The 138,268-nt window shown below is 55.0% G+C and overlaps 5 protein-coding genes across 11 annotated transcripts; 2 read left to right on the top strand and 3 right to left on the bottom strand.

The window, feature by feature from the left end:
• Positions 1-25,723: 25,723 nt before the first annotated feature.
• On the top strand, positions 25,724-73,050 carry ENTPD2 (ectonucleoside triphosphate diphosphohydrolase 2). Of its 2 annotated transcripts, XM_044992490.1 has the most exons (9): positions 25,727-25,897; positions 53,297-53,414; positions 59,828-59,978; positions 61,367-61,526; positions 63,438-63,665; positions 64,761-65,030; positions 65,407-65,526; positions 67,459-67,593; positions 69,769-73,047. In XM_044992490.1, exons 1-9 carry the CDS (start codon positions 25,787-25,789, stop codon positions 69,970-69,972), a joined length of 1,497 nt encoding a protein of 498 aa, XP_044848425.1. In that variant the 5' UTR covers positions 25,727-25,786; the 3' UTR covers positions 69,973-73,047. The 2 variants fall into 2 exon arrangements, with proteins under 2 accessions (XP_044848426.1, XP_044848425.1); XM_044992491.1 differs by lacking the exon at positions 67,459-67,593 and having other exon boundaries at positions 25,724-25,897; positions 69,769-73,050.
• A 2,976-nt stretch (positions 73,051-76,026) lies between these two features.
• Positions 76,027-80,222, bottom strand: TMEM141 (transmembrane protein 141). The gene is made up of 5 exons (XM_044992492.1): positions 80,088-80,222; positions 79,360-79,426; positions 77,494-77,577; positions 76,873-76,980; positions 76,027-76,343 (listed from the first exon to the last, which is right to left on the bottom strand). Exons 1-5 carry the CDS (start codon positions 80,139-80,141, stop codon positions 76,264-76,266), a joined length of 393 nt encoding a protein of 130 aa, XP_044848427.1. The 5' UTR covers positions 80,142-80,222; the 3' UTR covers positions 76,027-76,263.
• Positions 80,223-81,555: 1,333 nt separating this feature from the next.
• LOC123352712 lies at positions 81,556-106,385 on the bottom strand. 3 transcript variants are annotated; one of them, XM_044993189.1, is made up of 14 exons: positions 105,256-106,385; positions 101,023-101,200; positions 99,866-100,097; positions 97,585-97,679; positions 94,513-94,709; positions 93,044-93,122; positions 91,915-92,093; positions 89,344-90,051; positions 87,831-88,049; positions 87,419-87,482; positions 85,072-85,316; positions 83,893-84,362; positions 83,102-83,170; positions 81,556-82,433 (listed from the first exon to the last, which is right to left on the bottom strand). In XM_044993189.1, the coding sequence occupies exons 1-13, from the start codon at positions 105,435-105,437 to the stop codon at positions 83,109-83,111; spliced, it is 2,910 nt and encodes a 969-aa protein (XP_044849124.1). In that variant the 5' UTR covers positions 105,438-106,385; the 3' UTR covers positions 81,556-82,433; positions 83,102-83,108. The 3 variants fall into 3 exon arrangements, 2 of the variants coding, with proteins under 2 accessions (XP_044849124.1, XP_044849126.1); XR_006574260.1 differs by lacking the exons at positions 81,556-82,433; positions 83,102-83,170; positions 83,893-84,362 and having other exon boundaries at positions 85,193-85,316; positions 86,670-87,482; XM_044993191.1 differs by lacking the exons at positions 81,556-82,433; positions 83,102-83,170; positions 83,893-84,362; positions 87,419-87,482; positions 87,831-88,049 and having other exon boundaries at positions 85,085-85,316.
• Positions 106,386-107,443: 1,058 nt separating this feature from the next.
• On the top strand, positions 107,444-113,974 carry PAXX (PAXX non-homologous end joining factor). 4 transcript variants are annotated; one of them, XM_044992200.1, is made up of 7 exons: positions 107,444-107,592; positions 109,519-109,579; positions 110,816-110,865; positions 110,967-111,037; positions 111,959-112,039; positions 112,758-112,851; positions 113,462-113,974. In XM_044992200.1, exons 1-7 carry the CDS (start codon positions 107,495-107,497, stop codon positions 113,625-113,627), a joined length of 621 nt encoding a protein of 206 aa, XP_044848135.1. In that variant the 5' UTR covers positions 107,444-107,494; the 3' UTR covers positions 113,628-113,974. The 4 variants fall into 4 exon arrangements, with proteins under 4 accessions (XP_044848135.1, XP_044848136.1, XP_044848134.1 ...); XM_044992201.1 differs by having other exon boundaries at positions 110,967-111,157; positions 113,473-113,974; XM_044992199.1 differs by having other exon boundaries at positions 110,967-111,157.
• A 1,529-nt stretch (positions 113,975-115,503) lies between these two features.
• Positions 115,504-130,198, bottom strand: CLIC3 (chloride intracellular channel 3). Its single transcript, XM_044993002.1, has 6 exons — positions 130,141-130,198; positions 119,454-119,563; positions 118,477-118,602; positions 117,970-118,076; positions 117,043-117,218; positions 115,504-115,679 (listed from the first exon to the last, which is right to left on the bottom strand). The coding sequence occupies exons 1-6, from the start codon at positions 130,174-130,176 to the stop codon at positions 115,518-115,520; spliced, it is 717 nt and encodes a 238-aa protein (XP_044848937.1). The 5' UTR covers positions 130,177-130,198; the 3' UTR covers positions 115,504-115,517.
• Between the last annotated feature and the right edge of the window lie 8,070 nt (positions 130,199-138,268).

The following is a 138,268-nucleotide window of genomic DNA, read 5'->3' as shown; positions in this document are numbered from 1 at the left end:
AAAGTCTGGTCAGCGACGGAGTGGGGCTAAGGCAGGCTCCCTTCCTGCCATGGTGCCGCGGGGCTCCTGGAAGCAGTGGCATGTCCCTCGTCTGGCTCCTATGTGTAGGGGCAGCCAGGGGGCTCTGCACGCTGCCCCTGCCCCAAGTGCCAGCTCTGCAGCTTCCATTGGCCAGGAATCGCAGCCAATGGGAGCTGCGGTGGTGGCGCCTGTGGACAGAGCAGCATGCAGAGCCGCTTGGCTGTGCCTCTGTGTAGGAGCCGGGCCGGGGGGGACATGCTGCTGCTTCCAGGAGTGGCATGAGGTAAATGCCTCCCAGAGCCTGCACCTCGACCCACACCCCAACCCCTTGCCACATCCCTGAGCCCCTCCTGCCTTCCAAACCCATTGGGTCCAGCCTGCAGCCCCATCCTGCACCCCAAGCCCCTCATCCCCAGCCCCACCCCAGAGCCTGCACCCCAAGCCGGAGCCCTCACACCCCTACCCCCTGAGCCAGCCCAATGAAAATGACAGAGTGAGTGAGGGTGGGGCCTTGGAAAATGGGCAGGTCCTCGGAGGAGGGGCAGGGAAGGGGGTGGGACAAGGATGTTCAGTTTTGTGTGAGTAGAAAGTTGGCAACGCTACTGGGGAGGAGGGCAAGCCCATGTGCCTGGAACAGGGCAGCCATGACTCCAATCCCAGTGAGCCCCCTCAGTACATCCAGCCAGACATTTTGCTCTTATGGAGTTAGGGCATCAACGCAAGAGTGGGAGGTTAGGGCTGGAGCTAAATCAGTGGCTCAGAGAGGCCTGATCCTGATGTAAGTTGTCCTTGCTTGCCCAAGTCTCCTCACTGAAGCCAGTGGGAATACAAGTGTTCAGACTTGGGCTCGGGAACCGTAACATGGAAATAAGTATTCAGGGGTCACGGGGGTGTAAATAAGGGCAGAATTTAGATCACGCTGGGTCAGATTTTCAAACTGATAAACTCCTACATGATGTGGCCAGTATTCCACCGAGAGCTGCTGGGTTCTGAGCTCCTCTGATGTCCATCAGCACTGGAAACTCATAACCGTTTGGATTGTGACCTTAAGAGTTTAGAAACCTGTCGAATGGAACAAAGCAGGTCTGCTGGACTGGGGGAAAGGAGTTAGACACGTCTAGAGAAGCAGAGAGATGACATAGAAGCAAGTTAGCTACTAATTACAAGTCAGGTTTGATAACTGCCGGGAGAAACAGGAGCTGGTTTCCGACTCCTCCTCCCTCTGCAGTTCAGACCAGTCGATTTGAATTGTCTGTTGAAGGGGTGGAAATGTACAAAGGAATGCCGGAAAGGTACAAAGGTACAATACAAAGGTATTTCTCCTCCAGATCATGAATATTACAGAAATTCAGAATAGATTAATTTGAAAAAGAGGACACCTGGCCCTTTAAACTGAGACCTGGGACTGTTAAGAGAAAACAAAAAATGCCAAGACAAGAAATATCAGCTGCAAGCGCCCAATAGCCTAATCAAGGGGCGTCTTCAATAGTAACCTAAACTCACTTTAGTTTTCATTCATACGTGTCTGAGCGGCTGTAGATTGCTGGCTCCTGCTCTGAGATATTTCCTAGGCCCCCCTGCTTGTCCCCCAAGTGCTGCCCGGGAATGTTCTTTGCAGGGACTGGTGTTTCTTGGCCAGGGCTGGGGGTGCACGTTCCATGCTTGCCTCACCCCTGTCAGGGCGTCTGGTACTTGCATTGCATCACTGCCCTGGCTCTGAATACCAGGGCTCCCTCCGCAGCCTCTCCTGGCGCATGTGACTCTGTAGCATGTACAGGGTGTGTGTGTGTGTGTGTGTGTGTGTGTGTGTGTGTGTGTGTGTGTGTGCGCGATCAAGCAACAGCAGCCACCCGCGTTCTGCCCTCAGTGACAGTGGTGTAAATGCAGTGACTTCATGCACTTCAGTGGAGTTACTCCTGATTTACTCCAGCGTCAGGGAGGGTAGAATGTGGCCCACGGTGAGGAATGGAGCAGGATTAGTGCGCTGTGTTGGCCAGTGGCATTCACAGCCCACAAGAGCAATACAATGTCTTTGTGTGCTCAGCTCAGCGCCTGTGTGACCTCAGGCATCTTAGCCGACGTGGGGGATTGAGTCTCAGCTCGAGCGCTCAGGGTGGGAAGTGTAACAGACCCATCTCCCCTGTAGCTCGGGCCCAGAAGAGACCCCGTGCCATGCCCTGCCTGGGTTACATACCTCGCCTCCACGGCCCTCAGCTGTCTCTTCTGTAGTACTCTACTTTCTCCTCCGTAGATCTCAAAGCACTTCACAGATCACAGCCCTCATGTGTTTGCCCCCACTCCACTCCTCTGAGGTAGGGCGGTGTTGCTGTCCCCATTGCTCAGATGGAGAACAGGCACAGAGAGGCTAAGTGACCTGCCCAAAGGTAGGGGGGAAGTTTTATAGAAATGTCAGGCTGGAAGGGACCTTGAGAGACCATCGAGTCCAGCCCCCTGCGCTGAGGCAGGGCCAAGTGAAACTAGACCATCCCTGACAGGTGTTTGTCCCACCTGTTCTTTCAAACTTCCCATGATGGGGGTTCCACAACCTCCCTTGGAAGCCTAGTCCAGAGCTTAACTACCCTTAAAGTTAGAACGTTTCTCTGCTAACATCCAACCTAAATCACCCTGGCTGCAGATCCAGCCCATTATTTCTTGTTTCTGACAGAACATTGACTTGAACTCTGGTTTCCCAACGCTCAGGCTGGACTAGCCTTCCTCTCACTGACTCAGCTGACCTCCCTACGCCATGTGTGATAACTGCCAGCTGGGTCAACACCTGGGTTTTGGATCAGCAACTCCGGATCTGAAAGTGTGAGGCTTTGGCTACACTTACACTTCAAAGCGCTCCCGCGGCAGCGCTTTGAAGCGCTCAGTGTAGTCAAAGCGCCAGAGCTGGGAGAGAGCTCTCCCAGCGCTGTCCATACTCCACCTCCCTGTGGGGAATAACGGACAGCGCTGGGAGCCGCGCTCCCAGCGCTGGGGCTTTGACTACACTGGCGCTTTGCAGCGCCGCAATTTGCAGCGCTGGAGAGGGTGTGTTTTCACACCCTGCTGCAGCGCTGCAAATTTGTAAGTGTAGCCAAGCCCAGAGTCTCTGCAGCTTGAACTAATGCCAGTGGGTTTGACTTGCTTCTTTGTGCATCTGCTCATTCCTGCGGGCGTGCATGCGTATGTTTGCACGAGTATACGTGTGTGAGAGAGGGTCAGGTTATTCCCTGCCTCCAAACCTGCCTGCGGTGTCCCCCTGCCCAAATTTTGATTCTGCGGAACATGCTGTAAAGCGTCCGTCTTCTCCAGCTTGGGCTGGAGTTAGCTCTGTTTCTCTCCCTGGGCTGCAGCAATAGAAACCCTTCCACTGCAAGGGACAGGAAAATGTTAGAGACCCTGATGAGGTTCTTCCATAGTCATTTTGCACAGTATGTGGGAACAAGCTGGGATCATATAATGTCTGAATAGGGAAAAACATAGTCCTAGGGGTCAAATATCAGAGGGGTCGCCATGTTAGTCTGGATCTGTAAAAAGCAACAAAAAGTCCTGTGGCACCTTATAGACTAACAGACGTATTGGAGCATGAGCTTTCGTGGGTGAATCCCCACTTCGTCAGACGCATGTGACCTAGGGGATACAATATAAAAACGATCCAGTATCAAGCAGGCAGAAAAACTTGTTGGTTGAAGGGGGTATAATTTTCACTCGGGCAGTGAGTGATCCTGGGTTCAAATCCCAGCCCTTCTTTGCCAGGCTCAGATTCTAATCTCAGCTACACTGGTGGAAAGCCAGAGTCACGTCAATAAAGTGAGTGGAATGGCTCCTGCTTTTCACTGGGGTCCGAACAAACCAATTCAGAGTTGTCGTAAGTTGCTTCCCCTCCACTGACTTCCATGGAGCCACATTCCCTGACCCTGGGTCTGAATTTAACCCCATCAGTGCAGGGTGGCCTGGGGTAGGGGAACAGCTGAGATTGACATGAATGTCCCTCTGTCAGCGACGTTCCAAATACAACGGGCTCTCTGGACAAGTCACACTCAGTCTCCGTGGGGCACGCCGCCATCTGGCTGGAGGCCAAGCTGTCCCAGATTGCCACTGGCTCTGGGTTTGCCTGGCGTGTCACTGTGCCAGTGTGCGGTGAATCCGAGCGCTAAACATTGAGAGCCATTGTCTCCCAGAACAATGGTCATCTGAAGCAGCCCAATCGCTTTCATGAAGCCAATGCAATTAAAAAGCCAGCCCAGAGAGAGCCTGCACAAAACAGCACTGAGTTTGCTGGGCTTGGATGTGAATTCTTTCCGTTTACGCAGAATTCAGGGAATCTGGGCTGTGTCCGGAGGGGGGTGGGGGGTGGGTGGGAGATGGTTTCAGAGCTCAAAATGAGAAATGAAGGGAATTGCCATAATTAGCCATTTCGTTAGCTGATGCCAAGGCAGAAAGTGTGTGTGTGTGTGTGTGTGTGTGTGTGTGTGTGTGTGTGTGTGTGTGTGTGTGTGTGTGTGTGTGTGTGTGTGTGTGTGTGTGTGTGTGTGTGTGTGTGTGTGTGTGTTTTTCAGGATGTGTGTGTGTGTGTGTTTCAGCCACCCTTGGCCCCACCCTAAGGACATCAGCAGGGTAACATGCTATGGAATGACTCTGGCCCCCGAGTTCAATGGGGCCCAGCTGACAGGAGCTGATTAAATTTTGCCCCATCTCCAAGATCCACCTTCTCCCAGCTCCCCTTGCATTTCAACACAAAACGCTTTCCCCCATTTAGGGGGAAGGACTCCACCACACCAGCTCTAGGGGCCGATTCTGGATGGGCCTTACACGTCCTCCTGGCAATCCCTTCCCTCGGAAGCCAGGGCAGCCGGCTCACGGTGGTGGAGCTGGTGGGAATTCGGAGCCGTGGGGCTGGGCTGGAACTGTTTGTGTGAAAGAACTGGAGATGACCTGGGCTTTGTCAGGCCGCCCAGTCAGCCTGCTGACACCCTCCCCACAGTCATGCTGCTTGGATTTGGGGTGCCCTTTATCCCTTGTGAGCTGCCTGGGGCTCCCCTGGATTGTCAGCCAGCCAGCGGGGGCAGAGCCAAACTCTAGTAAGGCTTTTTGGGCCTTGCTTGTGGTTAGACTTTGTCTGAGCCTGGACTTTGACCTCACTTGGAAGGGTGCCGGAGGGGAGACCTGCCGGGTGTCTTGGCCCCTGGCTGCAGGGGTGGCGCCAGGCACCAGCGCATGCCTGGGGCGGCAAGGCGCAGGGGGTGGGGTGGCCTGCCGGTCGCTGTGAGGACGGCAGTCAGGCAGCCTTCGGCGGCAATTCGGCAGCGGGTACGCCGAAGGCGTGGGACTGGCAGATCACCCGCAGAAATGCCGCCGCATCCGCATGACCAGCATGCTTGGGGCGGCAAAAAACATAGATTTCAGAGTAGCAGCCATGTTAGCCTGTATCTGCAAAAAGACCAGGAGTCCTTGTGGCACCTTGGAGACTAACACATTTACTTGAGCATAAGCTTTCGTGGGCTACAGCCCACTTCTTCGGATGCATAGACTGGAACATACAGCAAGAAGATATTTATACATACAGAGAACATGAAAAGGTGGAAGTAGCCAGACCAGCTGTCAGAGGCCAATCAACTGAGATAGCTATCGTCAGCAGGAGAAAAAAAACCTTTGAAGTGATAATCGAGATGACCCATAGAAGGTGTGAGGAGAACTTAACATGGGGAAATAGATTCAATTAGTGTAATGACCCAACCATTCCCAGTCTCTGTTTAAACCTAAATTAATTGTATCTAATTTGCATATTAATTCGAGTTCAGCAGTCTCTCTTTGGAGTCTGTTTTTGAAGTATTTTTGTGGCAAAATGGCCACCTTCAAGTCTGTCACTGAGTGGCCAGAGAGGTTGAAGTGTTCTCCCACTGGTTTTTGAATATTATGATTCCTGATGTCAGATTTGTGTCCATTTATTCTTTTGCGTAGAGACTGTCCGGTTTGGCCTATGTACATGGCAGAGGGGCATTGCTGGTACATGATGGCATATATCACATTGGTAGATGTGCAGGTGAACGAGCCCCTGATGGTGTGGCTGATTAGGTCCTATGATGGTGCCACTTGAATAGATATGTGGACAGAGTTGGCATCAGGCTTTGTTGCAGGGATTGGTTCCTGGGTTAGTGTTTCTGTTGTATGGTGTGCGGTTGCTGGTGAGCATGTGCTTCAGGTTGGGAGGCTGTCTGTAAGCAAGGACTGGCCTGTCTCCCAAGATCTGTGAGAGTGAGGGGAAAACATAGAGCGGCCCCTGCCTGGCTGCCCTCTGGAGCCGTTCAGTCCCCTGGATGGGAGTGAGGGCTGAGCAGGGAGCAGATATTATGTCTGCTGGAGCCCTTTTGGGAGAACAGAGGGGGCAGGGACAGAGCTGGTCTCAAAAAAGATCTATTGGAATTGGAAAAGGTTCAGAAAAGGGCAACAAAAATGATTCAGGGTCTGGAACGGCTTCCGTATGAGGAGAGATTAATAAGACTGGGACTTTTCAGCTTGGAAAAAAGACGACTAAGGGGGAATATGATAGAAGTCTGTAAAATCATGACTGCTGTGGAGAAAGTAAATAAGGGAGTGTTCTTTACTCCTTCCCATAACACAAGAACTAGGGGTCACCAAATGAAATGAATAGGCAGCTGGTTTAAAACAAACAAAAGGAAGGTATTTCTTCACACAGTGCACAGTCAGCTGTGGAACTCTTTGCCAGAGGATGTTGTGAAGCCCGAGACTGTAACAGGGTTCAGAAAAGAGCTAGATAAGATAATGGAGGAGAGGTTCATCAATGGCTGTCAGCAAAGCTACAGTTTAGTCATGGAGGTCAAGGCAGTCACGGATCCCGTGACTTTCCTGGCCCTCCGTGACTTCTTCCGCGTCAGCTGTCAGCAGCTGAAGTGGGAGCTAGAGGCAGGACTGTGCACTCCTGCCCTGCTGAAACTGGGGCTGGATGGCTGGAATCAGGACCCTACGTGCCCCAGTCCCGCAGCTGTGGCCAGCTCTGGAGTGGGGGCTGGGCACCCCCATGGCTGCGCCCCCTGCTGCACCTCAGCCCTGTGGATTCTGTCAGGGGCTGCAGCCACGGCCACGCACCCCAACCCTGTGCACCTCTGCCCCGTGGGGTCCCAGGACCGTGTGCCCCCCCGCAGCTGCGGCCAGCTCCAGAGCTGAGGCTGTGCACCCCCCGCTGCGCCCCAGCTCCGCGGCTTCTGCCGGGGGCTGCAGCTGGGGTTGCACACCCCAGCCCCGTGGTGGGAGCTGCAGCGGGGACTGTGCACCCCGCGGCGTCCCAAGGCCGGGCGCCCCCTCTTGGCTGAGGCTTGGGGCAGTGGGGTAGGGGCTGCAGCTGGGGCCGCACACCCTGTCCCACAGCTACAGCCAGCTTCAGAGCTGGGGGCTGCGCACCCCCTGTGGCTGCGCCCTCCACTTTGGCCGCTGGAGCCGGCGTTGTGTCCCTCGCCATGGCGGGGGTCTTGGCCTATCCCCCCCATGGGACTCCATTCCTCCCCCCTATTTAGCCTGTTACAAGTGGGGGCTCGTCCGGGATTTCAGCTGGGAAGTCTCTGAAGCTTGGGATGCGCTTCCTCAGCTAGGGGAAGTATGTAACTCACACACCTCCGGGGTGTGGTGTCTGTCCCAGCTAGTGGCACCAAGAGCACTTAGAGAGATTAATGAGTCTGCTCTACAGACTTGGCTAACAGCCCCTTGGCTTTTGGCTCATGCACGAAGCTCCAGAGGTCCCTGGTTCGAACCTGCCCACCAACGATCGGGGTCTGTTGGCGTTACAATTGCATTGCAAGAAATCATCTCTCGAAATAGCATTTCACGGATTGTATCAGCCCCGGGAAGGGAATGGCAGCCTCGGCAAACAAGGGGTTAATTACAGAAGCATAGAATTCATCCGGCTAGATGGTTTGGTATTAGCCAAATAAAACGCCAAGGGCTTGATTCTCATCTCAGCTGCACTCGCGTCAGGCCCTTTACGTTACTAACTACACCACCGCTCTGTGATAAGTGAGGGCCTGCCGCTGATCTCGCTCACACCGGTGTCAATCAGGAATAACTCCTGGGAAGGTGATGGAGTGACGCTAGTGTAGGTGGAGCAGACTCAGGTCCCGCGTGAGGTTCACTGCAGAGAATGTAGAGCTGTGCAAGCTGGAGTCGCTCTCCCAGCTGCTGGGCAGACGGGCCCACGGGAGGGCCGTGCTAACTCCAGGCTCAGGCTCAGTGTGTCAGGAGAGCTCTTGTTATTTTAGCTGGAAATTCAGCTGGGAACCCAGGTGTGTTTCTGTCACGGAGTGTGGGGGAGTCAGGGTCCTGCACCCCCGGCTTCCTGCGATTCACCAGGACTCTCAGCCAGCCAGTAAAGCAGAAGGTTTATTCAGATGACAGGAACACAGTCCAACACAGGTCTTGCAGGCACAGACAATAGGATCCCCCCTGTTAGGTCCATCTTGAGGCCCCAGGAGCCCCACAGCCCCATTGGGGGATCAGAGCCCTGTGTGTCCTTCCCTTCCTTCCCCAGCCAGCTCCGGTCTGCCCCACCTCCTCCAGCCCCTCCTCTCTGCTCAGCCCCTTTCCCGGGCCAGGAGGTCACCTGATCCCTTTGTCTCCAACACCTTCAATTGGCACCTTTGCAGAGGAGGGGCCCAGGCCATCAGTTGCTAGGAGACAGAGTGTCAGGCATTCAGGTCCACTGGTCTTTTGCTTTGCTAGATACTTAAGAACTGCCTAGGGGACACTGAGGCACCAACACAGCATTCATAGACCACAGTAAGAACAGTCCCACTTCCTCACAGTTTCCCACCTAGGGCCCATTCCCCAGGCATGGCTGAGTGCGGGGAGCAGGGATTAGCTTTTTTCTTTTGTCAGCTGTCAGGATACTGTGCCGTGCCAGGCGGGGTTCAGATCCCCCGCGCCTCCTCTCCTTCTCGTTTTGGGTATCCCCCCTTCCAGCTCCTGCCAGCAGGGGCATTTCCTCTGCCCCTTCAGGGCCTGGGTGCTGGGGTTAGCAAAGCCCAGCTGGGAATGTGTCGTGTTTCGAGGGTCAGCGGTTTCTTTTCTGCAGCATGCTGAGCTGGGGAGCTGGTCGCTTAGAAGAGCGGGATGGTCACAGGAGACCGGGAGCTCTTTCTCCAATAGTTCTTTGACATTCAATATATGGCCCATGTACGACCACCCAGCAGCAGGAGTGTAGGAGTGTAGGGAGCCCGCAAGGGCTCTTGGGAGATAAGCACCATTGAAAAGCTTTTGCTGTCAGAGTGGTCCAGTGGGTAGGGGGCTGGACTCAGGGTTAGAAGACCTGGCTCCTGGTCTCATCTCTGCTGCTACCTCTCCGGGCAATATGGGGATAATGGCATTTACTGCCCTCTGTGACGTGCTTTGAGATCTATGGATGCAAAGTGGAGAATGACGGATTGGCTGCCTTTGCCCATCTGCCCTCCTGTTCTGTTGTTTGTATATCACAAGTCACTTCTGTTTTAAAATAAATGATTGAACTGGAATCCTGCAGGGGCTAAATCTGTCAGCAAACGCAGCCCCTACACTGCTGGGTCAAACTCCATTTATTTCCTGTTCTCATTTGGCAAGCAGAACTATGATCTGTGTTTTCCATGTCAACCAAGAACCCCTCCGCTCCGCTCTATTCTCCTCTACAAAGAAAGCCTGACTCATCCATTCAGACAGACCCTTTGCTCTCACTCGCTCTGTTCAATTCTCCCATTGAAAGAGTTCATGCTTTGAGGTTGTTTTTGATTCTTTGATGCAGCTTCCTCAGTCATGAAATTTCCATCTCTGTAAACACAGCAGCCCATTTCCCTTCAGACGCGCTTTGTTTTCATCCTTTGCGTTACTTAGTTTTAGAGGGGCCGGCCCATAGCAGCACAATCAGATCGCTAGGTCACAGGTCTGCAGAGCCCTGATTCTTCCATCTGCCAGAGGATGTGAGTAAACCCCTCGATTTCACTGGCAGCTACTGATCTCCAGTTTGGGGTGAACTGGGCCCCTTGTTTAAACAGGAAACGGAAACATCCACTCCCTGGCTCAGCAAGTATCTCCCTTCTTTGGGCCCAGTCAAGGCAACAGCCAACCTCTGTGGATGAGGGGAAAGCAGTGGATGTGCTATTTCTGGACTTTAGCAAAGCTTTTGATACAGTCTCCCACAGTATTCTTGCCAGCAAGTTAAAGAAGTCTGGGCTGGATGAATGGACTAGAAGGTGGATAGAAAACTGGCTACATGGTCGGGCTCAATGGGTAGTGATCAATGGTTCCATGTCTAGTTGGCAGCCGGTATCAAGTGGAGTGCCCCAAGGGTTGGTCCTGGGGCCGGTTTTATTCAATATCTTCGTTAATGATCTGGAGGATGGCATGGATTGCACTCTCAGCAAGTTTGCAGATGACACTAAACTGGGAGGAGTGGTTGATATGCTGGAGGGTAGGGATAGGATACAGAGGGATCTAGACAAATTAGTGGATTGGGCCAAAAGAAATATGATGATGTTCAACAAGGACAAGTGCAGAGTCCTGCACTTAGGACGGAAGAATCCCATGCACTGCTACAGACTAGGACTGAATGACTGGGCAGCAGTTCTGCAGAAAAGGACCTAGGGGTTACGGTGGACGAAAAGCTGAATATGAGTCAACAGTGTGCCCTTGTTGCCAAGAAGGCTAATGGCATTTTGGGTTGTATAAGTAGGGGCATTTCCAGCAGATCGAGGGACGTGATCATTCCCCTCTATTCGACATTGGTGAGGCCTCATCTGGAGTACTGTGTCCAGTTTTGGGCTCCACACTACAAAAAGGACGTGGAAAAATTGGAAAGAGTCCAGCGGAGGGCAACAAAAATGATGAGGGGGCTGGAGCACATGACTTATGAGGAGAGGCTGAGGGAACTGGGATTGTTTAGTCTGCAGAAGAGAAGAATGAGGGGGGATTTGATAGCTGCTTTCAACTACCTGAAAGGAGGTTCCAAAGAGGATGGAGCTAGACTGTTCTCAGTGGTAGAAGATGACAGAACAAGGAGTAATGGTCTCAAGTTGCAGAGGGGGAGGTTTAGGTTGGACATTAGGAAAAACTTTTTCACTAGTAGGGTGGTGAAGAACTGGAATGGGTTACCTAGGGAGGTAGTGGAATCTTCTTCCTTAGAGGTTTTTAAGGTCAGGCTTGACAAAGCCCTGGCTGGGATGATTTAGTTGGGGATTGGTCCTGCTTTGAGCAGGGGGTTAGACTAGATACCTCCTGAGGTCCCTTCCAACCCTGATATTCTATGATTCTATGATTGAGACATGGCCGACACCCACCACAGCATGAGAAGTCCAGAGGCACCTGGGGTTTGCTGGGTACTGTAGACGTTTCATAGAAGACTTTGCCAAGCTGGCTGTGCCCCTATGTACCTGCTTCAAGGGCTGTACATGGGCAGGCTGCACAGAAGGGTCCTCTGGACAGGGATGCTGGCTGTCAGAGGGCTTTCGAATGTTGAAGTCTGCCCTGGTGAAAGCACCAATACTGGTCTATCCAGGTGACGCCTTGCCTTTCCTACAGATACAGATGCCAGCAACCAGGGGCTGGGGGCCATGATCTCCTACCACCAGGATGGGTAGACAAGGGGATCGTGAGCACCAGCCAAGAACTGAAACAGTCAGACGGGAACAACAAACACTACAGCTCCTTCAAACTAAAATTCCCGGCCCTAGTCTGAACCCTCAGCAAGAAATGTAAGGGCTCCCTGGCAGCCATCCCCTTCACCTTATAAACAGACAACAATCCCTGGTGCATATTGGCTCTGCCAAGCTGGGAGCACTGGAATAACACTGGGCATCGAGACTGGCCAATGATAAGGCTTGGTGGAATTCCAGTGCGGCTGGAGCAATGTCAGTGGTGATGCCCCGGTCAGGCTGCCTACGGTGCCGGAACCAGAAGCACCAGATGCCTGCAAGGACTTGGGGAAGTTACCGTTAGTGGCAGTCCCCACTGAAGTGGTACAGGTGTGCTCCAAGGCAGCTGACATCATCCCTGACACTCACGATGGTGTAGAGAGAGTGCTAGAGATTATCCAACAAGATGCTGCGCTCTCTGCTATTGAGTTGGGCCATCTGCCCCTGGAAGCGCCCTGGCTCCTGAAGTAGCAGGACTAGTTACAAGACCCAGGACCCTGGGACAAATAGAGATCACCCAGAGGGGGCTCCCCCAGACAGCAGCTGAGATAGTGCTCCAAGCCTGCTAGGATGCTTTGGGCCACTTTGGCTCCAGAAAGACTAAGATGAACATTTGCAGGAGGGATGGCCATAGCCGTGCAGGAGCGGTGCAACATCTGCTCGGTCTGCACCTGAAGAAAGAAACCTGAGGCAGAAGACATGGCCCCGTTCCAGCAGATAGAAACCAGAGTGCGTTGGAGTTGGTAGCATTGGGCCACTTGAAGGTGGAACCAAGCCAGAGTGATGCATCTTATGTCATGACCATGGTGGATCACGACACCAAATACTTGGTCACTGTGCCCCTCAAGGTGATCACAGCCAGAACAAACGCAGGAGCCATCTGGTGCTACTTTGTCCAGCCCTACAGCTACCCCACCAAGGTGCTTATGGGCTGCCCTGCAAGTCACGGGTGTTCAAGGAACTGTGCTCTCTGTCTGGCAGGCACAAGCCAAGGACGACAGCCTACTGACCACAAGGCAATGGCCTCTGCCAGCAAGCCAGCCAGATGCTGCTAGCGGAGCCGAGGACCCTGTCAGAGACACAACAGAGAGACTGGCCTTCCTACGATGGGGCCAAAGAGGAGAATCTCCTACCCAACTGATACAGCAGGACACCTGATGTGCCCACTCCCTGGGGACAGGTGTGCTTATGTGGGGGCCGGTCCAGAGCCCCTCCCCCATTTCCCTTCCTTTCTCCCCCATTTCCCCCCACATGTGATTACATGGGAGTCTGAACAATCATTTAAAACAAAACAAGCTTCTAGCCCCTGTGACTGCAGAAAGAAACTGGCAAGTGAGGTTCATGTTTATTTGCCATCTGTTTTAACGCCACAATGGGTTTTCGGTTTACAGTTCTGCAGTGGAGAGAGACCATAGCTTGAAATTACACTGCTCTGTGTGGAGAAAAACTTGCATGGATCCTAGCCGAATCAGGAGCAGCTCAATTTACCTCCAAGGGATCCTCTGTCTGACTGCTTCCGACTTTGATCCTGGAGTCTCAGTTCCTGTCAGAGGACAAACAAAATAAAAGGAGTGTCACCCTTCCCTCAAGTATCTGGGTTCAGTATAGTCACTGGGGTGTCACTGTAATTCATAGACACTCTGCAGTGTTTATCAGCTGGCTTGGGCTGACTCCATCAGATAGTTTAGCCAGCCCAAGTCAGTTCTTGTTTCTTAAAAAACGAGGGCATGTGTGTGTGTAATAGGGTCCTTGGTGGGCTGGGTGGCCTAGTGGTTAGTGCCCACCCAGTAGTGGGGGCAGTGGCAGGGGTGTCTCGGCCTGGCCTCTCCACTGCGCTCTGACCCCGGATCCTAGGAGGGTCAGCGGTGCGTGGCCTCCGAGGGGGCCCTCTGAGTTACCCGCCCTAGGTCACTTCCTACTGCTGCTTTCCTTTCTCAGCTTCTGGTCCAGATAAGACAAAAGAAAAAGACACCAAACCATCAGCCCCAAATGGACTTGGCATATAGTCTGATTCCCTCAAGGAGGCTTCTCCAGTCCCCTTGTCAGGAGCTTTCAGGATAGGTCTGTCTCCCTTCTAGGGTGACCAGACAGCAAGTGTGAAAAATCGGGACAGGGTGGGGGTAATAGAAGCCTATATAAGAAAAAGACCCAAAAATTAGGACTATCCCTATAAAATCAGGGACATCTGGTCACCCTAGTCCCTTCCCAGCCTCTCCCTTCTGAGCTGGGCTGATTTCTGTTCAACCTTGTCTCCAACTGGCACATGCGCTGCAGGGTTAGCAGGGCCCAGGACTGTCATTTAACCCTTTCCAGCCCAGCGTGGAGGTTGTATACCCCATCCCAGGGTCTGTATATGCAGGCTGGAGGATGTTTTTAAAACCTCAGCACACAATCTTGCAATCAGAGTCACACTCATTGAAGATCATGCAGTTCTGGCTGTAGAACTAGAGCAGTAATATGAAAAAAACATATATATATATTGTTAAAGCTGGGCAAAAACGCTTTAAGAAAGAAGAATTGCCTTGCAGTGTGGGAAAGCCAACAACAGGAGTGTTGTGCTTGATTCTGTTCTTTCCCTCTGAAGCATCTGGCAGTCAGGCATGTCAGAAGCCAGAATACTGGGCTAGATGGACTGTTGGGCTGACCCAGTATGGCCGTACTTATCTTCTTATGCTAGTGCACAGGCGATCGGACTGGGATTTTCAAAAGAGCCTAAGGGGTTTGGGTGCCCAGATCCCATGGAAACTCGCTGGGAGTTCTGTGCCTAAGCCCCTTGGGCTGTTTTGGAAATCCCAGCCCGGGATGTGAAGTCAACGGGTCTAGTTTCATGCTCCAAACTGAATGAAATAAAAAAAGAACAGCAGCAGTCAACATGAAAACTCTGTCACAATGATTTCCAGCTGTGTTACTAGTCGCACGGACAAGGGTGTGTTCTCAGCAGGGACAGGATTTCTGCCTTAAGCCTTTTTACTTTGTTGATTATCTGAGAGTTTTAGTGTTCTCCATTTCTCCCCTGTAATTATATTAGTTCCCTCCACAACAGATGGAAGTTCCCTTTCTTCTGTGCCCACTTCTCCTCTCTTCTCAGAGATCTTCCTGGTTCATATTGTCCACATTTCTCTCTGTTTTTAATTTTTTTCTGCACTCTAATTATATACAATTTAATTATTGCATCATATAGTGTATAATTACACCTGATTTTCCTCCCGAGGCTCCGTGGATGTTCATGTTTTTGGACTGAATTTCAGGGCCATTGGGCCACAGAAAATAAATGGGTCTAGTTGCAGAATTCAAGACCGGTATCAAATTCCAGCAGTCTGGGGGCCTGAGCCAAAGCCTACTGATGTCACTGGCGCTAGAATCAGCTTCTGGATGCATTGTCGTAAGCTGCAACTAGTGATGTAAATAATAGGTACTTTAAAAGGACCAGTTTCACAAAGCTGAAAGCAATTAGGAGCCAAATCAGCTGGGAGGAAGAATTGAATCAGACAAATGTGAAAGATAATTGGGCATTGTTCAAGAACAATTTACTAGATACCCAAAAAGCCACAATCTCACAGCTGAGAAAAAAGATTCTATTGGTTAAAAAAACCCACAATATGGTTTAAAGGCAAGTAAAGGCGGCTATGCAAAATTAAAAAATGATATACTGTATAACAAATGGAAGAAAGGGGAAGTTGATTATAATAAATATAAATCAGAAGCTAGGAATTGTAGAAACTTGATAAGAGAAGCAAAAGGACACAAGAAGAAATCTATGGCCCCCAGAGTTAAGGACAATAAGAAGGAGATTTTAAAAATACATAAGGAACAAAAAGAATCCTGTCAATTGTATTGGTCCATTAGTAGATGGAAGTGATAGAATTAGCAATAGTAATGCAGAAAAAGCAGAAGTGTTCAATAAATATTTCTGTTCTGTATTCGGGGGGGAAAAAACAGGTGCTTGATGCTGATGCTGGCACTCTTTCCATTCTAATAGTAACTCAGGAGGATGTTAAGTAGAAGCTACTAAAGTCAAACATTTTTAAAACAGCAGGTCTAAATATCTTGCATCCAAGAATTTTAAAAGAGCTATCTATCCTGGGAAGCAGTGACTCTGAAAAAGGTCTGGAGGTCATGGTGGATAGTCCGCTGATCATGATCTCCCAATGCAATGCTGTGGCTAAAGGGATCATTGGATGCAGAAACAGGGGAATCTCAAGTAGGAGTAGAGAGGTAATTTTACCTCTATTTGGCACTGGTGCAACTGCTACTGGAATCCTGGGTCCAGTTCTGATGTCCACTATTCAAGAGGGATGTAGATAAATTGGAGAAGGTCCAGAGGAGAGCCATGAGAATGATTAAAGGACTAAAAACTTGCCTTATAGTGATAGACACAAGGAGCTCAATCTATTTAGTTTAACAAAGAGAAGGTGAAGGGGTGACTTGATTACAGTCTCTAAGTACCTACCTGGGTAATAAATATTTAATAATGGGCTCTTCAACCTAGCAGAGAAAGCTCTAACACGATCCAATTGAAGTTGAAACTGGACAAATTCAGACCTGAAATAAGGCATACATTTTGAACAGTGGGAGTAATTAAGCACTGGAACAACTTACCAGTTTTCCATCACTGACCATTTTAAAATCGAGAGTAGAGGTTTTTCTAACAGATCTGCTCTAGGAATTATTTTGGGGCAGTTCTGCGGCCTGGCTATGCAGGAGCTCAGACTGATCACAATGGTCCCTTCTGGCCTTGGAATTGATGAATCCATGAAAAACAGCATTTGCCCAGGTCCGGCTTTCAGCTCCATGCAAGGATACTCCCTGTCAATTTCCCAGCTGGGTGCAGAATTCACCAATTCAGCAACATCTCTCTGTGCAGTTCAGAAATGAAGGCAAACCTGTTAGTGTTCCTGTTCTCTCGCTGCACAGGTTAGATAGAAAACAGTGGCATTATCCTTCACCCCACGTACAGTGCTGAAGGTTGCTTTGTTGAAGATGGGCTCCTTCTCCCACCACATTCAGCCTCCTCCAATGTTGTCATGAAATGCACTCCCAAGTCTATGCATGCAACATCAGCCCCTTGCTATGAGATTGAGACTGAGGTCCTTATGCTGCGCCCATCACCCTGGTATCTGAACACCACTTGGTCAGCCCAGTGACTTTGCTGTGGGAGAAAATGGGACCGTGAAAGAGAAATGCCCTTGTTTACAACCAGTTTGCAGGCAGTGATGGAAGCAATGTGGAAGGAATTTATGGCTACATAGGGTGCTGTGCGCTTGGCATGGTGTTGCCACGTGGAAGATCTTTACTGAGGCAAGGAAAGAGCCGCTGTCTTGCAGGGTGAATCTGGGTTTTCAATGACCAGGATACATTTCTTTAGCAATAGAAGAGTCATGTGGGAGGCACTAGGCTAGGATTCAGCAGGGGGCTCAGATGCTCTGATGATGGACGTGGTATAATAACTAGAGCTGGGCAACAAATATTTTGGTGAAAAACACACATTTGGGGATACCGAACTATTTGGCAAATTTGTGTCAGTTTCACTGAATTGCCTGTGTTGAAAAACAAACAGATTCTGACATTTTCAAAACCATTTCAATTTTTCAGTTTGAAACGACTTTTTTTTGCAAAATTTTCCTTCAATTTTATTTTTTAAAAAGCACTCCCAATATGAATTAAACATTTAATTTTAGGTCAAACCATTTTTTTTCTTTCAGCCCCAAATGAATTTTTTCCTTTTCGATTTGTTGAAAAGTTTTTAAAATTTTGTTTTCGGTTCAATGTGAAACAATTTTTTTTCAATTTTTTGGAATTGTCAGAGAACCAAATAAATAAAAAATCTGTTATTAGCACAGCTCTGTAAGAGCCTGTATAAAAATAGAACAGAGACACTTAAGTACATCAGTAAGTACAAGTATATGCTGAAGTGCTTTGCTGGACTGGAACCGAAGTGCACAGATGGCACAATGATGGACATGGCAGGAACCTTGGTAGAGATACAAATGTATAGGGCAGATAGCCTAGCAAAATATGGGAAGTTTTAGCCATGGCCTAAAAAACAATCCATCCTGCAAGTTCTTGGATATTGTTTGAGCCTCTCATTATTGAAAGTGAAGAGAGAACGGTTGGGAAACTCTCTTCTTTCTCATCCTTTTCCTATTATTTTGCTCTAGTTCTTCTTTCTACACATGTAAGCTTTTAAAATGGTCGATCTGTAGCCAGGTGATGTAACCTTTGTCTTTGCTTGTAATGTGTTTAGTGAAAACACACAAGATTATCCCCTTGTGAACTTAATACAAGTATTCAAAATATATGCAGAATGCCTCTATTGAAATCGACTGCCTACTCCCTTTGGCTATATTAAGGAATAGTAGAAGGACACTATCCAGAAATAAATAATATTTAAAAACCGTTGTCTTCAGCTGTGTTACAACCTCCTTCAGGAATATTAAAAATGTAACTTTTAAAAAAACATTTAATCTACTTTTCCTCGTGTAGGTGGTTTATTGATCGTTCATGACACGCCTGCTTTGCTGCCCCTCCAAACCCATCTCTCTAGAGTCAGTGGTAGATGAATGGAGGCCCCAAACCAATCCACTCCATGCAAAAGTGCTCACGGCACTGATAGTTTCCTGCCATTTGTGTCTGTAAATTCCCAGATTCCAAGGCCAGAAGGGACCACTGTGCTCATCAGGGGCAGCTCTAGCTTTTTTGCTGCCCCAAGCATGGCAGGCAGGCTGCCTTCGGCGGCATGCCTGCGGGAGGTCCACCGGTCCCGCACCTTTGGTGTACCCGCCACCAAATTGCCGCCGAATCCGTGGGACCAGGGGACTTCCCCAGGCAAGCCGCCGAAGGCTGCCTGACTGCTGCCCTCGCAGGGACCGGCAGGCCGCCCCCTGCTGCTTGCCGCCCCAGGCACATGCTTGCTGCGCTAGTGCCTGGAGCTGCCGCTGGTGCTCATCTAGTCTGACCTCCTGTACAACACAGGCCAGAGACCTGCCCCAAAATAATTCCTAGAGAAGAGCTTTTAGAAAAACATCCAGTCTTGACTTTAAAGTTGCCAGTGACGGAGAATCCACCCCAATCCTTGGTGAACTGTCCCAGTGGTTAATTACCCTCAATGTTTAAATTTACATCCTATTTCCAGTCAGAATTTGTCCAGCTCCAACTTCCAGCCATTGGATTGTGATCAAGCAACCCCTTAACTTTCTCTTTGTTAAGCTAATAAAAGCTATTGTTTAAATACTTCCCCAAGACTCCGGAATTGGATATTTCAGACCAGGCGGGTAGCAGGTCGAACCCGCAAAGGAGCACTTTTGCCTGAGAAAGGAAAGACTCAGTAGTGCTCAACCATCTCAAGTCAAACGCGTCACAGGATTCTAAGTACATTACATCAGCACTATTACCTTTAGCAGCCAGACTTGTCATCTCATCAAAAAAAAGATATCAAGTTGGTTTGACAGGCTCTATTCTCCATAAACCCATGCTGATTAGTATAAATTACATTATGCTCCTTTAATTCTTTATTAATCGAGTCCCTTATCAGCCACTCCATTATCTTGCCTGGGATTGATGTCAGATTGACAGGCCTGTAATGACCCATGTCGTCGAGTTTACCCTTTTTAAATATTGGCACAACATTAATTTTCTTCCAATCAGGGCCGACGAGAGGTGGGGGGAAGCCAGTATAAATTACTGGGGCCCAGCGGTCCGGAAGGGCCCGGCTTCGTCGGCCCTGTTTAGCTGGGCTGCCCTTGCTGGGGGGCCCGAAAAAATTTTTTCACTGGGGCCTGAACCCGCTTTCAGTGGCCCTGCTTCCAATTGTCTGGAACCTCCCCAGTATTCTAAGGCTTATTAGAGATCAACATTAACTCTACAGTGAGGTCCTGAGCCAGCTCTTTTAAAACTCTTGGGTGCAAGTTATCCAGACCTGCTGATTTAAAAACATCTGACTTTAGCAGCTGCTTTTTAACACCCTCCAATGTTATTATCGGAATGGAGTGTCATCATCATGATGTAATATGACTACATCATCTTTTTTTCCGAGCTTCTGATTTATGTCAGTTACTATCCATTTCTCCTTTCTTCTATTTGTTGTTTTTTTTTCCTTTTTTTTTATTTTTCCATCGCTGCCTTTCACTTCCCTACCAGACCAGGTTGGTTTTTAACCAGTATGGCCTTTGTCCTCGATTGTGGCTTGTATCTCCTGTTTCCTCCTTCCCTGCAGCAGATTCTGGCATTCTTTGACACGGGCCCCTTACCCATGTGTTATCCACACTCTCTAGGGCACCCTACCTTTACCCTTCTGTGGGCTTATGACATAACCCGGTTAATTTAGGCATCCCTGACCCTTTCCCAGTTCCTAGTGCTCCAGGTGAAAGGCACCTACCCTTCCCCATTCCTAGGACTCAGGGTCACCCATACCCAATTTCTAGGGCTCAGGGCATAATCTTCTGCACATTTGCAGGGCCTTTTACCAGTGAAAGAACTTTACACAGTAATATTCTTAACCTTAACAGTTACCAAAACAGAATTCTCACACCAAGCATACAATGCTGAGCACTCCCAATAAGGCAGACAAACGTTTCCTGGTGGCCAGTCAGGATTAGGTCGTCTGGGGCATATCAAACAAAATTTTCTGTAAACATCTTAAGATCTGTTTCTTTATCTGGTGATGATGGGTACTGTTAGGACAAGAGCCTTCTGAACAGCTCAATATTTCATTATTTTGGTATAATTTAGAGGGAACGTGAGGATGTGACTTTCTGCTCATGGCTGCTGCTGTCCTAATGTGGCTGCAGAGAAAGGCCTCCGACCTAACACATGAATCAAAATCCTATGGGCCTGTGGACCCCTGATCCCATCCAGCCTGGACCTACAGAGAATAACATGAAGGGGAAAGGAGTCCAGGAGAACTGGCTGTATTGCAAAGAATCCTTACTGAGGTTGCAGGAACAAACCAGCCCGCTGTGTAGAAAGAATAGTAAATATGGCAGGTGACCAGCTTGGCTTAACAGTGAAGTCCTTGCTGATCTTAAACACAAAAAGTGGAAGCTTGGACAAATGACCAGGGAGGATGTAGCGAGTCTGAGTGGCCTCCCTCCGAGTGGGAGAGGGAGGAACCATTACACGCCCCTTGTAGGGCAGAGCCTAGATTGCCCCGCCGCCCTCGCCAGAAATACTGGGGCGTGGCCAGAAGTATAAGAGGCTGGCCCTGCAGCGCAGTCGGGGGAGAGCCTGTGAAGGAGGAGGACGCTCCGCCTGTTCTCCCGCATCCCCGAGAGGAACGTGCTCCTGGCTATTCCCGATTCCCAGATGCTGACGAGGACTGGCCTGCAGTACCTGCTGCTGTTTATCCCAAGGAGCCGGAAGAGGCCTGGAGGCCACAGGTACCAAACCCTGGGGAGGCAGGAAGTAGCCTAGGGGCAGCCATAGAGCAGCCAGCTGCAGAGCCCAGTGTGGCTCGGTGAGCGTGTTGCGGCTTGATCCCCACTGACACAGGGGCAGCCAATCTGCCCCTGCCAGGGCCCTGGGCTGGGACGTGGTGGAGTAGGGTGGGCCCGTGTCCCCCTGCCACCCCACCCCAGGTGGCTGACCCCCTACACCGTGCATGGAGGCTCTAACTCTGGAGGGAAGCTTCCTGTACCACTAACCTGTAGACTGTTTGTTTGCTGGCTGCCTGAGCTTCACCCAGGCCCAAGCCAGCCCTGAGAGACTGTGTTAACAGCTGACTACATGAGCTACCCCAGCCCTCGGTAAAGCTGGACAATGACTCTTAATCGCCTGGCCCTATTGTAGGCTCTTGGCGGTCTGGTAGACTCTGGTCCTGGCTAGACAGGGCCCATCTGAGTGACCTTCCTCCCAGAGGGAGAGGGAGGAACCATTACAGAGGAGTATAAAATATTGCTCAGGCTGCAGGAGTGAAATCAGGAAGGCCAAATCACACTTGCAGTTGCAGCTAGCAAGAGATGTTAAGAGTAACAAGAAGGGTTTCTTCAGATATGTTAACAACAAGAAGGTGGTCAAGGAAAGTGTGGGCCCCTTACTGAATGGGGGAGGCAACCCAGTGACAGAGGATGTGGAAAAAGCTAATTTTTTGCCTCTGTCTTCACAAACAAAGTCAGCTTCCAGACTGCTGCACTGGGCAGCACAGCATGGGGAGGAGGTGACCAGCCCTCTGTTGAGAAAGAAGTGGTTCAAGACTGTTTAGAAAAGCTGGATGAGCACAAGTCCATGGGGCCAGATGCACTGCATCTGAGGGTGCTAAAGGAGTTGGCTGATGTGAATGCAGAGCCATTGGCCATTATCTTTGAAAACTTGTGGCAATCGGATCACTGGAAAAAGGCTAATGTAGTGCCCATCTTTAAAAAAGGGAAGGAGGAGGATCCAGGGAACTACAGGCCAGTCAGCCTCACCTCATTCCCTGGAAAAATCACGGAGCAGGTCCTCAAAGAATGAATTTTGAAGCACTTAGAGGAGAGGAATGTGATCAGGAACAGTCAGCATGGATTCACCAAGGGCAAGTCATGCCTGACTAACCTAATTGCCTTCTATGAGGAGATAACTGGGTCTGTGGATGAGGGGAAAGCAGTGGATGTGTTATTCCTTGACTTTAGCAAAGCTTTTGATATGGTCTCCCATAGTATTCTTGCCAGCAAATTAAAGAAGTATGGGCTGGATGAATGGAGTATAAGGTGGACAGAAAGTTGGTTAGATTGTCAGGCTCAATGGATAGTGATCAACAGCTCCATGTCTAGTTGGCAGCCGGTATCAAGCAGAGTGCCCCAAGGGTTCAGTCCTGGGCCGGTTTTGTTCAATATCTTCCTTAATGATGAAGGATGGCGTGGATTGCACCCTCAGCAAGTTTGCAGATGACACTATCCTGTCATATGCTGGAGGGTAGGGATAGGATACAGGGGCACCAAGACAAATTAGAGGATTGGGCCAGAAGAAATCTAATGAGGTTCAACAAGGACAAGTGCAGAGTCCTGCACTTGGGACGGAAGAATCCCATGCACAGCTGCAGAAAAGGACCTAGGGGTTACAGTGGACAAGAAGCTGGATATGAGTCGACAGTGTGCCCTTGTTGCCAAGAAGGCTAATAGCATTTTGGGCTGTATAAGTAGGAGCATTGCCAGCAGATCGAGGGACGTGATCATTCCCCTCTATTCGACATTGGTGAGGCCTCATCTGGAGTACTGTGTCCAGTTTTGGGCCCCACACTACAAGAAGGATGTGGATAAATTGGAGAGAGTCCAGCGGAGGGCAACAAAAATGATTAGGGGGCTGGAGCACATGACTTATGAGGAGAGGCTGAGGGAACTGGGATTGTTTAGTCTGCAGAAGAGAAGAATGAGGGGAGATTTGATAGCTGCTTTCAACTACCTGAAAGGGGGTTCCAAAGAGGATGGATCTAGACCAGGGGTTGGCAAACTATGGCCCATGGGCCATTTTTATCCGTCCTGGGGCACCCGGCCAAGCACGGCAAGCAAGGAGTGGGGGGGCTTAGATAGGGGGTTGGGTCCTGGGGGGCTTAAATAGGGGGTGGAGGTTCGAGGGGGCGATCAGGGGACAAGTGGGGGTGGATGGGTCAAAGGTTCTGAGAGGGGCAGTCAGGGGGTGGGATGGGGGTGTCGGATAGGGGGTGGGGCTAGGCTGTTTGGGAAGGCACAGCCTTCGCTACCCAGCCCTCCATACAATTTTGAACCCCAATATGGACCTTGGGCCAAAAAGTTTGCCCATCCCTGATCTAGACTGTTCTCAGTGGTAGCAGATGACAAAACAAGGAGCAATGGTCTCAAGTTGCAGAGCGGGAGGTTTAGGTTGGATATTAGGACAAACTTTTTCACTAGGAGGGTGGTGAAGCACTGGAATGGGTTACCTAGGGAGGTGGTGGAATCTTCTTCCTTGGAGATTTTTAAGGTCAGGCTTGACAAAGCCCTGGTTGGGATGATTTAGTTGGGGTTGGTCCTGCTTTGAGCAGGGGGTTGGACTAGATACCTCCGGAGGTCCCTTCCAACCCTGAGATTCTATGATTCCTTGCTGCTGCCACAAAATCAATGCAGTGCACCCACTTCTGACACTGCACGGGGGTGAAGAGGGTGTCATGTGGGTGCAGCCACACTGGTGACCAGGGCTGGATCCAGGGTTTTTGCCGCCCCAAGCGGCGGGAAAAAAAAAAAAGCTGCGATCAGCGGTAGCTTCACTGCGCCGCTTTCTTCTTCGGCAGTAATTCAGCGGCAGGTCCTTCCCTCCGAGAGGGACCGAGGGACCCGCCACTGAATTGCCACAAAAGAGCCCGACGTGCCGCCCCTTCCCTTCGGCCGCCCCAAGCACCTGCCTGCTGGTGAATTGACTGACCCGCTGTATTCTACAACCCAGAGTGCTAGGGCTGTTTAGCATTCCGTGGAACCCAGGAAATGGACCAGGGGTGAAAGAAGGGGGTGGAACCCACTGAGCCCTTCAGAACATAAGAATGGCCATACTGGGTCAGACCAATGGTCCACCTAGCCCAGTGTCCTGTCTCCGAAAGCAGCCAGTACCAGAGCTTCAGGGGGGATGTATGGAACAAGGCTGCCGGAGAGGTTCACCCCATCTTCCTCTCCCAGCTTCAAGTTTGAAGCAAAGCTCCACCCATCCCTGCAGTCCTACCCCTCTGGAAACCGACCCCATGCTCAGAAAGGGATGGTCCTGCTGCCCCCTGGGCAGGCACTGTCGCCCACTCCAGTCCACTGCTGCAGGACGGTGTAGAATCCCTTCTCAAGCGATTAAATCAAGCGGGTGCAGCAGGGCTCACCCCACCCCCACATTTGTCACACGGTGAGTAGTCACTGGAGCTAGAGACGTCATTCCCAGCCTGGGTGACATACACGTGCTAGCTTTGATTGAGCTTGTGCACTGAAAACAGCAGTGTAGCAGCCCCAGTGTCATCCGAGTACGCACCCATCCAAGGCCCTAGGCATGTACTCAGGGGGACCACTAGCCTCTCCAGTTGGCTGTGGTGGCTCCGTGTCTATTTTTAGGGAACTAGCTGGGTCAGAACCAGTCTGGGTACGTGTATCTGAGCTGGAAATGACACCTCCAGCTCCAGCGTACAGGTACCCTAGCAGAACGCAGCGCACGGATTGCCAACTCCGGCAGGAAGCACACAGGGTATGTCTCCGAAGGGAAGCCACTCATCCGCTATTAAACTGGACAGTCTTTTGAGAGGGTCGGCCCCTGTCCGGGACTGGGACAAAACCGGGCGTGGTTTTGTCTGGTATCAGATGGGGGTACACCATTTTTAAGAGCACGCCGCCTTCCCGCCACCCCACCCACGCCATGACTTGGCGCACACATTGCGCTGGCAGGGGTTGGCCCATGGTGCTCCTGGCAGCACTGGAATGGCTGGTATTCAGGGAACGTGTCAGTGACCGCCCTGGGTCTACACTGCAAACGAGATGTCTACACAGCAGTTTGGAGCCAGTGTGGGAGCAGCCTCCCCGTCCAGGCTGGGCGAGTGGGGCTTGCGGGAGCGAAGAGAGCTGTGCAGACGGTGCTCTGAAGCTGCGGCTAGGAGGGGTTTCACAAACCCAGCTCAAGCGCTGTCTACACCAGCCCCCACATCTCTCCGCCTAGGCTGGGGGCTTGCTCCTGCGCTGTGTGGACCTCCCCCCAAAGGCAGGTTAAAGTAGCAGCGAAGGGCCGGCCAGGGGGCCTGTAACTGGGGCTAGCCGCTGCAGGCCAACCCCCGGCTGCCCCACTGCCGCCCGCAGGCTCAGCCTGGGACAAGACGAGAGCCAAGAAGGGCGACTGGCTGCCCCAGCGCAGCGCCACCGCTGCCTGCAAAGCCCGGCGGGACACGGGGCCCTGCGAGTGCCTGGGCCCCCACCTGGCCACGCCCCAGCCCCGGGGCGCAGCGCAGCGCGCACAGCCCGGCGCAGCAGCAGCCCCGGCCGCCGCCGTGTCTCAGCCCGACCGGCAGGAGGAGCCGTGGGCCGATCACCTGCACCCCCCCGCCGCAGCGTCCGGGCTCCTGGCCCGTCTCAGCCCCCGGGCAGCGCGCCAGGAAGGAGGAGGCGGCCCCGCCTGCTAATGCTGCAGCCCCAGCCCCAGCCCGGCGGGCTCCAGTCCTGCGGGGGCCGAGCACCATGGCCAGGAAGGTGATCGCGGTGCTGCTGCTGCTCTGCTTCATCGGCGTGGTGGGCATCCTGCTGCTGTGCCTGCCCACCAGGGACCTGCGGGAGCCGCCGGCCTTCAAGGTGAGCGGGGGCCACCCAGAGTGTGGAGAACACGGGGGAGCCGGGACCCGGGGGCGCCCAGAGCCCGGGGCCAGGCGCAGCCGGGGGCCGGGGGCGCCCGCAGCTCCAGAGATGCTGGCTCAGGGATGCCCAGTGCAGAGGATTCGTCCTGTCCCCCCGCCGCAGCCAAGTGAACTCGAAGGCAGCCCAGCGAGCGCCCGCGTAAGGCTGAGCTCGGGGCTCGCGGGGCGGCCCCTGCAAGCTCCCTTCCTTGCGAATATTTTTATTTTCTTATTTAAAGATACATGACTAGAACCCCGCAGCGGGTTTAGATGCAGTTCCCGGCTCTAGGAGCAGCTCTAGGAGCTTGATTTTTCCCAGGTTGAGCGCCCGCTGTTGTGCTGAAGTCAGTGCGAGCTGCGGACTTCGCCAGCACCTGGGCAGAGCCGGCCCCGTCTGAAAGAAAAACGGGCTGGGTTATTCTTGCAGAAAATTTTGATTTTTTTTCCCTGCAAAAATTCAAAACCTGAACATTTTCAGGTGAAACCCCTCCCAAAATTTGATCCACACCACAAATCATCTGTTTTTCCCCCAAAAAATCTTTTGAGTTGGGGGTATTTGAGTTTTGCAATGAAAAATCTAAGTTTTCCGCAGAAAGCAGATCCTTTTTGTGGAAAATGTTTATTAGTCGAAAACCCAATTTTCCATCCAAAAACAGGTTTCTTGGAAAACTGTTGACCCTCCCAAGACTGATTTCAGGGCTATGTTGCCTTTTCTGAAGATTTGTAGAGATCACTAAGATCAGTGGTTCCATACAGCTGTTAGGAGAGGCAAGGGGAGCACATTGCCAGCCCTGTATTTTAGAACTAGTAATTTCCTAGTAATTATTACCCGGTTGACAACATTGTGCTTGTGTTTACCAATCCAGCCTCCCATCAGACATGTGCAAACACATAATGGCCAGATTCTCAGCTGGTGTAAATCATGCTAATGCCACCGGAATGAAGAGCTGCTGATTGACGCCTGCCCCATATTCCCTGTACTTTATGTAGTTTTGAATGACTTGTGTCTCCTGCAGTTGATTCCTCACTGGGTCTTTCCCTTTAACAAACTGCATTAATAGTGATCAGTATTTTATTTTGTAGCTAGGGCTTTGGGGAACTTTTCCTGAGGTTTTGTCACGGTTAGTGGCTTTTGAGTTTCTGAGCACTGCTGTGGTTCTGGTATCGTTGGGGGAACATGTATTTGCTTCTCAGACCTGCTCTTACTTTCCTTGTGCACCTCCCAAAGCCAAAGGGAATTAGAGTGCCCAGGGAATGCGGGATCCGGTCTCTGCCAGGTCATGCTTGTTCTCGGAAGGGCTCCACTTTCCTTGAGGCATGATGACTAAAGCAGGGCTTCAGAAAAACAAAACTGAGTCAAGGCTTTGTGCTGTCCCTGGATCGAACAAGCGCATTCAGGATCCACTGGCAGTACGAGGCACAGATGATAAACTCTCTTTGTTCCTCTGTTGCTTTACGATACCTGCAGGCCCCCTTTCTTTTTCCCCTCAAGTTGTGCCTAGCAGGCAGGGTGCTCTGCCCAAAGGATGAAGCGTGTGGGGGTGTTTGGTTTCTGGGGCTATGTTACTGGGGTACAGAGCATTTCTCCTTCACCTACAAGACTCTGTACAAGCTCTGTCTAGGCTGTGAGCTAGGGGGTTGATTTCCTGCTCGCCTACACATCCTCACACTAGCTTGGGTAGAAGCAGTGTAGCTGCTCTTGCACAGGAAGCAGCAGTGCTGGCACCGTACAAGCTTCCCCCAGTTTCGGGCAGGTTTGTACTTAGCATGGCTAAGCCGCGTCTCTGCTGCCAATGTGCCCCCATGCTATTTACACACCTGCTAGCTCCCCGCACACTAGCAGGGCATGTGCTCACAAGCACGGGCATCGCACCCCAGCTCATAGTGGAGATGTAGCCTAAGTCCTTAGGCTCCTGAGTCTCATTTGTAAAAGTGACTTAGGCACTTAGGGTCACGTCCTCAAAGATACTTAGACCCCGAACTCCCACTGACTTTCAGCGAGATGTAAACTCTTAAGGGTCAGATTTTCAAAGCTATTCAGGACCCTAAAGATGCAGATAGGTGCCGAGTGGGAGTTGCAGAAGCACCTCCTGGTGTCATGAGCTGCCTAAACAGCTTTGAAAGTCTGGCTCAAAGTTACTTTGGAAAATGGCTCCTAAGTCACTTGGGTGCTTCTGAAAATGTTACTCCACAACCATAGTTGAGTCAGGGAACCCAGCTACAACACTGTTCAAAGCCATAGTGTAGACAGGGCCTCACCGTAACTTCCCCCCTTTGCTATGGCTTTGAAGTGCTCTGTAACTGGATCCCCTGCGGTAGCGTGGCTGGGGCCTAGGTCACTGGCTGAAATCTAGGCGTGGCCCGTGGACACTTAAGGATCCCACAGTGGATGGCCCCAGTCCAGTTCCTAAGAGACACGTCTCCATGTCCCAAACACCCCCATTGCGACTGGCACTGACCGGCGCCCTGGGGAGCAGCCACTTCCTGAATCAGCACGAGCCATCCTCTCTCCTGCCCCCAGCGTTGGCCCTGCCAGGTCGGGGTTGATGCACATTGGCAGGGGAGATGGCACTGTGCTGCGCTCGCTGTGCCTGGTCTGTGGGGAAATGGAGCTTTTCAGCAGCTCTGAGTCTTCTTCCAGAGGGGAGTGGGGGGATCTCCCTCACTTTCAGAGACAATGGGGCGCCCAGCCGGGAAACCAGATCGCTTCTGCGGCGCCCTTTGTGCAGATGCCCTTCATCACTCAGACGTGCCACTTGGCACCTGTCAAATGGAATCTGCCTGGGGTTTTATACTGTGCCCAGCACTTAGTGTGTGCCTAGCTGTCTGTCCCAGGTACTTACCTGACTTATCTGAGCAGCTCTCACTCTTCCCTGCTGTTATGCTCAGAGCATCCTGGGGTGGCTGGGCAGTGCTCTGACCCCCAGTTTACTGGTGGGGACTGTGAAAGTAGAATGAATTATATTGTAAAAATAAGAATAGATTAAAGAAATGTTGTATGTATCTTTAAGCAGAAATAAGAAATGTTGAAATACAGGTGCCAGGAAAAGAAACATGAGGCATAAACAATGGTGTTAATGGCGAAAGATTAACAGAAGATCAGTAATAGTTAGTAAGATATGCATGCCTAGCCCAGGTAAACTTATCAGATTCTGCTTCCTTTGTTATCTTGTTAAGTTCTCGCCCTTTTATCTGTATAAATAAGATAGTTTGTGTCTTTTGCATGGTGCTCACGTTATCTGGGTGTTATTAGCAGAGCGCTGTGCTAATAAAACAGAGTGGTCTGACAAACTGTGAGTCCTGAGTCTAACTTTGACAGGACCTGAGGCCCAGAGCGACTACGTGACTTTTGCCAGGTTCTGTCTACACTGCAGCTGGAGATGTGATTCCCAGCTCAGGCAGACCTGGTCAGAGCAGTGCGGCCACGGCAGCAGGAGAAGCTAGCTCCCCAAGTGCACTCCCAGCCAAGACCCTCGCTGTGCTCAGAGCAGCCGCCCCACCTGCACTCGCGGAATCACAGCGGTGCCTCTAGTGTGCATACATCTACCTGAGCTGGAAATCCCACCGCCAGCTGCAGTGTGGACATCCCCACAGAGAGTGCCGCAGAACAGGGGACTGGAACTCAGGTCTCCATGTCTCCGGCTGGTACCCTAACGGGAGAGTGTTACAGAGAGAGCGTAACTATTCATAGCCGGTTTTAAACCCCTGCTTTCTCCCACCTCTCCCCCAAGGCAGTCATGACTACGATTCCCCTCCCCTCTCAGCGCCCCACTTACTTGGGGCCTGACCCTGCATTTCTTGCACACTCGGCTCTCAGAGAAGTTGGCAGCAGTTCCGAGTGCACAGATACTGCAGGATCGGGCCCCTGATGTTTGCTATCTCTGTTTGCAACTTTTCCACAAGAAGTGCTGTGTGATGCCACGGCTGGAGAGCCCTGCCCTCGGGAGGGCAGTAGGTAAATACACACGGCTAGAGAGATGGAAAAGAAATGAAGAAACTCCCTGAATCAGACTCACTGCTAGATAAAACCTTCCCCAAGTCTTCTGTGAGGGCTAATCAGCTGGGCGATAAAAACTGGGTATGGGATATTCTGGGAGCTTTAACAAAGTCAACGGGCCTGATGCTGATCTCACCCCCGTGCAGGTTGGAAAGGCCCTGAAGTTAGATAGGTCTGAGGGGGGAACTGGGCCCAGCTGACCTGGCTTTCACCACCTCGGGGGAGCCTTAAAGTGTGACATTCAGCCAGGTCTGTGCTTCCCTTCCAGTTTCTAATCTCCCCTTCCTAGGAAAGGAGGGGTGGGGAAGGGGAGTGCACAAGCATGGTCCTCTTCTCCCTGCCCTAGAGAGGAGAAGTGTTGGCAGTGGGGAGCATGAGCTCTGGCTTGCCCTCCCCCATGGAAGAAGTGGGATGATCCCCCAAAGTCAGGGTGGGCTCTGTAGGGCAGCCCCTTGCCTCTACTCTGGACGTGATGCTTGCCCCAGACGCTGGGAATGGAGGGAGACTCTGCAGGAGCCCAACCCAGTCATCTGCGTCCCTCTACCCCCAGCCCACTCTCTGTCTGCCCCCCAACCCTGTGGAACTGGACCCCAGCCAGGGCCTCCATGCAGTGTGTGTGTGGGGGGGGGGCATGCAGAACACGCCTGTCCACTCCCCCCCTGCCCCCCAGCCACAGGCTCTCTTCAGCAGGTGGACACAGAGGCACATGGAACAAAATTATGTTCTTATAAGAAATGTTTCTTAGTGCTCCTTGCCGGCTTGCTGCAAAGAGGAAAGACAGTAAATATGGGAACCAGAGCCCTGCAATTATCCAGCTTGTTAAAGTGGGTGGTAACTCCTGGGATATTCCTGCTGACGGTTGCTCCCCCTGTTTTACAAGGCATGAGCCCTGCCTCCAGGAAGCCACAGTAACAGGCTGCATTAACTATGTAAGGCCCAGCTGCTCCCTCCTTTACTCAGGCCTGGTCTACACTAAAAAGGGGGTTCGAATTAGGGTACGCAAATTCAGCTACGTGAATAGCGTAGCTGAATTCGAAGTACCCTAATTCGAACTACTCACCCGTCCAGACGCGGCGGGGTCGAACTCCGCGGCTCCCCCGTCGACTCCACCACCGCCGTTTGCAGTGGTGGAGTACCGGAGTCGACCGCGGCGCTTCCGGAGTTCGAACTATCGCGTCTAGATCAGACGCGATAGTTCGAACGCCGAGAAGTCGAACTCACCGCGTCGACCCGGACGGTAAGTGTAGACGTACCCTCAGGTGCAGCTCCCATTGACGGTGAGGGGAGTTTCATGTGCATGAGTGACACCAGATTGGAGTCCTCAAGGGTACGTTTACACTGCAATAGAAGACCCACTGCAGCCACGGCTGGCCCAGGTCAGCTGACTGGGGCTCACAGCTATAAAGTTGCAGTGTAGACGTTCAGGCTTGGGCTGGCGCCTGGGGTCTGAGATCCAGAGCCCAGACTCCAGCCCAGGCCCAAATGTCCACTCTGCCTGAGGCGGCTGGCCGGGTGCTGAGACTGGGTTTTTTTATCGCAGGGGAGACTGTTGTGAGTCGAGGCTTTTCTCCACAAGGCCACACACATGGGTCTGAACCTCCCTGCTACACTGGGGCTCTGCCCCTGTTGAAATCAGTCAGGAGTGCTGCCATCAGGCCCGGGGGCTGTTGCCGGTTGGCATCAAGCGTGATCAGTGCAGAGAGGGATAATTTGCTGTGAGAACCATATTGCAAAACCTGGTGGTTGCCTCCCTGGGCAGGACGGGCACAGTGAGCCCATTGCACCGTCCTCTGGATAAAGAGCATCCTGAGCCTGCTTTACAGGGCATCCTCGCTGGAATGGCGCCAGCACCAACCCCCTACAACACAGCTCCATGGCTGCAGGCCCAGGGCTCTCGGCCAGAGACTGCCTGACTCACCCGAGGTGCTGTGATTTCCCAGCGGATTCTCCTCTCTAGCCTGCCCCCTCAAGGCCGCTTTTGAAACCTTTAAAGCTGCTGGGCAGGAGCAGGTGGCAAATGGTGAACCTGAGCCATCAGCCTGGCTCCAGTCTCCAGGCTGGGCCTTGTGTGTCGCTGGCTTTGCCTGTTACTGCTGGGCCCTTGTTAGTTTCAGCCCCGTTGAATTTGCCAGCAGATTTGGAGAGTTCTCAGCAGCTATGGGATTAAAGTGCAGGTCATGTGGGAATTACATAAATGTCCAGCTCTGTTGCCTTCTCTTCCAGCCTGAAACTCTGCTTGGAATTCAGCTGCCACAAATAGTAACCCTAAAAATACCCCAAATTGGGTTTATTTCCCTACCCAAGGGCCTGATCCAATGAGGTGCTGAGCTCCCTGGATTCTCTTGGGTGGGTGGTGGCTGCCCATTACCTAGAAGAACTGAGGTCTAATTGCCCCAGGCCGGCTCCTTTTTAAATTTTTTCTTCACTAGAATTCTGTAGGTCTTCTCCAAGCGGCCTTATAAAAAACCAGCCCAGCTAGTTCTCCCTTAGCTCTTGGAATGACCCCGTGATCAAGGAGCAGGGAGGAGAGCATGCATGGATTTCCAGAGGGGACTCCAGCAGGGTGCCGGGACGGCTCTCTTTCTGGCCAAGGGGCAGGGTCTCCATCAGTGCAGGTGAGGAGGCGTGGGAGCCAAGCTCTGGGATGGGTGTGTGTCTCCTTGTACTAGGGCTGGCACCTAGCGATACGCTGAGTTATGCCATGAAGAGCCTGAGAGAGAATCAGCCTGGGGAAATGGCTCTGACCTTGCTCTCGCTGCCTGGCTGGATCCTGCGCCCCTGGGAGGCGAAGGCGCAGGATTGGGCCCAGCATTTTGCACGAGGGACCATGTCTCTCATCATCCCAACTCCACTTCGGGCAAAGTTGGCGGGGGGAGGAGAGAGCTGCATGTGGCAGGGAGCCCGGAGATGAATTTTGCAGCAATCTGACAGGCAGTGCCAATGCTCCGCTTACCTTGCTCAGCCAGTGCTCTGGCTGCTGGCCAGGGAAGCACTAAGAGAGAGAGAGAATGCCAGGAAACTCAGCCTAACCTGTTGAAATCCACCACATCTGTTCCTTTTCAAGCAGCCAGGCCTGGCTGGTGCTGTGGAACGTGCTGTGCTCTGGGCCCTGAGTCTGCAGTGACAATATCAAACCATCCGCAGGGACGCTAGCCTCAGTTTCCTGGCAGCGTTTTCCCTTTGCCTTGAGATTTCATCCTGCATGTTACCAGCTGCATCAGAGGCTGCAGTGCCTCCACTAGCTTCTTCAGCTCCTTGACCGCGCCTCAGGGGCTGTGTCCCTCAGCCTCCACCAGCACCACACTGCAGTGGGAATCGGCCGGACTCCCCAAACCTCAGCGCTCTGAACCTCTTCTGCTCTTTCCCAGGAGCAGTGCTTGGGTCCTGCCTGCAGGAATTGTGGTTCCTCTGACAGCTGCTTCCGTGCTCACGTTAGTGCCGCATCTGCCACCTCTCCAGGGCAGTTAGTGAGAGAAGCTGCAATAACAGGCGCTGCATCTCTCCGGGCTTTCCCCACTGCTGCTCCGTGACACGCTGGCATGGTCCTAAGGAGAGCTGTGCCCAAATGCGGCATTGGGTCAGTGATGGGGAGATTCCATCTTCCGCAAGCAGCAAGGGTTGGGCCCCTTCGTCCATGGAAATCTGTTCCTGTCCGCACCCTCCAGCTGGTGCCTTCTGCCTGCCCTTTGGGGAGGGGTAGGAATGCCGGCAGCCAGTTGGCGAAGGCTGACGTCTCCACTGGGACAGCTGAGCTGGGCTGGTCCTGGAGGAGGCTGCTAAGTGACACAGGAGAAGAAGCTCTGAAACGTCCCGTGTGTCATGCAGAAACCTTGCTGTGGTTGAGTATTCCAGTGCTGTGTGTGCCTAGCCCCAGGTCTGGTCTACACTGGGATCTTACACTGGCACAGCTACGTTGCACCGAGAAGTGAATTTTTCACACCCCTGAGCGATGCAGTTACACTGACCGAACTCCCGATGTACACAGCGCTTGGTCGACGGGAGAATTCTCCCATCAGGTTAGCTCCCGCCCCTCCGGGTGGTGGATTCCTATGCTGACGGCAGGACTCCTCCTGTGCCATCGTAGTGTTTTAAGTGTAGACACAGCCATACCTCAGTCTACAGCTTACATTTGCAGGTGGAAGTGTGGTCAAGTGGTTAGAGTACAGCACTGGGAGGCAGGACACCCCTCTGCTGCCAGCATGTGACTTTGGATAAGGTCACTTCCCCACTCTGTGCCTCAGTTTCCCACTATGTAGTGGAGGTTCTGGTGCTCTGTGAGAGAGCTTTGAGATTGTCAGATGAAAGTGCTACATAAGGGCAGAGTGTTGTCAATGGGGGGCGTTGTAACGTTGTCATTTACAAGGGGCTGGCAGCAGAGCAGAGGCCTGAGTCAGTGCCAGGCTGCCTGTCGGTTGCTTAGGGTGGGGGTGGAGGTATGTGGGCTGCAGGTGGCAGGAGGGAGATAGCTGATAGTTGTGAAAGGGGAACTGACGACTGGAGCATAGACTGGGTATCGAATGAGGGAGCTGCTTATCTCCTTGCCTTTTGTGACTCTCCTTGCAGTCAGGCAGCCTCGACTCAAAGTGAAAGGAGTGTGTGGGAGATTGTCAGTGATGCATTTGCAGCACAGAGCTGCTTGACAGTCCGAGTAGCAGATGCTACCCCTGCGCCTGTGTTGGGTGCGCGTATGTGCAGAGCAAGGCAGTAGTAAATTAGGGGAAGGGTCAGAAAAGGAGTGTCCCATCCTGGTCATTGCTAAAGAGCAGCTGAGGCTGGTGTTCAGTGGCTAGACAGATCTCTGTTCTTTGACACCATGGAAAGCTATTGTTGTTATGGTAATGCCACAGATGCTGATTAGAATCAGGGCCCCACTGTGCTAGGTGCTGTACATACACACGGCCCCTGCCCCAAACAGTTTACAATCTAAGAAGACACAGTCAGAGGAAAGGAGGCAGGCAGGGCTATAACTTACGATCCCAGAGATCGGGGTGGCCAGGCACATGTCCAGTGAGTTCCAGTTTAATTTTCCATGCTTTTGGGAGCAGCCACAGAAACATCTGGTGGAATAACACCAGGAAGCCATGCAAGTGTAGACATACCCTGATTCTCAGCAATTAAAAACCTGCAGCTGGCCTGTGCCAGCTGGCTCGGGCTTAGGGGCTCGGGCTAAGAGGCTGTTTAATTGCAGTGTAGACGTTTGGGCTCAGGCTGGTTCCTGGGCTCAAACGTTTAGTCTGCAGTTAAATACCCTCAGCCCAAGTCAGCGGGCACAGGCCAGCCATGGCTGTCTAATTGCAGTGTAGACGAACCCTCAGTAACCACGTAGGCTTTCAAATAGAGTTTCTTTTCCACAAGGCTCACTCTTAATCCTGCACTGTTGCAAATGTCAAGTTAAACTTTCTGCATGCAAACAGTAGCTCAGACAAAATGAAAAAGCCAGGACGGATTTAGGGCATGTCTACACCTGCCATTTAAAGCAGATAAAGTCCCTTTTTTGCGCAAAAACTGTGGGATCGTCTACACTTGCCAATTACTTTTTGTTGTCAAACTCAGAAGTTTCACCGGAGAAAGAAAACCACCTCCATGAGAGGCGCACAGCTCTTCCCGGTGATGCTTTTGCGGTGATGTGCAAGGGAAGACACGTTCTGCCTGTTTACAGAGCTTTTAGCCTCCGCAGGATATCCCACAGTGCCTAGGTGACCACTCTGGCCAGCAGCCAGGTAAACAGACGTCCACCCCTCCCCCTGTAAAGCCCTGGGAACTTTGAAACTCCCCTTCCTGTTTTCTTGGCAAGTGCTCACTTATGATCTGGCCAGGTGCCTGCTCCAGGGAGCAAAGGATCCCCTGCCTGGAGCAATGCTGAGCTACTGGAGCTGATCAGTGCAGGGACCCAGGATGCCCCGCGATCACACCCCCACTTCCCACTAGACCTATCCTCAAAATGGGGAGAGCTGCATTGTGGGATAGCTGCCCTCGGTGCGCTGCTCTCAGCGAGGCTGGAACTGCTGCAAATGTAAACACTCTCTGATGCCTGTGGAAGTGAGTACACAAACCTGCACTTTTCTTTCACCGGTTCACTATCACTGGTGAAACTGACAGTGCAAAAACTCTGCAAGTGTAGACATGGCCTCAGGGAGGGATTTCCCAGGGCTCAGCAGCACCCAACCTGCACCAAGCTCTCTGAGCTCTTTTGGAAATCTGATCTCAGCTGTGTGGGGGCTTTGTGCTCCTCTGAACACCTGGCCACTAGGGAACTTCTGTGCGGTTAACAGCCCCAGGTCCTGGCAGGCCAAAGGGGAGTGAGCCCCAAAGCAGAGTCCTTCACAGAAAACATCTGGTGAATTTTAGTGAAAAAGAACCAGTTAACGGCTCACTTGGGCCAGACATAAGACGGGCAGGGCGAAGCCGGAATCTGCACTGGAATGACTGTCAGTTCTGTGGAGCAGGGACTGTCTTTGCTCCCTCTTTGATCTTCGAAGACTCAGTGCTAAGACCAAGACGCTGGAGAGGCTTCTTGTTGAGGCACTTTTTGCAGATGACTGTGCCTTGATGGCCCATAGACAAGACGACCTTCAGGTCATCGCTGATAGATTTTCTGAAGCATCCCAGCTCTTTGGCTTCACCATCAGTCACGGGAAGACCGAGGTCTTGTTCCAACCAGCACCTCGTTCCAGTGCCCCAGTGCCAGTCATCTTCATCCCAGGCACACAGCTGAAAAATGGGGATCATTCAAGTATTTGGGCAGCACCATCTCAAGTGACGGTTCCCTTGATTAGGAAATCTCCAGAATTAGTAAAACCGGCCAGGTCCTTGGCCAACTTAGAATAAAAGTTCTTAACCAACACAACATCCGTCTCTCCACCAAACTGAAGATCTACAGTGGTTCTAACATCTCTCCTGTATGGATCTGAGACGTGGACTCTTTATAGACGTCACATTAAACAGAGTGAGCAATTTCACATGCGCTCCCTCCGCTCAATAATGAGCATTCGCTGGCAGGACAGTGACTGATATTAAGGTCCTTGAGAGAGCAAACACATCCAGCATTGAGGAAATGTTACTGAGAGCACAACTTAGGTGGACCGGGCATGTCATCAGAATGGAAGACACCGTCTCCCAAAACAGATCTTGAATGGGGAGCTGAGTCAGGGCAAAGGAAAGACGAGTCAGCCGTATAGGCGATTCAAAGATAATCTGAAGAGGACTCTCCAGTGGGCTGACATCAATCCCAAAGAGCTTGAGCAAATGGCTCAGAACAGGTCTTGCTGTGACAGGTTTGAGTGGGACTGATGAAATCGTGTCCAGGCTGCACGTGAAAGGCGCCACAGAGCTGCATCCTCAAACATTGCAGATACAGACTTCCCAGGCCCTCGGTGCGGCCGCCTCTGTGCATCAGGGTTCGGACTGCGGAGTCATATGCGTAGCCGTATATGAGAATTGTGACAATATCTACCAATATATATGTACAGCGCCCAGCACTGTGGGATCCTGGGCTGTGACGAGGGCTCGTAAGTGATAAATGGTGGTTGGGTTTGTGTGGTTAGACAGTTGGCAACCCTAGTCGGGACTGAGCCCACGTCTCTTGGCGTCCCCCTGGTGCAGGGGGCAGGAGAGGGCGTGGCCAAGGCATTCCCCTGCAGCAGCTATTCCCCAGTGACGTGAGGCCTACAGGGGCCATTGTCATCCAGGTGCCAGTTGGGCAGAGCTCAGGGATTGTGGTCAGGGGCTGACCCGGCCCCATGCCCAGCGTTCTCCCCCGGCTCACGTTTCACCCTGACTCCCGCTCTTCCTCATCCCTTTTCCCCTTTGCGATTGACCTCGAGTGCTGGTATTGACCAGCCCAAGCCCCGGGAGAACAGTACCCTGGCTGACCTTCGTTGTCGCTGGCTCCTTGGCCCCCTGCAGACACATCCCGAGGGCGACTCTCCACCCATCCCCTCCTGTTGGCCTTGCGCTGCCGTCTCCTGCTCGATGCCCTTCTGGGACTCGGCGCAGCATCGCTGGAAGCGGAGCGTCAGCACGCTCAGGCCCTGTGTAATCACAACAGCCGCCCCAGGCGTTCTGCACCACCCACAGTGAGATCTTGGTGGGCTGGGCCCCCTACGGTGGTCTCACCCCAGTGTGGTCTCACAAGCGTTGCTAAACTGTAGAAAAGTACCCAGCTCCCAGCAAGCTACCCTGGAAAGGTGTGTGGGTGCATCATAGTCCTGTCCTATGGACCTTAGCATCAGCGTAGGCATGGTTAAACCGTGGTGCCAGAGAGGAAGGCAGGAGAGGGAAATCACTGAGCTGATGTGTTTGTGAACTGGCCTCAGAGCTGGGCCCGCTGACACACACAAGCAGGGAATCAAAGGGACAATGTTGCAGCAGAAAGCGGCTTATTAAAGAAAAACTAGGTCAGGGCTTAACCTGATTTGAATTCTGTCTTCATATCTCCACTGGAGGCACAACACTTTCTCCCGCCAGCTGACCGAGCATTCAGGGCAGACTGGTAGAAGAGCTTGTGAAAGTGTGGGAAAGGTGCAGCCCCCCTGGAGGTGCAGAGCAGGTGCAGTGTGGACAGCAGCAACGCATGTCTCCTCCATGCCAGGTTGCCCCAACAGTGACGTGGCAGGAGAGTTCGTTCTCCACGCCCATCCAACCTGTGCCCTTCTGCTGTGAGTTTGGTGTGTGTATGGGCCCGTGTCCAACCTTGGGCCTGGACCAAGACATGGAGCTTGTCCAGAGCTAAACAATGCACTGGCTCTTAAGTGTCTGAAACACTAAACGCCAAACTGAAAGGCCTCCCATTGTCACCGTGCCCTGGAGTGACAAAGGCCACCTAGTGAGGGGTTTAGGATCCGACCAGAGCTTCCTCAGCAGCCAGGCTTAGGCTAGGGAGCTGAGAATGATCCGAGATTTTGCCCCTTCCAGAGGAAAGTGGAAATATCCCTACTTCAGCTTAGCTGCAGCAAAGACCCTGCTGGCAGGGAGGACGGTGAAGGTGGAGGGAACAGACTTCAGGGTGGAGAGAGGAAACTAGATTACGTGTGAGCCTCTCAGTGGTGGTGGCATAGGTGCTGGAACTAGGGGTGCTGCCGTCCCCCCGGCTTGAATTAGTTTCCATCATACACAGGGTTTCCAGTTTGGTTCAATGGCTCTCAGCACCCCAACTATACAAATTGTTCCAGCACCGCTGGCCAGTGGTGATGGTTTTATTAGGTGCTGAGGTGCTCTGGTGGTGATCACAGTATAAGTGCTTAGACAGCTCCGTTGTGAAGAACCTCGAGTGTCAACCTGCCACCTACGGCAGCCCCCGCTAGCCTGGTGGGAGTCAGCTAGGGAGTGTGGATCCGTGGGGTCAGGGATGCAAGCCTGTCTCTCAAATGTCCCTCTTGTCTAGGGACGTCACTCATGTTTACTTTCCAAATTCCCAGTGTCCTGCATCAGTTTGGCGCCCCCTCTCATTGGTTTTCGACAATTGTTCACATCAGAAGTGAAGAATTCATCACTCGTAAGGCCAGATGGGACCTGTACGAAACCTCCAGGGCCCAGACTGTCGCCCCGTGACACCCGCGTTGACCCGAAGAGCTTGTGTCTGTGCTGCAGTGTAACTCTGAGCTAGACAGCCGGGCTTCATTTAAAGGAGAATGTCCCATGTTACGCAATGGTTAATTACCATTCCTGTTTAAAAGTGTGGCTCTCAATGCCAGTTTGCTTGACTCTTCAGCCCTGCCAGGGAGGTCACAGAGGGCTGGTTACCCTGCAGGAAGGACTCCCACGGCATTTTTAAGTTTCCTGCCCAAATAATGTTTGTGCATCCCTCATTTGGGGTCACATGCTGCATCCCGCATTTGGGTCTGAGAGACAGGTGCCTGATTTCTGTCTAAGTGACCCGCACTGGGTATCTAGACACGTAATCTGCTCCGATCTTCAGGGCAGGAGGAGATGGGGGCAGCCATTAGATGGTCTGTGTGCCCCCGACATGTAGACAAGAGGGGGAGCAGAACTCCAACTTAAAGCACGTCTGTGCAACTGTGCCAGGCTGGTGGGCTGGCCTGGGGGCAGCAGACGGTGTAGGGATGCCATCCCATCAACCCAGTGGTGCCTGTTCCGCCAACATCTGATGGGAAAGGCCATCACCAAGCACTGGCAAATGGGGCTCCATAAAGCTCTTTCCTGGTGTGCCCAGTGACTCAATAGCGAAGCCTCCATCCTACAAGCTCAGCAGTTGGCCTCACTGGGGGTGGAAGTAGCCGAATGTGGCTAGTGTACTCTTCTTGAGTTCCAAGGTGATGGGTTCAAATCCTGCTTAGGTCACAAGTGAGTTTGGCGAGCTCAGAGTCCCCAGTGGGTATCTGTCCTTTATTAACTGTCTCTGCCCAGGCAAAGGTGTCCTTGGTGATGCTGGGTTCATGTAAACCCAGCCACTTCAGGGGAGAGGAACGACATGGCCTAGGACAGCGAAGAGTTAACAGAACACCAGCTACCGGAAGCACCTTTGAACACCCCACATATGGAAGTTGCTGAGTGGAAAATCAAGACACTGGCCCTGGTTTTGACCAAGGTTAAATTTAGCTCTGCTGGATCTGTCAGTTGATTTCATTTCCTCTCTCTCTCTCTCTCTCTGCACGGGTGAGGTGAGGCTTGCAACAGTCTAGTAACCTCTGATTGTTTGCTCATCAGTAACATGCTTCAGAGTGTGCAGCGTAATTCCGCAAAGCCGGCTCCTGGCTGGGATCCCGACCCTCGTTCTCAGGACGGACTCCCTTGTGGTCCTTTTGAGACCCAGGAATTGGGCTGAAGGATGCCTGCTCTAGGAGTCCTATAGAGGCCTCAGTATTGGGACCAGCCTTGTTGGGTTCGTGTGTGAATCTGCCCTGCAGGCTCCATTCCCTGCGACTGGGACGTGCCGCTGGCAGGTCATTGGGAAGCAGGAATCCCAGTCTGGACGTCTTCCTCCTTCAGCCTTGTCATTATGTTTCTTGCCACTACCCCAGCTCCCCCAGAGAATCGGTCCCGAGTGAATGGAAGGGAGCCCTGTGCACGGGACAGAGTGTCAGGAAACCTGGGGACTAGACCTGGCTCTGCCACAAACTCGCAAGTCGTTTCCCTTCTCCGTGCCTCAGTTTCCCCACCTGGAACGTGGGGAGAACACATCCCTGCTGCAGAGGGGCGCTGGGCAGGTTAATGTTTGTAGGGCCCCATAGCTCGATAGGACTCCAGCAATGCACGCAGGCAAGTCAGGCCTCATTATTAACCCCCTCCCTATGGCTCTGCCTTGGCTCTCACTCTTGCGGCGACATCCCTGACAGTCTGGTTCTGGGTCTCTGAGAGGAGACTCTTGGGCCATCGGTTAGTGTCTTAGAGTGGGTCTCACTCGTGACCTCACCAGGTCTCCAGAGGGGAAAGCCTAATGCACTAACCCACTGCACCCCTCTAACTGCCCCTGCCCGGCAGGGACCCTCTTCATCAATCCAGCTGGGCACAGTGTGTCAGCAGGGACAGAGATCTGTACGTATTTGGTTTGTTTCCCATTTCAGAGGGCTCTTTCTGAAGCTGGACCCCAAACCTGGCAGCTGCCCTCCGGATCTGTGTGTTTATCTCTACTATGCCCATCCCCTGCAGTACATGGCTGTCTCCGTTAGGGTTACTGTCTCCATCCCTGGGGTGGGTTATGGCTGGAAGGCTACAGCAAATAGGTGGGTTTAAGCCCCAGCTTAGCTGCTTCAGAAGCTCATTCTACAGCTGGGCACTTTCACCTGAAAGCATCCCGCCTTTGATTCTCGTGAGCATCACCCGATACTCTGCACCCCGGAGGATGCAGCTGTCTCAGAGGGTCATAGATAGGACTGGCACTATCTGGTGTGGCTGGGTCCTGCTCTATGAGGGAGTTGACAATCAAGGCTCAGGCCTTGCAGAGGGACCAGTGGCGGGTGCCAGGCATTGTTGGTATGCCAAGCTGGCAGTTTGGGGAATACAGCTCACCTTGCACAGAAGGCAGCGTGGCTGTAACTGCCTGACATTCAGTGACTATCGGCCTGAATCCTAGTGGCACAGGAGTTAAGGGGAACGCTCCTGGTTGTGTCTGTCCTGTCCTACTGTCCCATCTCCACTGCAGATGTGCTGTGTCTGGGTGCCATGTTGCTCTTGATGTCCTGTCCTGCTGTATTATAATCCCAGTTTGAGTTTGCCTGTTTGCCTGGATGCAAACTGTGTTCTGCACGGTGTATTTTACAAAGCAGACATGGGGACAGCGCCTTGGCTAGCAGAACTTGGAATAGCTCCACTGACAGCCATTCCATGCCAAGCTGCACCAGCTGAGGGTCTGGCTCATGGCCATTAGAGACCCAGGTGTGGTGCCGGTGACAGCTGGTCAGAAAACTTCCAGTAGATAAGAATGGCCAGACTGGGTCAGACCAAAGGTCCGTCTAGCCCAGTATCCTGTCTTCCGACAGTGGCCAATGCCAGGTGCCCCAGAGGGAGTGAACAGAACAGGGAATCATCAAATGATCCATTCCCTGTCGCCCATTCCCGGCTTCTGGCATCATCCTGCCCATCCTGGCTAATAGCCACTGATGGACCTATCCTCCATGAACTTATTCTGTTCTTTTTTGAACCCTGTTATAGTCTTGGCCTTCACCACTCTGGCAAAGAGTCCCACAGGGTGACTGTGCGTTGTGTGAAGAAATGCCTCCTGTTGTTTGTTTTAAACCTGCTGCCTGTTCATTTCAGTAGCGCTAGAGTCCGCGGGATTATAAACTCCCTGGGCCTGGGACTGGTTTATACATTCTTGAGCACATTGCTGCTTAAATACTCTCACACGTGGCCTTACTGTGCCTAGCCCATGTATAATATTCTGCATTGCTCCTTCTAGACCCCGTCCCCTCCTCCCTCATGCTCCCTCCATCCTGCCGCACTTCCCACACCCTGCTTGGCTAGACCCAGGGCCGGCTCCAGACCCCAGCGCGCCAAGCAGGCGCGTGGGGCGGCATTGTCCCGGCAGGGTGGCATTTGGCTCCGGCGGACCTTCCGCAGTTATGCCTGCGGGAGGTCCACTGGAGCCCGGGACGAGCGGACCTGCCGCAGGCATGACTGCGGAGGGTCCCCTCTTCCTGCGGCTCTGCTTGAGCTCCCGCAGGCATGACTGCGGCGGGTGCGCTGGTCCCGCGGCTCAGACGGAGCTCCCGCAGGCATACCTGCGGATGCTCCACCGGAGCCGTGAACCAGCGCACCCGCCGCAGACACTTCTGCCCCGGCCACGGGACCGGGGAAGGGCGGCGAGCGCGCCGCCCTGCTTGGGGCGCCGTAATTTCTAGAGCCGCCCCTGGCTAGACCCTTCGGTCCATAGGCCAGGGATGAGTCCCTGCCGTGACGTGTCACAGTGTGTCAGCTACCGACCAGGTCCCGCTACCTGTCCCCCTCCATCCAGCATGAAGGCCGGTTCCTCAGGATGGAGACCCTCGGCAGGTGGCTTTGATCTGTGTTTTAAGGCTGGGTGGCCGGCTGAGGGGAGATAGGAGCGTTCCTTCCACATCTCCACACGTGGCAGCCTGCTGGGAAATGCTAAACACCATTCTCCTCGGGGCACTGTTTACAGGAGGACTGGGCTATGCCTCATGCTCTGTAGCTCCGGGGAAGCAGAGGCTGGGGTTTCATCTATTAATATGAGCTGTGCTGGCATTGTGGTTGGTTCTTGTGCATCTGTCTGCAGTCGAGGCTCGGTCCTGGGGCAGGTTGGGAGGGGAAGCTAAGGCGGTGCAGCCCCTTTGAGCAGCTCACGCAGTGTGTACTTTACCCCAGCTCTGACTCACCTCAGCTGGGCTCCCGGCCGTGCTCTTTGATCCCTGCGCTGTGGGTTTTATCTCAGTCCTCAGAGTTTTGTGAGGGGCCTTCTTGCACTGGCTGGGGAGGGAACGGGGGCGGGGGGGGGGTTAGTGCAGGCAGGAGCTGGCTGGCTTCCCTGCACACTTGTCAGTGCATCCCAGCACAGACCCTGGGCACGCCTGGCTACTGACCCCGAGGACTCCCACGCATCTTTCCTGACCTGCTACAGAGCTGTTCTCCCTGTGCTGTGGCTCTCGCTGACCGGTCCTCATTTCTCTCCCATCTCCACTCCCCGCTGCTCTCTGCATTCTCTGCCGCCCTCTCCTTTGTGTCTCAGGTCTGTCTTCACCCCAGGTGCTGCTCCTCAGACTTTCCCGTTCACCAGCTCTTCCCACACCTTTGCTTCTCTCTCTCCTCTGGTCCCTGCCACCCTCACACTGCTCTGCCTGATGGCTTGGCTGGGCCGATTAAGTACTTACTATGACCTAGTGACTTACCCGTGCCAGCCCCGTGAGTGCTCTGACACTAGTGCTGGTGCAGGTTCGTATGTTGCGTAACAAAACCAGTCAAGAGAGCCAGGCAAATAATGGAGTTTTCAGTTTGCTGGCAATTCTGAAAAATTGCTAATATATATACATTTAGTTAGTTAGTTAGTTCTTGTTGAACAAAACTCGTCATCCTCCCACAGTGAGTGTTTCATTGCGAGTGTGAGCATTTGAAACATTTTTTAAAATAAAACAGAAGAAAATATCAAAAAAAGCAAAATGTTTTGAACCAAGAAACATTTTGATTTTTTCCAGAATCTTTCTAGGGTCTTGTTTTTTGCTGAAGCAATTTGGTGAAACTGACACGAATTCTTGGGAGTGTCAGTATAGTGGAAACTGCATTTTTTCCCCTGAAAAAAGGGTTTTGGCTGAAAAATTTCACCCAGCTCTACTGATTAACAGCCTTCTCTAGCCTGTCCCTCCCCCATCTCTACACGTGCCCTTCTGACACATCCCCTGTCTGTTTGCGGTTTTCTCTGTGGCTGTCTCAGAAGTGCTGAGCATTGTTCTTGTAAAATAACCTCATTTCAGGTTTGCTTGTAAAACATCAAAGCCCCAGGTGGAGAGATCCTGGCCATGAATGCCTAGGGCAAAATCTTTACAAACAGGGCACTTGTGGGAAAGGGCGTTGGGACCAAGGAAACCTATTCTGTGAAGTGCCTCCCGTTTATCTGAATGGAAGCTGGCACTATCTAGGACAGACCTACAAAGACTGTCTAATCTCACAGTACCTTTGATGAGGCATCAAAAAGAGCTGATTTGTCATTTAAACCAGCGACTGCCACCCTGTAGTTGAGGTCTCACCAATCAGACATCCTGGTTTTACTCTGGGCTAAATTCTCTAGTCTTTAGTGGAGCAAATCTTCTGTAGATTTAAAGGAGAGATTTGCATGATTAAGGACCAGGGAATTTGGCTCTAGGTAAAGATTGCTCTGATTCACTCAATGGACTTACTCCACCTGTATATTCAGAGCTAGATCTGGGGACTTTGCTCGCTAAAGTAAATTTCCGGCGCATTTTGCTCCTGTTTTCCCACGGAGGGGAGCATAGCTTGAGGCAGGGAGCTGGATTCTGCTAGCTCACACATCATTGAACAATTATCTGTGTTATGACTGCAGAAAGGGCAGTTGGGAGTCCGCTGACTAATCCTCTCACCCCCATCCTACTTAGTGTGTGTGCGTGTGCGTACAACTTCCTGAATCGCTACTTAAAGCCACAATAATGTTGTATCCTTCTCTAGCACCTTTTAGCCAAGGAGCTGACAATAGCACCCAACGTACATTTGTGAATGTACCTCACCCCCATGTATGTTAGGGTCTGCAACAGGGTGTACCAGACCTTAAGGGAACAACAGGGGAAGTCTCTCAGGTCAGAAGCACCCTGCCCTTATGTCTCCCTCCATATGCCTTGTAAAAGTGGTAGCCCAGCAGCTGAGTGGCTGCTCCCAGGGAAGCGGTTGTAGTGAGCCCAGATCCAAGGTGCTCCAGTGGCTGTGCATTCCTTGTTTTAAATGATTTGAGTCGCAGGCGGGGCTGACACTCTTCATGAGTCCACCTGGATTGTCCCAGTGGCACCTCCTAGTGCTTGTGAGATGCTTGCAGGTCCAAGGCCCACAATCGCTGTGGGCTCTCAGATTATCTCAGGGTGGGATAAGAGCACAAAACTTCCCGATGTGCAGTTGTGGTAGTTGCACAGCAACGGGCCAATGCCGCGCCGTGACCTGGTGGCACTTTGTGGCCACACAAGTAGGAGACACGGAAAAAAACCTGACAACCCTGACCTCGCCAGCCCTGCTCCTTACGCGAAAAAGTCCTGTCCCAGGGCATTGCTGGGGACGTGGCTCTCACGCATCACAGACTCATAACTGGTCTCCTGTGAAGCCAATGGCCTGTGGGGGTGGGAGGAACCAGATGATTTTGACATATATATTTTGAAATCAGTTTCTCAACTGAGAGTAATTTTGGCAATGCAGAACGCTGCCTCATTGTCTGGAGTGGCCCAGATGTAAACACAGAGAGTGCCCATCAAGTGGTCACAGATTCCTCACTCTAGTCATTCAGCGACCTCGGAGTCCAAGTTCCCAGCACTTGTAACGCACGGTTCCCATAGTTCCAAGGGAGCAGGGCTAGTGGGGTTGATCCAAGACAGGGCATTCCCCATACTCTGCGTGGAGCACAGACCTGCCATGGTCTCCCACCCACCACCCAGCCTTGCTCTTAATTAAATGAACCATTAGCTGTGCAAGTTGATGTGATAAGGGGGAGACTTCCTGCTCAGCTTCCTGTGCCAGTGGAGGTAAGAACGGCCTCATGGTGAAGCAATGGGCCTGGGTTTGGGGAGACTTGAGAGCTATTCCTGGCTCTGATGCTGAGTTACCCTGTGATCATGGGGAAGTCATTGCATCATTGTGCTTCAGTTTCCCCATCTGTAAAATGGGGGTAGTGTCACTTACCTCCCTCACCGGGGAGCTGTGAAATACAGTGAATGTTTGTAAGGGGGTTGGAGCTCAGATGGCAGGTGGTGGAGAAGGGCGGCTGCTGCTGATTGCCAAAGGACTTTGGTAGCTGGGTTTATCACCTGTTAATTACATGTCTAGCATGCACCTCCCAGGCAGAGGATTTTCCACAGCGGGACCCACTGGTCAGATTTGGCAGTAACTTGCATGGAAACAACTGTAGCTTGGCAGCCTACACAGCCCCTCAATGACAGGAGTTCGTAGCCCTGTATCTCGCAGTGGTGATGCCCAGGAACAGCACAGGCTGGGTGGGACGAGGTAACCCTGCTCTCTAATTTGGCAGGACTGCAGAATTCCCTGCCCTGTTCCCATTGCAAGGGATCTAGGAAAGACAGTGGCTGGGTATTTTTCTTGGGATGTGAGTGTCTGCTTCATAAAATGGGCAGTAACAGTGCTTCAAAACCGGCCAAAGTCTGGCTAACTGCAGATTGTGGGAAATCCCTGCAGTGCAGCACAGGAGCCTGGAATAACGTCACAGCTGGAGCCCAGCTTCCTTTGCAGTTACTGTGCAGGGAAGCAAACGGATTCAGGGCAGTTTGTTTTGGAATGCAAGAGCGCTTCGTTCAAGATAGTCTAGCACAGTGGTTCTCAACCAGGGTACGTGTACCCCTGGGGGTACGCAGAGGTCTTCCAGGGGGTACATCAACTCCTCTAGAGATTTGCCTAGTTTTACAACAGGCTACAGAAAAAACCCTAGCAAAGTCAGTACAAACTAAAATTTCATACAGACACTGACTTGTTTATATTGCGCTATAGACAATACACTGAAAGGTAAGTACAATATTTATATTCCAGTTGATTTATTTTATAATTATATGGTAAATGTGAGCAGTTTGTCAGTACCAGTGTGGCTGTGATACTTTTGTATTTTTATGTCTGAGTTTGTAAACAAGGAATTTTTAAGTGAGGTGAAACTTGGGGGGCCGCAAGCCAAATCAGACTCCTGAAAGGGGTACAATAGTCTGGCAAGATTGAGAGCCGCTGGTCTAGCACGGGTGTTTTCTATGTAACTTATTCATCTCCGGGAGTGGGGAGGTTCTGCTGACAGGTTTGTGCTTGTGGGTTACTATCCCCATGTGTTTATTCTTTGTATTACTGTAGTGACCTATCAGCCCCAGCCATGGAGCAGGACACCATTGTGCCGGGCACTGTACAGACAGAACCTAAAGACAGTCCCAGTCCCAAGGGTATAAGACAAGAGACAATGGATGGATACAGACAGAAGGGGGAGTACAAAGGAATAATGAGACAATACGGGTAGGACGATGGGCTATAAACATTCCCTCTTGCACAGCTGGGGGTAGTTCCTTCTTTGCATCATAACATATTACAACATATTTAGAACTTGTTAACTCAAGAAAAATATTACAAAGTAGCACCACTGTGATGCAACAATCTAATACTGTATCTTAGACTACGAGCGCCCAATTCCCTCTGAATTTCTCTGGCATTTGTTATGTTCCAGTGTAGTTCATCTCTGAATAACAGTGCCCGTTTCCCCAGCATGCAGCAGACTGGGTCCCTGGGCATATTTGATGGACATAAGAATGGACATATCGGGTCAGACCAAGCATCCATCTAGCTCAGTGCCCTGCCTTCCGACAGTGGCCAGTGCCAGGGAATGAACAGAACAGGGAATCTTCAAATGATCCATCCCCTATCGTCCTTTGCCAGCTTCTGGCAAACAGAGGCTAGGGACAACTTCCCTACCCATCCTGGCTAATAGCCATCGATGGACCTATCCGCCATGAACTTATCTAGTTCTTTTTTTAACCCTGTTATAGTCTTGGCCTTTACAACATCCTCTGGCAATGAGTTCCACAGGTTGACTGTGCGTTGTGTGAAGAAATACTTCCTTTTGTTTGTTTTAAACCTGCTGTCTATTCATTTCATTTGGTGACCCCTAGTTCTTATGTTCTGAGGAACAAATAACACTCCCTTATTTACTTTCTCCACACCAGTCATGATTTTATAGACTTCTATCAAATCCTCCCTTAGTTGTGTCTTTTCCAAGCTGAAAAGTCCCAGTCTTATTAATCTCTCCTCATATGGAAGCTGTTCCACGCCCCTAATCATTTTTGTTGCCTTTTTCTGAACCTTTTCCAATTCCAATATAGCTTTTCTGAGGCAGGATGACCAAATCTGCACGCAGGATTCAAGATGTGGATGTACCAGATGTGATCTCCCAATCTCAAAAAAGCTATATTGGAATTGGAAACGGTACAGAAAAGGGCAACAAAACTGATGTCCTGGCTGGTGATTTTACTGACTGAACCAAGCTCTGATTGCTGTTTACTTCTGTCAGCCTGCAGAGCCAACATGACAAGGGGAGCATGAGCTGAAGTCTGTCCTGGCTTGTGCATCATCAGCAGAATTTCTCTACATTCTGAGGCCTGGGTTCTGCATTGCCCTCTGCCTTGTGCAGCCATTGGCTGCAGCGCCCGATGGGGCTGAGCGATAGCATTTTTGCTGTAGAGAATCAGGCTCTGGATGCGGATCTTTATCATTGCTAGCGCATAAGCCTGAAAGAACCCAGCCCGAGTCTCCAGTGCTGGGGCAGTTTGCAGGGCAGGCAGATAGAAAAAATGCATCTTACAATTTATAAACTGATCCGACTTGATCTGGAATCAATGCGAGCAAATGAACCCGGAACCCGGAGTAAATTCAGGCTCTGAAAGGCAAGGGGATGGTGTTGCCATAATAATTCAGCGCATCCCCTTAAGCCTTCCATCTGGTGATCTCATGGCACTTTGCAAACAGCCCCTGGGAAGGAGTTCAGGAGAGTCATTGCCATTGTGCCAGCAGGGCAGGTGGGGCACAGGGTGGCTCAGGGCCACGCCAAAGCGAGTGGCTGGCAGTGCCGGGAATAGAACCCAGGAGTCCATGACAGAGAGAAACAGATTTTGGGCTCCTTATATTTTGGCACCTGGCACAACAGCTTCTTGGGTGACCCCAGCCCTGGCCACTCGGTTAGCGTGATCCACGCGAGGCGGAGACCTGTAGCCTTTCCCGTCAGCAGGGGTGGGTGGGGAAGTAATGGCAGCCCCACAGCATGTTTCACAGAGCCCAGCACTGCGCTACGCTCCAGGGAACAAGCCTGCGCTGGCTGGGGTCTAGCCATCGGCTCTGGGATTACAGGCTCTGGCAAAGGGTGTATTATACGGGGGAGGTTAGGAAAGAACTGGGAGCTAGTGTTACCTCATGGTTGGAGCACCAGCCTGGGACTTCAGACATGGATTCTGTTCCTGGCTCTTTCATTGGCCAGCGGGGTGACACTGAGGAGGTCACGTCACCTATCCCGTGCCTCAGTTTCTCCTCTGTACAATGGGGATAATGACACTGCCCTCCTGTGTATAGGAGCTTTGAGATCTACTGGTGAAAAACGCTGTTGAAGAGCTGGGTACTAGAGGGGGGCCATTCCCCTAGGTGGCATAAGTTCGGGCCCCACCCTGGCATAGGGGACGCTGCGTTAACCAGAAGGTTGCTCGGCCATGGTTCCTCCTAGCTTCCAGCCCAGCCCAGCCACCTCTCTCTGTCTTATCCAGTGTTTTCTAGTCTAGGGCCTTACCCAGGAGCGGGGTTCCCTCTGGCCTGTGGGGACACCTGCCTCTTGGGGGTGGGGATAAAGGCCAGGATGCTCTTGGCAGAGCCTGTGCGAGGACCTGTGGGTGGGTGGGTGGGTGGGTGCTGGGGTAAATGAGGGTTCCAGGTGTGGGTGTGGGGCTTCCCCATGGTATTGGGATGGGGATCAGGGTCATGTCCCCTCCCCCCAAGGATAGTGGTGGATGTAAAGGCCACTAAGCTGCTTCCCCATCTCCCCTCTCCTCCAAAAGTCCCTGCAGCTCAGTTCTCCCTGCTGTCATTCACCGTGTCTGTCTCCTCCAGGCCGGGGCTCTCTCCCGGCCCCACCCGCACAGACAGGGCCCAGCACCGCGGCTGTTTCTAAAACCCAAGCTCGGGCCCATCCAGGAAAGTGCGTCAAAGCCTGCCACAAACTCAGCATAGGGGAGGCTGTTAGCATCTGAGCTGGAGATGCAATCCCAGCTCCGCGGGCCCAGCTCCTTCAGTGCTGCCCCGCTGGTCTCTTCTCCCTCCTGCCCTGGCCAGAGGGAGAGGAACAGACAGGGCTGTGTCACTTGCTTTGTCCATGTGTATCAGGCAGAGCTGGGGTGACCACAGCGACAGAAGAGCAGCTGGGGCTTCGCATGTGTCTTGGTGCCTAGACGCCCTGGTGATGGAGGCAATAGGTGGGCAGTGCGCTCAGACTGCAGCAGGAGGAGGGGGAGGTGGGAAGAATCAGCCAGGGAATGGGGGGAGAAAATAAAGCTGGAGAAACTAACTCTAGCTGGAGCCTGGGGCTCAGTGCAGGGGACTGTGCCTGCGCCGGAGAGCACACGTCAAACAGAGCAAAGACTTTCATCTCCCGCCTTTCCCCTGACTGACACCCTCCCAGGGCAAATTCCCCTCCTCAGCCCAGGACCCCTCTCTGCTGCTCAGCACCACCTAGAGGAGGAAATAGGCGACAGGGTGAAATTTACCCCTGCAAGAGGGCTAGCCTGAGGCCACTTCCCTACATTAAAGCCTTTAATTACCCGCTAGAAAGGATGGCAAATACCCAATTTAGTGCTTGTCTACATGGGGAACTCAGAAAAATTAATCCAACTTCACTAAAGGTGTGAATTTAAAATGGATTGGTTAAACTGCATTAAGTGCCTGTGTGGACACTCTGATTCAGAATTAAAGTGGCCTTAATTCAACTTAGTTTAATTCACTTTGGAAGTGAATTAAGATAAACTGAATTAAGTCAACTTTAATTCTGAATCAGAGCATCCATGGGGGCTTGATGCAGTTTAACCAATCCACTTTAAATTCACATTTTAGTTAATTTGGATTAATTTTTCTGGGTGTCCCCATGTAGATAAACCCATGTTTAAACCAATGGCCTAAACTAATGCTTAGACCTCTTATTGGCCTGATGAATGGGGTAAATTCCACCCCTGGCGTTTTAACAGTAAATATTCTCAGAATAAAGACACTTGGTCGATCAGGGTCGGAAAATTAAACATGGTTCTCCTCTCGAAAGCGAATTCCTAATCGACTGGGCCTAAACCACAGTAAGTCTGGTTTAAGCCAAAATTGAGGTGTCCAGACAACCTTCTGTAGTCATTAAAAATCACAATTCAATCAGGGCAACTTTCCGGTGTAGACAAGCCCAAAGCAGTTTGATTTTGCACAGGGTCTGGTGGTTTGGTGGCAGGATTTTGGAGCCGGAAGAAAAGCCCAAAGCATAAATTTGACAGAGATGAAATTTGGCTCCGTTCTGCGGAGGTGGGTGAGCAGAGCAGTGCACTGGGGTTACCCCGGAACAATAGAAAGCTGAATCTGCTCTTGTTTCTTTCTTGGGTGCTGTGGAAATCTTGTCTGAGAGGAGAGAGGTGGATCTATTTATAGAAGAAGAATGGCAAATCCATTCATGGGCAAAGAATTAATTAGTGAACTCTCTGCCCTTCTTTGGAGCCAGAGCTGCAGTCCCACCCCCAGGTGTCTCTTGATCCCTGCAGATGGGCAGCGAGCAGCTTGCCTGGCCTAGAGGAGGGAGGGAGCCCTTTGTAATAAGTAATGGGGATTAACCAGGCAGAGTTCCACTTCCCTGTAATTCCCTGCTAGGAAGGACTCACACAGGGTGTGTCTGTCTCAGTGGTAGGGAGAGAAGAGTAAAGGGAAAGAACTCAGAAAGAAGGTTCATGCTGAGAACTATACAGGAGTTAGGGAAGGACGGGGCTAGTGTCCAGCTGGGACTAGGAGGGGCCAAACCAATGATCAAAATCCAGATACTTGCCTGTGCCCTTATCCTGGGGGCTCACCGGGACTTCATTCTAGGGAGTTGTACGTCCCATCCATGCTCCCTCTGCTTCCAATGCATCGTGGTTAGCATCACTGGGAGCCCTAATGTAGGCAAAGCTCTGGCAGCTTCCTGTGTCATTATCACTCTGTCAATGAACCTTGCCCAGTCAAAGCACTGACTGGCTCTATGCCCCGCCCACCACCACCCCAGGTCGGTCAGTGGCAGGGTCCGGAACTCCAGGCCCATACGCTCCATTTGGACCATGCTGCCTAAAGCCGAGTCACCAGGCTGTGGTTAGGCCATGTGCAGGGTCCCTCGTCCAGGCTGTCGGAAGAGCCCATGTCAGCGCACGGTGGGTGCAGGGCTCTTCTGCCTCTGGCCCCACTGTGCTCAGCTTGTCTTTCTGCCGGAAGATGCTCTTTGCGTTTCACACGCAGGCTGATTCTTGGAAGGGAAATGGCCTTGCAATCTCCGGCCCATAGGAAACACAGAGCAGGGCTTCTAGTCTTCCAAATTTCTCTCTAAATAGCTGCACATCAGGCCCTTTGGGAGCATCTTGTTGGACTTGGCGGTAGCAGAATTCACTTGCTGCTGCTGCGCACCGGTCTCTGTGCCAGCCTGAGCCTTCCCTCTCTCTCCCTGTGCCGCAGTATGGAATCGTTCTGGACGCCGGCTCCTCCCACACTGCCATGTTCATCTACAAGTGGCCTGCGGACAAAGAGAATGACACTGGGATCGTCAGCCAGCACAGCATGTGCGACGTGGAAGGTAGGAGTGAATTAATTGCTCGTGCTACGTCCCCTGGCTCCATAGTGGCGCTGTCTGGGTACTGGCGTCGACTTCAGACAAGCAGTAAGTCAGAGCAGGGCTATTTTGGCATCAAGATTAATTCACATGATGATTCACTATCTGCAGAAATGTGTCTGTATCCAGATGGGCCCAGGCTGGGCCTGCTTCTTGTCTGGCTTATATCAGTGTAACTCCATTGACTTCAGTGCAGTTGCTACTAATTTTACCCCATTGTAAGAGAAGAATCAGGCAGTGACTTTTACAAGCCTTGTAATGCACAGTGCCTTCCCTGCCAAACCATAGGGTTATTAGGGTTGCCAGGTGTCTGCTTCTGGTTGAAAAGAGACCCTGGCAGCTCTCGGCACACCTGACCGGGCCACTAAAAGTCCAGTTGGCCCCAGCGGAGTTAAGGCAGGCTCCATACCCAGCTCCATGTGGCTCCCGGGAAGCAGCCGGCATGTCCGGCTCCTAGGTGGAGGGGTGGCCAAGAGGGCTCCATGCTCTACTCCCACCCACAGGCGCCGCCCTGAGCGCTGGCTCTGCAGCGCCCATTGACCAGGAATGCCGTGGCCAATGGGAGCTGGAGAGCCAGTGATTGGGGCTGCACCTGCGGGCGGGGGCAGCGCACACAGCCCCCCTGGACGCTCCTCCACCTAGGAGCGGGACCTGCCTCCGCTTCTCAGGAGCCGCGCAGACTTCCTCTGTCCCCAGGAAATGTGGGGGCAGCGCTGGTGTGGCTGCTATTTAAGGGGCCACCTGAGGTCAGCACCTCCCGGAGCCCCTGCAAACCACAGCAGCCAGAGCTGCCCGGAGCCCGCACCCCAAACTCCCACCTACACCCCACCCCCCTGCACCAGCTTGGAACCCACTCCTGCACCCAAACTCCCTCCAAAAGAACAAACCCCGTCCCGCGCCCCACAGCCTTGAGCCCCCTCCTGCACCCTGTACCCCTCCTTCCTGGCCCCACCCTAGAGCTCACCCCCCCAGCTGGAGCCCCCTCCCATACTCTGAACCCCTTGACTCCAGCCCAGAGTACCCCAAACCCTTCACCCTCAGCCCCACCTGGAGCCCACACCCCCATCCCAGAGCCCCTACCCTCTCCTGCACCCCAACCCCCTGTCCCCCAGCCCGCACCCTGCTCCCGCACCCCTAACCCCCCCCATACCTCTAGCCCCAAACACCCTCCTGCTCTTCCTAGCAGCTGCCCCAGCTAGGTGGCCCTGCTCCCCACAAGCAGCTGGCGGCTGCTCGGGAAGGAGGGGTCAGGTGAAGATGCTCCAAATTTGCGGCTCCCTTCCCCGGTCGTCCCTACCTGGGAGCCTCCACTTCAGCCCCCCTGAGCTCTGTGGGTGTGTTTACACTGCAGTTAAACACCCTGCTGGCCTGGCTCAGTGGACTGGGACTGTAACATTGCTGTGTAGACATTTGGGCTCTCTGAGCCCTTCCCCCATCGGGGGGCTCAGAGCTTGGGGTTCCGCTAGCCCAGACACAGCCCCACAGCGAGCCCACTCAGTAGATGGGGCAGCCAGCTTTAACTGACACCCACCCACAGCCCCTCCCAGCAAGTGGGACACCGCAGCTGCTAGCCTAGGTGGCTGGGAAGGCCAGTCCCTCCCTGCAGGTGCATGTAGGTCAGTGTGGTTTGGGGCGTGTCTCTGTCAGTGCACCCAGGGGCAGTGCACTGGGGCTGGTCCGGCCTCTGCCACTGGGGTAGCCACTGCAACCCACCCAGTCAGCGGGGCACATCAGGAGCCCTGCCAGCAGCCGGACATCACTGTGTGCACAGCCTGGCACTTCGCACTGGTGGGTGCCCACCGGAGTCTGCAAAAAGTCAGTGGGCCATATGGTCTGCTGGCCAACACCACAGGCAGCACGACAGGAGCCTGGCCACAGGGAATGCAGAGCTTCCCGAGCACTGATGTTCCAGAAACAGAAGAGCTTAGACCCTGGCTATGGTAATCTCCCTCACGCCCATGTACAGACCCTTTATGTTTTAAATAAAGGACAACTGGGAAATTATAGCAGAAAGTTTGTTTTAAGGGCACCTCCCCAATGTTTTATTTGTGACACACACTCGTATGCAAATAACACCTTGTATTACAGTGTCCAATCCTTTGCATGATTAGTGGTGCACACAAGACAATCTTTATTGATTTGATGTGTAATGTGGAGCAAGGACAGGTGGTCACGCTGTGTGTGACATTCTAACATATTTCCTCTCAACCTGCTCTGGGACAAATCTGGGACACGGGACGGGAAAAAACTTGAAACGAAGATCACTAGAAAATCTATTGGTTAGCAGGATGGTATAATAGGGAGGGGTCAGTTTCCTGCAGCATGAATTATATTTTATGCAACCTCACCTTAACATTAAAGAGCTCTAATGAATTCATAAAAAAAATCAATGTAATATTAAGATTATATATGGAAATGTAAGTGTCAGGAAGTGTTAACGTTAAGACTCCCATAACATTAATTTGTCCACATTGCGCCTATTAACGCACACGTTTAAACAATTTAACTAATCATTACACATGGAACAGCATAGCTTCCCCCCGCTATACAGTTCATTGTCAGGTGGAGAAGGAGTCAGTCAGTGGCTGCAGCACTACTGGATTCCCCACCGGGACAGTTGGGTAAAGCTCCTGCAAGACCCGTTAGTGTTGCTCATTGTGAGCGAGTGGGACTCTTTTGGGGGTCAGTTCATTTTACAGTCGTGTTTACAATCTCTCCCTGGTGAGGTGAAGGGTGTTTGAATCACATGTTCCCTCTCCCACATGCAAACTGTGGCAGCTCCTGCCTTCGCCTGGTGCCTGCTTGGGCCTTGCAGAGAAATGGAGCAGATGGAGGAGAGCGAGCAATGGAGGGAGAGGGGATGGAGGGAGCAGAGGGCGGGGCCTCAGGGCAGGGGGAGGACAAGGCTGTTCAGTTTTCTGCAATTAGAAAGTTGGCAGCCCTAAGGAAATATCGTGATGAAGAATTAGAGCTGGTGGAATAACCCGACACCCCCAGGGAGTGGGACTGCGTCTGTTTTACTGACGTGTCTGTGTCGTGCCAGGGTTTTCATCTCTAACTATTGTGACAAAGTTCCTCCTCTACCTTGGTGGGTCCTGCGCTTATTGGCAGATTTGCTCATCTCAGTGATCTTCCCCACAGGCTGGGTCAACTTCTCCTGTGTCTGATCAGGAGTTGGGAGGTTTGGGGGGAACCCAGGCCCACCCTCTACTCCGGGTTCCAGCCCAGGGCCTTGTGGATTGCAGCTGTCTATAGGGCCTCCTGTAACAGCTGCATGACAGCTACACCTCCCTGGGCTACTTCCCCATGGCCTCCTCCAAACACCTTCTTTATCCTCACCACAGGACCTTCCTCCTGACATCTGATAACGCTTGTAGTCATTAGTCCTCCAGCAGCACACCCTCTCCCTCTCAGCTCCTCACACGCACTTCCTCTCCTCTGGCTCCCCCCTGCCTGACTGGAGTGAGCTCCTTTTTAAACCCAGGTGCCCTGATTAGCCTGCCTTGATTGGCTGCAGGTGATCTAATCAGCCTGGCGGCCTTAATTGGTTCTAGCAGGTTCCTGATTACTCTAGTGCAGCCCCTGCTCTGGTCACTCAGGGAACAGAAAACTGCTCATCCAGTGACCCGTATATTTGCCCTCTGCCAGACTCCTGTACCCCACTGGCGTGGGTCTGTCACAGTATATAAGGTCAAATTCTGGATTTAGTAGATGTGGGCTCCATTGATTTCAATGGGGCTACACCACTTGGGCCACCAGCAACTGGATGCAGAGTTTACTTGGCCACTACTTTGTGCCATTGCTCATAGCAGTGCAGAGTGGTAACAGATCAAAAATGACAGCCACAAATGGCCACACAAGGCGCAAGGCAGGAGACAATTGGCCCAGAATTGCACTAGATACACAGGCTGTTATGGAACTATTTGAGTTGTTACCTCACCTGGACATAAGTGGGGTGAGAGTGGCGTTCTGGAGAGTGAGGATCTAGGGTGTGGGCTGAGCAGTCCTGATGGAGGAATCTGTGATACCGCCAAAGCCTGGGAAGAAGATTTGAGCTGAACTTCATTATGTTATTGTTAATTTCCTGCAGTTTGGCTTTTATTAACCAAAACGGGTTTTAGAACACACCGTGGATGGTCTTGGTTTTAAAACAGAATGATAAAGGAACTTGCTCACAGGGCTGGGTACAGGAGTGTGGTATACAGGTTTTACCAGCACTCATTTGGGATGATCCACATAATTCACTCAAGTCTCTGCCATTTGTGGGTCATACAGCAATCCTGGACTCATCCGATTATAAGTCTTTATGCCATGCTGCCATGTATGCCCTAGTCAAACAGCACCGCTCTCCTGGGGTGTTTGTTGCACTCCCAGATGTGAGTACACGCCCCATCGCACGCTAATGCTTATGCCAGACATTTGGCCCCTCAAACCTTTTCCCCTCCCACTCTGCATTAGAGGAGTGGACCTCAGAACTGCAACGAACATCTCTGAGCCCCACCCATACCACAGCCAAAATCCAGCCTGCATCTTTCCACAACCATCATCCCCCACCCCCTCTCTGCATGGCACTCTGTCCCCTCTAGTGGTGACTGGGCCACATACAGCCTGCTACAGGGTGGATTGCAGGGCTGGGTCTCTTAGCTCTGGCAGTAGAGGACCATGGTTTTAGATCCTGAGGTCCCAGGTTTGATTTCCCACACTGTCGACAACCCCTCCAGGGTCGTATCATTACAAAGATGCTGCTGTAGCTCTATCTACTTCAGGCTTTTCAGCTGTGTTTGGCAAAGGATGGATCCCTCCCATCAGCTCCCCTTGTGAATGTCGGGACATGTGCTTGGGACATGGGAAACAACTCCATCATGCCCTCCCATCTGTACGCCTTCTCTTGGCATTGAGCTCCTGGCAGGGGCTGGGTCTCCCATGCTTTGTTAAACCAGGCATTGAACTTGGCCACCCCATCCCCTCCAGCCTGTTCCCGGAGCTCAGCATGGCTGAGAGGGGGCTAGTGTGTGTGTCTGGGGAGCGGGGAGGCAGGTGTGACACCTCTTGTCCAGCACATCTGGGAATGCCAGTGCCAGAATGGCCTGGAGTCCTGTCTGCACTGGACTGTCTCAGTGAGTCTGTAACCACGCGGTGAAGCGGCTGCCTGTAGTCACTGTGTGCTCTGCATGGGCCATGTGGTCCATACCGGCAGCTGGATGGAGCTTTGGTCTTGCCAGGATGGAGGCTGGCACCATTCCCGTCCTGTCCCCGATTCAACCCACGGCTTCCATACAGCGTAGATGGGCCTCCTAACCGGGCCTGCGTTACCCAGTCAGCTGGGCCTTCTTTCTCCCAGCCCTCTGTGCAGTGGGATGTCCCAGGGAGCATTGCTCCAGGTGCTGCCTCTCTGCTTACCATGTAGGTGGAGCTGTAGGAGGGATGCTGCTGTATATGATGCATTTTATCCTATGGCTCTGCTCACGCCAGCCAGAGATCCTCTCCCAGAATCCTCGGGGTGATGCCCAGCTTTAAGCATCGTCATTGCTAGCATGGGGCTGAATCCTGTCATGCCACGTGGGACAAGCCAGTGAGCTCTGACTGCCTGGCCTAGGGTTGAACGCCTGGGAATGAGAGGGAGGGCGGCTCCCCTTGCCATCTGCCCGAGTCAGGGTTCCCTTTTGGAAGACCCACTGGTTCAGCCTGGCTTTCAGCGGGCGGGGGATTTTGTGTTGGGTGGAGAGCGGATGTGGCTATATTGTTTGGACATTGGAACGGCTAATCCCAGCCCTTGTTATGTGTGCCTGGGCGTGACACGATGGGCACAAAATAATTCGATTGAAGTGAGGATTGTGCCAAGTCACCCACAAGCCTGGTGTGTTTTCCCTTCCCACGTTCTCAGCTGTGTGTGTACAGCTGCAAAAACCCAGCCAAGGCTCCAGGGAACGGAGCTGCCTTACAGTGAGGAAAGCCCCATGGTCCCCTCCCTAAAAGGAGCTGGCACAGGCTTGGGAAGAGGGCACAACTCTCCCACCCCCTGGCTGCCCCTGCTTAAGAAACACAGAACAAATGGGATTGGCTGGAGTACACAAGCCAAGACCACCCACGTTGCGTTCGCATAAGGCCCACGGTGGGCTCCCCACCCTGGGGGACACCCCTTGTTCCCCCACACCATCCCTGCATGAGGGTTTGGGTCAGAGCTGTCGTGTGGGTGGAGGGTCCCTCGTGGGACGCGCCTCTGGGGCAGCTGGCTGGTTACAGCCACAGTCGCTCTCCATCCCCGCACTCCCTTCCCCGCCCGGCATTTGCTGGTGCTCAGCACAGCTCCCCCGTTGCTCAGCACGCTGCTGGACTAAGCGGCCAGAGACCGATGCTCGTTTTCATCTCGCCCGCAGGTGGCGGGATCTCCAGCTACGCAGAGAACCCCCCGGCCGCCGGCAAGAGCCTCAAGCAGTGTCTCGACCAGGCTGTGAGCGACGTCCCCAAGGAAAGGCATCCGCTCACCCCCCTCTACCTGGGGGCCACCGCTGGCATGAGGCTGCTGAAGTGAGCTTTTGCTGTCGCCTGCTATCAAACCCCCTCCCTTCCCTCTTGCCAGGGCCAGAGACAGGCCAGGGCTGTGGTCTTTATAGGGGATGTTCTTGGGTTAAACTCTTCCACTGCCCGCCTGTGCAGCCCTGTTGCCTGCAGAGTGCGGCTGAGCACGGGAACACGTGAATTGTCACCCAGGGCCCATCTGGCTCAGTGCCTTGTCTCCAACCGCCCAAGCCCGTCAGCTTCCTGAGAAGGTGCAGAGAGCCTCCCAGTGGACATTAATGGAATAACGGGCCCATAGGAGAAGTTTGTTCCTGACCCGGGAAGTTACAGGTTGGACCCGCCCTGGTGCAGGAGGGTTTATCATCCCTATAAAAATGTTTAGATCCAAATATGTCCCTGGGTTTTCTCCTCCATAAAGGTGTGATCCTTTCTCAAATCCTGCAAAGTGCACGTTCTACGTTACTGCACAGGAACCCCGGAGGGGTTCGATCTGTTGCCCTATTGGCTGGGAAGGGTGGTATGGAGAACCCGCTAGACCAGCCCAGGGCCCTCCACCTCTCCTTTCCTGTAAGGGGAAGCTGGGTGGAGTAGCAAGTGCTTTCTGAGTCCCCAGCCCTCCGTGGCCCCTGGGTCACCTTGTCCAATGCAGGATAAATATCCTGCATTAGACCTGCACTGATTGGGGAACCACATGTCCCCACCCAAGCAAGAAGCCCATCTAACCATGGCTCACAGGAAGGAAGGAAGGAACCTTCTCTGGCCAATGCAGGCTTATGAGTCAACGCTTCCCCCCACCCTTCTCCAGACAGCAACAGCACAGGTAAGTGGAGAACACCTGCCAGATGAGCAATGGCAAGACCCTGGCTAGTGCCTGTCTGTGACGTGGGCAGGAGGGAATGCTGGCTACTGACGACCAACGCAAGCAATAGTCCAGCTGAGGGGCTCACTCAGTCTTCTGTGCTGGACTGGGGAGAAGAAACTGAACTGAGATTTTGTGGCTTGGGTCCTGTGTAGAAACGTAGCAGCCTCCAGTTCTGTGGCTAGTTCAGCCCTGTGCAGTGACAGCTCCAGGTCTGGGCACTTAGCTCCAGGTCAGATACTTAAGTCCCACCTAAGCCCTGTGCAGTGGCCAGTTTCGCTGTCGGAGGGGGCTCGGGCAGCCTTTCTCCTGGATTGCTGAAGGGATGCTTACTTAGTTCCCTTCCTATCTGACACACATTGGCATTAGTGGCACCCCTGCTCGGTCCCTCGTATGCCATAGCTGTCTCCCTTTGCCCTGCGTTCCACGGCCCTGGCTGTGCTGGGTGCTTTGGGGAGCAGCTCACGGTTTGATCCCCTGGGTGCAGACGTTTGCCTCTTTTCTCTCGCATTGAAGCATTGCTTTGTGTCTCCTGTAGCCTCACTGACCCCCAGGCTTCAGACAGAGTCCTCAGTGCAGTGACCTCGACGCTGAAGTCGTACCCCTTTGACTTTCGGGGGGCAAAAATTCTGTCGGGTGAAGACGAGGGGGTGTTTGGCTGGGTCACAGCTAACTATCTCCTGGAGAACTTCATCAAGGTATGTCCAGCAGGATTGGCTTCCTAGGACAGTCCCTTCCAGTGCCCATCCAGACATGGGCTCCCCCCATCATTCGCCTACAAGCCTGTCTACCCCACACAGATAGCTGGCATAGCAGGGAAGAGAAACAGCCCATTGCTCCATGGCTGCTCCAGTACCTAGGACCAAGGTTTTCTTCTTTAAAAACAGCTACCTTGTCCCTTGCATAGGCAGAGTGCTGCCGAGAGACTTCTGCTTTGTGGAGACCACTGGGCCAGAGATGTGAACGTACCCCCTCCTCCCGCATTCACTGCACTGAGGTGGGAACGCCAAAGCCCTGTCGAGACCACCTCAAAGGCTAGTGCTGTTAAGCAGAGGGTCTGGCACATGCTCGTGGTCTGGACCCTTTTTAATGCTGGTCCTTCTCCGCAGAGCATCAGGAGAGCTGCGTGTTAGAAGCCTCTCGGAGTGCCAGGTGTTATTAATGTTACTGGCCAACGGCAGCTGTTGTTCAGACACCCAAGCGAGCTGAATGGCTCTACGTATCGGTCAGATACCATGGTGATGGGCAACAGTCTAAAAACCTAGCTAGGGACACTGTAGAGCATGGCCTGGGTTTGCTGTCTAGAAGTAGCAAAGAGCTCAGGTCTCCAGCCAGCCTTGAGAACAGTGGAACCCGACCCGAGCAGTGAACACAAGGGGGCTGCATGGAAGGGAAAACCAAGGCTGAGTGAGACGGCCAGTCAGGGCAGGAGACCAGGGAAAGGAATCAGAGGGTTTTTATTGCTCTTTGGTGGTGGTTTGTCTCTTGAATTGACATGCAGATCTGAAACCTGCGAGGAAGCGTTGTGTTTCGGTGCATTGTTCTTGGCTCTTTGCGCACGTGTGCTTAGTTTAATAGCAGGCCAGCTGGGAGTTCAGCCATTCCCTGGGGTGCAGGGGTTCTTTGCAGTAGCTGCCAGGCACATGGCTCTTCCAAGGCTGGTGTGTAGGTGGGGAGGTGTCCGTTACTCCCTGTTGATGAGCCTCATTCATCTCAGTGGCATACAGGCCCTTTTGCAAAGCTGGATTTTCCTTCCACCTTCCCGGCATTGGTCTCATTCAGTCCCCAGCAGCAACTGATTCTCTCCAGCACCCAAGGGAATCTGGAGGCTGCTTTTAACAAAGCCCCTGGTGGATCTGCTCATGCAGTGTCCATCTTGAACTGGGTAGAAATGCAGAGGGCTCCCTCGCCAGTTCAGCAAGGAAAACTGGGATCAGCTTCATGCCTGGAGACTGCTCCGTCCATTCTGGAGCTGCAGTTAGGGAGCAGGGGGAGTACCCAGCATGTGCTGTCGGCTCAGCCATGGAGGTGCAGTGTAGGTAGAGGGTAGGACCCTGCTGGGATCAAACCGTCCCCCTGCTGCATGCATGCAGCTCCTGCTGCCTTCAACGGGAGCCGAACGTGCGTGACTACGTGGCCTGCAGTGACACGTACGCAGCTACATGGGACTTGCAGAATGCCTTGCCAATCCTGTTGCCTGACCCCAGCCTTAGGCAGAATGACCTCTTGGGGTTCTTGTGTCCAAAGCAAGCGATTGACCATGGGCCAGCCCCTCTTCCTTCTCCAGCAGAGACCCTCCTCCGCAAGCTATTGCGCCCCATGGCAGCCGGGTGCTGAGCCCCCTCCCCCCGAGAGAGGTCAGTGGGAGTGGACGGTGCTCGCCCCTCGCTGGACTGTGCCCTGCTGGTTTGCTGCTGGAAGCACGGGCAGGAGGGCTGCCCGCGGGCGCAGGATCGGGCCCTGCATGGATCGTTGTGCTACTCTAGCCCCGGCATGTTGTTCTGAAGGCAGCCAAGAGGGGACGGGCGTTCTGCACATTCTGAGCCACGGCTGGGGGTGTCTCGCAATTAACTATCTCTGTGACTTTGCTTCTGTTCCCCTCCCCACAGTACGGCTGGATCGGGCAGTGGTTCCGGCCAAAGAAACCCACATTGGGGGCCATGGATTTGGGTGGAGCCTCGACCCAGATCACCTTTGAAACCCAGGAGCCGATTGAGGACCCCCAGAACGGGATGACGCTGCGGCTCTATGGGCAGACGTACACGGTGTACACCCACAGCTTCCTGTGCTACGGCAGGGACCAGATCCTCAGCAGGATGCTCTCCAAGGTCATGAAGGTACGGAGGCCTGGCTCTGCCCCAGCAGGCGCTCCTCGATGGCCTGCAGGGCGAGCTCCCAGCATTCATCCCACCTCCCTCCTCAAGCACCAGCCCCCTGCACCACGTTCCCAGCCAGGCTGCTACACGCAGGGCTCCAGGTTCAGCTCAGCGGGGGCTTTGGAAAGAGCAGGGAGGGGCCTTGCCCCCCTCTAGAACATTCTGCTCCTCTCCCTCCTGATCCCCCCGTGCTCCCAAGCTGGAGCGGCTGTAGTGAACGGCAGCTCGTTAGCGGGGAGCCAGGGGCACCGGTGGGAGCCCAGCCTGTTACAACCCATGCTAAGGGGTCCGGAGTGCCCAACGGAGCAGGGAGGGCTCAGCTGGGTGCACCCTGTGGGCGCGGCAGCAGCATAGCTCGGGCGCCCTAGTGCAGACACACACGACAGCGACCAGAAGGGCTTTTCCCATCGCCGTAGGAGCTCCACCTCCCCGAGTGCTGGGAAATGCCCGCGGCTCTGTTTTCGCCCTCCTGAGGATGGAGGCTGAGCTCCCTTCACGAGGTTTGAACCTGGGGGCTTCAAAAGTCTGGGAATTTCAAACATGCTCTGCAGCCTCCCCCATGCAATGGGTGCTGCTGCAGAGCCTGGCACACGCTGCACATCACGCACGTTTGTTAAACTCCTTTGGTGCTTTTGAACTGACCCCTCAGGAAAGGCAGGTCTCCTTCCCGCAGCTCTCTGTTGCCAGCACAGGCTGTGCCAGTTAGGAGTTACTCATCTTCCTGGGTTGAGCTGCCACCTCCCTCCCTAGAGAGACAGCAGTGGACACGTAGCGTTGGACACTATCTTGTCAGAGCACCGTCGCTGCTGAAACCTGGCAGCCCCTGTGAGGGGGAATCCCCTTGTTTTACAGATGGGGAAACTGAGGCACACAGCAGGGACATGATCGGCTCACAGTGATGCACAGTGGGTCGGGGCAGAACTGGGGGGCGGTGTTTCTGAATGCCAGTCCTTCACTCCACCCGCTATACTGCACTGCCTGGCTCTAGACCACCTCATGGCTGTGGTAGCTGCAGACAAAGACAGGCTTGTGTGGTGCCTTTTCCTCGCCCAACAGGCTGACGGCTACAAAACAAACATGTCCAACCCCTGCTGGCCCAAAGGCTACCAAAGGAACTTCAAACTCCAAGACGTCTACGACTCTCCCTGCACGGCAGCTGAGAAGCCTGACAGCTACGATCCTCAACGTACCATCGACATGAGCGGATCCGGGGACACCGCCCAGTGCCGCTCGCATGTGGAAAGTCTCTTCAGCTTCACCAGCTGCAGCTTCACCAACTGCTCCTTTGATGGGGTTTTCCAGCCCGGCCTTTCAGGAAACTTCATTGTAAGTGTCCCGAGGTTCCAGGTCTAGTGGGCAGCCGGCAGCCTCTGACTTCTAGTGCCGGCTCCAGCGATTGTGCATGGGCAGCCCAGAGCCCTGGAGCCCAAGTCTCCTAGTGAATTCTATGGGAGCCCCTTCTATCCTGCAGCTGCACAATTAGGCTGTAGATGCAAGGAGATTGCTAGAATGGGAATGGGGCCTTGGGATGCTCAGAGCAATGGTTAGCAGCAAGAGTGCTGCCCCCTGGTGGGGGAGATGAATATACCCCAAACTCTGCTCCCACATTGAATCAACAAGCCCTGCCTGTGTGTCCTAGCAGGGAAATTGAGGGCTGTGCTATGAGCTGCTGCTGTCTCACCTCCTCTCTCCCCGTCATCAGGCCTTCTCTGCCTTTTTCTACACGGTGGATTTTATCCAGACAGTGATGAAGAGACGCGTGGCCTCGCCAGACGACCTTAACACTGCTGCCGAAGCCATCTGCAGTGCCACCTGGACCGAGGTGAGTGCCCTGGCAGCAGAGGGCTAGTCTAATGGCTGTCAGACGATCTAGGAGGCCAGCCTGGATTTCCGTGCCATGTAAGCCTGCAGCCAAAATAGCATGGGCTGTGGATCCTGTTAGATCCCACAAGTTCCAAGACTCAGGGTGCCAGGACTGGGCTGGGATGTCTCCCATCCCTTGGTATTGCAGTAGGGCTGCCAACATTGTGTTTCGAAAATACAGGACAGATCTCAGACGTCCCTAGTCTTGACTTGAACCTCTGGGGGGCAAGTCCGTTCCATCCCCTTCCCCCCCCACCACCCCCGTCCCCAGCCCGATCCCCACTGGCCTCTATGTCCTCCAGCACCATAGCTCAATGTGCGGTTCCCTCACAGGGGCAGGCAGCCGCCGTGCCCCACAGACTGGGTCACCCGTGGCCAGCTCCATCCCCTGCCTGTTGAGGTTCACCTGAAGTGGTGGGCCAGGGAGCAGCAGCAGCACCACACTGGCATGGGTGGATGCGGGCAGCTGGCTGGTGGCTGAGCAGAGAGGCAGCCGGTCCAGACTGCGTTGCTCCGCCTCCTCCCCCTGCCGCACCGTGGCCAGGCCGGCTCGGCGCCTCCTCCTCACCTGGCAGCCCAAAGTCAGATGGGGGAGGAGCCCATGTGTCCTTTCACCCCGACTCAGACCTCTCCACTCCTCCCATCCCTATGTGGCCATGCACCCCCACCCCCCATGTGACCCTGCACCCACACTCAGCCACCCCCATTCCTCCCATCTGCCTGGCCCCAATAGGGTTGCCAACCCTCCCAGTTTCGCCAGGAGTCTCCTGGAATCAGGCCCTATCTCCCGGAGGCTACTGACACCAAACTGGGAGATTTTAGATCCAGCAGTGCAGCAGGGTTATGGCAGGCTCCCTCGAGCGCCGACTGCACAGCTCCCATTGGCCAGGGAACTGTACCAAATGGGAGCTGCAGGGGCGGTGCCTGTGGGCTAGGGCAGTGCACAAAGACCCCTGCCCCGCTGCCTAGTAGCTGCTGCTAGAAGGATGTGCCAGTCGCTTTCGGGAGCTGCCCAAGGTAAGTGCCAACCCCCTCACCACAACCCCTTGCCCCAGCCCAGAGCCCGCACCCAAACTCGCTCCCAGAGCGCACCCCCCCTCCCACACCCCAACGCCCTGCCCCAGCTCAGAGCCCGTACTCCACAGCCAAAATCTCTCCCAGAGCCCACCCCCCCTCCTTCACCCCAACCCCTTCCCCCAGGCTCATCCCGGAGCCCCCTCCCACACTCCGAACCCCTCGGCCCCACACCCCAAGCCGAGCCGGCACTCCCTCCCGCACTCCAACCCCAGTGAAAGCGAGTGAGGGTGGGGGAGAGCGAGTGAGAGGGAGGGAGGGATGGGGGCTGGGGCCTCAGAGAAGGGGCAGGGCAGGGGCATGGCCATGGTAAAGGGGCAGGGCAGGGGGTGAGGCAATGGTGTTTGGGTTTGTGTGATTAGACACTTGGCACCCCTGGTCCCCATGTGACCCTGCACCCCCACTCCCACTCAGCCCCGGCTCAGTGTTGTCACCCCGGCCCCAGTCTGTCCCCCCGACTAGCCCTTCTGAACCATCTGTGTGACCCCCCCCCAGCACCCCTGTGTGCCCTGCTCTGTCCGCGCCCCCCCCCATATCCTGTGCCTCCTCACCTGACCCCGTGGGCAGGGTGCTATGAGGAGAGCAGCCGTTGCCCCCTCCCTCTCCGCGGCTGTCTGCTCCTGCCCATGAGCCCGCTGCCCTTTATGCCACAGAAGCCCCAGGTGGGAGAAGGGTGTAATTGCAGCTTCCCTGAGCCTCCCCATCGCAGATTCCCCTCCCTGAGAAGGGTCTGTAACCGGATTCTGATGGGCCAGAGCATGGAGAACTCCTCTCTTTTCTTTCTGTCCCCCCTTTCTTTCCTGCCCATGGTGCCCAGCTGCTGCCAAAAGCTCCAGACCAGAAGAAGTGGTTGCAGGATTACTGTGCGGTTGCCAACTTTGTTTATTTGGTGATCACCAAGGGCTACCGCTTCGATGAGAGCTCTTTCCCCAACATCGCCTTCCAGAAAAAGGTTGGTATCCAGCCCAGATGGGATCCTCGCATTAGCCGGGCTCTGCCATGCAGCATCTGTCCGTGTCTCTCATTGTTTGCCAACATAGGAACGGGGGAAGCCCTAGTCTGATGGGTTTTGCCAGGATCCCTGCAGGAAATGAGCTTGAGTAAAGGCTTTTTGCAGGGACAGGGATCTTGACGGGTGCCCAGGTCGACAGTTGCTTTTGGTTGAAATGGGTGTTACTTCTGTGAGCTGGAGAAGATGTCTCAGAGGAGGAGAAATGGCCAATGGGACATTGTGGATGGTTCTCAGAAAACTTCCGTTCAGTGCGCAGCAGCGAAAAGGCTGATGGAATGTTCAGGATTGTTAGGAAAGTGATAGAAAATAAGACAGTAAATATCACAATGCCACCTTCTGAATCCATGGTACACCCACATCTTGAATACTGTGTGCCGTTCTGGTCGCCCCATCTCAGAAAGGACATAGTGGAATTGGAAAAGGTTCAGAGAAGGGCAACAAAGATAATCGGGGGTATGGAACAGCTTCCGTCTGAGGAGAGATTAAAAGGATTAGGGCTGTTCATTTTGGAAAAGAGATGAGTAAGGCGGGATATGATAGAGGTCTTGAAAATCGCGAATGATGAGGAGAAAATGAATAGAGAAGTGTTATTTACCTTTTCCCCACAATACAAAAAACAGATGAAATTAATAGGCAGCTGGTTTAATACAAACAGGAGGAAGGACTTTATCACACAACACACAGTTAGCCTGTGGAACTCACTGCCAGGGGATGTTGTGATGGCCAAAATTATAACTGGGTTCCCTAAAAGAACTAGATAAGTTCATGGATGATAGGTCCATCAATGGCTATTAGCCAAGTTGGTCAGGGATCTAGCCCCATGGTTAGGGTGACCCTAACCTCTGACTGCCAAAAGCTGAGGCTAGGTGACAGGGGTGGATCTCTCCAGAATTGCTCTGTCTGTGCACTCCCCCTGAAGCTCGGTGACTGGCCACAGTTGGAGATAGGACACTGGGCTAGATGGACCATGGTCTGATCCAGTGTGGCCGTTCGTACGTTCTTAAACATCTCCTTAGCCTTGGGGGGAACAGGCCACGTTGTGCTGAACTTCACGCAGCCTTTTCCTAGGGAGAAAATAACTCCTGACTATGGAGGATGTGAACTCGGCCCAGATTCTGCGACGAGTAGGAGGGCCGCTGCGGTGCGCCTTGAAGCCTAGGGCGCGGGCCCGGGTGGAGCCACCGCAGGTGCAGATCTTGGTGGTAGTAGCAAATATTCAAACGAGTTACTCTGGTGTAAATCAGGAGTGGCTCTACTGAGATCAATGGAGTTGCAATGGATTTATGCTGGTGTAAAAAAGATCAGGATCTGGCCCGCTGAGCCCAGTTCCTCTGTAAACAGAATGCAGGGGCAAAGAAAACAGGCAGCACTGCATGGGGACCAGGGCACAAGCAGGCGCTCCGTCCAGGAGCAGCACCAGCAGCTCTGTCCCATGCACGCCCATTACTCCTCAGGCATTGCCAGAATGGCAGTAGCCAAACCAGGTCTGTGCACTGGTCTCCAGAACTGCTTAGTTCTGTTGTCTAAAGGTAGCAGGGTCCTGGGAACGGAGCAAAGGACGGGGGCGCCTGGGTTCTATTCACCTCACTGGCTTGCTGAGAGTCACAGCTCCTCTGGGCCTCCCGTTGCCCCACCTTGACCACACAGCTGGTCTTTGCCCACCGTTGTGAAGCCTTTTGAGATCTCAGGATGAGCAAGGCTAAGAATTGATGATGATGAGAGAGACCAAGAGAGGGTCACAGTAGCAGCAGGGGAAACAGGCAGGGTAATAGGTGATTCCCTTTGCCGCTGCAGCTACTACTCCTAGCCTCTGAGGGTACGTCCACACTGCAGTTAGACACCTGCGGCTGGCCTGTGTCAGCTGGCTCACAGGTCCCTGGCTAAGAAGCTAACTGCAGTGTAGATGTTTGGGCTCAGGCTGGAGCGAGGTGGGAAAGTCTCAGAGCTCAGGCCGGAACGTCTACAGCGCAATGAAACAACCCCTTAGCCCGAGCCCCTTAGCCCAAGGCAGCGGGCAGGGGCCCACCGCAGGTGTCTGACTGCAGTATAGACGTACCCTCATGAGGCATCGTTACTAGCAAGGCTCTGAGCGGCTTTGTCTTGCTGTTTTCACAGGCTGGGGACACTTCCATCGGCTGGGCCCTGGGCTACATGCTGAACCTCACCAACATGATCCCGGCTGACGAAGTGGGCTTTCGAAAGGGCGCAAACTACAGCTCCTGGGTCGTCCTCATCCTTCTCTTCGTGGCTGTAATCCTGATGGCACTGGGGACAGCGTTCTGCCTGCTCCGGTCCGGCAAGCAGCACCGCACCATGTAGGACGGGGGCGGGAGAGACATGGCTCCCTGGAGCTGACGTGAGCTCTACTGATCCTGGCAGGTGGCCCAGCATCCTACATACTTCAGATGTGAGCGTTTCCTGGAGGCCCTGTCCCTCCCCCTGCCTGTTTGTAGCCCTGAGGGAAACCAGTCCTGTTGCCTTTCTTTCCTCCCTGATTGGAAGCCGGAGAAGTGGACAGAAGAGGAGAACTGACACCCAGGGAGCTGCATGAGGAGCAAATGTAAATGGTTTCCTAGTGCATCCCCTTTGGTGCATCCTGGAGCAGCAGCAGAGCCTGGACAGCCAGATCTGGGGTGTTCTCCTTTGCCTGCTGCCAGAGGGAGACCAGACACATAGTAAACGGCCAGCAGCAGCCAGCAGGCGACTGGCTCTGTGCAAAGGAAGGGAGGTTTTTATACTCACATCCAAGGGGTGGGGTTCGGGGTGGAGAGGGTTACTTACCTAAGCGTCTGTGGAAGGCTCTTCCCTCTAGCCCCCCTGCCTGGAGCCCTGTCCTGTCCCTTCCAGGGATTTTGTGACTTGGGGTCCTGGGTATTATCCAGGGACCTGCACTATCTTCCCTGAGCAAGGGCCAAATCACAGCCCCCAGGAAGTCTCTGGGAGTTTGGCCATTGATCTCCGTGGTATTTGTGTCTCTCCCAGGGCCCGGGAAGCCCCTCCATCTCTGCGGAGCAGTGCTGCCCGCGCCAGGCTCTGGCAATCCGGGTGGCTTCCACTCTTAGCACCACAACTCTGCCTTGCCTCTTTTGTTTGTTTACAATTGGCGCTGCTCCTAGCCAATCCTTCCTGCCAAGGGGGAGGTTTTAAGACTAAGGGTGGGGGTGGAGCCTGAGTAGGTGTGTAATTCAACAGGGGGTGCCCTGAGTACCTTAGGGAGCATCATAAACCAGCCCCCTGGCGTGATGGAGAAAATTCTCAGGGCTCCCTCGCACAGCACTGAGACCTGAGACCTTCTCTGAGCTGCCAGCTAAGACACACCAAGCCAGGGCATGGTGAGACCCAAACCTTCCACCCCCAGCCTAATCAGCCTGGGGACAGGGAGGGTCTGTCTTTAATTCCAGATAAGATCAAATAGGGATTTGTGTGTTTTAATGCTCACAAAACAATGTAACAATGTAAACCCAGGGGAGGATTTTAGATGAAAAGGCAAATAAACTTTGTTAAAGGGCAGCTACCCTGAGACACCTGTAGGGTGGTGGAGACTGGATAACACTGAGCTCTTCCAAACGTTTCCTGAGGCAAAGCTGCGAGCTTGCAGCAGCGCTGCTGTGACTGGGTGTGACTGCACTCCTGGTAAGGACAACAGGCAGCCTAGGCGATATTTATGCCTTTGGGGAGCTCAGCTGACAGGGTCACCTCTGTCAGGGGTTCTCAGGATATTGTGCAGCTCTGCCAAAGCACAGAGCTGGGTCTTCTTTGGAAATGTGTATATAATAGAATTGGAAGAGAAAATAGGAAATTGCTGCTGATAAAATCCAGGTCAATATTTGAAAATGTGAAGAGAATGTCACAGTCTTGAAATTTATCAGGGTGGAAAGATCAGCTCACTGCAGAGTAAGAGCTTATACTAAATATAATCACACAGTGGTGAATTTATCACAAACTGTAATCCCACTAATAAATGTCTATCCTCAGTCTGTTCACTAAGCAGGTGATTTCGGTACTAAGATGGTAGGGATGCTATAGTTTGCCAGTCCAGTTACATGCCAGTCAATTTAAGCAACAATGAAAGATATATTCCAATCAAAACTGAGCACACCCAGCAATAATTCTGTGATTACTGTTTGGAAGTTTAGACACTTAGTTACAAAAAATCAATTTAAATGAAAATGGCCTTCCCAGCTACTTATAGCCCAGAGCTAATCATCTCCTCCCTAAATCCATGACTATTGAATGCTCATACCATGGACTGAACCTCACTCTCTGTGTGAAACAGTTTCATGTTATTTCAAGTTTCTCCCAATATTCCCTAATAGATGTAACAAAAAATGATATAAACTGCAGCCCAATGCCAGGATTCCTGCGAGTTCCTCTGCTGCTTTAGTTTACACACAGATTAAAACAATGACACCTTGTTGTTTTAAAAAAATTCACTTTCTGCTCCTGTATCTTTTGCCTAAGAAGTCATCACTTTTTTGTAACCGCATCCCAGGATGCATTTAGGCTTTGATTGCTCTAAAGCTGGGTGCTTGCTCTCAAATAGCTTTATTCTGCTGGGCAGCACAGGGCCAGTTCAATCAACTTTACAGCCAACTCTTGAAACAAGTTTTCTGCCTCAAACCTTTTCTGTCACTGGCTGATTTTGATTCCTTCTGTGGCTCACCCCGGCGCAGCCCCATTTCCAGTGAGGAGATGGCGCTGTCCAATGTGAGCTCTTTAGCTGTCATCTTTCAGCAATCCAGTGAGACAAACCGAGGCAGCTCTCTTGTGATTTGACAACTGGACATCCGTTGCTCTGGGCGTGGCTTCAGGACAAGAGAGTTCTTTACTTGAAACCCCAGGGTGGATTTTTCCAATATGCAGTTCAGCCCCGATGGGATACCTGCTAGGGACACCCTGTTTTTATGGACAGTGGGTGTTTTTTAAATAAACTTCATTTTCCTCGGGCTCTGGCCAGCTGAGAAGGCGAGTCCTGCCAATGACTGTCCCCTAACAAACAGGGCCAGCTTTGACTCTGCTCTTCAGCCAGTCTGGCTGTGTTCCTTGGTGGGTTTTAGATTTGGTCCAGCTCACTCCTGTACATTACTTTTACAAAGGAGGGGGTGACACTGTGGGTGCCTTTACTCCTCCTTTGTAGACGGCCCCCTTCTGCGGCACTAACCCACACAGCGGGGTTGGCTGTGCAAAAAGAAGTGGAGCTTGGGAGGCTTCTCCCTGACCCATAGTAGCCAATATGGGGTGATTACTTGCCCCTTACTGACTCCATCCGTTCGCTTCTCTTCTGCTCATGAAACCTTTATTAAAACAAGATGGAAATGTCATGTTGTGTGTCTGGTTTGATTTGATTAAAAACCCGGGCCGCCTTCAACCAGAAAGTTGTCAAGAGACCCGCTTCCTTCTGGAAAGCGCCACTGAGCCAACGAGGGGCAGATAAGTACTTAACTGTTAGTTAAGAGGATGGGGGCAAATTGTCTTCATGGGTTACAGATGAGCCATCACAAAGGTACCAAACGCCTGGAGAGCCCACGGCAGACGTGCGCAGGGGCCAGGGAAAGGAGCTCTGAGCCAGGGGGGTACAGAGTGGGCAGATGGATGGAGGTGGCTGACGCCCTTGCCATGGGAGTACAAAGGGCTTTGCAGCTCCAGAGGGGAGGTTGTGAAGAGCTAAGCGGCTGCCCAGCTGGCAGAGTGGGACTTGGGCATGGGACCCTCCCTTCTAGGCCATGGAAACTCTGCCTTGTCCTCGCCATGCTCGGAACACTTGCAGCTCGGCATTAAGACAATGACTATAACCCAATCTCATGCTTCAGGGCTTCAACCAGCCGCCTTCAGGGCTCAGGAAGGAATTTCTCCCCCACCGCTCCCCATGCAGAGTGGGTGAAATGCATGCTGGGGATTTTCCACCTTCCTCTGAAGCATCACTCCTCTGCGGTAGTACAGTGACTCCTCTACTTGGCTGGCTGCTTCTTGCTCGCATGCGCAGGGTCACGCTAAAAGCCAGATTTGGGGTCGGGAAGGAATTTTCCACCAGATCAGACTGGCAGGAACCTGGGTAGTGTTTTGCCTTCCTCTGCAGTGTGGAGCAAGGAATCTGGGGGCATAATCACCTGAATCAGTTTCCTGCTGTTGCAGGGGCCTCGGTCCTCTCCTCCTGGGGCACACAAGACTTTAGTCTCCAGAGGTTTGGAAAGGGGAGACGATATTTGACTCTCATTTGCATCAACAAAATCAATTTGGAGTGATTCAGCAGTGCACTGTCTTTTCTCTCTAGTGGGTTACAAAGTAGGGCCCAGACAGGGTGAGTGATTTCTCCCAGCTCATGAGATGCATTAGTGGCAGGGCTGGGACCAGAACCCAGGAGGCCTGCCACGGAGGTGCACTATACCTTAGGGCTGGAGTGTTGCTGATCAGGGGAGTAAAAGAGGTGATCAACAGAGGCTGTAGGAGGAGGGCAGAGCCTGGCTGGAGCAGGAGGCATTGGCACAGCAGTGAGTATGGCACCAGGGAGCGCAGAGGAGGTGAAAGCAGCCTTGTGAAAAATAGCGGGCACAAAATGCAGTGGGAAGGCCTGGCGGGGCAGTCACAGATACAGCCTGGCTGCCGTGAATTGGGGAAACTATGACCATGCCCAGTGGGGGAGGAATCGTGAGCCCTACATCTCTCCCCAGTCCTTCGAGGGAAACTGCTGGAGGCCTCTTCCAGGGGGAGCCAGGAACACGGGGGCAAAGGGTCTGTGTGAGCTCCAGAGAGGTTGTTACAAAGCAGGAACCAAGCACTCATCAGGATGCTAAAGGGGGTGAAATTAACAGGCTGTGAATCCAAAGGAAGGAGCTCAAGTCACTGGAATACAGGGCCTCACATGACGGGGCCAACCTGGTTGTGGTCTTCAGGCTGAATGCTGATACTTACAGGCCAAACCAGTCAGTGAAATATTTGTTACGAAGTCAAGTACTGCTGTACCAAGGGTGCCGGTGGAGCTTTTCTTTAGCCCTTCGGCCCTATGCGTTAATCAACTGATCATCTACTCCAGGGGTCCCCAACGAGGTGCCCACGGGCGCCATGGCGCCTGCTAGGGCGTCTAAGTGCGCCTGCGTACTGGCCAGTGGACGAGCATCCACCGAAATGCTGCCGACAAGCGGCATCATCCAGAGACGCTGCCGCCAAAATGCCGATTTGCGGCAGTATTTCAGCAGCAACGCCTCTGGATGACGCTACTTGTTGGTGGCATTTCAGCGGCGATGCCTATTGATGTTGCTGCTTGTCGGCGGACGCTCGTCTGCCACCACAGTCCTCCGTGGCTCATCGTCTGGCACCCGCCAGACAAAAAAGGTTGGGGACCACTGCCCTAGTCTGTGTTCCACGGGGCCGTGCCTCATTCAGGGCCCAGGACAGGCGGCGCTGGCTGAATGGGTTGCTAGTCAGTACTGCTGTTTATCCTCAGTGGTCACTGTGCAGCCCCATGCGTTATTTACTGCACGCCAGTCAAACCCTGCACTGTACGCAGGATGGTTAATTTCCTCAGGGCTGTCTATGCTGCTCTCCCCCTAGCTCTTCACACGGAGTGATTAATTTCACTTTCCAACACCTCTGTGGGGGAGGGAAGCGTTAGCTTCCTTTTACACCTGGGGAAGTAACACAGAGCCCGGGATAATGAGAACACTGGCTAGGACACAAGAACAGAGGCCAGGAGTTACAGAACGTTACTAAGGTTGCAGAACACACCCAAGTGAGGACAGGACAGAATTACAGTTGCCTGTTCAACCCTAATTCCCCCACCCCCGAGCACAGGCGTTAGGATACAGTCTTTAATTACCTGCTCTCCTGCTACGTTTTCCGCAGGACCCCTGCTCACTTCACGCACAGCCGGCGTTCTCCTCGTTGTCCAGTGGCCCTAGGCTATTCCCTGCACGCTACTCAGACCCTGCTCTGAAGATGGAATTATTCATTCATTTACACAGACAACCTTCGTTCGGGCTTTTCCGAACTTCCGAGCACTTGACTTTGCAACCTGAATGTTCTCCTAACGTAGTTTCTGTGTCACAGCGAGGCAGGGCTCAGGGCGGGGGTCAGATGGCCCCAACACAGAACTCCCGCTAGTGCAGCAGTCAAGATGGGGGTGTCCTTTCTCTCAGCGAGCGAGCGAGCGTACGGGCTATTGATGCTACTGGACGTTCCATGTGACACTGAGGGCAGGGACGGGCCCAGCAGCGTGACTGGGATCCTCCAGCCCACTCTGGGGGATACCCCCCTCCCTGGGCATTTACATCAGCCTTTGTCCTACAGCAGCCCCCACAATGATTTCACATTCTGCCCCCCTTCTCTGTAAGAGACCCCGACCACCCCTAAACTTCACTTTGTCCAAAAGGTCCATTGTTGGCTATATATTTTTATTACTTTTCCAACCTTTGCTGCTCACACAAAGTCTGTCTGGGGGCTCTGCACACCCCACCTCCACCCCACCCTAAATCCTTCCCTGCACTTCCCCAAGCCTCATGAACGGGCAGTGGAGAGGACGGTCCTCACTCCCCAGGCACCGCAATGCGGCTCTAGCCCCGGTCACACGCGGTACATGTGGTAAAGGAGTCAGGACGGAGCTCCAGGCTCCCCCAGCTATTCCATGTCGTCTCCATATTTGTTTCTTCTCACCCTCGTTTCTGCATTCTCTGTGGGATCTGGACTGTGGAGAGTCTCTACAACAGATGAGAGAAAACTATTTAGAACTCAGACCGGCCAGGAACACTCATAAAAACACCCCCTACCCCCCTACGTGGTGTAACTCAGTGAGACTCCCAAGCCGAGACACACCCACACTCACCTGCTTTTGGGTGTGTTTCCTTGTGCTCCCTGCTGTCATAGTACCACCTTACAAGGTGATCAGAGACCAGCATGACCCCAGGACACTAATGTAGTGGGGTTCTCAGCTCGTTCCATCCCATCCTTTGCACAGCTCCTGTGGAACTTCAGGAGAGGCACTAGGAATTAACAGGATTCTCCTGAGCACAAGAGCAGAAGGCCTGGAATTCCAGCCTGGCTTCGTAGGGGTGTGGGATTTGCATAGCGATTTTTGCCACCTCAGACTGGTTAAATGACAAAGCGCAGGACACTACTGGAGCCAAGGCAGGACCCTTCAGAAATGCAGATGCAGATGCAGCCCAAGTGAAACCAGCCACCCGGAGCCCCAGGTACAGTACTGCTGCCTGGGCAGTGAATGCCTCTCACCTTTGGCTACGCCCTGCGGGGACTGTCCTGTCTCCAGGTAGATCCAGAGGTTGGAACACTTCTGGGTCTCTACCCTGGTCACTGCGTAGCTGGCGGCTGAACCTGCAACTAAAAGCACCAACAGGCAGGGGTGTTTCCAAGTCCCACTGGAAGCAAAGGTGTCCCAGCAGGTGGGGTCCTGCTCTCTGTAAAGAACAGCTGGGGCTGCATGAAACGGGCTGGCAGTTTCTGAGCTGCCTTTTGCTCGTCACTCGGATTCTGATCTCACTTTCACCCGCGTGAATCAGGAGCGAGCCCCCGGAAATCCACGGGTGTCACTACAAACACACTCACTGGTGGGGGGTGAGTGCAGGTGGCCTGAGCCAGTCTGAGCACATTAAAGGGAAGCAGGGGTTTCAATAAATCACAGAGAAATAGACAGGTGGGAGTGAGGGAGGGTCCTCCTCTGGTAAGACAGAGCTGTGAGTCCTGTTCCCGGCTCTCATGAACTACAGGCAAACCCCAGGACCCTGGACTGCTACGAGTGTAACCATGCAGGGCACATGCTGCACGCCTGCCCCGTCGATGGAACCTCTGGGGGACGGGGGCTGACTGAGAGGCCCAGCGGCATTGAGTACTGACCTACAGACAGCAGCACGTTCCACTGCAGGGGGTAGGGCAGCTTCTTGTTTATCAGCTTCTGAAGAACGAAAGCTGCGCCGATGCCTGGTAAAGCGAGACCCACGTGAGTGCGGATGCAGTGCCTGCAGCTGACCTCTCTGTTGCAGCTTCCACGCCCCTCCCCTCTGGGTTTGGAAGGTGCCTCTTCCATCCAGAGAGCCCAAAGCCCAGAACAAGCATTGCTGACTTTACAATACAGGGATCCCTTCAGCCAACACTGAATGCAGCCCTCCAGGGGAACAATTTAGGACAGGAAGTGGAGAATCATAGGACTGGAAGGGATCTCGAGAGGTCATCTAGTCCAGTCCCCTGCACTCATGGCAGGACTAAGTATTATCTACACCAGTGGTTCTCAACCAGGGGTCCGGGGCGCACTGGGGGGCCGCGAGCAGATTTCAGGGAGGCCACCAAAATAAGCCAGAGAGCAAGGCCAGCGTTAGACTCACTGGGGCCCGGGGCTGAAGCTGAAGCCTGAGCAACGTAGCTTTGCGGGGGCCCCCATGGCGTGGGGCCCCAGGCAATTGCCCTGCTGGCTACCCCGTAATGCCAGCCCTGGCTTTTCATCTACTGGATATGCAGAAACGGAGCTGTTCTGGCACAGACGGGCCATGGAGTTTTTATAGCATGTTGGGGGGGCCTCAGAAAGAAAAAGGTTGAGAACCCCTGATCTAGACCATCCCTGACAGGTGTTTGTCTAACTGCTCCTAAAAATCTCCAATGTCGGAGATTCCACAACCTCCCTGGGCAATTTGTTCCAGTGCTTAACCACCCTGACAGTCAGGAAGTTTTCCTTAATGTCTAACCTAAACCGCCCTTGCTGCAATACTTAAGCCCATTGCTTCTTGTCCTGGCCTCACAGGTTAAGAAGAACAATTTTTCTCCCTCCTCCTTGTAACAGCCTTTTATGTACTTGTAAACTGTTATCATGTCCCCTCTCAGCCTTCTCTTTGCCAGACTAAACAAACCCAATTTTTTCAATCTTCCCTCACAGGTCATGTTTTTTAGACCTTTAATCATTTTTGTTGCTCTTCTCTGGACTTTCTCCAATTTGTCCACATCCTTCCTGACAGGTGGCGCCCAGAACCGGACACAAAACTCCAGCTGCGGCCTAATCAGTGCGGAGTAGAGTGGAAGAATTACTTCTTGTGTCTTGCTTCCAACACTCCTGCTAGTACAACACTCTTGCGAATACTAGAGCCAACTGCAGCTGCAGGAAAATTCAGGGGGGCAGGATGCAATAACCCAGCTGAAAGTGGCCAGGTTAATTCCCTGACTCCTGCAAAAGTCCCACGGGACAGGAGATCGTTACAGATGGATGAGACCTTGCTTTGATTTCTCCTCCAAAAGACGGCAGCCCGTAATGCCAGGCTGGGGCACTGGGGGAGGAGGTACCAACAGCCCCAACCAGTGTGGCCCATAGCTCGAAGGACAGCATGGCATGAAGTGTGACACCTGCAGGCTCAGCCCCTGGGACGAGTCGTGCACGGTCACACTGAGCATCTGGGCTTTGAACTGGTCCCTCTTGCAGCTCCAGCTAAACCCAGCAAAACACTGCAGAGTCGGGGGCGGGGAGGGGCAGCCCTTCAGAGAGAGGAAGATGCCCAGAGCTTTGGCTCAGCCCCCAGTGCTCCGGCCAGTCCATTGCTGGGAGCTGGATAAGCCAGCCGGGGCGGGGGGGGGGGGTGCAAATGGGCAGAGCCAAGGAGCTGGGGGTGGGGAGGCTGTTAGTGCCCTAAACCTGGCCTCTCCCCCCCAGACCCTGTGACGCCCAGTGGCCCCGGCGGGGTCTGCCCGCTGAGGAGCAGGAGGGCTGCCTGTTGCACCTACCTGTGATAAAGGTCCCGATGCCCTTCATGAACGCGCGGGACTGGCACACGACGTATTCCTGCAGCCCCTGGAAAGGGAGTTGGGGGCAGCAGACGAGACGGTGTGAAAACCACAAACGAGGAAACCCTGGTCTCGAGTGTCCGCCCGGAACCTGCTTCTCCTTGGGTCCCCCACTGATCCGCCCACGGCGACGCCCAGGTCCCTCTCGCTGAGCGGCCCCCGCACCTGACTTCCCCTCCTGCCAGCTGCCCGGGGAGCTCACCTGTCCCGACGCGCATCACCCCCTGCAGCACCCGCCAGCCGGCGGCTCGGGGACCCCGGCGCCCCAGCCGCTTCCCGTCCCCCAGTGCCCGCCAGGGGCAAACCCTGCCCCCGCCCCGCTATGAACGCAGGACACCTGCGGCCGGCGGTGCCAGGGCAATGCCAGCTCCCCCCTGCCCCGCTTCTCCCTGGCCCCGGGCTCTGGGAAGGGCCCGCTCGAGCCCGGGGCTGCTGGCAGGGAAGGGCCTGGCCCGGGCTGGGGGCGGCGCACAGCCCCGCTCTGCTCCCCGCTCTCCACGGCGGGGCTCCCGCGAGCCCCCTCCGCCGGGGCAGCCCGGGCGCTGGGCGGCGGCTGAGCAGCGAGCGGGGACCGTGCGCCCTGCCCCGGACCCTGCCCCTGCCCCGCCGGGCCCCACCCGAGCCCGCCCCGCTGCCCAGCGCGGCCCGGCTCAGGCCCTGCCACCGACCGGGTGTTTCGCAGCCACGGTGTCGTCCACCCGGGACAGCCCCAGGTTCACCATGGCCGGGGAGAGCCCCTAGACCGCGCCCCCGGCTCCGGCTCTTCCTGCTTCCTCCGCCCGGGAGGGAGGGACCGGCCCGGCCCGGTGCGGCGAGCAGCACCATCTACAGGGCTGGCTGCCCGGGCCACAGCTCTGCCAAGGGGCCGGGGTGACCCCCCGGGGTGCCCCTCGCTGAACCGCAGCGCAGTCGCTTGTGCGTGGGGGGTGCAGGCGTGGGGGCCGGGGGGTGTGTGCAGGCGTGGGGGGCAGGGATGGGGGGGGTGCAGGCGTGCGTTTCTGTCGGCGTATGTGTGTCTCTGCATGTACATGCGTGCGTGTGCACGTGTGGATTTGCACGGGTGTCTGCACGGGTGTGTGTTTGCACATGTGTGTGTGTGTAGGGGGGGGGGGTTGTATGCATGCGGGTGTGTATGTGCTCCTGAGATCCCTGATCCTAGAAACCCAGATACACAGAACTGCGTATACGGGAGGGGTCCCATTGGAGTCATGGCGCTAGTGGCCTGCTCATTGTGAGGCATGTTGTCCATAAGGCCTTGCAAGGACTTATGTTAGATAAGGCCTTTGTGGGAGACATGGGCCCCTACTGGTCTGTGTGTGTGTGTGTGTGCGCGCGCGCAGGGGGTGACCGTCCCTTGGCAGTACTGTACCGTACACATTTGGCACGCTCTGCGGGTGAATGTATGTGTGAGGTGTGTGGGTGTGGTTTTGTGTAAGTGTGTTTTTGCGTGTGACACTCTCTAGCTTGGAACATCTTCGCGTGGCGCCCTCTCCTGTGACTGTCGGGTGTCTGCTGCCGGTGAGCGAGTGCACGTGTGGGGGAGGCGAAGCCCACGAGTTCTTCGTGCAGTGGTCACCGGAGGAACATGCATGTGGACCCCATCGTCCAGAATGGGTGTGAACGCGCCATCTGATGCGAGGTGCCCAATGCTGTGAATGGGTGGGGGCGCCCCCTGCTGGCCGTGTGTTGTTTGTGGCGCTCTCTGCCGCTGAATCTGTCTGTGGCCTCCTCTGCTGTTCCATAGGTGGCATCTTAAAGTGCACCCCGTTCCCAGGGCTGCTGCTGGGTTTAATCCCAATGTTACCCCCGTCCACACACACGCCTGGCACCGCCCTGGTTTCCCTTTATTGCTGACAATGATTTAATGCAGCTAGAACCGGAGGAGCCAGGCACACGCCAGAGCGCAAATCCCACCGCGTTTTCCATCTCCTGCAGAAAAGGAATCTTTTGTGTCCTTCACCTGGGGTCCCACTTGGGGGCTTTGTCAGGCGTGGGGGGGGGGGGAATGGTCTGAGCCTTCTGTGCCTGGGGTGCCTGGGGTGGATGATGTGGAGGGGGACCCTCAATTGGTGAGCGGGTATGTTTGGTGAATCCTTGTGTGACACCCTCTCGTGCATGTGCACGTGTGTGCTGTTTGCAGGGCACCCTCTCTTGGGTTGTTTGTGCCCAGGGAACATCCCAGTCTCGACAGCAGCAGAGATGGTTTATTCCAAAGCTATTTAGCTGTAGGGACAATCCCCGGAGAGTCATGTCTGGGTCCCGGATGCGAGTTCTGGGCCTGGCAAATCTTGGGTGTGTGACAAGATGAGAGCTGTGGCTGGTGGCCCAGTGTCAGCGCCTCCCTGTGTGCTGCAGGCTGGACAGCAGAGACGAGGGGGCCTCTAGGGCCCCCCATTTCTCATCCCTTTCCACCCCCACTTCCAGGCCCTGTCTGTAGTCTCCCTGCCCCCCTGTCATTGGCCAGTGGGGGTCAGAGAGTAACACAGTGAGTGCGTGTGTGTTAATCTCCAGCAAGCCGCCCGCCCTGGTGGTACCCAGAGCCCCTCACTGCCAGGGGGGTGCCGAACATTCACTGCCTCCACTTTCCCTCTAATCTAACGGTCGTGGGTTCCGGTCCTGGACTAGGGCTTGGGCTCCCTGCAGAGCAGCACCAGGGCAGGCAGCTGGCACAGGTACCAGCCTCTAGATGAGATGTTGCTCCGCTCTGCCAGTGGGTGTCTGGGGAGACAGTTGAGATCCCAGGCACTTTCACTGCAGGCATCAAAGGCCAGGGGGGGTAAAGCCCCTGGGGACCCCTCGGGTAGGCGGAGGCATGAGGTCAGGTCAGTTCTGTATGAGAAATCCAGACTCGAGGGATGATTTCCTGCTCCCTAGGCCTCCGTCAGCGCTGAGTCAGGCCATGGGGATGGCACAGGGCATTACCCAGGACCACATCCTGTCAGGGTGTGGCCATATCAGCGCCCACCAGTACAAGCAGCTCCGGCCTCAGTTTCTCATCCAAAGGGCCACAGTTCCTGGAAGGCAAAAATGACTGAATCCACCCATCTCCCCCAGCCTCGGCGCTTGGAACAAGGCCATATCCCAGCCACATGGGGGGGATGGAGGGGGGAAGCTGGCCAAGGCCAGCACAGAGGGGATCATTCAGTGCAAGAAGGGCTTGGCCTGGTGGAGGTGGCAGTGAGCAGGTCGCTGGTCCCCAAAACGCCCACTCCTGGCCATAGAGGAGGGGAGCTCTGCAGCACCCCCTGGAGATGGGCCATGGAATGGCAGGACAGTGCTGTGGCAGGGAAGCCAGGGGAGTGTGGACGTGCCAGCTGGGCTGGCATCCAGCAATAGCTGCAATCCCAGGACATAGGAGCAGGAACAGCCCACAGACAGTTCAGCCTCCTGACACCTCCCACTGCACCCCCTCCCCAGCACAGGGCTGAGTAATAGAGTCATAGACTATCAGGCTTGGAAGGGACCTCAGGAGGTATCTAGGCCAACCCCCTGCTCAAAGCAGGACCAAGCCCCAGACAGATTTTTGCCCCAGATCCCTAAATGGGCCCCTCAAGGATTGAACTCACAACCCCGGGTTTAGCAGGCCAATGCTCAAACCACTGAGTGGCTCCTGTTCCCCTCTCCCATCAGGGGGGAGGGTCACCTGTTTGCTGTCCCACTTCTTCCCCCCCTCCCCATTTACCTGCTTTTCATGGCTGAGGCCGTGGTGCCAGGGGGTGCAGCTGGCCCTGCCCGCATCTTCCTTCTGGGGCTGTTGGAGAGACAGAGACGCTCAATGCTTTTACTGCCACGGGGATTTGCCCTGAGATCTGGAACTCGCCCTCGGCCAAGCCAGCCTGCTCACGGAGTGCAGAGACCTGGCAGTGTCGGGGAGGACCCAACGTGAGGCAGGGCCCAGCTCTGATGCTCAGGGCCTCTGCACTGTGACTGCAGGTTTCCTTCAGAACAAAGCGTCCCCCCAAGCTGGGCCATAGCCCTGAGAACTGGGAGCTCCAGAGATCTGCAGTGAGGGAGGATGGGAAGGTTGAAGGAGCAGAAAAGGGAAGGCAGCATGGCCTAGTGGCTAGCGGGCTGGACGGGCTCAGGGGACCCAGAGTCTATTGCCAGCTCTGCCACTGACCTGCTGGGTGACCTTGGGCAAGTCACTTCCCCTTTCTGTGCCTTAGTTCCTCTTGCCACCCTTCGTCTCTTGAGGCTGGAAACTCCTTGGGGCCGTGCCCTGAGCTCCGCTGGGCCCTCCAGCAGCTCTGGTACCACCGCAAAGGGAGGTGGTAAAACCAGCTGGGATCACTCTGGAAATGCACAACCCCCCGTCAAGGAGAGGAGACAGGAGAGATCCCTCTTGGCACAGACGGGGGCCCGACAGCGCCCTGGGCTCGGAGACTGTGCTGGGCAGTGCCAGGTGTGCCGTACGACACAGTGTTCCCGGGGTCTCGCTGCACAGGGGAGCACCTCCCGAGAGTCACCACTTACCGTGCGCTTGGGCGAGCAGCTGGTCTCCGAGGAGGGTCCCCTGGAGCGTCTGGCCAGAGAGCCTCCTGCCCATCGCAGGGAGGGGGTTAGCCGGGAAGCTTCGGGGGCCTGCAGGGAATCTGGGCATCAGAGCCCTCCGGGTCCTCTTATGCTCCAGCACACTCGGCCCCTGGCAGCTGCCACGCTGTGGGGCCCGCCGACTGAGCCCTGCCAGCCAATCTGAAAGGCAGAGCAGCGGCAGGCGGGGGTGGCCTCTCCCCGGGGATACGTCTTCCCTTGTCCGTTCAGCGTTAAACCCAGCTCCATTCCCGCGGCCATCCCGCCGCTGAGGGCAGAGAGCTCTGGTGGGTACCACTGCAGGGTGGGGGCTGGCGTTTCCCTTGGGAGATACACCCAGGGGCACAGCTGTCTTCTGAGGACTCCGGTGATGCTCCTCGGCGGGCAGCAGCCGGCTACAGCCTGGGCCAGTCCTGCACAGGGACGAGAGCAGACACAGCAAAGCCCAGTCATTCCGCCAGCCGCTTTGGGGCAGAGCCGCAGCTGAAGTGTCACAGCGTCATTAGCTCGGGGCGGGGGGCAGCGGGCAGAGCCTTGCACCTCAGGGCACCAGTTCAAGGCCTTCGTGTTGTTTGATTTGCAGGCAGTGCCCGGGCGTTAGCAGGCCAGCGAGTGCATGAGCTTCCCCGGAGGCCTCAGCTGGCTGGGTTTGCCCAACACCCAGCCCCACCCACCACTCCAAAGAGAGAGCCCTTGGCACTGGAGCCAGCTCCACAGCTGGGCCCATGCTGGGGGCAGCCGAGAGGCCGGTGCTGCCATGGGGGGAGCTCCTGTTGACTGAGCCAGGGGCTGGGAACGGCATGCTGCAGTCCCGTGCCGAGCGCTGCATCAGCTCCGCTGCAGGGTGTGCAGGGGGCACGGTGGGGCAGGGCGGGGCTGTGATCTCCCTGCCCAAGCAGGGGACGCTAGCGTGGAGCCCTGGGACTGGGACTGGCTCCGGGGCAGGAGTGCAAAACTTTATTGCATGCCTAAGGCTGAGCACAACCTCGCCCTCGGTTCCTAGCTGCCTCCTGGCCCCCCTCCCAGCCCCCCCACGCTGTGTGGCGCTGGCTCCCCTGCAGGCCAGGGAGCTGCCCGGTGAAGGAGGGCAGGGGGCAGCCGCTCGGCGTGGCGGGCACTCACCTTGTTTGTGGCTTTGGCCTCTGCAGCCCCCGGAGCTGTTGGCTCCGAAGTGGAGCCCTGAGCTGCTCCTGCCCCAAGCTCTCCAGGACAGGGGGGTGCCCGTCGCCCGGCCCCTGCTGGCCTGAGGCTGCCTGCCGGGCTTTCCTCGGCTCTAGGGTGCGGCTGAGCTGAAGGGACACGGGCACGGCACTCGGACCGGGTGAGCCCTGCCAAGCCGGGTGCCCGAGAGGGAGGACTGTTGCCAGCTGTTTGAGAGACAAGAAGGAGACACCAGGAAGGCCCCATGGCGGGATATTTGAAAGGGGTTTTACCTCCTGCAATTTCTCTGCCCTGGTGTGGTGCCCAGGGGCTGCTGGGAGTAGCTGGGGCAGGGCCTGTTGGCCCCCCATGGGCCGCAGGGAATCTTTTGCCGCCTGTGATTCCATGTGAGCCCTCCCCCGCATGGCACAGATGTGTCTGACTGACCTCTCTCAGTGGGCTGCCCCTCATTAGCAACGTGCACAGCCCCACGCCGTCCCGCCGGGCTGGGCTCGCTCGGGAACCAGCGTCCCCAGCTACAGCAGCCTGGGATGCGGGAGCCCATTTCCCAGGGGAGGGAGGCACAGAACTCCAGCCCCTCCCTGCATGGCAATGGGGCTGGGGGGAGGAGTTCTTTCGGTGCCACTCGCTGTCAGCTAATGTCACTAGTGCTCTTGTGGCTTTTCCCTAGGCCACCTGCACAGACACTCGCACCCACACCCACAGGGATGCGCACACCACTCGCCTGTATACACACATTGTACACACACACAGGGATACACCCACATGCATGGAGACCACTCACCTGTATACACACATTGTACACACACACACAGGGATACACCCACATGCATGCAGACCACTCACCTGTATACACACATTGTACACACACAGGGATACACCCACATGCATGCAGACCACTCACCTGTATGCACACATTGTACGCACAGGGACGCACATGCAGGCGCATGTACGCAGTGTTACACTGAGAGGTCCTGGTGACTACATAGATCACAAACCTCTTGGAGACTGGGGGTGACGCACCCGTCAGTTAACATAACATAATATAACTAAGCTGACCAGAAGCCCCCCACCTAAGAGAACAGGGGGATGCGCCCCTGCCCAGGAGTTTGGCTGGGGGAGGGGAGAGGGAGGGAAGGCTGAACACCCAGGAACTGAGAAGAGGCAGAAGAGAGAGGGGGCAGAGGCTAGGAGGAGGAAGGCCCGGCAGCAGCTGGTAAGCACAGGGTGACCCGGAGAAAGCGAGAGAGAGCGAGAGCTTTAGGGTCTGGTGGCTAAAGCGGCTGCCTAAGAACCTGCTCCTTTTGCTCTGGGATCCTCCTGTGTCTGCAGAAGTAGGGCCCTGTGCCTTCCTTGGCACCGCTCCTCAGCGAAATACCCGCCTGGCACCCCGGGAACAGCCCCGGCCCCCACACCTTGACTGGCTGCTTGGGCTGGAAAAGGGGCAATGCTGTCCATGCCTGCACAGTGAAGAGCACGCACACACACACTCACACGCACACATGCACGCACACGCACACACACGATGCCCCCTGCACCGGCACAGATATTGCCGGTACCTCTGGGAAGAGCGTTTTGCTCGGTGTCCCAGGTCTGACTGAGCTGTTCTCCCGGCTGGGCCGAAGTGCACTTTGCCTGGGGAGGCTCTTTGGGTCAGACGCCTGCTGCCTGGGAAGTGGGGCAGCCTGGTGAGAAGGGAAGCACAAGGGAGGGGTGGTTGGTGCATCGAGTGGGGGTTTCTGTTCACCCTGTTTACACACCGGCACTAGGAAAGGTCTCACTCCGCTCCCTGGCACTGGGGGATTCAGCAGTGACCCCACAGCAGTCACCGGAGCAGAGTGGCGTCTCGCCCCAGGGGCTGAGCATGCCCTGGTTTCCCTGGGACCCGAATCCTGCCTGGCCGTGTGCTCGTGGCTCTCAGCAAGGCCTGGCTGAACTGGGCCTCCGGGAGCTGACTGGCCGGAACGTCCCCCCATGACACGAAGCCGAGCTGCCCCAGGACTCCCGTCTCTGCGCTGGCACCAGCAGGTCTTACACTGTCTGGGCCGAGCTGGTCTTCCTAACTGGGTGTGTCCCTGAACGGGCCCTGGGTCTCGGGACCAGGGCTTTGGAGGGCAGAGCAGAACCCTGGGGATGGTTAATGGAGAAGTGTCAGACACCAGCTGCTCCCCTTCCCCACCGGGCACCTGAGCCAAGCCCCCATGCCTGGTGCTTCCAACGTAGCATCAGGCCTGGGGGTCTCAGGTTCCTGGCCTGACCTGTTCCCACTGTCTGTGTGGGCGGGGAGGGGGGTGCTGCCCGTACCCACCTTGCAGGGGCTGGCAGCTCGCGTCACCTGGCTTGGCTGTCTGGAGCAGGACAAAGGGTCTCTCCTGGGGGAGGAAGCACAGCAGCTCTCTTAGCGCCAGGCCGTGGAACCACCTCAGGTGGGACAGAGACAGCGATGCAACTAACCCCAGGGCAGAGCAAAGGGGGCACAGGTGCTGACGCTCTGCCCTCCAGCCATGGCATGGGGTGAGATCCTCCAGCCATGCTTCGGCGCTGACCCTGGAACTGGCAGCAGGCTCCCGTGGCCTGTGCCCTCGGCAGTGCGCAGGGGTGACGGGATCCCCTCATGTCTCTCGTCTGCCCCATCTCCTCCCCTGGTTCCCACCTGCAGGGCCCCATGGATGAGATCCCAGCCAGAGCGCCTGCAGCAGCTGCTCAGCACCGAGCCGTACCTGGGCGCGGCAGAGGGTTTCACGCTGCTCTCGATCTCCCAGGATTTACTCGCCCTTCCGCTCAGCAGGAGAGGGGCTCTCGGGGTCCTGGCAGGGGAAGGTTTGAGCGACTCCCCTGCGTTGCCTCTGCCCCTTCCTGGCTCCTGAGGGATTTCCGGAGTCTCGCTGGGCGCTGAGGCTGTGGCAGGCTGCCCGCTCCCCGGGGAGGGGTAATGGCATCTAGGGGAGCAGGCAACGCACAAGAAGTGCTTTAAATCCAGACTCAGGGAACGGTTCTCGCTCCAGCCAGACCAACCGCTGGAAAGGTGTGGGCGCAGCGTGGCTGCCGGGCAAGCCGAATTTGAGTATAGGAGAGAGGGCAGCGGGAGTGGCACAAAGGGAGTGGCACCGCGTGATGCGGGTGTCACTGTGGAGGCTGCAGTGAACATGGCCGGGTTAGGGCCGGGTCTGACACAGGCAGGGGCAGTGTCATAGTGGTAGCGCTGAGTAGGGCAGAGGGTGTGGAGGTGGTGGTGGCGGCTATGCCAAGAGAGGTTGTCATAACTATAAAGGGAAGGGAACAGCCCTCCTGTGTACAATACTATAAAATCCCTCATGGCCAGAGACACTGAAATCCTTTTACCTGTAAAGGGTTAAGAAGCTCAGGAAACCTGGCTGACACCTGACCCAAAGGGCCAATAAGGGGACAAGATACTTTCAAATCTTGGTGGGGGGAAGGCTTTTGTTTGTGCTCTTTGTTTTGGGGGTTGTTCGCTCTTGGGACTAAGAGGGATCAGACATCAATCCAGGCTCTCCAAATCTTTCTGAACCAGTCTCTCATATTTCAAACTTGTAAGTAACAGCCAGGCAAGGCGTGTTAGTTTTATTTTTGTTTTCTCAACTTGTAAATGTTCCTTTTTGCTGAGAGGATTTTACCTCTGTTTGCTGTAACTTTGAACCTAAGGCTAGAGGGAGTTCCTCTGGGCTATATGAATCTGATTACCCTGTAAAGTATTTTCCATCCTGATTTTACAGAGATGATTTTTACCTTTCTTTCTTTAATTAAAAGCCTTATTTTTAAGAACCTGATTGATTTTTCCTTGTTTGAAGATCCAAGGGGATTGGATCTGGACTCACCAGGAATTGGTGGGGAAAAGGAGGGGGGATGGTTAAATTCCCCTTGTGTTACGATCCAAGGGGTTGGATCGGTGTTCACCAGGAACTTGGTGAAAAAGTCTCTCAAGGCTACCCAGGGAGGGGAAGATTTTGGGAGGAAAGGGGGTATTCCAGACTGAGGTATCTGGATGGTGGCAGCGAAACCAGATCTAAGCTGGTAGTTAAGCTTAGAAGTGTTTATGCAGGTCCCCACATCTGTACCCTAAAGTTCAGAGTGGGGAGGAAACTTGACAGAGGGAAAAGGGCACCAGGGTGGTGGTGGGTCTGGCCAAGGCAGGGATGTTTTCGGGGCGGTGGCATTGGGGACAACGGGGGCCTGCCCCAGGGGCACCGGGTGGCCACGAGAGCGAGATCTCACCTGCTGACATCGCTGTACTCATCCCTGGGCGTGCGTTTGGTGACTGGCCGGCTGACGCAGCGCCCCGCGCTGGTGAGGGCGCTGACGGTGCAGGTGTACGCCGTGTTGGCCCTGAGCCTGCGAGCCAGGTAGGAGCGCGCCGTGCCCAGGTACACCACCTCCCCATTCAGGCACAGCTCATAGTTAAAGAAGCGTCCCAGCGGCGCTTTGGGCACATCCCACCTCACAAAGATCTCGCTGCGCCCCAGCACCACGAGGGTTAACCTCTCCGGGGCGCGGCCCCTCAGGGACATGGTCTTGGTGAGCAGGGTGGCCTTCTCTCCCTGGGCGTTGCTGGTGCACGCGCAGACGCTGAGCCGGTAGCTCGCGGAAGGAGCCAAGCCTCCCACGACACAGCTGAGTTCTGGGGTGGAGCCCACCAGGGCCTCCTCCCTGTACACGGTGTAGTGTTTGATGGGGCCGTTGGGCTCGGCCGGAGGGGCCCAGCTCAGTTTTAACTGGGTGGCCTTGCGAGCTGTCACATGGAAGTCCAAGGGGCAACTGGGCACCGGCTCTTCTCTGGGCAGCACCGTAGCATCGCTGCACGGCCCCCGGTCGCCCCTCGCCTCAAGGCAGAGCTGAAAGCGGTATTCCTGGCGTGGCACGCCCCCTGCAAAGGCATAGCTGAGCGCTGGCCCTCGGTACAGCAGGGCACCCCCCTCGTAGAGCCTGCAGACACAGCGGGAGATACCAGAACCACTCAGCAGAGGAGAACGTGGTGTCTTCTCAGGTCAGTCAAGGCTAGACCCAGAGACATGCTAGGCCTGCGGACAGAGGGGCAGCTTCTGCTCTCAGCCCCACCGGTCAGGGGTGGCTCTATGGCCTTCAGAGAGTTACTCTGGATTTACACCCATGTGACCAAGAGCCAGATCTGGCGCAAAGAGTCAGTCCTATATGGCAGCGGGCCGCAATCAACGGGAGTGGACAGTGACACGGCAGGGGCATGGTTCTGGTCTGACTGGCATGGGTGTAAATCAGGAGTAACTCTGCTGGGGTCACTGAGAGGAGAACCAGGCGTTCAGTGTAAATGGGTTGTAACACTAGTGCAGGAGGCACTTCCACCAATCCGACACCCCACTGGAGACCATGGAGTCTGGAGGTCACATTCCGCTTGCAGTTGCATAACCCAAGTGTGACATTACACTCCATAGTCTTTATGAAAGTACGCTTATGATATGGATATGACATAACTGAGATACACTTTATGTAAGATGGCTCATGTAAGAGATCATTGGAAAGGTTATGATTTACTGAATGCAATTATCCAATTTGTATGCAGTATCCTTTCTGTATCTAAAGTTAGGAATATGTAACATTTACAAGTGGGTGTGTATTAGGAAGACACCCACCAGATGACTGGCCATCAGATTTGATGAGCCACCGGGAAGAAACAACAAGAATGAAGATACTAATCTCTCTGCCTGTTGGGAGGTGTCCTGGGACGTAACTGTGACACTACTAGATCAGGTGGTCTTGTCACCTGATACTGAACATTATTTTGGACTTCTTGTAACTTTCCACTGAAAAGGAAGGGGGGTCAAGTTTGGGAAACAAAAGATTCCTGCCTTGTGTAAATCTAATTTAAGGGTGGGGAGGAAGGCAAAGGAGACTCTCCCCCATCGCCTACCCAAGGAGGAGGGCTGCTGAAAGTGTTTGGAGGAACAAAGGAACTAACCTGAAGGGAAGGGCAGGGGAGAGTCCAGACTGAGACGGAAGAAATAGCTGGAACTGCGAGTTACAGAAACTCTGCATCCTGCCTAATTCAACATTTAGGGGGAGAAATTACATTCTGCAACTTGTTTCTTTAGTGAATCAAGCTTAGTTTGCGTGTTTTGATTTATTTGCTTAGTAATCTGCTTTGTTCTGTTTGTTATCTCTTATACTCACTTCAAATCTACTCTTTCTAGTTAAAAAATTTGTTTTTTGTTTATTCTGAAACCCATTTTGTTCAATTCATAACGGGGGTGGGCGGGTAAGAGGCAGTGCATACCTTCCTCCACATTGAGGGAGGAGGCGGATTGGGTCTGCACTCCAAGGGAGGTGGGCACCTGAGTGCTGGGGCAAGTCCCTTAAGCTGATTCTTCCCAGAGCTGATCTTAGTGTCTGCGTCATTCTGCAGCTGGGGGTGGTCCTGCCTGTGCTTAAGAGCCTGGCTCAGCAAGACAGGTTAAAGGGGACCCAGGCTGGCAGAACAGGAGGGCTCAGTGGTATCTCAGCATATCAGCTGGCATCTTAAAGGGGGGGAACAAGTCACACCAAGCATCACTCCACTGAAGTCTTACTAGTGTAAACCCAATGGAAGCTCCAGATCAGGCCCATAGATCCAGGAGATTGAGTTACCCTAGATCTACAGACCCACACGTGACAACAGAACTCGTCTCTAGGTGTTGTGTAGAGGACAGCCCTAGGGTCATGGTGAGCCAGGCAGGCTTCCCTCCTTCCCATTACACTTTATATCCCTGCACCCAAGGTCAAAGTCGCCCCGCTCTGCTCAGTGCATTCCTAGCAGATGCTGGACTCTCATGCTATCACCTGTAATTGACCTCAAGGCTGCTCTGAGGCCTGAAACTTTCCCAGGCCACCTGGATGGAACCAGAATCCAGAACCTTGGCGTCCGGGGGCAGGGGTTTCGGGAGGCGCTGGAGCTTGGCCAGGGTGCCGGTCACTTCCTCTAGCAGCTCTTGTCCTACTGTCTCTGAGGCAGCCACTTCCTGTGGAGAGAAAATGCTGCCTTCACTGATGTGGCCAGTACCTTGCACCAGCGTGGACAGTAACGCACAAGTAGAGCTGGACACAAAATGGGGGGTTTCCAGAGAATTTTTTTTTTCAGCAGAAATTTCAATACCAAAATATTTTGATTTGGAAATGATGCAGCATTGCCTCATGGGAGTTGTCCTTCAGGAGTCTTATGCTTCCATTCTCTACAGCCGGAGCTCATTGATCAGACTACATCACCCATGATGCAACAAGGTCCCCTACTTGGAAGGGGGGTGAGGCATTATGGGAGTCCCTTGCTGAGGTGCATCATGAGAGATGCAGTGCAGGCAGGGAGCCCAGCCCATTGAGGAGAATAGAAATGTGAGGTAACTGAACTACAATTCCCATGAGGCCTCATGACCATGTTTCCAAATAAAAATATTTTAGGTTTCTTGATAAAAAAATCAGAATTCTCCTAGAAAAGGAGACACTTCTTATGAGACAATTTTGTTTAGTAGAAAACCCAATTTTCTGTCAAAAAAGAGTTTTGATGGAAAATGTTTGACCAGCCCTTCCCCCACAAACGTCCTGGACTTGACTGAAGAAATAGAGCTCGGAGGGGGGGGTCAAGGGGACTGTCGGCTGGCATGGGGGAGGGGCAGGATCATTTGTGTTTGGACAGCACCTAGCACATTCGGGATACTCTGGAAAACAAGGGATTCATATTAAGAATTGTTTGATGACACAGTGGGACAGATTCTGAACTTGGTAAATCTGAAGTGACTCCGGGGGCTTGATCCTTATCTCTGTTTTCCCGGTGTAAATCTGGAGTAACTCCAGCCAAATCAATATAGTGACAGTGCTGAGATCTCAGACTGGTGCTCTTGATTTTACCCCAGGATCGCTGAGATCAGAATGTGACCCAGCCTGAGCCGCTGCCCCCGGTCGGATGGTGACAGTGTACCTGCAGGAGGAGTTCCAGCTCTGGGTGCTCTCTTAGCGTCATCACCCCCTGGGGCTGGCTGGCGAGCACACGCACGGTCCTGGAAAACATGAATGGCGGCTGTTATGGGTCATGTCCAGCGGGGGGTGGGGGCTGCCCCCATAGATCGGGGGGACAAGCGAAGAGAGAGGGCTTAGCTATGGGCCGAGCCATAGAATAAACCAGAACACAACTGTGCAATGGAGAAGGACCGTTCGCCCCGCGCCCACGGGTCACTCAGGGAGCGCTGCAGGCTCCAGTGGATGAAATGGGAGCTCACAGAAGAGATGGGGAGTGAGGCCTGAGTGATGCTCCCATCCACCAGCTGGATTCCAGCCTCCCAAATGCCTGGGCCATGGTGCACTGAAATCAGCTCCCATGACCTTGCTGTGTGAGTCTTGTGTCATGGGCTCCCACTGGCTGTTGTGTGTGAGCTCTGCACCAGGCACTCCCGGTGCCCTGTTGTGAGCTCTGTGCCAGGCACTCCCCGTGCCTCTTGTGAGCTCTGTGCCAGGCACTCCCCGTGCCTCTTGTGAACTCTGTGCCCTGTGCTCCCGGGTGCCCTGTTGTGAGCTCTGTGCCATGTGCTCCCCGGTGCCCTGTTGTGAGCTCTGCACCAGGCACTCCCAGTGCCCTGTTGTGAGCTCTGTGCCAGGCACTCCCCGTGCCTCTTGTGAGTTCTGTACCAGGTACTCCCCATGCCTCCTGTGAGCTCTGTGCCAGGCACTCCCAGTGCCTGTTGTGAGCTCTGAGCCCTGTGCTCCCCAGTGCCCTGTTGTGAGCTCTGAGCCCTGTGCTCCCCAGTGCCCTGTTGTGAGCTCTGTGCCCTGTGCTCCCCGGTGCCATGTTGTGAGCTCTGTGCCAGGCATTGCCAGTGCCCATTGTGAGCTCTGTGCCAGGTGCTCCCCGTGCCTCTTGTCAGCTCTGTGCCAGGCACTCCCAGTGCCTGTTGTGAGCTCTGTGCCAGGCACTGCCGGTGCCCTGTTGTGAGTTCTGTGCCAGGCATTCTCCGTGCCTCTTGTGAGCTCTGTGCCAGGTGCTCCCCATGCCTCTTGTGAGCTCTGTGCCAGGCGCTCCCTGTGCCTGTTGTGAGCTCTGTGCCCTGTGCTCCCCGGTGCCCTGTTGTGAGCTCTGTGCCATGTGCTCCCTGGTGCCCTGTTGTGAGCTCTGTGCCAGGCACTCCTGGTGCCCTGTTGTGAGCTCTGTGCCAGGCACTCCGGGTGCCCTGTTGTAAGCAATGTGCCAGGCACTCCCGGTACCCTGTTGTGAGCTCTGTGCCAGGCACTCCCGGTGCCCTGTTGTGAGCTCTGTGTCCGGCACTCCCGGTGCCCTGTTGTGAGCTCTGTGCCACAGCTCTGTACCGCCCCTGCCATTTCTACGGGATGATTCAGACGTCCCTCCACCCTGCTCTCCCGGGCTCCCCTTACAGCGTGAGGGGAAGCGTCACCCACATGGCAGCAAACCAGGAGGACTCCTGCTCCTCGGCGCGAAGCAGGCGGCACAGCGTATCCAGAGCCCAGGGGAAGGCAGGGCTCTGCAGCACGTGGTCATGCCCCTCCTTGTTGGCAGCCAGGCAGCTGAGAGCAAAGCAGGCGTTCCGGCTCCCTCCTGCCTCCGCGCGGCCCATCATGGACACCAGGCCATGGATCTGAAAAGGAAACGCCTCCCTTGGTGCCTGGTCCTGGAGCAGCGGCTGCTGGGGGCAGCGCCAGCCTCCTCCCACAGCTGCGCCTGTGTTGGGTCCCAGTGGTTGTCCAGCTGGATAGCGCAAGAACGGCTTGACGCTGTGCCACGCCATGGCTGGCTGCCTCCTCGTCTCCTAATGTGCCCGGGGGGCTGGGCCGGGCCGGGGTGGAGCAGTGCCCAGAGCAAACCCAGGCTGCCACTGAAAACGAGTGTTGGGGAAAGGTGCTGTCTGCTTGTGCCCAGAGCAGGCACAGCATGGGCAGCTGCAGGGCAACCCACCCCCCTGCTGCTCTGCTGCTGTGCCCAACCTGACCGGGCCGAAAGGGGGGCGCGAGCTAGCCCCACGCAGTCCAGCCGGAGACTGCCAGCCAGCGAAGCGGGTTTGGGGGTGGAAACACCTCTCCACTTCCCCCCACCCAACACATGGCAAAGGGCCAGGGCCTGCTGGGAACCACTACAGACCTGGGGGCTTCCCAGCAGTTTAGAGGGGAGCGGCTCCCATTCCCAGACCCCTGGGCTGTGCCCTGCAGGCAGGAACCTGGAACCGATCTGTGTGCTGCTCTCACAGGACAAAGGCCACAGCACGGACACGGGGCCTGTGCCCCTAGTTTCAGGATAAGTGGCACCCGCGCCATCCCCTGCTGAGTGTGTGTGAGCTGGAAACGCCCTACGCAGAGCCACTGGGGAAACTCTCCCAAATCTCCTGTTGTACAGACCGAGTTGTCCAGCGGTTAGAACAGGGGCTGGGCGTCCTGAGCTCTGACCCTGACTCTCTGGGAGACCTTGGGTGCAGCACTCCCCTGCTCTGTGCCTCAGTTTCCCCAGCTGTAAACCGGGGCTAATGATACTGCCCCCCATCACCAGGAGTTGTGGGGCTAATGAATGCCTGTGAAGTGCTCTGAAATCCTCCAGGGAAGGGCACTAGGGACGAGCAGGGGTTATTGCTACACTGGCTGCAGAGGAGCCTGGTGCTGCTGGGGGAGCCAAGTCTGGTGCACGGCTGGGGCTGTGGATTTGGGAGGGACACAGAATGCCCTGTTACTCTCTGGGGGCCCCTTCTGGCTGATTTAAGGAGCCGCACTGAAGGGCTGCAGAGGGGAGGATCCCTGGACTCCAAGTCCACCCCCTGCTTCTGCTAGGGCTGCCAACTTTCTAATTGCATAAAACCAAACACCCCAAGGCCCCGCCCCTTCCCTGAGGCCCCGCCCCATCACCCGCCCCTTCTCTGAGGCCCCACCCCTGCTCGCTCCATCCCTCCTCCCTCCATCCCTCGCTCTCCCTCATCCTCACTCACTTTCACTGGGCTGGGACAGGGGGTTGGGGTTTGGGGAGATGTGAGGGCTCCAGCTGGGGGTGCAGGCTCTGGGCTAGGGCAGGAGGTTGGGGTGTGGGGAGATGTGAGGGCTCTGGCTGGGGGCTCTGGGGTGGGGTCGGGGATGAGGGGTTTGGGGTGCAGGAGGGGGCTCAGGGCTGGGGCAGGAGGTTGGGGTGTGGGGAGATGTGAGGGCTCTGGCTTGGGGGTGTGGGATGAGGGTTTTGGGGTGCAGGAGGGGGCTCAGGGCTGGGGCAGGAGGTTGGGGTGTGGGGAGATGTGAGGGCTGCAGCTGGGGGTGCAGGCTCTGGGCTGGGGCAGGAGGTTGGGGTGTGGGGAGATGTGAGGGCTCTGGCTGGGGGCTCTGGGGTGGGGTCGGGGATGAGGGGTTTGGGGTGCAGGAGGGGGCTCAGGGCTGGGGCAGGAGGTTGGGGTGTGGGGAGATGTGAGGGCTCTGGCTGTGGGCTCTGGGGGTTTGGGATGAGGGGTTTGGGGTGCAGGAGGGGGCTCAGGGCTGGGGCAGGAGGTTGGGGTGTGGGGAGATGTGAGGGCTCTGGCTGGGGGCTCTGGGGGTTTGGGATGAGGGGTTTGGGGTGCAGGAGGGGGCTCAGGGCTGGGGCAGGAGGTTGGGGTGTGGGGAGATGTGAGGGCTGCAGCTGGGGGTGCAGGCTCTGGGCTGGGGCAGGAGGTTGGGGTGTGGGGAGATGTGAGGGCTCTGGCTGGGGGCTCTGAGGTGGGGTCGTGGATGAGGGTTTTGGGGTGCAGGAGGGGGCTCAGGGCTGGGGCAGGAGGTTGGGGTGTTGGGGGCTGCAGGATGTGGGCTCCGGCAGGGGGCTGAGGTGCAAGAGGGGACTCCGGGCTGGGACAGGGTTTGGGGAGCAGGGTCCCAGTGGCGCTTACCGTGGCTCCCAGGAAGTGGCAGCCAGGTCCCTGCAGCCCCATGGGCGGACAGGGAGGCTCCATGCGCTGACCTCATGCCCGCAGGCACCACCTCCGCAGCTCCCATTGGTCACAGTTCCTGGCCAGTGGGAGCTGCGGAGCCGGCACTAGGGGCAGGGGCAGCATGGGGAGTCTCCGTGGCCGTCCATGTGCCTAGGGGCTGCAAGGACCTGGCGGCCAGTTCTGGGAGCCGCTCAGACCTAGGGCAGGCAAGGAGCCTGCCTGGGCCCTGGGCCCCCGCTGCGCTGCCGACCGGACTCTTAACGGCCGAACGGCGCCGCCAGGGGCCCTTTTCGACCGGGTGTTCCAGTCGAAAACCAGACGCCTGGCAACCCTGGTCCTGCTCTTCCCTGCGAGATCCTGGGCCACTGCTGCGAACAGCACAGGTGGCTGCTATAGATGTGACTGACAGATGTCAATCATGCCACTTGGTCCTGTGGTGGCATCTCTGTGTTGTTTCTACCATGGACAGGGCTTGTGGCCTGCTCCTGGCCCCACAGCATTCTAGACAATCTCCCCCACCCCCGATGCTGGGGGAGCAGGTCTCGCCCCCATGGCTTGCCCCCTCACCTGCCTCTCCTCTTACCATGCTGGAGACTTCAGGGAGGACAAAGAGCTGCCGCAGGCCGAGGTCCGTATCACACAGGCGCCCCAGCGTGAAGGCAGCGTTCATGCTGCAGCCTGGAATCCCAATAGGAAGAGACTCATCAGGGGCCAGATGGCTCTCATGCAGCACCCAGGATCACGGGGGGCGGAGGGGGGGGGGAACAGGAAGGAAAGACAGAGGGGATGTGAAGGATGGGGGCTGGACAGTTCTGCTCTGCATGGTTGGGGGTCCCCTACAGGTTGCCTGGTGGAGAACTGGCTGCTTATGCCACTGGTGATGGGGGTGTGGCCATTTTTCAGGCTGCAGAAGCCTGCAGAGCTGTGCTGCTGACTCACCCTGGCAGCCAGAGCAGGTCAGTCTCATTAACTCTACAAACACCAGGAAGAAGCTTGGTCTGAGGTTCTCTGTTTGTTAGTACAGCCCTTCCTAGAGAGTTGATATACTTAAGAATAGAGGCAAACTGCAGGGAGGGGGCTGAAGTTTAGGACAATTCCCTATTGCGTGTGTGTCGTGTTTAGGAAAAGGGCTTGGGGACCCTGCCCATTCACTAGGAGAATCATCCTAAAAGCTCATTTGTATGGTTAAAATTCATACCCTGATCAAAACTGCACTCTCCCACTGAGCCAGCTGACTGCAGCTTTGTCTCTCTGGAGGGGCATATTTCTCCATTTTCTACCATGTTAGACCTCCCAGCCTCAGGACTCATATCACAATCACCAGCCCTCCAGCCAAAGCCCAGGATGGAGAATGACAAAAGGCAACATATTCAACATGCAGATGAGAAAATGTTTTTCAACAACACAACGTAAAATGGCCCAGTGGAACTGGCTGCTGCAGGATATTACTGCACCAGAGAGTCCCATGAGGGTCAGACACTTATAGGACTAAGGACGGAATCTTCAGCAACATTAGCTAGGACAAAATCAACCAGGACTCGCAACCCTCATGCTTCAGCACACAAGCTGATTGTCAGGCAGGGTCAGGAAGGGATTTTCCTCCCCTGGTGCAGTACATCTTAGGAAGTTGGGGGCATGTCCCGCGGTCTATACACCCCATGCTGGTTCAGCGGCCAAGGGTGTTGGAGCAACTGCCTGACAGAGCTGATTGGCTGCCCCATGGCTGCTATGAGGATCAAAGGGCTGCAGGGCCAGTGCAGAGAGAGGAGTGCTCCAGCAGGGGTGGCGAGAAGCTGCCAGACAAACCCATGCTCCAAAGAGGCCAGACGAGAGGCTGGGGAAGCCCACAGAGGAGGAGAGGTGGGAGCTAGCTCCAGGAGCAGCAAGGGGGTGAGCAGGGTGGGTCTGGCTATTCCAAACACAGGCCCTGAGTGGGAATCCAGTGGAGTGGCTGGACCTGGGTTCCCCTACCTACTCCAGCCAGGGGCTTTTGGAGAAAGTCTTAAACCTAGGTGACCTTGGGCTGATTAGCCCTGCGAGAGCCAAGGAACTTCCGACTCCCTGCCGTCCTGAAGGGGACAGAGACTACTGAGGACCTGCCCAAGTCATAACAAGGACTTGCCAAACACCAAATCAGGGGTGGTGACAGGGACAAAGCCAGGCTGGTGTAGCGCCCCCTCTCACCACAAGGGGGTGCTAACAGACAAAGGCCCCCATATTACAGGGGGTTGTTGTAACAGGGGGATTTTACCACTTCCCCCTTCAGCATGGACCAAACCCCGCTGTCAGGGGCAGGGCAACCAGCCAGGGCTGCTCCCGAAGATACTTCCTAGGCTCTGGAATTCACTTCCCGCCCAGGTCTCAGTCAGGTGCAGGGTGGACCCGCTGCTCCTCCAGCCCCAGCCACTTCTCACTCCTCCCCTTCGAAATCCCTGGACCCAGGATGGGGAAATGTTGCCATGGGGCAACTGCTTTCTGCTTCTGCATGGGCAGGGACCAACCCCTGCAGAGAGGGGTGCACCTGAGCCTGGAATGAGCAGCTCAGACTTCTGGTTTGTGGCTGTCTTGGGCGTTTTGAGGAGGTGGAGCCTTTAAAACCTATTCTGGAAAACTGTATCTCAGCCAGGCAGATCCCCGAGACCCCATGACAGACAGACCCTCGGATAGTTCTATGGAGAGGTGGTGACAGAGAGAACGAGAGATCTCCTCCTCGTCTGTAGATTGTCCCATTTCCTTCCCCTGCTGTGGCCCATCCATACAATCTGTTATGTTCTCATTGATCCTTTCACCACCCCCTTTCTGGTCCCCCATGCGCCCTCCCTATCTCCACCCCAGGCACAGAGCCCTGGCTCATCCCAACCCACCTGCTTCCTCCGCCTTCAGGGAAGCGATCAGCTGTCTCAGGAGGCGCTGGGAGTGGGGGTGGCCCAGCAGTTTCACGCAGCCCTCCTGGGAGCCGGCGATTCGGGCCAGCACCAGGGCAGCGTTGCTTGCCGTGCCTTCGTCAGCCGAGCCTAGCAGCGCCAGGAGCTTCTCAACAATCTCGTCAGCTTTCGGGGCTTGGAGCAGCCATTGCCGGCTGGGACCTGTTTCCGCCTTGGGGAGAAAATGGGTGAAAAGATGGGAATCAGGGGAATACCTGCTAGCCAGAAATGGAAGGCTGGGGTGTGCGCACTCAGGAGGGGGAGAGGTTATCTGGGGCACAGCCTCCCCTTCCCTGCTGCAGCTGTCATAGCCTAGTGGATCTAGCACTAGGCTAGGACTTGAGTGACCTAGGTTCTCATCCCAACTCTGCTGCAAACTGTGACCTAGGACAAGTCACATCCTTGAGCTGTGCCTCAGTTTCCCCTCATGTACAACAGAGGAGAGTGATCCTGACCTCCTGTGGAAAACACTGCGGTTCTCATTTGTAGATCTCAAAGTGCAAGAGCTGGGTATGGTGAAAGCAGGAGGGAAGTGAATCCTGTGCACAGGGTAACCAGATGCCCTGATTTTTATAGGGACAGTCCTGATTTTGGGGTCTTTTTCTAATATAGGCTCCTCTTACCCCCCATCCCCATCCTGATTTTTCACATTTGCTGTCTGGTCACCCTACCTGTGCACCAGGCTGTACGACTGCCCCTCAGGGCTCTCCCTCTCTGAGTGCTGAGGTGCTGCCCCTGCTCTGTCTGAGGCCACAAGCTCAACGCACCCTGGAGCTCAGGCTGCTCTACGAGCCAGGGGTGGGATTGCAAAACCCAGCCTTGTGCCCTGCAGGCTGGTGCAGCCCATGTCCCAGAGGGAGCTGGCAGAGGCTGGCACAGGTGAGGCCTTAGCCAGGCCAGTGGCTCTGGAAGGAGGGGCTGCCTGTGCTGAGCTCAGCCAGCTGAATCCCTGAATGGGCTTGGCAGGGGATTGCGAATGGACGGGAGCCTCATGCACTAGGACCCTCCAAGGAGGGATTCCTCCTACACAAACCTTGGAGCCGTCTGGGATGCCAGCCCCATGCCAGGCTACTGCCTAGGGCAAGAGCGTTCCTTACCAGGGAGCCCAGGGTACCTGCCGCGTTCATCACAGCCTCTGGGTCGTCCCAGGTCAGCATGGTGCTCAGGCTATCCAGGAGCCCCTCGGAGCCCGAGCCTGCCCGTGCCACCAGGCGTGCCGCCCCGCTCGCATTCTCGGCGATGGTGCCCAGGATGTAGACGACGTTGCTGCACAGCCTGGTCCAGGAGAGAGCCAGTCAGGTCTTGGGGCTGTTTCATGTCCCACCCGCCAGGCAGAGAGCCAGGGGTGCTGCTAGCCCGGAGCAGAGTGCTGGCAATGAGACCCTTGCACCAACGGCTCCTTGTGGAACCGTGCAAGGGCCGGGGACACCCTGGCCTGTCGTTGCAAGATGCAGCCTGCCCCAAGCGCAGTGATTCACGTTTGCAGGTTTGGGTTTTATTTGAACTGGTTGTAGGCTTGGTAGCAAATTGGCCTAATATTTTAGGAACGTGGGTGCATGTTATACCGCGTTCAACCGAACTCAGCCCCACTGGAGCCCTGCGCTGCCAGCGGCACTGGGGGCGTTAGGCCCCAGCAGCGCCCTCCAGCTACAGTTCCCAGCGTCCCCGAAGTGGTAAATCCGGGGTATTGTGGGTGCATTTCTCAGCTGGGCCTTGGGGTGAGGCAGAAGCCCTAGCGACGCCATGGCACCAGGTTCCTAGGGAGGGCAGGGGTGGGGCGGGAACTGGAGTGAAACTGAGCAATGCAGCTCGAAATCAGGGTGGAGAGAGAAGGGCAGTTAGGGCTTGATCCTGCAGGGTCCCCTGGGCAGTGCTGAGCATCTGCAATTCCCAATCACTTCGGCAGGAGTGGGGCGTTGGCAGGACGCGCTGAGCGACCGGCTGATGCTGGTTGCTGTGGTGTAGGGCAGGGAAACCCAGCCTGGAGGGTGGCTCAGGGCTGAGTGCCTGGCTCCCCCGCACTGAGTTACAGCCGTTACCATGGCGGGCTCCTGAACTTTGCACCTTCTGCAGCAGGCTGATGGGTTCCTGAAACTACAGGAAAGAGGTGCCAGGGCTCCAGCAAGAACAATACCGTTCCTAGCCCGAAGTGGCATCCTCCACACAGCCTGCCCTCGCATGCGCCGTACAGACGAGCTCACGCCTTGCATGCGAGCGTAGAACTGCCTGCCTTACGAAATGCCACTGACAGCAGTGGTGCCAGGGCAGTGTGCCACCATGAAAAGAGGTGCCAGGCCCTGCACCTGACTGAGACCTGGGAAGCTTGTTACCCTCACGCAGTGACTCCTAGCCGGGAAGGCAGGAGGGGGACAAGAAGCCATTTAGAACCGTATGCCCATCCCCTGAAGGATCCCAGCTGGCAGGAGTCTGCAGATTGTATAAGCTATAGGACGGCCCGTCCAAACAGGCTGGAGGAAGGAGACAGGCAGTGACCTAGGGCAGGGAAAGAGGAAGAGCAATGAATGAAGTTTCAGTACCTGGTACCATTTCTGGACCCTCCTGGGGAGGCAGGGACAGCTTACTTAGACTGGCCGCTCTGTGGGGCAGAGCCTGTGTTCTATCTGCGTACAGCGCCTAGCACCGTGGGGTCCTGATCCATGAGTGGGGGGGCCTAGTGCTACCGCAATACCAACACTGTACATAAGTAATACTAAGCACTGGAGACCAGGAGAAAGACCCACGCCTGGGAGAGCGGGGCACCTTCTTGGGGGGCGGGGTCTGTGGAGGTTTGGTGTAAATTCTTACCAGGTGCCTACCGTGCACTCCTGCAGCATGGCAGTGCCCCGGTGCAGTGGGTGCCCCGCTCTGCAGGCACAGCCGCCTCTGGGCACCCACCCGGGCAGGGTCCGTGGGCTTGTCTGCACTACGGGGCTACAGCGGCACAGCTCCCAGAGACCTAGCTGCGTCGATGCCGGCGGTCAAGTCGGCATAGCGACGGCGCCCAGGAGTGAGTGACAGGCCGGTACTGTGCAGCGTGATGGACTGGCCCGTTGGGGAGGACAGTCCCCTTCCACTGGAAAGACACACACGAGCCGGACTCCTTGTTCGTTACACCCCAGCAGCGCACTCAGAGCAGGGATGGGGAGGACGCTGCTCCGGGATGAATAATGCCCAGAATCGCACGGGGATTTTAGCCTCAAAACAGTTTGATTTTTTGCATGACTAAAACCCACCTGGGGCCAAGTTGAGCCCTGTTGCAAGCGGGTGTAACCCACACTGTCTTCAGGGGGGCTGCCCCTGCTTACGCCAGGGCTGCACTGGAGCCGGCGATGGGTTAGAAAGTAGCTGTTTCGTCGCTGCCTAAGCCACCGGGTACATGGGGACCCCAGCTGGGCTGCTGCCCCACGTGGTACCTGGGTGCGCTGCGAGCGCCCAATGGGATACGGCCCCGCTGCACTCCAGCTCCCACACAGGCTGCTGCAGGGGCAGGCACTGAGGTCAGAGGTCATTAGCCTCTGTGCCAGCATGGTGCCCAGCGTTCCCACGCCTCCAGCCTGGAGTCACCATTCTTCCTGTCCTGCGGCTGGCCTGGCCTCCGCTGAAATGGCCGGCAGCAGCCTCCAGGAAGGTTAAGGCCCCTAGGTGTAATGCCGCTACCCGACTGTCAGTGACCAGCCGTGGGGAGAGGGAGCTGTGAGCGTTTCCAGCCCGGCTGGGAAGAACAGAGCAGCCCCAAAGCCCAGGGAGAATCCAGCTAGTGCAGAGCCAGGCGCGGAGGGTGCCAGGCACGGAGGGTGCCAGCCGGCACAGGCAGCTGTGCCAAACAACTGAGCAGCAGGGCTCAAGGGAGACGAGGGTTCGGCAGCTGTCTGGGGCTTTGCCATCACAACTGCACAGAGACTGAAACACAGGTCAGGCCGTGGCTCCGAGAGGCCCAGCCCCCACCAGCTGGCTGGGGTCTGATCCCCGCTCGGGTTGAATGGCAGCGTCACACCCTGGAGCAGAGCCTGCCAAGCTCCGAGCCTGTTTGCTTCCTTTGTAGCTGTGCACCGGGTGTAACAGCCTAAACGGGGCTGTACGCTGCCCTCCGAATGGGAGCCATTTATCTTCCCAGGGCCTGTTAAGGGGGTTGGTCACAACCCTGCAAGAGCAAACAGCAGAGCGGGAGGCGCCCAGTGTGCAGTCTCTGTGGGACACAGGGTCTGGGGATTAGAGCGCAGGAGCGTGGGGCCCAGATCCTAGGCTTCGGGGGGAAACTTTCCCTTGACTCCTATGGGCTTTGGCTGGGGTGCTCAACGCTTAGGCTTGACTGTGCTCAGTGAACAGGGCGGCTGCTCAATGTCCTTTTTAACCGCTAACCCACCCCCCCGTGTCTTCCACTGCACATCCTCTGTCCCGCCCAGTGCAAGTACCAACATGCTCTCCACACACTGGCGGGTATGTGGGTTTACTCTAGATTTACACTCCAGTAACTACATATATGTCTATGGCGAGCCAGTCCCCTGCCTTATTCACTATGGACCCCATGCTGCCGGTAAGGATGGTTAGTGTTTTCTTCTTACAGCCCCAGCTGCTGGAGTCATGTGAGTAGGTGAGACTGGCAACTGTCATGTGGGGAAAAGAAGTCTCTTAGTGGTTGCAGAGCAGAGCTGGAAAACGTAGCAAACCCCAGCAGGCCAATAAACAGAGTCCAACTGTATTATCTTTAAAGTCCCCTGGATTTAAAGCAATCTCATGAGCTGAATGAGGCAAAGAGCCTGTCGAAAATGGTATAGGCCCATCTGGTTAAAGACTGAACTGGAATGTAGACACAGTAAGGGCAGAGTTAAGGTCACCAGGACAAACTGATCTTCAGCATTTCCTGATGTTTTAGCATTTCACTCTGCCCTTTTAACATCCCTTTATGGACTTTTTGTGGGTGGAATGTTCCTGTTTTATTTTTTAAAGGAAAATGATAAAACAGTGAATTCCCATCACATGCTGCAGAGAATCATAGAACCATAGGGTTAGAAGGGACTGCAAGGGTCAGCTAATCTAAACCCACAGAACTGAAGACCACTGTGTCCTGCCTCAGATGGTCCCTCGGTCAGGGCATCTGAACTGCCCTGCCTCAGTCAATGCATCTATTCAGGGACCACATGGAATGAGGCCGGGTGGATCTAGCTGTGCTAGGCTAGGAGGGTCCAGACTGGGTCCATCTCTCGTTAGAAGCAGCCGCCATAGAAGTGGACGGTGTGTGCGAGCAGGGGAGTCACAGAAAAGCACACTGTGTCACATGGGTATCCCCACTACGCCCTACATGGGGAATAGTCCCCCACTCACTCACTCACCTCACTTTGGGAGCAGCCAGGAGTCTACACAGAGCCCCCAGATACTCTTCGCACTCAGCGGCTCCCAAGAGACCCTCCAGCATGCCTTCTTTGTCCTTGTGCAGCTCAGCCACTAGGCCCTGCACGGCCTGCAGCACCTGCTGCGGGTCTGGGGAAAGCAGCAGGGGGAAGGAGCTGCACATTTCAGCGGCGTCCTCAGCAGGAACAAGATCAGGAGCAAACTTCCCAAGAAGCCAGGATCTATGGGAGCCACCAGAGATGTCGAGTCAGGCAGCTGCAAAGCTTCATCCAGGCAGGTGGCTGAAAGGACAGAACTGCTACCAGGAACTCCAGTGATCTTCCTCCTTGGAAAACACATGGGAGCAAACTGGACCTGGACAGTGGTCACTTCCAGCTCCTTTCTTCTGCATTTCTTCCAGATCTCTCTCCAGCTCATTGACGTTTCATTATCCCATCCTGGCTGCAGCCAGGTGCCCACAAAAGTGCTGCCTGGGTCTCAGATTACCAGTGTAGCTAGATGATTGCATGAGGGCGTGTAGATATACAGACCATGAAGGGAGCAAAACCCACACTCAGGAACTCACTGCAGTCTTCAAAGGAAAGGATAACGCTGCCCTGGCACCTCCCGTTGGGTAGGAAACACCAAGCGGAGGTTCAGCAATCCCAGAGCCGCTTGCCTCCAGGTCTGTTCTTTCCCCTGCCCCTTCTCCCAGCTGTTTCTCTCTGTAGCACTAGGTGGGTCAGGAAGCAGCAGCCACAGAGTCACAGCCAGGAAAGAGAAAGTGCAAACCCAGGAGTTTGCATCTTGTGAAGTTTTCCCGAGCGCCTTGCCTGTTCCTTTCTCCTTTCAGCCTGGCTCCCTGCACCCAATGCCCCAGGTACACATCTCAGGACTGCCAGCATTCCGGGGCAGAGGGACCTTTCAGATCACAGAAGATTGATGTCCCATGCCGCCAATCAAAGGGAAGCCCTGTCTGGGGAGGGAAGGCCCTTAGCTACTCCAGTTAGTTACGGTAGTTGTCAGTTGCTTTGTTGTCATGCCATATTTAAAGGGGAACACCCCTGTAACAATAAGCACAAAAACACTGTAAACCAACTCTCGCCTGCCGATGGAAATATACATTAAGGAAATAATGGACAGAGAGGAATCCAATATTTCCTGCTATAAAAGCCAACATTCCCACTGAAAGCAGGAAAGAATTTTCCATCACTGACAAAGAGACAGCGAACAAAGGCCCCAGTCCTGCAGTCGGAGCCACACATCCCATGCAGGGTCAGGGCGTAAATGATTTTGTCCCGTGGGCCTGCTGTCAGATGCGTCTGTTGCCCTGTGCAGGCGATGTAGTGCTTGCTGGGGAGAAGGCAGAGAACAGCAGGCCGCTTCCCTTTTGAATGAGAATCTCTCATTCAGAACTAGTGATCCTGGTTTATTTTGTTTCTGAGGGGGTAGGGGGGTGAATGGGATTGTGTGACCATTCTCTGCACCAGCAGGGAAGAGATGAAATCTCCATGTATGCACCTTGGGTTGGCATGTGCACCCAGCATGTAACAGGTGACTGGTGGTGTGTTTCTCTTTGCAGGAGACAGGCGGGAGAGAATCAGGACAGGAGCCCTCTGTAACTGAACAATGAGTGTCCTTCCTTGTGTTACTAATCATGTAACCCACTGGCCAGTGCCTGGTGTGTCCCCTCTGGCCCCAGTCCCCCCAGCTCCAGCACCCGGCTCCTTGGTTCAAGCTGTGAAGCCTCCCCCGTTTGCTCTGCAGGCCCTGGTCCGACAGTCGCTCCGGAGAAGGATCAGACAGGGGAGAAGGTCCAACACCTAAATCCTTTCCTCGCCCTGCGGCCTGGCTCAGTCCGCCGCGCCCTGCGCCCTGGTTCTGCAGACAGTCCCGCGGGTGCTTGGCGCTGCGGCTTGTCTGAGGTCCGCTGGGGCACTGGCGGGTACCTGGCAGACTCGGGCCCTCAATTACCCTGATCGCCACGGGGCCTGCGGGGGGGGACAGGGGGGGTCTGTCTCTCTGCCTGGCCAGTGGGGTCCTGGGCCTCCCGCGCCGGGCCAGGCTCAATCCAGAGCGAAACCAGTTTCCATTCGGCACGAAAAGCGGAAACCGGCCCCCGCCCGCCGCGTCCCCTTTAAGCTCGGCGGGGAGGTTTAAAGAGACGCGCTCGCCCCGCCCCTTCCTGCCCCGGCCTCTGTCAAGGGAGCAGCCCCCGGCCCCGGGTCCAGCGCCCCCGGGATGGCCGAGCCAGCGGGACCCTTCCACGCCCTGTGGCACGGGGGGCACCAGTATCTGTGCTACTGCGCCGCGCCGCACAGCAGCGGCTTCAACGTCTAGTAAGTGCGGGGCATTGACCCCCGCCGGCACCCCGGGGCTGCAGGGAGCCCCCCCCCTTCCAGCCGGGGGGCTCGGAGCCCTGCGATCGCATCCCAGCTGGGGGGGGGCCGCTGTGAGCCCCCAGCTCGGGGGAAACCCCCCCGGCCTCAGGAGCGGCCGCTCTTCCGCCTCCCAGGGTGGGCAGCCGGCTTCGAGGGGCGGGGGGCCTGGGCCAAACCGGCGGGGTCCTGCACCCCGGGGCCGGTGGGGCTGGAGACGCTGCGGCGAGGGCCGCTCTCCCGGCCGGGAGCTGGCTACCGCCCCTCGGACGCGGCCCGTGGGGCGGGCGGGTTCCCCGGGGGCAGCGCCCCCCAGCCCCCGCGCGTGGCTGGAGCCGCCTGGCGGCGGGGCGGGGCTCGGCTCGATGTCCCAGCTGAGTTCTGCGGCGTGTGGGGTTAAAGGGCCGGGCCGGGCAGGTCTGGGCTGGTGTCAGCAGCGCCTCGGAGCCCAGAGCCGGCCCGGTTCTCCGCGGCCTTTTCTCTCTCTGGGGGGGCTCCCGTGGGCCAATGGAGACGTGAGTCCCCCGGGTCAGTCTCTCCTGCGCCCCTGGCAGACCGCGCAAGAGAAGAGTTTCAATTCGACCCCCAAGTGATTCCCACTAACTCGAGGTGGGAATCTCGGACACGCCAGATCTGTGTGAACGCGGTAGCCAGGGCCGGGATCTCAGTTTCCTCTCCACCTAGCAGCACAAAGGGAGTCATTAAAGGGGCCCTAAATTGCATCTGGGCTTGACCTAGTGCCCTTCTTCACTGCCGGGGGGTTATAAAGGGACCACTGAGGAAGGCGAATACAAGGCTCTTGATTTGAACTGTCCTGCTGTTGGTATTAAAGCAGTGATCCCCAACGTGGTGCCCGCGGGCGCCATGGCGCCTGCCGGGGCATTTATGTGGGCCCGCCTAGTGCCCAGCAGGGGAGAGAAGCCACGGCCCTGCACCTGCCAGGAATACAGAACTCTGGGGCTGCAGGCTGCGGGCGCCGGTGTTCTCGGTCCCGGCAGGCACAGGGCCGTGGCTTAAGCCGGAGAGAAGCCGCGGCCCCGCACCTGCCGGGGATACAAAACTCCGGGGCTGCAGACAGCGGGCGCTGGTGTTCTCGGTCCCTGGCAGGCGCAGGGCTGCTGCTTAAGCCGGAGAGAAGCCACGGCCAGAGAACTCCGGGGCTGCAGGCTGCGGGACCTGCCTAGTGCCCAGCAGGGGGGAGAAGCCACGGCCCCGTGCCTGCTGGGGACAGAGAACTCCGGGGCTGCGGGCGCCAGTGTTTTCTGTCCTCCCGGCTTCTCTCTGCACTGCCCAGAACTGGCACTAAAAAAACCCAGAAACAAAACAAAAAATGCTCCGACTCTGCAGAACGGACGGAATGTTGTCCTGTAGCATGTGGTGCCCCAGGCACGTGCTTGCTCCACTGGTGCCTGGAGCTGGCCCTGTATGTGAGTAATTGTTGGTGCCCACCACACTCTTCTGAAAACATGAATGTGCTACTGGCCACAAAAGGTTGGGGACCACTGTATTAAAGGGATGCTAAATAAAAATTGCATTTCTGTCTGCATGTTTGACATGCTCTTGTTACAGCTCACACCCAGGGCTATGTCCGAAAGAGATTCGAGAAATAGCTTCGTTCTGTGTGTCCTACAGGTCACTGGTTCCCTGGTATAATCGGTTCCCAGACGTTAAGTTACTTTCCCCTGTTTGGGCCGGTCTTCCCCCGAGTAAAAGGAGAGAGTAAAACAATTCTTAAACACAGAACAGTGTGATTGTAAAAAGCACGGCTGGCATGGGGTGCTGAGCAGCTGGCATACGGCCCCAAACTACTTCAGTCGTTATTTTTCTAATGGGCTAGATGTCACGTTGATACTGTCCCTTTAACTTCATCACGTCTTGTTTCCCCAGTGTAACCAATGCATCCGAGGTGTGGAGTACTGATTTCACCCTAGAGAAGCTGGAGAGCCACGTAGGTAACAATTGTGCAGATTCCAACCTTGGGTGGCTCAGATGCTAGTCACAATAAGTACTACACACATCAAGTCAACTTAAAGGGGACCTGCAAATGTGGTGGGGCCCAGGGGGATGTTAAACTTTATACATAACGTTGTAATTTAAGGAGAGCAATGTTTTAAAAACACGGATTAAAAAGCAGCAGTTTGGCTCCTTTAAAAACATTGCACTTGGCCTGAAAATAAGCAGAGAAAATCAGGAAAAATAATCATAAGCAAACCAAAGTCTCCAATTATAACTTTAAAGGGTTATTATCCAAGCTTTTAGGAACAATCATTGATATTTACTGTGGCTGTAAAAGTAGGCTTGGCAGAATTCAGTTTTTATTTTTTGTAATTTTGATGGAGAATATCAATGTTTATTTTAAAGAATTTTTTCGTATTTTCATGTATTTAAATTTTCACAGTTGTGGGAAATTGGTGGGGAGGGTCAGACAATAATTAAATGACAGCTGATGTTGAGATTAAAAAAGTTAAAGCTTTATAACAATTAAAACCCACATTGTCCGTATCACGTGTCAAAAGATACAAAGGAAATATCCTTCAATCAGCCTCTAATTAGTTCTCAGGTGGTATTTTTCTTACTTTGCCTATCTCTGAGTTTTGATTATTATCAATGGAAATATTTTTCATCTGTTTATGTGTTAAATCAGTGTTTACTGATGTCCATAAACATTACATCTTTCCAAACCTATGTACAAGTACCTTAATGGCGGAGAAAAAAGCAGGTACCGAAGTGCTCTTCAATCTAGTGAAGGAGGCACTACAAGAACCAGTGTCTGGATGTTAAAACCAGACAAATTCAACTTGGAAACAAGGCCCACATTTGTAGCAGTAACTGTAACGTTGCGCTCCATGTAGCCCAGGGGGGACTTGCTCGCTGCGAGGTCATCCAGCAGTCATTTGGTCACTAATCTCTTCCGGTGGGAGGAAGGAAACATCCTCTCTGCAGTGAAGAGGCCAGCGTGATGGAGTCGCTGTGAAATAGCTCGATGCCAGTCCATAACTCTAGGGCCTGATTTGCCTTTGGCCTGCAGCTTGTATGGCTGCTTCCACCGGTACAGTGGTTGTAAAATCAGTGTGCGCTTTGCACCCACGCTCGCTGGTGTAAGGGGCTGCACGCGGCAGAGTGGGATCTGGCCCCTTGTGTCTGTCGCTGGCGGCTAAACCTTCTGGGGGTCTCTCTCTTTCAGAAGTCCCAGAGTGGGATGTGTCCTTCTGAAGATTACAGCACAAAGTTCAGGTGAGCTCTCAGGTGAGATCTTCCACCTGGGAATGAATAATCAGGGCTTGTTCCAGTGGGTCTGGAGACCCTTGTCTCACTCCAATCTCTTCCTTGCACAGAGAAGCTTTTGAGCACAGAGCAGCTGCCTTGACAGTGCATGACAGCAAAGCCACCCTGCAGCTGAAGGAAGGTACCTGGAGCTTGACTTTTGACCTATTCAAGCTACCCTGCTCTGAAGCTAGGAAACAGTTGCAGGCGCTGATGTTTGGCTTAGTGGGGTGTGTCAGCAGCCTGGAGAAACGTCTTGAAGGTACCGTGTGTGTGTGTGTGTGTGTTTTGGAGTCGGGGAGTTGATGTGTGGGAAGCTGGTGCTTGGAGGTGGCTGCACCTTGGCCACCTATAATGGAGGAAAATGTTTTATCTGCACTTGGAAAACTAAGCTGTGTCTGGGCCAACCTGTGTGTGGACAGCACGCTGGGGTGCAGAGCCAGCCTCGGAGGGGGGGGGGGTGCTGGGGGTGCGGATGGGGTTATGCTGCCCTCTGAGGCTGGGGTAACTTGCATCCCCCCTGCCTCTCCCACACACAGTCATGGAGGGGGCCCCGCCCTCAGGGCTGTTGTTCTGAGAGGGATGCAGAAGATGGGAGTGTGAAGGGCTGGTGAGAAGCCATAGTTGGATTGGTTTATAGCTGGAGCCTGCCAGGACCTCAGCTGGCCCACAGGCCTTTACTCTTCTGTGTTGTTTGCTGGCTGTTCGGGCAGGTGGATGCGAGGAGAGTGTAAATATAACAACCCAGCTGGAGATGACAGAGTGCAAACAGGGACCTTTTTGGCACCGTGCCCTGGGAGTTTGATGGTGACCCATTGCGGGGTGCAGGGCAGGGTTATGGGGGAGGCACTAGGAGGAGAACACAGCTGTGGGGGGAGCATGGTATTTTCAAGTCCAGCTGTGCAAGCATCACTCTAAGCACTTCGCCCTTCTCCCATTTGCTCTGCACCTCCTCCCGAGTGGTGCTGACCACTGCACGCAGCAGCTGGTCTGGGAGCACGGGGCCGTGTACGCTGCACCTGGGGCAAACTTAGACCAGATGTCGTCTGTCTCCTTCTCCTAGCTGCAGAGGATGCCGCCGCTGCTGCTGCTTCATGCAGTCCAGAGAAGAACCAGCTACAGAGCCAAAGGCTGTTGATTCCAGGTAGGGATGGGTTGGTTGTCAGGATTTTGCTGCCCTGCTTGCAATTTGCTCCACATAAAGTTTCTTGCTGTTGGATACATTCACTCTCCAGAACTCCCTGGTGCACCGTGAATTAGACACCACCACTCCCCACTAAATGCCCCCACATGTTAATGCAACGTTGGGGTTCACGGATGGTCATTGAAAGTGAGGGAATTGAGACGTTCGCTTCCGACTGTGACAATAACTCAGCCGTGGGGCATGTGCTGTGTCAGATCCACCGCCAATGCCGCACACTGGCCAACGTTGCTCTAATGTCCCTCCAACTGGATTCACGGTGGGAACGTTGCCAGGCACTGAGACGATCCTGCCCTTTCGTTTGACTCTGCTCTCAAGCCAGCGTCACTCCAGCAAAGCTCACTAGGAGCACGTCCCTCTCTAAACACCACCATAAACCTGGTGACAACCAGGAGCGCCTCTGCCGCTCAGCGGGGCAACCTGGCACTTGGCAACAGCAGCGAGGATGGAATTGGGACCCTCCTGCCCAAAAGCACAGGCTCGGCATGTCCCTGGTGGCTTGCCGGTAATGGCTTTATAGAGGCCACTGGCCACAGACAGACCCCGTGGTTCTCTGTGGCTTCCAGGCTGAGTAAATGCAGCCTAATGTCGCCACACGAAGTTTCAGCCTGGCCTGGCCTCAGCAGCACTTTGACCAGCGGCTCTCATCCTTTCTGAGCAGACCTGAGTCCCAGGAAGAACAGGGGAGGCGGCTCAGCCGTGACAGCCAAGAGACGAGTCCCAGGAGAGTCGCTAATTAACCCGGGATTCAAAAGGTAATTCCCCAGGGTCTGCTCCTCTCCCAGCCTCTGAGCCCAAGCCCTGGGTCACTGCCTGACCCAGTGACCTGCAATGGCCACCTGGAGCCAGCCTGGACAGACACGTGCTGTGCCATTGCCTGGTAGCCTCGACCAGGAGGGGTTTGGACGATGGCTCGCGGCTACAGAGCTGCCAATATGGCCCTCTGAGTTTGCTTGTCCAAGTGCTGCAGCCAACGACTCAACCCCTTTCTCTGCTCTCTTTAGTGTGGTCAGGTGTCCGGTCAGATGTATTGACCGGACACCACAAGTCCGGTTACCACGGACGGGGGGGTGGAGGGAGGCACTGGGACATCAACCTGCACTGGCTCCTGCTCAGCCGTGGCCACCTCCTTCCTACCTGCATCATGGGCAGGCAGACAGCAGGCTCCACATCAGGGTGCATCTCCCATCCCGGCCCCAGAGCAGAGGGAGCCCAGCTGGTGGAGGAGGAAGGTGGAGAAGATTGAGCGAATGGGGGGGGGGAGGGCCTCAGGGGAAGAGGCGGGGCAAGAAGTGGGGCCTTGGGGAAGAGACAGGATGAGGGGGAGGGTCTGGTTTTCAGAAATTAGCAAGTTGGCAACCCCAGTTCTCTTCCAGTAAGAAGGCACCGACCGGGGTGGATTTTGAAGACTCCTGACCCAGCCTGGACCCCTCTGATGTGCGTCCCCTTAATGAAGCTTTTTAATGAGTTGTTCAGACTAGTTTACCGCCTACCTGTGAACGTCCAGCCTCCTGCCACGCACCGTGTGTGAATGCTGAGAGTCTTGCCCGGCCCTGTGCTCAACCGCATCGTGGGAAGTGGACGTGGCACTTGCAGTCTGAGGGCCAGGAACCCTCCACTACAACCACGAGCCATGCAGCCGGGGTGGGGAGCAGAGCCATGCCCTGAGCTCTGGGCAGTCGCTGCCCTCCTCGGAGCGCACACCAGGGGGTCGAGCCCACGCTTCCCAGCTGCTCCCTTCAGAACCCCGCTGCTTGCAGGCCGTGCTGTCGCTCCATGCAGGGGCTTGTCATGAATTACTTTTTAATGACTTTTCCACCAATGTTTTAACTCCGCGCTGTGTGTCTGTAACTTATTCTAAATAAACCCATGACTCCAGCCTGCTCGGATTGTCTCTCCTGCAAAGATCCCATTCCATGTGCAGGGGGCGTTTATGGCCCAGTGGCAGGCTGGGCTGTAGGGAGGCGCTGTCAGGGGTCGGGGTCTGAAGTCTCTGCAGGGCTGTTGTGGAGGTGGAGATGTATCTAGCGTCTTGTGGGCAGCCCCTCTCCCTGTGGCAGAATGGAGCTGGGGGGGAGGGGGGTGAGTATCTGCCCTTGAGTCCTGCCCCATCTCCATAGCAGGCTGTTCATTCATGACATCAGCACCTGTTTGCTTTCCTCTTTAATGATTTTTTTTTAAATGCTCTGACATAATACAGGTCCCCCCCCTTCCCCCATAGAATGTGGAGGGGAGAGACTCATTCCCGGTTGAACTCATTCTGGCTACTGGGCTGAGCAACCGCCAAAGTTGTCAGGAGTCACCAGCCCGCAGCCCCGCTGCAGCAGCCCGACTAGCCACGCAGGGCTTCCTGGGCCCTGCGCAGCAATCCTGGGCCCTGCGCTGATCTTCACAGGCTGTGGTGAGGCCACACGGGCTCCCTGCAATGGCTGCACCAGCCCAGCCCCTCCGCCACATGATCATCTGCTGGGGTGGGCGTCTGCTGCCAGGGCTGCTGTGGGTGCTCCGGCCCCCGTCTCCCCTGCTGGCTTCTGGGGTGCTGCCTCAGCCTGGCCTGTTTCTAAGCAGGCAGACGTGAGCCAGTGCTGGACACACTGCGTGTGCCAACAGGGTGCAGCCAGCAGCACCAGTGGAGAGAGTGTGGCTGAGCCCAGCAGGGGACGGTCCTGCAACTTTCTGGGCCTCCACTGCTCTTCTCTGCCCCTCACCTCTCCTGGGCTCATCGGCCCTGCCCTGCCCGGCCCCCTCCACAGGCTGGGTCCGGCTGCCCTGCCCTGCCCCCGGCTGAGCTCCGGGACGTTGGAAGGCTCCTTCCCAATGTTCGCTGTCTGCCCCACTCCTGCTTGACAATTCCTGTCCCCTCGGGCCGCGCTATCGTATAGACAGGGCTGGCCCCTAGCTGTGAGAGGGCCCCCGGCTGGTACTCGGAGCCCCTCTGCCCTGACGCCATGCCAGGGCAGAGCCCGAGGCTGCCCTCGCTGCAGCGGGTGGAGCAGGAGCTGAAAGGAGGGCGTTAGCTGGGCTGCCAGGAGGAGGCTCTGGCGGCAGGAGAGAAATGAGGGTTGCATGGGGGGAGGGGAGGAAGAGGTGCCAAATGAGTCTCCCTGCCCCCAGGAAGTACAGGAACGGGAGGGCGACTGGGTTCGAGGAGCCAGGAGGTCCCGTCCTGTCCCGTGTTCTGCTGCAGAGTCCTGACTGGCGAAGGGGACGTGGCTTCCTCTGCCCCACAGGAGTCCAGGCTGCCCAGCCCAGGAGAGGCGAGAGGGGCGGTGGCTCCGGTTCCCTCAACCCCTGTCTGACGTTCAGGGGCAGCAAGGCAGAGAGATGAAGGACCGGGCTGGGCAGGGCAGCCCCAGGCCCCTCTCCAGCACTGGCACTGAGCAGTGGGCACAGGGCAGTGCCAGGCGGAGTTGGGCTCTGCCTACTGGAGCGGCCTGACCACGGTGCGATAGGCCTGCACGATCTCCTCGCCGTTGGGGCAGCTGGATTTGAACTCCTTGGTCTCGCCGGCGCTGTCCAGGTAGCGCCAGACCCCGCGCAGCTCCTGGGGGATCCCCAGCTGCCGGTAGTGTTTGCACACGATCTGGGGACAGAGGTGGGGTGAAGGGAGAGTGTCCCCATGGACAAATCCTCCTCCCGTCCCAGGCTGGCCCCCTCACCTGCCCCACAAGGTCCCGCACCTCCCTCAGCTAACCTGCCCAGCCCTGGGTTGGCTCTGTGCCCCCACTGGGCTAACCCACCCTGCCTGCCCCCACAGCTAACCTGCCTGGCCCAGGACAGCTCCCACCCCTGTGCCCCCACTGGGCTAACCCACCCTGCCTGCCCCCACAGCTAACCTGCCAGGCCCGGGACAGCCCCCACCCCTGTGCCCCCTTGGCTAACCCACCCTGCCTGCCCCCACAGCTAACCTGCCAGGCCCAGGACAGCTCCCACCCCTGTGCCCCCACTGGGCTAACCCACCCTGCCTGCCCCCACAGCTAACCTGCCGGGCCCGGGACAGCCCCCACCCCTGTGCCCCCACTGGGCTAACCCACCCTGCCTGCCCCCACAGCTAACCTGCCTGGCCTGGGACAGCTCCCACCCCTGTGCCCCCAATGGGCTAACCCACCCTGCCTGCCCCCCCAGCTAACCTGCCAGGCCCGGGACAGCCCCTGCCCCTGTGCCCCCTTGGCTAACCCACCCTGCCTGCCCCCACAGCTAACCTGCCAGGCCCAGGACAGCCCCCACCCTGCCTGCCCCCACAGCTAACCCCCCCAGCTCCGGGCTGGCCCCATACCTAATCCACCCTGCCCACCCTCACAGCTAACCCAACCCCCCTGGCCCTGGGAAGCCCCTGTGGCCCCACGGCTAACCCACCTTCCCCACAGCAGCTCGTCGCAGGCGTGACTAAAGCACGCTGTGCCTGAGCCCAGAGCTGCCTGGCTCCTGGGGTCTGGTCTCGAGCCGCTCCCGTGTCAGAGAAACTCATTCGGGCATGGTGGAGCCTGGTGCGCAGGGCAGGGGGCAGAATGGAGGGTGGTGGGCCATCACAGATGGGGGGGTGGGGGAAGGGGATGTTCTAGATGGGGGGGAAGGGGAAGAGTGGGAGGGGGTAGGTAGGCGGTGACTGGGGAGGTCGTAAAGGTGGAGGATGATGGGGGAGCTGGTGGTAGGTGGGGGGGCTGTCAGTGGCTGGGAGGGGGGCTGTATGGGTGCAGTTTGGGGGGGCTGTTGGCTGGGGGGGCATATGGGTGCGAGATGGTGAGGGGGCTTGCAGTGGCTGTGGGGGTCCCACCCGGTAGAGGGTGGTGGCTGGAGGGTGCCATATGGATTGGGGAGGCTGGTGGTGGCAGTGGGGCTCCCACCCAGGTAGGAGGTGGCGGCTGGGGGGTGCCATATGGCTTGGGGATGGTGTGGGGGCTGGCAGTGGCTGTGCCGGTCCCGCCCCCCGGGGCACCCGAACTCACGTGGACAATGTTCAGTTTGGGCAGCAGGCTGCAGTCGGCCAGTGTCAGCTGGTCGCCGTCCAGGAACTTCCTGCGGGAGACGGTGAGGCCGGGGTCCTGGCCGAGCTCGTACTCCAGGGGGGTGCTCAGGTACCGGTCCAGCTTCAGGAGGGCCTTCAGCAGGTTCTTCTGTAGCACTGGGGGTGTGGGGCAGGGCAGAGAGTCACTGCACAGGTGGCACCTGCCCAGGGAGGGGCAGGGGGGGCACGGGGGGTCCTCAAGTGACACAGCACTGCTGGCACCCCTCCCCCCTGTGCAGAGAGGGACCGGGGCGGGGGGGGGTCTTGGGCATTTGCACACTGGGGGAGGTGGCATTTCCTGTGGGGTGGAGCCGACCTGCCAGCCTCACTAGTCACCCCAGAATGGGGGTAACCCCCCCCCCCACACACACACCAGGGCAGTGAGGGCCCCCGGCTATCCCCACCCCTGGGTTTCTATCAGGGGCTGGGCAGAGCAGCAGATGGCTGCATGCGCCAGGGCGTGAACCCCCTCCAGCCTCTTGGGGGAGCCCCTCCAGGGCAGACTTGACCCGTGTTGGTGGGGGAAGGGGGAGCCCCTCTGGAGCCAGCCCTTCACCCCCCCGCCCCCGTCTGTGCCATGACAAGGGCCAGCAGCAGAGGAGGGGCTGGACCATGGCCTCGCTCAGCTGCAAGGGGGTCGGGGAGGCTGCTGGGTGAATATGGCCCCTCGCCCTGTCCTGTCCCATGTGCGCATGGGATCCCACTGGATTCCAGGAACACAGCACGGGACGCAGCAGCCGGTACATGCAGTGCCATGGGGAGCACTGGGGGGGTCCGGGATCTGGTGGTGGCAGCGGTGTCACCCCCACGTGGCTGCATGTGGACACACGCAATCCCCGCCCGTCCCTTGGTGAGCCAACTCCCTCACCCTCGTCCTGGGCCAGCAGCGAGTTCTTGATGAACACGGAGAACTTGTGGAAGATGTCGTTCCCGGCCGTGCTGGACTCCTTGTACCGGGGAACCAGACTGGGGAATCTGCAGGAGGCAAAGGGAGTGAGTGAGAGGGGGCAGGGGTGGGGCTGGGGGCTCAGCCAGTGCCCCTCTGCCCTGGGCACCAGAGCTCACTGCGATGCCCTGAGAACCGTCCCTCCTCCCCTCCTCTCTGGCCTGCTTGGTCTCCTCTTGCTGTATTCCCCCCCCCCCATCTGTGGTTTCCCCTCATCCTCCCCGCTGGTCCCACCTGTGCCCCCTTGACCCTCACACCCTGCCTGGCCCCGATTCCCCAGCCCACCTTGCCTCCCATCACTGCAGGGTCTCCTCTCCCCCTTCCCCCCCTCTGGATTGATGCCCCCGGCCCGACTCCCCTGTGGGGCTGATCCCTTGCTGTGCCCACATGGGATGCCCAGCTCTCGGGGGAGGGACTGACCCCACTCACTTTGGGGGGCCCAGGGTCTCCTCCAGGAACTCCTCGATCTTGTTGGTGTCGGTTTTGGGCTCCCCGTTATACAGCAGCACGGGCAGCTGGGCTCCTGGGGCAAAATCCTTCAGCACATCCAGGGCCCTGCAGAGGGAGGGCAGAGGCTCTCGGTGACCCCAGGGCATTGCCAGGGGGCTTGCTGGGGCAGAGGGCAGCAGGTGCTGGTCACCCTCCTGCTGGGTGCCGACCAGCTGCTGGCCTGCCCGCAGAGGGCAGTGATACAGTGGCTTCCGGCTGCCCCGATGCCAGCTATTGGCCAGCGCTGCCACACGGGAGACAGACCCAGCTGTCTGTCCCGGCCTTCCAAGGGCTGAGCGCCCGCGACTGCTACCCCTGCTTAGTGACAGCCCTCCAACCGGCCGACTGCGCGGGGCTCCTGCCGTGGGAAGCGGGTGCCTAGGAGCTCTGGCTGTGGGAAGGGGCTGCCCTCAGGGCTCTGACAGACGGATGCTCCCCCCCTTGGCACTGGCGGTAGGGTGGGGGTTGCAGCATTGTCCCACCAGACAGCAGCCAGGGCCACGTTCCCAGCCCCGCAGTGGTGCCCCCAGGCTTTCCAGACGTGCTCCGTGAGCGCGCTGGGGATGATTGCAGCAGGAGCCTCCAACCCGCAGCTGCACACGCCCCCTCGGCAATTCTTTATGAAGGGCTGGGTGAGTGGGGGGCAGGGGGCTGGGCAGTCGGGGGTGGGGAAGGGGGATTTTGTGCTCTCCGGTCTCGTGGTCTGTGTGGCGCCTCCACCCTGATCCCGGGGTTTGGCACAGTCAGGGAGCTGACAGCCACGGCTCTGGGTGTGAGTCAGCCAGGCAGACGCACTGCCAGAGGAAAGGGGGAGCTGGGGGACTGGCAGGGCTCTCAATGGTAAAGCCATGGAGGTGGGTGGGGTAGCGCCCGGGGGCTGTGCTGAGCATATCCCATGGTTCCCATTGCGTCCTCACCTCTTCATATCCACTGTGGTCAGAGTAAAGGGGATCTCCTTGAGCAGCAGAATCATGAAGAGGCGCTGGCAGAAGGGGCAGTGCCCGATGCTCTCCCCATCGTCGCTCGCCTGGGGAGACAAGAACGACGCTTAGTGAGCTGAAAACCAGGAAGCGCTGCCATTCCAGTGTCCCTGAACAGCATCACCATTGCTCACCAGGAGGCGCCACGCTCATGCCTCAGGGCCAACCCCCATGGCTGGCTGGGGTCAGGAAGGATTTTCCCTGATGGTACAGTGCTGCACAAGTTGGATTTCATGTTGAGCCTCTCTGTGCCTTAGTTTCTCCCATCTGTATAATGGGGGTTATGATTGGAGATGGGCCTGTGCCCCAAAAACCAGGCTGTCTGGATCTGGGATTATTTCTTTGGCTCCGTCTCTTTGTGACACTCCTTGATCCAGCTCCAGGGGGTGGGGGTGGGGGGTTGAGGAGAACCGAGATGTGCATCAACCAGTCACAGCTTGTAAAGTGCTGGGGGGATGTAAATTCCTCTGAAGTAGCCTTTGGCCGCTGGGCTGGGATCAGCCTCCCCATTATACAGATGGGGAAAATGAGTCACGATGCAGCAGTGACTCCCCCTAGAAGAGACAATGACTCAGCGACCAGTCTCATAATAGAACCCTCCAGGTATCCCCCCTCCCCAAAGCAAAAATAGCTGACTACGAATTTTCATCCTTTTCCCAACAGGTAGAAAATTCTCCTATTTCTAAAATAACCTCCCCATGCCCTGGAGGGAGGCGAGCTGGGCGTGGCTATGAAAAGTCCCTTCCAGTTAAATTTGTGTATGAAAAATGGGATTTTACTATGAGCAGCCATGTCTTCACGGCCCAGATCTTAAAATATCAGTGCTAAGGGGCGGTTTCCGGCACTGAACTGATCCTTTGCAGCCGAGGAGGCCAAATGCCACTGGATCCAGTTCTCTGGCCTTGCACCCTGTGCTGCGTGGGGGAGTGTGAAACACTAGCGTATGACACAAGTGAGTACCCAAGGGGCAGAGCCGGCATGCTCTCTAGTAACGCAGGAGAGCCAGCAAGGCCACAGGCTGGCAGCAAGGGGGAAGGCTCCCGGCACTGGCTGAATGTTCCTGTCTCCCATTTCCCTCCAAACAGCAGAAAGGCTTGAAAATACTTTTGGGCCCAGATCTTCAGCTGGTGTAACATGGTGAGGCTGCAGGGAGCTGGTGTAAATCACCATCGCGCCAATCTAGTCATTTACATCTGCCCATTTGCACCAGGGAAGGATCTGGCCCTTGATTCTTGAAATCTGTTGTTCTAATGACGATCCCAAACTGCGAGCAACTTTCCACTCTGCTCTCTGGCAATGCGACTACAACCATCGTTCCCAACGATCAAAATACTTCCCGACTTCCCCAACAGCCAGCACAGGCCCATCACCACCCACGGCGCATCGAAATCCCCGTGATTCTCTCTAAACGAATTCCACGGCAGAACCTGGCCAAAGCCGGCTGGGACTGTTATAGGGAAGCCATGCAAAAAGCGGTGATCCGAATCCCTGCAACACTGGAATGTTATCGCCAGTTCGTTGGCCTCCTTGCCATCACTGCCAGGAAGCGCATCCCCGGGGCCCAGGACCTGCTCCGGCAGAACAACCAGTCAGGCAGCCCACAGGTTGCGACGGCCCTGCTAGAGTCTACAGACTCAGCTAGCCGCCAGCGGTGGATTGAGTGTGTTGAAGGTCTGGACTTCACACATTCCAGTCGCTGTGCCTGGGCCCACTACGGCATCTCGGAGCCACTAATCCGATGGGATACTGGACCTTGGAAGTCTGGCCCGACTCCACAGTCTCCAAACCAGTGGAGAGCACAAAAGGACTGCTCAACAAAAACACCAAGGGAGAGATTCATCGTTGGCTACACCGAGCAATAACCTCAATCCCTCCATGAGACCTCACCGCCAGCAGCACTGATGAAATAGAGTTTAGCTGCAATCAAGCAAGGGAAGGAGGCCAGTGGAGACGGTATTCCACTCACATTCCTTCATCAACTAGGCCCTAAGGGACTCCATTGGCTGGCGAAATGACACCAAAACCGTGGAATCTGGATGCATCCCAAAAGCCTGGCGGGAGGTGATAGTAATGGCCATACTCAAACCGGGCAAGCCAACTGATGACCTGGGAAGCTATAGGCTGATATCACTCCTGTGCATGACCTACAAACTCCTGGAACGTATCATCCTCCGGAGAATCAGTCCTCTCGTCGAGTCAGTGATCCCCGAAGAACAAGAGGGATTGTGGCCTAAACGCAGTTGCTGCACCCAAGTTTTGGCCCTTGGAATGCACATCAAGGCCAAATTCCAGAAGAAAACCAAGACCGGTGCAGCCTTTTCAGACCTGTCATTGGCCTACGACAGGGTCTGGATTAAAGGCCTGATGCTGAAGCTTGCAAGGACGGGTCATCCCTGGTCTCAAAACACTGCCTGCTATGGCCAATGCTGAGCAGTAGGTGGCTACATGTCCATTTGGGCGACAAAGTCAGCTCGCCCCGGCTCCTCAGCAACGGGCTGCCACAAGGCTCAGAACTTGCGCCAATGCCTTCCAATGTCTACACGAGTGACATGCCGCCAGCCAAGTCATGTACATTTGCAGATGCGGTTGACCTTGCCCTGGCAATGCAAGCAGCCACCTTCAAGACATCGAGTCCACCTTGAATGGGGCGGACCAGGGAGGAATATCTCCGGAAATGGAGACTCAAGCCAACCCCCCACAAACCAGCAGTCACTGCATCCCGTCGATAACAGGAACGCTAAGCGCACCCTGAAAGTGACCTTCTGCGGCAATGCTGTGCCACATGACCCCACTCCGACTTGTCTCGGAGTCAAGCTGGGTTGCACACTAACCTTCCATGACCACCTGGAGATGGCAGCTGCTAAGATGAAGACAAGGGTCAACCTGGTCCAGAAAATGGCAGGCACAAGCTGGGGGAGCTTCAGCATCAGTGCTACGGACCACAGTGGTGGCCCTTGTGTACTCCAAAGCGGAGTATTTTGCACCAGAAGTAGCCACACTCGACTTGTTGATGTCCAACTGCACACAGCAATGCGGTGAATCCCTGGAACCCTCATGTCGACCCCAGCACCCTGGCTGCCCGTGCTGTCACACGTCACTCCTCCACCCATTCGCCACGATGCGCAACCCTCCAGGAAGTCCGGTAAATCCAGAAGAATGAACGTCTCCCCATTCACTACGGAGGCCCTTCTGGACTCACGTGCTTAATCTTCGACAATGTGACTTCAGCCCGATGAAGCTTGGAAAGCCAAATGGAGTTCACATGACGTCACAAACAAACACCTTGGGAAAGACCTGACACACAAGATCCCCGGCTTTGATCTTCCACGAAGGTTACAGGCAACCTTAAACCGCATCCCCACAAACCATGGCAAATGCAGCTACTTGCGGCACAAAGGGAAAATTCAAAATTCTCCAGCGTGTGACTGTGGTCACCCAGAAGAGACCCTGGAACATATAACGACTCAGTGCCCGATTCCTGCATCTGAAGGACGCATCAGGGTGATACACTCCACTACTCCTGACACAATTATCTGGCTTAATCCTCTGAGTGTAAAACCATAGTTGTTGCTCTCATCAGCCATAGGAAGAAGATGACCAGTGTCTTGTTAATCTCCCAGGGGACAAGGGAGGCTTTGTTTAACCAGTGCTATCCCTTTAGATTAGTGGGTGGGGTTTGTGCCCCTGACCTTGCGGGGCCAGTTGCACCAGCTGGAAGTGGACTAGCATTGGCAGCAGCAAGGCTAATGCCCCTGCACACAGGCCCACGGCTCCCGGAAGGACAGACCACAGGCAAGTGCTGCTTCTGGGGGCAACAAGGCTTTGTCTTGGCTGGTGAGGCAGAGAAAGGAAAACAAGGTGTGGTTGCCCCCAGTGACATATCAAAGGAAAGGCCCGAGCAACCCTGCTGAATATCACTCCACAGCGCTCCGGGCTCCCCCCAGGGTCTCGGCACAGCTCCCCTTTCGGTGGGGAGGGCAGGACTCGATTTTTACCTGGAGTGTGGGCGTTGGTTTTCAGCCTCCTATTTATAGCACTGAAACCATGCGCGGGGTGGGGCTGCCGGATTATTAACGACCTGGGCTAGACTTTGACCTCAGTTACAGTAAATCTAGAGTAGCTCTTACAGACACTCCGACAAGATGTTTTTCCGCTGGAAAATACCAATTTATTGCAAGCGAAACGTTTCGTGGCAACCGGCCCATTTCGAGGCAAGGTTTGTTTAGCAGGGAGATGTTTTTAAAAAGCCTTTTGCCCCTTTTAGGAATGGAACCGATTGTCTCTCTTTCAGCGTTTCAGAAATGGCCATGCAAAGCCGCTTCAGAACAGAAAACGCCAAGTCAAAATCGGACGGAAACGTTTTGATTTTAGCAAAATGAAACGTTTCAATGGACCCCAGAGTGAATATTGGGGGGAATGTCACATCACAGTGAAATGTTCTGGCTTCGTTCCATTTCCGACGGGAACAAAAAAAAGTCAAAATCCCGACTTGTCCTGTGAAATGACAAACCCCGTCCCCACGCAGCGCTGCTGAATCTCCGTGGCCTTGTGCCGATGTTTCCAGGGGTGCCTGGGTGTGTGAAATGCTCCCACTGTGGGTGTGTTATATGCCCCTGCGCTAGTGTAAGTGCTGCCACGTGGGGAATGGGGCCCAGGGGACGCACCTCGGGGTGACAGATCTGAACCTGTCCCCTTGCCGTAAAGCACAAGGCCTGGCTCCTTGCCCTCTTCCATTGCTGGGGCGGGTAGGGCACTGAGGGTCACCAGAATGAAGGGCACAGCTGAGCTGGCTGCAGCTAAGGGGATTTCTTAGAAGCTGCTTCCCAAGCTCCGTCCCCTCAACAAAGGGCCGAGCTGAGCCTGGCCCCGGTGGAATCCAGCCTTGTGTGTCTTGCTAAGGACACAAGAAGAAAGACTGGTGGGATGTGGGTCTTTGCAGCCAAGGTCCCTGATTCCAAGCCCCATCGTACACCCACCGCCATGGCCCTGCTGCTCTCACTGGGCTGGCGCGTCCCACCTCCCCTTCACAGGGCGTCTAGCGGGGCTTGGCTGAGGCCCAGCTCTGCGACACTGCTGGTCCTCTGCTGCTGGAGACAAAGGGGAAGACTCGCCCCACGGCCGCGGCCTGTGTCAGCCTTTCCTGCGAGCCCCCTTGTGACAGCTGCCCACGTTCGCCCAGCCGGGGGCTGTCAGACTACGGGGCACAGCCCTGAACTGTGTGAGGCCCGAGTGCTCCCTCCATTCTGGGGCACAGATTGTGCCCAGGTGCCCTCTGCAGGCTGGGGCCCTGCCCGGATCCTTCCCCCCCTCTGTTCAATTCCCGGCGGTGGCGGTGCAGAGAACTGAGCCAGAGGGGAATGAATCTCCTCTCCCTGCAGCCGCGCTGCCAGGAGACCTGCGCTGGCTCATGGAGGAGCACCGCTCGAAGCTGCTGGCCCCGGACTCTGCCCAGGCCTGTGCCTTGGGGCAGCTTGGCCTTCCCGCGTCAGCCACTTCCGGAAGCAGCAGCGAAAGCAGGCGGCCTGCCGCTCCCACGACAGAGCGGGCGAGGTCTAGGGACTCGGAAGTCGGGCACGTATTTCCCCAGAGCACTGCTAATCGGAGTCCAGCCTCTGCCAGCCTGGTCCAGCTCCCGGCCCAGGGCCCCTGCTCTGTCCTTGCCTGGCTGACTCTGTGAGTGCGCGGGGCAGGATCTCCGGGAAAGGCACTGCGGGACTCCCGCCTGCTCCCCACCACGAGTCTAACACCTGTCTGGTGCGCTGGAGCGTCCAGGAATCCTGCTCTGGAGCAGGGATCCTGTGGATCCTCCCAGCCAGCAAGATAAGTCAGCTGCCATGGCCGGGAAGGGCTGCAGGCCAGCAGGTGCCTGCGGCGTCTGGCACAGCCGGGGGTGATGCACGCAGGTCAATAATCCCCAAGGCGCAGGGAGTTTCATCACAGTTTGTTCTTAGCGGACGTGCCCTTCTCTCTAGTCACAGGGTGGATGCTGTGGGCTGGTTACACCTAGTCTGGTCCATCCAGTGTGTCGGACACTGAGCCGTACAGTTACAGCCAAGTTAGCAGCAGTGAACTACAAGCTCCATCGCACAGAATACATGTTCCTACAGGCACAGACTCTAGAGAGGGCAAAACTGACTGGGTCTCTGAGTATAAAGGCTAGACACAGCTATATGATCCAGTGGCTGTTAGAGTCAGCGGTTTTCCTGTGTTCAGTGGGGTTTAAATCAGGCCTGTGACCTACTCGAGAATGTGTCAGCTCTTGAATTGAGGGTCGTAGATTCCAAGGCCAGAAGGGATCATTGTGATTGTTTAATCTGACTTCCTGGGTGTAAAACAGGCCAGAGACCTGCCCCAAAACAATTCCCGGAGCAGATCTCTTAGAAAAACACCCAGTCTTGATTTTTAAATTGCCAGTGATGGAGAATCCACCACGACTCTTGGGAAACTGTCCCAATGGTTAGTTACTCTCACTATTAAAATTTTATGCCCCATTTCCAGTCTGAATTTTGCTGGCTTCAACGTCCAGCCATTGGCTTGGGTTAGACCTTTCTCTGTTCGATTGAAAAGCCCAGTATCAAATATTTGTTCCCTACGTAGGTACTTATAGACTATGACCAAGTCACCCCTTCACCCTCTCTTTGGTAGGCTACATAAATTGAGCTCCTTGTGTCTATCACTATAAGGCAGGTTTTCTGATGCTTTAATTATTCTTGTGGCTTGTCTCTGACCCCTCTTCAATTCATCAAGATCCTTCTTGAATTGTGGACACCAGAACTGGCCACAGGACTCCAGCAGTGCTGCACAGAGGTAAAATAACCTCTCTACCCCTGCTCAAGATTCCCCTGTTTATGAATCGTTTTGAGAGACAAAACTGAGCTTAGCCAAAGGATTCCATAATATATTTCACGAGATGTTTGCACTTGCATGTGACCCATGCTGCATGCACTGTATATTGCCGGTGAGTTGTGAGGCATTAATGCTGTACATTTCTGTAAGTGGAAAGTAGAAATATCCGAGCGAGCAAGGGCTTTTTGGAGCCGGCTGCTCCCCTAGCGGAGGGGCCTGCGTGAGGATAAAATGTAGAAATGAATGAATTCTGCACATTGATTTTATCCTGCTATACTGACACCTCTCTAGCGAGTCTGCAAATCAATCAAAGATTTGTCTGGGGAGCATTAATACCTCAAGTCAAATCTGAAACCTAATTGCCAACCTAAGACTGGCACATGGCCCAGCCTTCAACTCCTGCCAGTCTAGGAGGCGTCCAAGTGCAACCATCAGTCAGGAATGCCCAAATTAAAGATATACATGATGGACACAAACATGTGCACATTCACGTCCTATCGCACCCGTCTAGAGCGCCTGCCATGGGAGGATCTCAAAGTGCTTTACCCGTCTGTGGGGCTGACCACAAACCACGTAATACATTAAGGGGTGGGGGTGTTTGTTACAAAATGTTACTGGGAGTGGACTTGCTTGAAAAATCACCCCCCCAAAATTACCTAATTTATGGACAGCCCCTTACTAAGTCAAACCTCATGACTGCCCTGTGGGAGGTAAGTGTTTATACCTAGTCCCTTTTTTATGGGTGGGGAAACTGAGGCCTGCAGCTGATGTGATTTGCCCAAGATGCCACAGCAATCAGTAGCAGAAACAGTAGCCCCAGATCCTGACTCCCAGGCTTGTTTAAGGATCACTGGATGATTCTACTGCCCCATCCAAACTAGCCAATAACCAACCCCTCGCCACTGCAATCCACACAGGCCCACAGCAGTTCTTCACTCTCCAAGACACAAATAATGCCAAATACACACGGATAGGGTGGTGCCCAAATTCCAGCAGAACTAAGTGCAGTCTGCCAGCCACACATCCCCGCTGCAGTTTCCATTGGGTACAGAATTCTTCTTCATGTCCTGCCCTAAACTGTGGCACAGCATTGCCACGAACTGTTCCACCCCAGAGGTGGCTGCATTTCAGTGCCTCGTAGGTGAGGGGATCGCAGGCTAGATGAAATCTGTGAAACACATCAGGAGCCTCCTGGATGAAAGGCACCGGAGAGGACATCTGCTTGCTTGGGGGTTTGCCAGAGGTAGGGGGTTGGGCAGGGCGTGCTCTGCTCTGTAACCGGTTGGGGATGTTGTGCTCATTGTCTTGGCAGGGTGTCAGCCACAAACCAGGGGTTTGCCTTTTGCTGCAGCCAGCTTGGCAGCAGGAAATCAGCAGGTTGCTTTGCTCATGCGAATGCCCCTGAGGCTTGGGCAGGGGTGCAGGGCGTTCTACCCCCGGTAGTCCACAGGAATGAGCACACAGCCGCTCCAGAGGCTGGGGCTGGGCTCCTGGCAGGATGATCGGTGGCTCTCACTGACTGAGCAGGGCTGCAAGGCGCCGGTGATCTGCTCCTCAGCCTTTTGTCAGCCCCTTCCCATCAGCTGGCAGTAGGGCAGGGGCTGCAGGATTTCCAGGGTTTGCTAGAGACATGAGTGGGGACAGCGGGGGAGGGAAATAGGGGGTGGAGGGTTCTTAAGGATCCCTCTTCCCATCCCTAGGGGTGCTGTGGCCACTCCAAGCACTAGCAGGACACGGGAGGGACGGCACGTCAGCACCGCAATCTGCTCAGTCCCCACCGCACTGTGTGGGCTGCCTCGGCCCTGCTCCCACCCTGGCTGGCCCGGGAGCAGCACAGCCTGTGGTCTCTGCAGGCCTGGGTACAGGGATGGGCACATGCTCGCTTGGCACCACCGGATAGAGGGGGCTTGGGGATGGCACGGGGGCTGGGGAGATGGCCGGGGAGCCAGGAGTAACCAGGGGGTGCCAGGCTGGTATCCCGGGCCAGGAGCCTGCGGCTACAGCCCGGCTGTCTTGAGCCAAGGGGAGTATGAAGTCAGCTGGCTCCAGGGCTGGGTGGGCTCAGCCCCACTTCCCTCCTCCGCAAAGGAGGCTGTTTTGCTGGCTTTGAGGAGCAGCCAGTGTCCCAGGGCATGTGGGATCCATGCAGACACCAACAGGCCCTGGCAGCTGAACACCCTCCTCCCGCCCAGTGTGCTGTGAACACGCGAGCGCACAGGAGGGCAGCTGCGGGAATTAGATGCAATGGGGAACGAGCACTGGGCGGATGGAGACACCCAGCCATGGAGACACCAGTGACGGCTGACCTAGGCAGGGGGAGCAGAGCTTGGTACGGGGGCAGCATGCGGGAAGGCGGGGGGCTGGGGGGAGAAGCAGAGCAGACGGGTTCTGTGCTCGGAGGCTGCACAGGAGGGGCTGGCTGAGGAGTTTGTCTGACTGCGTCTCCCTTCCCACCCCCGGCCCCCTTCGCTCAATCGCACTTCTCCCTCCCCCATGCCCGACTTCTCCACAGCTTGGCCTGGTGCCCCTCCACACAGCCCTGCCCCACACCCCAACCCCTGCTCCCCCAGACTCCCGCACGACCCGCCCCCAGCCAAAATGATCCCCAGCACTGGCTGCAAGCTGAATGTGCTACTGGGGCATGCTGGGGGGACATGCAGAGAATGGGGGAGCAGCGGTACCTTGCAGGCTGTGTATGGGGTACCATAGGTGGGAGAGATGCGGGATCTGGGGGAAGCGAGGAACATCGTGGCTCTGTGTTGGGCAGACGGTACATGACACTGAGTGTGAGCCCTGTGACTAGCTGCCAACATTGCTAAATTCAAGCGTGCAGGCCTGCAATCCCGCCGACACAGGAAACCAGGGGTGTCACCAGCTGAGTGGAGCCTCATTCCCATCGACCTCCAGTGCCCTCCCGGATTGCTCATATCCACCCGTACCCCACTGCACTGGGGCATATGGCCAGCCATGATGCACCCTCCACCCAATCCCCATTGCTAGAGCTGGGCAAAATTTTTCAATCAAAACTTTTTTTAAGCAACAAATGCAGATTTGGTGACCCCAGAATATTTCATGTCAATTCCATCAAATTGTTTTGTTTAAACAAACAAACAAACTTCAATCCCACAAAAAATCTCCCCAAAATATCAACAAATTTCAATTTTTTGATTCAAAATAACTTTTTGTTTTGAAATTTCCTGTAATTTTATTTTCAAAAACTTTAAAACCATTAAAATGCTCAAAAGCATTTTTTTTTTTTGGATTCGCCAAAACTTTCGTTTTCATTTTAGCCCCAAGTGAACTTTTTCTTTACATTGCCAACTGGCCGGTGTGGATTCCAACCCCGGCTCAGGACAGAGAGCTGGGATGCTGTACGTGCCCAAGGCCCAGGGATTTCAGCTCCATGTGACCAAGTCTCGTCTGAAAATATTCCCCAGAGTCTTTCTAGACCTGCTGCTCTCTGGCGCGCGGGCCAAGCCTATGGCAGGTGTTGTGCCCTCTGGAAGGAGAAGGCCCATGCTACGGCAGAGAGCCCAGGGGTGATTTTCATGCAGTTACAGCTGGACCCTCCTGCCAGCCTGCACCTTTCCCGCACTGGATCTCGGCTCCAAGATCATTCCCAGCCCCCTTCATTGCATGCCAGGCGTATGAATCAATAGTAACAAGTGACTCTCTCTAGGTCAGTGATGTGCACAAATCCAGCCAGCATTTACTACAGCATCCCCGTAGCCAGCCCCTCCTCCTAGTTCCAATGGGAGCCGGCAGCTGCACCCCTCACCTTGACGAAGAGCTGGAGTTTGGAGCTCTCAGCCATCCTTTGCCGGCTGCTGTGGAAGGGCAGGCGCTGCTCTGAGTACACATGCTCAGGCAGGCTGTCTTTATACAGCTCCATCACGCACTGCCCCACCTTTTCCTGAGCTCCTCCAAGTGCATTCCTCTCTGGGGAGAGTGCAGCACCCTGAGCCGGGGGTTGTTCTCCTCCCAGTTCTGGTGCACAGAAACTAACCTGCCACACCCAATAGCTACAGTACCTCCTCGCTTAACGTTGTAGTTCTGTTCCTGAAAAATGCGACTCTAAGCAAAATGATGTTAAGCGAATCTAATTTCCCCATAAGAATTAATGTAAATGGGAAGGGTTAGGTTCCAGGGAAAAAATTTTCCCCAGACAAAAGACTATATTTTATATATATTGTGACAGACCCAGAGCAGTGGTGTACAGGAGTCTGGTAGAGGGCAAATATACTGGTCACTGGCTGAGTAGTTTTCTGTTCCCTGAGTGACCAGAGCAGGGGCCGCACTAGAGTAACCAGGAACCTGCTAGAACCAATTAAGGCCGACAGGCTGATTAGATCACCTGCAGCCAATCAAGGCAGCTAATCAGGGCACCTGGGTTTAAAAAGGAGCCCACTCCAGTCAGGTGAGGGGAGCCAGAGGACAGGAAGTGTGTGAGGAGCTGCGAGCAAGAGGCACCAGGAGCTGAGAGGGAGAGGGGGTGCTGCTGCTGCTGGAGGACTGAGGAGTACAAGCGTTATCAGACACCAGGAAGGTCCTGTGGTGAGGATAAAGAAGGTGTTGGGAGGAGGCCATGGGGAAGTAGCCCAGGGAGTTGTAGCTGTCATGCAGCTGTTCCAGGAGGCACTATAGACAGCTGCAATCCACAGGGCCCTGGGCTGGAACCCGGAGTAGAGGGTGGGCCCGGGTTCCCCCCCAAACCTCCCAACTCCTGATCGGACACAGGGGGAATTGATCAGACACAGGAGGAGTTCACCCAGACTGTGGGGAAGATCACTGAGGTGAGCAAATCTGCCAATAAGCGCAGGACCCACCAAGGTAGAGGAGGAACTTTGTCGCTATATATATAAAATATAGTCTTTTATCTGGGGGGAAATTCCCTGGAATCTAACCCTGCCCTATATATATACCTGTGTGTGTATGTGTGTGTATGTATATATATATATATGTATATATATGTATGTGTGTGTATATATACATACACACACACACACACACACATATGTTTTAAACAAACAATATAATACTGTACACAGCAAGGGTGACTGTGAAGCTTGGTTGAGGTGGTGGAGTCAGAGGGTGGGATATTTCCCGGGGATGCCTTACTGCTAAATGATGAACTAGCACTCGGCTGATCCCGCAAGGGTTACCACATTGTTGTTAATGTAGCCTCGCACTCTACAAGGCAGCATGAATGGAGGGAGGGGAGACAGCATGGCAGAGAGAGACAGGGACACACATGCTGTGTGAGAGAGAAACACGCATTGCCCCTTTAATATGCTGACCCCACTCTAAGTACATTGCCTTTTTAAGTAGATCAGCAAGTTGAGACAGCAGCTGCTGCCAGCAAGCTCCCTCTGTCCTGAGCCCTGTGGTGTCACCCCCTGTGCTGTGGAGATGGCCCAATGGGGTAAGTGGGGTACAGGAGCAGGGGGAGGGGGACACCCTGACATTAGCACCCCTTCCCTCCCCCACACATACACAGCAAGCAGGAGGCTCTGGGGAGCAGTTCCAAGGCAGAGGGCAGGAGCAGCACATGGCAGTGGGGGAGGGACAGCTGCAATTGCTAGCCTGCTGGATGGCTGCAGCCCAGGGAACTTAGGGGAGCGGGGAGCAGATTGGGGGGGCGGGGCTGCCGGTCCACTCTGGTTCCAAGCCCCCACCAGCTAGCTCCAACGGGCTGCTCTTCCTGCAAGCAGTGGCCAAAGCAGGCAGCTGCCAAACAACCTTATAAGGAAGCATTGCACAACTTTAAACGAGCATGTTCCCTAATTGATCAGCAACAGAACAATGAAACAACGTTAACTGGGACGACACTAAGTGAAAGTTACTGTATTTCCAGAGAGATCAACAGAGAGAATTCCTGGGACCTTCTTCGGCGTGTCTGATGGCCACAAGGCAACACCGTGCCCACATCACGCAGCAGGCATCGGACAACGCGGCTGCCATATTCACTACCAACTTATGCAACCGACCGTGGGTCATGTATTTCAGCCGCTCCAACCCCAAGTGCTGCCCAGCCACCAAGGGGACACAGTAGCTCCCAGGGAGGGGAACGAAGAGGCCTAGGTGGGGGAGAAGGGAACTGTTTGGACAGGGCTGACTGTTCTAATAGCACAAGTCAGGCCCCCCAAAATCATGAGACTGGATTTTAAAAAATCACAAGATTTTAGAAAAGAATCAACGCTGGGTGTGTTTGAGCTTCTCCCTGCAGCCATGAGGGCAAGAAACTGCCTTTCTTCGAGAACGGGCGTTGACATGTTCGTCTAATTTGTGACGTGTATTACTGCTCCGTGGGTGGATCCTCACAGATCCCATGTCCCTCTATCAGTGAGACTGGGCAGAGGGGTGGGAGCCCCGGGGCAGAGAGAGCTGGGCGGGGTGGAGACAGGGCAGATCTGGGGGGCTGGCTGCAGCAAGGCCCGGGGAGAAGCAACAGGGCACTGTGGAGCTGACACGATGGAGGCTGGGTGGTGGGTTCACTGGAGGACGGTGCGGGCGGGTGATGCTGGGAGCTGAGCTGAGGGGCCGTGTCCTGCAGCAGCTGGAGTCAGGGGGAGCTGAGACACAGGTGCCCACATGCTCAGGGTTTAGCTGATCGCCATATTTGGGGTCGGGAAGGAATTTTCCTCCAGGGCAGATTGGCAGAGGCCCTGGAGGTTTTTCACCTTCCTCTGCAGTGTGGGACACGGGTCACTTGCTGGAGGATTCTCTGCAGCTTGAGGTCTTCAAACCGCAATTTGGGGACTTCAATAACTCAGACATAGGCTAGGGGTTTGTTACAGGAGTGGATGGGTGGGATTTTGTGGCCTGCATTGTGCAGGTCAGACTAGATGATCATAATGGTCCCTTCTGACCTTAAAGTCTATGAATGGCACCCAGCTGTGTGAGCCAGGAGGGGCCATTGAAAAGGTCTGGCCGAGGTTGACCCCGACACGACATTGGAAAACCCAATCATCAGGACCCTGCCCGCTGGCAAGCAAGGCCCCAGAGGGAGGTGGATTTGCCCACCTCGCAGCAGGGAAGCTGAGCACAGTCCCCCAGCTCGAGAACCAAGGCCTGGGAGGTGCGAGGTGGGGAGACGAGCTGGAGCACAGACGGAGCTTGAACAGTGGGTTCACTCCGGCCTGGCTGGGCTCTGGGCTTACCAGGGTGGACGATGCTTTAACCTTCCTCGCTCTATGCTCACCTGATGACTTCTGCTGTGTTCCAGTTAACTATGAACCCGCCTGTTTTGACAACACTGTGTGGTGTCCCTGCAAAGGCCTGGGGCGGGGGTGTGTGTGTGTCTTGGCAGGCATTAAGGCTCTGCCCTGGGTCTGTCTCAGCTGGATTCAGTGAACAGAGCTCCCGGGGTGAAGCAGGGCTGCTGGAGCCCCAGAGGTTTGGTCTCAGGAGGGAGTGAGGCCACGTGGGCTATGCTGGAGGTCGAGTGAGATCCTGTGTGGGGCTGGCACAGTGACGGGGTTCCGCCCAGAGCCTGTTCCAAAGCTGGCGTGGGAGCACTGACCCTGTGGATCCGTGACACCAGGGGGCACCTCACAGGAAGGGGTGAAGAAGCTGGACATGGCCTCAGGGTGCCCAGCCTGGGGCTCACGGAGAGATTGGGGCAGTTCTGCTGCGCTGCTTTTCCTCGCGCCGGCCTGGAACTCCCAGTGAGCAATCGCACAGGGGACGTGCCTGGAGCTGCTTGCAGATTCTGGTGCCCCCCAGTGATTGAACAGGTGCTATGGAGAGTCTGCCTCAGTTTCCCCTTGCTCAGCCAATCACCATTTGGTCCCAGGTCTGCTGGTTCCTTGCTGTGATTTCCGCCAAGTTAACAGTCGCTCCCTTCTCAAGGCGGTGAAGAGTCTAGCAAGGCAGGAGGCCGGTAACCCTGGAGGAGGGCCAGCTGCCTCTTGGGATTCTTTGCTCTCGGGGTCTAACCACGCCTCTGCTGGGGCAGGGAGGGGAACCCAGGCCTGCCCACGCCTCTGGGCTCCAGGCCAGGGACCGCTGTAGGAAGCAGTTGGAACCAGCTCCTCCCAGTCCCTTCCTGCTCCCCAGCACGTCGCTCCTGTAGGCTCCTTCCCAGACATGCTCCATGACCCTCTTCTCCCGGAGCCCAGCAGCCTGGGCAGACTCCTGCTGCCAGGAAGGTGCCTGAACTTTTTTTTTTTTTGTGGGGGGTTTGTGCAGCTGAGGAGGTTTTGGCCCCTGCATATCCTGGTTTGGCCAAAAGAAATAGGGGGGGAGCTGCTTACTGGGCTTTTCCACCCTAGCCGAACCCCCAACATGCAGGAAATCTCCAAGGGAGCCGGCGGCTCCTGTAGGCTCCAGCCCCGTGAGGTGCACAGAGCCGAGCGACATGGCTCCTTGCAGTCTGTTAGTGCCAGACTGGGCGTGGCCCCTGTGGACAAGGGAGACCAAGCAGGGTCTTAACGTGGGTGGAATCAAGCTTCAACTCAAGAGAACATGCCGAGTTCGGCCACAGGCTCTGGGTTTGATGCAGGACTCACTGGATGGGATTCTGTGTTTTGTGTAATATGGGACGTCAGACTAATCGGTGTTGCTCAACCTTTGTGATACCAGGCACCAGCTTTCTGCCTTCCTAGACTCTGTCAGGGAGATCTCCGGTCCATGGACCGGTCACTGAGAAACACTGGGCGAGCTGATCCCCAAGGCCTGTGCCTCCTGGTTTGGGTGGAGAGTGATTCTATCAATCACGGCCCTGAGGAAGATCTTGGAGGTTCATCCCTTTGAATTTTCACAGGTTCTGAAGCAGAGTCTGGATGGGATCAGATCTTCGCTGTCTGTGCCTCTTGCTTGCAGGATTGGGCCGCGCTGCTCACTGGCTCTGAGGCCAAGGAGGGTGTGGCACTCTGTACCTCCAAGCAGCACCCGGGAACCTCCATCTTCACCCATCATATAATTATGATCTATTTCATACAAAGCATGGCATGTGAGATCTTATGAAAGGTCATGATCTGCTGAAACCCATTTTTCTGCCAAAATACATATATCATTAGTATGTATCAAGTTATGAGATTTTGCTGTATGGGTTGTTACTGAAATATGCTGTAAGTTTGCTAGTGACATACAAAGGAGATGTTCCCTGCCCAAGGACCATTAATCAACGGGGGAGTTGTAATCAAGGGATTTATAATTCAGTGACAGTGGCACAAGACCACACCAGGAGGATTGCTCAACCCTGCGACTCAGCAAAACCCACCAGGCTAGTATTTTCCAGGCACATGGACTGGGGGTATAAAATAAGGGACAGTGGCACCATGCCTTCGCCTTTCTCCTCCCCCACCAATGCTAGAAGCAAGAAGAATGCTGAGAAGATGAAGACTTCAACTGCGGAAACTGGTTCAGGCTTAAGGGAAAAGCCTGTGTATTAGGATCACTAACCTCCAGTGGAGTGAGAAAACTGCTTGATCTAAATTCTGCCTAGTGTAAGATTTAGATTGTGCTTCTTTTATTTTCTGTGGTAACTTTCTCAGAACTTTTATGCCTACCACTTATAACCACTTACAATCTATCTGTCTGTAGTTAATAAATCCATTTTATACTTTCCCTAAAACACTGTGTTTTGCTTGAAATGCTTGGGAAATCTCAGCTCAGTTTACAAAGGCTAATGCATGTCCTCTCCACTGGTCTGAATTTTCCATGACTCTCTTAGGAAGCAACAGCAGCTAATGTATTAACATTCATCGCCACCTCCAGGTGATAGGGTATCCCAGGATTTAGAGTGATCAACTCCGGAGCCTTGACAAGGGCCTGTTTCAGCTGGGACACTGCTTCTGGGTGTTGTTCAGTCCATTCCCATTGAACATCCTTCTTTAGCAGGTCATACAAGAGACCTGCAATGGAAGCAAAATTAGGAATGAAATCCCTGTGGAACCCAGTTAAGCCCCAAAAGTATCTTAATACCGTTAGGTCCTCTGGTATTGGCAATTTTTGGACTGCCTCCACCTTTTGCTGTGAGGGAGTTTGACCCCATTTTGTCAGAGTAAGACCTAAGAAAGAGACAACGGTTTTCATTTGTCGTGCCTTGGCAGTTTTGCACTTTAATCCTGCTTCCTTAAAAATCGTGTCAGGACTCGCTGCATTTGAGCATGGAACAATGCCGGGCTATTTTTATATCCCTGTGGTAATCGGGCCCAGGATTATTGGACCCCCTGGCAGCTAAATGCAAACCTGTATTGCGACTCCCGGGCCACTGGCAAAGTCCAAAAGCTGTTACTGATATCCAGCACAGAGAACCACTTAGCCTCCGGGTCAAAGGACTTTATGAGGTCTGGCAGCTTGGGCACAAGTAGGGGCACAAGTAGGGGTGACCTGATTTAACCGTCTGTATTCGGTGAGGTGCCAAGAACCATCTGGTTTCTTAACGGGCCAAATCGGGGAGTTGGCTGTAGAGGTGCATCTACGCAGGCCTCCCTGTGCCAGCAATGACTTGATCGCCTTGGCTACGTAAGCTGTGGCCTGGTCTGGATAGGAATATTGTTTTGGGGAGGGCACGTCTCCCCCATCCACAACAATAGTGACTGCCATGCACCCACGGTCATGTTTGTGTTTAGCAAAGGCATCAGCATGTTGTGACGATGCTGTTCTGGCGGGACCCAACAGAGAGTGCCAGTTCAGGACAAATCGCTTAAAACAGGGCAGTTACAGCCCAAGACTGGGGTTTTTCCACCTCTAAGGCAAACCAAACCGCCAGACAAAGAGGACTTTGGTCTCACCCCATTGGCTAACCACAAGTCACACAAGCAATTCCCTTAGACACTCCAGTTTCCCAGTATCACCACTAGTGCCACTCGTCCTGGGGATGAATGGTTATGAAAATGAACACCCCAATAAAGGAAAAAGGTTCTCTCGATCCCAAAGAATCAAGCCCCAGACCCAGGTCAATATACAAATCAGACCTTACCCACAAATCACGCTGTTGCCAATCCTTTAGAATCTAAAATCTAAAGATTCCCACTACATGCATCCAATGAAGTGGGTATTCTCCCACAAAAGCTCATGCTCCAAAACGTCTGTTAGTCTATAAGATGCCACAAGACTCTTTGCTGCTTTTACAGATCCAGTCTAACACGGCTCCCCTCTGATACTAAAATCTAAAGATTTATTCATAAAAGGAAAAAGATAGAGATGAGAGCTAGAATTGGTTAAATGGAATCAATTACATACAGTAATGGCAAAGTTCTTGGTTCAGGCTTGTAGCAGTGATAGAATAACTGCAGGTTCAAATCAAGTCTCTGGAGTACATCCCCCATTGGGATGGGTCATTCAGTCCTGTGTGTAGAGCTTCCATTTGTAGCAAAGTCCCTCCAGAGATAAGCAGGATTGAAGACAAGATGGAGATGAAGCATCAGCCTTATATAGGCTCTTCCAGGTGTAAGAACACTTCTTTGTTCTTACTGTGGAAAATTACAGCAAAATGGAGTCTGGAGTCACATGGGCAAGTCCCTGCATACTTTGCTGAGTTACAAGGTGTATCTGCCTTCTCTTAATGGGTCAATTGTGTAGCTGATGGTCCTTAATGGGCCATCAAGCAGGCTAGGCAGAGCTAACACCAACTTGTCTGGGATGTCACCCAGAAGCAGAGCATAAGTTTGAAGTACAGACAGTATATAGCCAATATTCATAACTTCAACTAAAAAATGACACATGCATACAGACAGCATAATCATAACTAGCAACCTATAACCTGGTCTTAGACACCTTATATGACCCTCTTTACATAAGATTTGGTGCCACTACAGGACCTTGGTTGCAACCATGTTCTATATGGTCCCAGATTATATCAATAATGTCACAGCTGCTCTCTCTCTCCCTCTCCTGAATCCTGGTGATGATTGTATCACACGCATTAGATACCTGAACCACTTCTGATACAGCATGCT

The sequence above is a fragment of the Mauremys mutica genome, chromosome 18 (assembly GCF_020497125.1).
Source record: "Mauremys mutica isolate MM-2020 ecotype Southern chromosome 18, ASM2049712v1, whole genome shotgun sequence".
Classification (NCBI taxonomy): Eukaryota; Metazoa; Chordata; order Testudines; family Geoemydidae; genus Mauremys; species Mauremys mutica.
The sequence above is the reverse complement of the archived record's forward strand: the minus strand, read 5'-3'. Positions and strand labels throughout refer to the sequence as shown.

Bases quoted from the DNA above. Each gene is read 5' to 3' on its own strand.
- TMEM141 (XM_044992492.1), bottom strand. From the start codon at position 80,141: ATGGTGAACCTGGGGCTGTCCCGGGTGGACGACACCGTGGCTGCGAAA. The intron at 77,578-79,359 runs GTAGGTGCAACA...TCGCTTTACCAG, and splicing joins CATCGGGACCTTTATCACAG to GCATCGGCGCAGCTTTCGTT. The intron at 76,344-76,872 runs GTGAGAGGCATT...CATCTGTTGTAG, and splicing joins CCCGCAGGGCGTAGCCAAAG to AGACTCTCCACAGTCCAGAT.
- PAXX (XM_044992199.1), top strand. From the start codon at position 107,495: ATGGCCGAGCCAGCGGGACCCTTCCACGCCCTGTGGCACGGGGGGCAC. The intron at 107,593-109,518 runs GTAAGTGCGGGG...TTGTTTCCCCAG, and splicing joins AGCAGCGGCTTCAACGTCTA to TGTAACCAATGCATCCGAGG. The intron at 110,866-110,966 runs GTGAGCTCTCAG...TTCCTTGCACAG, and splicing joins GATTACAGCACAAAGTTCAG to AGAAGCTTTTGAGCACAGAG.
- ENTPD2 (XM_044992490.1), top strand. From the start codon at position 25,787: ATGGCCAGGAAGGTGATCGCGGTGCTGCTGCTGCTCTGCTTCATCGGC. The intron at 53,415-59,827 runs GTAGGAGTGAAT...TCTCGCCCGCAG, and splicing joins CAGCATGTGCGACGTGGAAG to GTGGCGGGATCTCCAGCTAC. The intron at 67,594-69,768 runs GTTGGTATCCAG...CTGTTTTCACAG, and splicing joins ACATCGCCTTCCAGAAAAAG to GCTGGGGACACTTCCATCGG.
- LOC123352712 (XM_044993189.1), bottom strand. From the start codon at position 105,437: ATGTGCAGCTCCTTCCCCCTGCTGCTTTCCCCAGACCCGCAGCAGGTG. The intron at 97,680-99,865 runs GTGGGTTGGGAT...TTGGGATTCCAG, and splicing joins CCTGAAGGCGGAGGAAGCAG to GCTGCAGCATGAACGCTGCC. The intron at 88,050-89,343 runs GTGAGATCTCGC...CTGCTCCCCTAG, and splicing joins GAGTACAGCGATGTCAGCAG to ATGCCATTACCCCTCCCCGG.
- CLIC3 (XM_044993002.1), bottom strand. From the start codon at position 130,176: ATGGCTGAGAGCTCCAAACTCCAGCTCTTCGTCAAG. The intron at 118,077-118,476 runs GTGAGTGGGGTC...TGCCTCCTGCAG, and splicing joins GAGACCCTGGGCCCCCCAAA to ATTCCCCAGTCTGGTTCCCC. The intron at 115,680-117,042 runs GTGAGTTCGGGT...CTCTGTCCCCAG, and splicing joins CCAAACTGAACATTGTCCAC to ATCGTGTGCAAACACTACCG.